The sequence below is a fragment of the Schistocerca cancellata genome, chromosome 2 (genome assembly GCF_023864275.1).
Source record: "Schistocerca cancellata isolate TAMUIC-IGC-003103 chromosome 2, iqSchCanc2.1, whole genome shotgun sequence".
NCBI lineage: Eukaryota > Metazoa > Arthropoda > Insecta > Orthoptera > Acrididae > Schistocerca > Schistocerca cancellata.
This window is the reverse complement of record NC_064627.1, coordinates 1,022,794,825-1,022,939,003: the sequence shown is the minus strand read 5'-3', so window position 1 is coordinate 1,022,939,003 and position 144,179 is coordinate 1,022,794,825. Positions and strand designations below refer to the sequence as shown.

At 40.5% G+C, this 144,179-nt stretch overlaps 2 protein-coding genes across 5 annotated transcripts; one reads left to right on the top strand and one right to left on the bottom strand.

Moving 5' to 3' along the window:
* The first annotated feature begins 30,911 nt into the window (after window positions 1-30,911).
* Window positions 30,912-61,363, top strand: LOC126160666 (TCF3 fusion partner homolog). The gene is made up of 5 exons (XM_049916921.1): window positions 30,912-31,173; window positions 31,261-31,331; window positions 45,636-45,780; window positions 60,670-60,924; window positions 61,337-61,363. The coding sequence occupies exons 1-5, from the start codon at window positions 31,051-31,053 to the stop codon at window positions 61,361-61,363; spliced, it is 621 nt and encodes a 206-aa protein (XP_049772878.1). The 5' UTR covers window positions 30,912-31,050.
* LOC126162994 (hydroxyacylglutathione hydrolase, mitochondrial) lies at window positions 45,524-141,252 on the bottom strand. Of its 4 annotated transcripts, none has more exons than XM_049919854.1 (7): window positions 141,081-141,252; window positions 119,685-119,800; window positions 103,296-103,417; window positions 93,452-93,779; window positions 85,786-85,930; window positions 66,946-67,097; window positions 45,524-45,718 (listed from the first exon to the last, which is right to left on the bottom strand). In XM_049919854.1, the coding sequence occupies exons 2-6, from the start codon at window positions 119,730-119,732 to the stop codon at window positions 66,970-66,972; spliced, it is 771 nt and encodes a 256-aa protein (XP_049775811.1). In that variant the 5' UTR covers window positions 119,733-119,800; window positions 141,081-141,252; the 3' UTR covers window positions 45,524-45,718; window positions 66,946-66,969. The 4 variants fall into 4 exon arrangements, with proteins under 4 accessions (XP_049775811.1, XP_049775808.1, XP_049775810.1 ...); XM_049919851.1 differs by lacking the exon at window positions 141,081-141,252 and adding an exon at window positions 140,833-141,074; XM_049919853.1 differs by lacking the exon at window positions 141,081-141,252 and adding an exon at window positions 140,640-140,785.
* Window positions 141,253-144,179: the final 2,927 nt, after the last annotated feature.

Sequence of the window (144,179 nt, the reverse complement as noted above, 5' to 3'; positions counted from 1 at the left end):
ACACTGTCAACACACAACCTCTGTGTAATCCATCTGACCAAAATCTTCTACTCATTATGAATTATAAACAAAGAATGCATACATGACCTCTAACAGACTTAGTTCGAATAACTCTCAGTAATTAAGTACGATTACGGAGTGTGAATGATCCTAATATTTCACAGTGTGTACACCACTTCAAGAATTATGGCAAACGGCCGGCCGAAGTGGCCGTGCGGTTAAAGGCGCTGCAGTCTGGAACCGCAAGACCGCTACGGTCGCAGGTTCGAATCCTGCCTCGGGCATGGATGTTTGTGATGTCCTTAGGTTAGTTAGGTTTAACTAGTTCTAAGTTCTAGGGGACTAATGACCTCAGCAGTTGAGTCCCATAGTGCTCAGAGCCATTTGAACCAATTATGGCAAACAGAAGCAAACATGTGGAGTATTTCTTGTGTCAAGTGTCACTTCCTATTTCAATTGCTCACGAAAAATGCAGTGTAATAACTGTGTTGGTATGTCATGTCGTTAGCTTCCTTCCTATTGGCATACATTTATGCAGCTTTCATAAAACCTCCAGCTCATGTGACTTCTATGATGTTTCTTGTACTAAAGTCGCTCGTCGAATTACTGCAGTTCATTTTCTTATGTTAAAATATAAAGCACTGAGCGTAAGCAAAACAAGCAACAGCGAGTAAATATACCAGTAGTGAACAGAATGTCAACAAGTGGATGCAGCACAATTTCTATAACGAGGCTTCGCCAAGCGAACAATCCGTAACCCATACCACATCGTAACCCACACTCCATGTCCGTACACTGTACATCAGCATTGCTATATACCAAATTAAAGTATAGTTATGACAACAAGCAGAAATGTGTAAATGTGCAATCCATACGCATAGCAGTAAACATATATCTTACGTACTAAACAGGTCATTAGCATCGTATCTTAATAAGTAAACATGAAGGCGCAAGCAGATAAATCACAAAGTATAACTTACATACCTAACCACATCAGCATAATTAATCAGGTGACAATTATAATTTAAATAAATAAGCACAGCAGGCACATAATAAAAAAAATATAACATCAGTGAAAAAGCAGTGCAGTCAAGCGATGCATAATATACACAAGTTACAACCCAGTTCATTAATAATCATTGTCAAAATCAGTTAACCTACGTAAGCACGTCGCTTCACAAGTAATTTCATAGAACATGAAATTTAGCACAAAGTATGAATCACGTAATCGCGAGCAGCAAATTACGTCTAAAGTACGTACCTAAGTGGAAATATGTTACCTGAAAAATAAACTCAATTAATAATTACCTTATTAGTTTATTACTTTCTTCTTCGAAATGACATTTTTCCTGAAATTTTCTCGATAGCAAGTCGTCTTAACGTCGGACACGCACAGAATTTACCTGAAGTTCTTAAATATTTTATAGAACCGTATCCTGAAAAATACTGAATATTAATAACAGAATTCATCAAGTCACTATAGCTTTATACTGAATTTCGTCGGAGAAATTAGACTGTGTATTTATTTACGGCTGTCAGTGCATTCGCACTGAGCGCTCGATCAGCTGTAGGCGCGTGATGTAGGAAGTGATTGTTTGCGGTCAACGACTGCCTTGTGCGGCGTGCAGACTTGACTGTTGCTTTGAGTATATGCCGCCGCCAAAACACAGCGCAGTATCCTTGTACTCTCCGTGTGTTTACATACAACTGTTAGTTTCTCAAAAGTATGTCATTCTACAAAAATTTTTCAAAAGTATATCATTCCACAAAAATTTTAACGTTAGATATATGATGTATTCCCTTAGAGCGTCGTGATTTAAGAGTTTCTACTTCGACAGTGTTATCATGAATAATTTTGCGAATTCTATATGGACCGTTATAAAGCAGAAAAAATTTCCGACACAAGCCTTTTCCTTTGTGAGACAAACGATGAGCCTTAATTAACACCTTCTGACCAACTGACAAGATTTTTAAACGACCAGGACGCTTAGCTGATTTCTCTCTTCTAGCAGCCGCAGATGCAATATTTTGTAGAGCCAGGTTGACAACTTCAGAATGCCGCAGTTTCCGAGTAGGCGGAAAAGGAACGATTTCAGAAATGCGATTTGTCGGTGCTTTGTTTTTTAATATCAGTATAGGTGGTAAAGAAGTTGAGTCGTTAGGAAGTTCATTCAGAATGTTTTGAAAAATATGAAGATACTGATCCCAAGTTCTGTGATTCTGATGACAATAAAGACGACACAATTTATTGATTTCCTTCATCCATCTCTCTGAAACGTTAGATTGAGGGTGAAAAAGTGAAATGAAAATTGGTTTAATTTTACGACGCCGTAGAGTACGAAGCCAAATTTTAGAACGAAACTGTGATCCATTATCTGATATAACCTTATCAACATGACTCACTTCTTTAAGAAAATGGTTATGAAAGCATTAGATACTGAACGAGCTGTTGCTTTGCGTAACGGTGTAAAACACACATATTTTGATGTCAACTCCACTGCTACGAAAATGTACGCAAAACCATTAGTAGATCGAACCACTGGACCGAACAAATCAACTGCAGCCATGTCCTTTAATTTTGCTGGAATGATAGGAAACAACGGTGCTCTGTGAGAAACTGTCGGCGGCTTAGCCTTTTGACATAATTTGCATTTGGCCAGAACAAATCGAATACGTTTTTCCATATTATTGAAGTAGCAATTTTCTCGTAATTTATTAAAGCATTTTCTGGGACCAAAGTGTGCATAACTGAAATGCGTATACCAAATCAGCTTATTAACCCACTCATCAGGAATACAAACTAACCAAACAGAGTTGTCGACCGATTTTCGTTTAAAAAGAACTTTCCAGATAGATCGCAAAAACGAGGTGTGACCAAATCGTCCAATCTAACAAAGCGTCTAAGAAAATTACAGACACCAAGAAAACTACGAACATCACGTTTTGTAGTAGGAACAGCATAATTACGAATAGCGTCTAATTTTTCTGGATCAGGAAGAATACCTTCTGTAGAAATAATGTGACCGAGAAATTTCACCTGAGAACGACCAAATTCAGATTTTTCTAAGTTCACCGTAATGCCAACTCCTGCAAAAATACGTAATAATGAATCCAAAATTTTGTTGTGCTCACTCCAAGAATGTTTAGCAACAAGAATGTCGTCAACACATGAAGTAATATTGTCACGAAGATGAACAGGTAAAATTTCGTTTAAGCTATGAATGAATGCTGCTGAAGATACAGCAAGTCCAAACGGTAATTTCCGAAATCACTTTTGGGTAAAATAGTCATATCCGGTTATTTTTTACACGCTCTCTAGATAGATTGATAGTTGAAGAGTTGTTTCGATAGATGCAAAGAATAGTAAAAGAGTAGGCAGCGGTGCAGAAAACTAAAAGGGAAATAGCACCACTACAGCTCGGGACCCTATGCTCGCTACGGCACATATTCACTTAGCGTAGTGAATCCGCTGAGGACATTAATAGCTGCACATAAATTTCAGTTTGTGACTTAGTGGCCAATTTGGTGGAAGTGCGTACATAAATTGATCTAACCAAGAACATGGATGTATGTCATTCTTAGAATTGCGGAAGATCTTAAATTTCCGAACAGTCAAAAAGTGTATATGGTCAAAGTTTTCGCCTCGTGGCGACAAAGACCTACCGCGTCTGTCCCAGTACCAATGTCGATTATTGTCAAGTTCGCGCGCCTGTTGCATCCCGTAAATGAAACAAATTATTTTCTTCAAAGCCCTCTGGTATCTGTGATTCTAAATTTCTTTTGCCGTCTTTTCCTACGATTTCGCCTTCAATTTGTTTGACTTGCTTTTTTAATGCCTCAAATTCCCTTTTCACGCGTTCATTAAATTTTCCCTGATTTTCAACATGTTTATTTATGCTCTGGTACTCTTCGGTTTCTGAAAATGGCAATGGAGCTGTGTCATCTGAATCTCTGTCCCCATTTAAACTAAGATTTGTCAATTTATCTGAAATCTCCTCCACTCTTTCCGATAAGTCACCAATTTGTTCTTTCTGTTTATTTACGTCTTCCGTAAGTGTCGCGACTCGCGTTTCAGTATTAACGCATTTAGTAGTTAACTGTTCATACTGTTGTGTTAGGTTATTTAATCTGTCATTTGGTACGGATTCCTCGATTCTCTCAAATATTTCTTCTTTATCTTTTGCACATTGTAAATTTGACTCTGAAAATTTCTGTACTATCACGCGATCTCTTTCTTCCTGTTCTCTATCCTGTTCCCTTTGTCTAATCTCTACTGCACTTAATCTATTATTGTGAGAATTCAAAATCGGTTGTACCTCTTCTCTGATTTCTTTCTTTAATTCATCTTTCATATTTTTGAAACATGTCCCTATTCGTGAGTCTAACCGTGTTTCCATTGTTCCCATCTGTGTTTTTAATTCAGATCGAAACTGCTCCATTGTTCCCCTATCTGTTTTTAATTCAGATCGTAACTGCTCCATTGTTCCCATTTGTGAGTCTAACCGAGATCCCAAATTTAATATTGCACTCATCAACTGCTGCATATCGTCTGTCGTTAATCTCGTATTCTGAGAATTTATCGATTGTGAAAAATTTTGAACTGTTTCCGGACTATTTTCCCGACTTATTAAATTGTTTTCAACACCATTATTCATCCTACTGTTGTCCTGTGTTGGCGAGTTCGCCATGTCAACAATTTCGTTATTCTCACTATTCATCATTTTTGCCTTTTTCATTGATCGCGTAATCATTTACAAAATATACAAAACTTGTCACTATATGAAAATTACATACAATGACTCTTTATCTCCAACAATACCATTTACATGAAATGTTTCCCTCAAACACGATTAACGAACAATTGAAATAATTGCACTAGATTGTCAAACGCGTATACAAGACAACAAAATTAAAGTATGAAATACCATTAGAAGAATGACAATTACCAAATCTCCACATGCAATCTAGACTACAATTACTAAACTACAAATTACTACAACAATACTACTGTCTACTATTTTTACAATCAGAAGATTCCAAGGGACGATCCGAAGCAGCGGTCGCCACGTGCATGGTGGCTTGATTAAATATTAATGAAAATAATTTTTTAGTTTTAGTAGCTGTGAGTCCGATTACGCAAGTCTCGTAAACGGCTGGCCCTGACTAGTATTAGTACGCAATCTGACTGCATAGAACAACAACAAAGAATGAAATGAAAATTTCAGTTAATACAATTAATTAATTAAGTCCCCAGCAACTATAAATTCTACGAAGCCAACAAAGCACAAGTGTAGCTGTTCTGTGTGTGGTAGTGTGACTCAACGCACATCTGGCACGGTTCTTCTTCAACAAGACAAGAAATTTTAAATACCATTTATACTGACGTGATAAAAGAAAATTAGAAATACTATAATTGTACAAGAAAACTAAAATTACACTCTAATACAAGAACACACGCCAGATGCTTTGTTGACTGAACCTGTAATGACACATTATTCAGGTCACTGAAAGAATAAAAGAATAAAAGAAAATACCTCCATATATATTGACGAAATGCACTCTGACCATTACAATATCTCCATTAGAACAACATCTGCTATCTCTCCCATCAAACCACTGCATAAAACATGGAACAACACTCTCCACTACCACATCTCACTCTGATTTCACGACCAGCAGTCTCCACCACAACTTCTCGGTAAGAACTGCTTGCCGCTACGTCTCAATATGCACTGCCAGAGGAGGCGGCGGAACAATGCTCTCTGGCACGATCTTTGGCGCTGTGGCTCAGTGTAGCCACCTTTCAACGTGCACTGCAAACCGATGCGGCAGCCGCAGCTTCACCGCTACCGCAGCCAAAACACGCATTTGCACCACCTTTTCGTCCTTTTGATGAGGCACTGGAAAGCTGGACGGAGTGGTCACGCCAATTTGGATTCCATCTCGCCGCCTACAGAATACAAGGTAATGAGCGGCAGCCTTGTCTTCTTTCCTCCATAGGCGTCCAGACGTACCGTGTGATAGTGAAATTATTTCCCCAACGCGACGTAGCAACTCTGGCCTACGAAGAAATTTTGTCTGTATTAGATGCATATTTCAAAGAATCAGTCAATGTAGTTGCCAAACGGTATACGTTCTTTCGTACAAAACGTACGGCCCGTCAGACTAATAGGGAGTGGGTTGCAACTTTGCAAGGCCTTACTAGGGATTGTGCTTTCGAGTGTGAATGTGGACTCCCTTATTCAGATGCTATGGTGTGTGATGCAATTGCACAGAACGTTTCTGATGTTCGTATAAGGGAACAGATTTTGAAACTAGTCAATCCCTCCCTTCAACAAGTGATAGACATATTGGATCGGCAAGACACACTTGACTTTGCTCAGGACTCATTTGAAACTTCGCCAGCTATGTGTCACATTAACCGGCCCGCCGGGCGCGCTGCACGGAACAGTAAACAGCCCTTGCGCCCGTCCGCGCAGCTGCCGCCAAACTCTCCGCTACGTGTGCCGCGCAAGCACACACATGCAGTGAAATCTTGCCCGCGGTGTGCTACTAGACATTCGCGTGAGAATTGCCTGTCACGCCAGGCTATTTGCTTTTTCTGTAATAAAAAAGGCCATGTTCAAAGTGTTTGCCAGAAAAATCTCAGATCAGACACTCACAACCATTCCAGGCCCTTTGCTTCGCGCCGGAATCGAACCAAGAATACTCGGGCTTGTGAACCTTCGCCCATGGAAATTCATGTAGTAAATACCACTCCGCCCAGTGCCACTCTCTCTAACAGTGACTGTGTTCGACCCACAAATAGTGTGCGTCGCCATCGCAGGAAATCCCATCAAGTCGCAAGTGATTCTGTACCAGTGTTTGTTCACACTGCACGAGACAGTCGCTCTTGTCGTCAGCAGGACAATAAACTTTTTGTAGACTTGGACATTCATGGCAACGTGATACCATTCCAGCTCGATACCGGAGCTGCAGTTTCATTGCTCAATAAAGACACGTACAAACAACTGGGCACACCTCCGTTGCGTGCCGCAAATGTTAAGTTAATTAGCTATTCCGGTCAGAATATCCCTGTGTTAGGACAGTGCAGCCTTCTTGCAACATACAAGGGATAAACAAAACTTGTGTCATTTTACGTTCTTCGTTCTTCTTCTGCTGTGAACTTGTTTGATTTAGATTTATTTCAGTTGTTTAACTTGTCTATAGTAAATCAGGTCCTATCAGTGAACCAGACTGTGCCTTCAGCCAGTGTTTCTCGTCTATGTGAAGAATTTGCAGACATTTTTGCACCGGGTCTTGGTTGCGCTAAGAACTATGAAGCACATTTGGAGCTGAAAGTAAACGCGCAACCGAAATTTTTCAGAGCGCGCAATGTTCCCCACGCATTGCGTGATGAGGTCGCAAGAACCTTACACGATTTGGAATCACAAGGTGTGATTGAACGTGTGCAGGCTTCTCTCTGGGCATCACCCTTAGTAATTTTGCCAAAACCATCCGGAAAATTGAGACTTTGTGTGGACTTCAAGACAACAGTGAATCCACAACTAGTGACTGCAACTTTTCCTTTACCCCACCCGGAAGATCTTTTTGACAAACTGTGCCCGGGTAAATATTTTTCGAAGTTGGACCTAGCAGATGCGTACTTGCAAATACCGGTGGACGAAGAATCCCAGCGCGTTTTGGTGGTTAACACGCATCTTGGTTTGTACCGATTCAAACGACTGCCATTCGGGTGTGCATCCGCCCCTGCATTGTTTCAGCAATATCTACAAACTGTTTGTGCGTCGGTCCCTACTGCAGCAAACTATCTGGACGATATTGTGATCTCCGGAAAGACGGAAGAAGAACATTTAGCCAATCTCAGAACATTATTTCAGGTCTTGCGACAAAATGGTCTTCGCTTGCGGAAGGAAAAATGTGTGTTTTGCTCGTGATTTGCCGTATCTGGGACATGTACTCAATGCGCAAGGCATACATCCCAGTCCCGAGCACCTCCGTGCCATACAAGACTTGCCTTCGCCGCAGAATTTGAAGCAGCTACAGAGTGTGCTGGGAAAAATCAATTACTATAACAGATATGTGCGCCACGCCTCTTCCATTTCAGCTCCGCTTCATCGCTTACGGCGTAAAGGTGTTCCGTTCGTCTGGACGACGGAATGCGAACGCGCCTTTCGCCAGTTGAAATCGGCGTTGCTTTCCAATACTTGCCTTACGCCATTCGATCCCCAGAAACCCCTTTTGTTGATGGTAGATGCATCGGATTTCGGGATCGGTGCTGTGCTTACGCACAAAGATGGTTCGCACGATCGCCCTATTGCCTTTGCGTCCAAATTGCTCTCGTCTGCGCAAAGGAATTATTCGCCCGCATCTAGTGGTCGTGCGGTAGCGTTCTCGCTTCCCACGCCCGGGTTCCTGGGTTCGATTCCCGGCGGGGTCAGGGGTTTTTTCTGCCTCGTGATGGCTGGGTGTTGTGTGCTGTCCTTAGGTTAGTTAGGTTTAAGTAGTTCTAAGTTCTAGGGGACTGATGACCATAGATGTTAAGTCCCATAGTGCTCAGAGCCATTTGAACCATTTTTGAAAGAAATTATTCACAGATAGAGAAAGAAGCTTTGGCTCTCGTATTTGGTGTTACAAAGTTTCATGATTTCTTGTATGGTCGTCACTTTACCACCACAGACCACAAACCTTTGACATCACTTTTTCATCCGAACAAGCCTGTACCTCCACGTACAGCGCAGAAATTCATTCGCTGGTCTATTTTCCTCTCGCAGTACCGCTACGATATCTGGTATTGGTCCACTGCTAAGCACGGAAACGCTGATGCGTTGTCCCGTTTGCCTGTTGCTGAGGATAGAGCATTCGCTTCCTCCGAACTTGCTTGCATGTTCATTGATTCGGAAACCGATGACGTGGTCGACTCGTTTCCGATTGATTTTCGTCGTGTAGCTACAGCCACAGCTGCAGACCCTGTCCTTGCTACCGTTTTGCGTTTTGTTGCTACGCAATGGCCCTTGACACAGTCACGGATTGAGGATCCGTTGGTTCGCCGCTTTTTTGCCCACAAGGAGAGACTTTTTGTTCGATGTGGTGTTTTGCTGTTGCGTTCTGATAATGATCAGTCCAGGGTCGTGGTCCCACGTTCGTTACAGTCCTCTGTCTTACGGCTTCTCCACCACGGACATTGGGGTATAGTGCGAACGAAACAACTTGCTCGTCAGCACTGTACTTGGTTCGGAATCGATGCTGCGATTACGAATATGTGCTCTTCTTGCATGGCGTGTGCTGAACAACAATCCGCACCACCGCGGAATTTCTTTGCATGGCCACAAGCCACTTCCCCTAGGCAACGCTTACACATCGATTTTGCTGGTCCATTCTGGAATGCTCGATGGTTGGTTGTTGTCGATTCCTTCAGTAATTTTCCTTTTGTTTGTCCGGATGTCTTCCACGACGTCTTCTGCCACCATCCAAGCGTTGTCCGCTATCTTTTGCATTGAAGGTCTTCCGCGGACTATTGTTTCCGACAATGGCCCACAATTCATGTCCGCAGAATTTCAGTCATTCTGCAAGGCCAATGGTATTCAACATCTGACATCCGCGCCGTTTTCGCCTCAGTCAAACGGTGCCGCTGAACGATTGGTCCGGACTTTCAAGTCACAGATATTGAAGTTGAAAGAGTCGCATTCTCGGGAGGACGCGTTGTTGCTCTTTTTGTCCTCGTATCGCTCTCAGCCCCGCGATGGTCGCTCGCCGGCTGAGTTGCTTTACGGTCGCCCTCATCGCACTTGATGTCTTTGCTACATCCGCCGCATCAGGTTCCTGTGCAGCGGCAGACACCTGCTTTTGCCCCAGGCGACGTTGTATACTATCGCAACTATCGAGGTTCACGGCGTTGGCTCGCAGAGCGCATTCTTCGCTGCCTCGGCCGCGCGATGTATTTGGTTTTGGGGGCCTCTGGTGAGGTGCGTCGGCATCTCAATCAGCTGCGCCTCTGTCGTCGCACGGGTTCTGCCGCTCCCCGTCTGCTTTCAGCGACGGTGTCGTCCGGTCAGCGCCCTGGGGACCCATCTACTGGCTCGCCTCAGCCCCAGGTGTTGCCGACGCTGCCTTCCATTTTGCCCCATGGCGACGCGCCGCCGCCGCCGCCTGTTCTTCCGCCGGCGACGCCCGATGTGGACGCGTCGCTCCAACCGCCGGGCGCCTCCCTGGGTCACGCGCCGCCGATCGCTCCCCGTGACCAGTTGTCCTCCGCCATGGAACTCTTGCCCGCTTCGGACCATCTGTCATCTTCGCCCGTCGGGTGCTCCGACGCGATGGAGGTCGACCCTACGGCCCCTCCTGTCTCTTTAAGGGCGCATACACCACATGTTGGCGTGCACCCTGGGCTAGGTTTTCAGGCGTTTCCTAGCTCCCCTCGGACCGAATGGCCGGGTGCGGGTGGCACAGCCTCGCCTGTTGTTAGGCTCCCCACCTCGTCGCATACGTCTACATGGGGTCCTCCCCACGGCGGGCGGAAGCCTTATAACACAACCGTTCGCCGATTTGCGGGGGAGGAATGTGGTGTCACCGCCAGACACCACACTTGCTAGGTGGTAGCCTTTAAATCGGCCGCGGTCCGTTAGTGTACGTCGGACCCGCGTGTCGCCACTGTCAGTGATTGCAGACCGAGCGCCGCCACACGGCAGGTCTAGAGAGACGTCCTAGCACTCGCCCCAGTTGTACAGCCGACTTAGTGAGCAATGGTTCACTGGCAAATACGCTCTCATTTGCCGAGACGATAGTTAGCATAGCCTTCAGCTACGTCATTTGCTACGACCTAGCAAGGCGCCATTACCAGTTTATATTGAGATTGTAAAACATGTACCGTCAAGAGCGATGTACACCAATTATGGATTAAAGTTAAGTATTACATCAACTACGTACTTTATTTGCTATTATAAATTCCCATAACTGTTCCAGACCTCACGCCAGTCTGCGTGAGCTTAAACGCGTGCATTTCGGCCTCCTCTAGCAACATGGTGTTGGCTCTTCTGCCAACACATCAGTTTATTTATAAAAATTTAGTTTGTGGGGGTTGGATTTCTCTTGCTCATCATTTTCTGCTATCAGGAAACATGTAGATCTTGTAAGAAGTAATTGCATGGGGAAAATATGTTCCATCACCTGACGTTCGGCACTGTAATCTGTGTGTCTTAACCTAATGTTCGGCCCTTTATTGGCACTTAACATATTGTTCTGTTAAGTGGTTTCCCATGTCACCCCATTTACTTACACTATTGTACCACCTTTGAGACCAAATTAAGTAATTAGTTATGTCCTTCCACCATTTTCTGGTACACTTTTCGACTTTCACACGCTTTTGAACGCCATTTCTGGCGTGTTCTTCTTTGTCACTCACCCCCTTAAACTGTTGTACTGCGTTTTACATAAAACTTATGTAAATTAACCTAGTGTTCTGCACTTAACTTGCTGTTCTTCTCCATGTCACCCACTCACACATACCCCCTCTTAAATATTATACTGCAAACAACACACAATTAATTCAATATACTTCACATGTATGGGGGTAGATTTTTTTTTTTTTAAATTCAGCGCATCCTATTGGTTGGTGAAATCGATGGATATAGTTTAAACAAAAGATCACTAGTAAAAAACACATCCTGCCTCTCGACGCCCGACACCCATACTGCCAACTCCACACACGCCCCAAGGCGTCGGAATGCACCGGCAGTCCCTGCGAAGTGATGACGCAGCCATCAGCTGCCAAACCACACGTAGGTGTCAGTTCAGGTCCCGCAAGAATGAGATGGCGGAATCTCTTTCATACATGATACCCGAGAAATACCTGTTGAAACACGTGTTCACCTAGGGAACGTTGCTGTGCGATGATGCATAGCTGCAATGCGGGTCCAGCACCAAGAGAGGTGTTGCGATGCTTCCCGGAATAGCACAGGGTGCATTCTTCCTAAAAATCCTAAAGGGACAGCCCACCCATCACTGAATTTACCCGTCAAACTGCTGCTGCTACCAGTGTGGGAGCACTGTCGGCCTTTTCCTTTCTGCAGATGAGACTTTCAGCAGCAAAAAACTATTTTGTACACACCGCCATATTGCACTGGCAGTTAAAATCCGCAAAGGTGTCAACAAATCATCAAATACTGGGTGATCAAAAGGTCAGTATAAATCTGAAAACTGAATAAATCACAGAATAATGTAGATAGAGAGGTACAAATTGACACACATGCTTGGAATGACATGGGGTTTTATTAGAACCAAAAAAAAATACAAACGTTCGAAAAATGTCCAACAGATGGCGCTTCACCGATCAGAATAGCAATAATTAGCATAACAAAGTAAGACAAAGCAAAGATGATGTTCTTTACAGGAAATGCTCAATATGTCCACCATCATTCCTCAACAATAACTGTAGTCGAGGAATAGTGTTGTGAACAGCACTGTAAAGCATGTCCGGAGTTATGGTGAGGCATTGGCGTCGGATGTTGTCTTTCAGCATCCCTAGAGATGTCGGTCAATCACGATACACTTGTGACTTCAGGTAACCCCATGGACTGAGGTCTGGGGACCTGAGAGGCCAAGCATGACGAAAGTGGTGGCTGAGCACACGATCATCACCAAACGACGCGAGCAAGAGATCTTTCATGCATCTACTAATATGGGGTGTCTTTTTTTTGTTCTAAAAAACCGCATGTCATTCCAAGAATGTGTGTCGATTGTTACCTCTCTATCTACATTATTCCATGGTTTATTAAGTTTTCAAATTTATACTGACTTTTTGATCATACAAGACTCACAAGAATATTGGGAACCAAGAATATATTTACCAGTGTAACTATAATTAAATATTACGATTGCTGCTGCAGTCTGACACCGATTGATGTACAGGTAATGTCTCCTCTTGATGGCTGTGATTCTGGAACGAATCTCAGTATCTATAGCGCACGTAATTTTCCACTTAAAGGTCTGTCTCATACCATCATGGTTATCGATGTGCTGAATCTATAAGTCTCTCGAGATAGGACACATACTCATTTTCTCTGGTCATGCCACAACATAATCCACAGTAACATTACACTGCAATATATACACATTTTACACAAACAGTGCAATTATCCTTTATACGTCATACATATTTTATCCCTGTACTTGCAATTAAATATTACGATCTTGGTCTCAATTGGACGACCTTCGACAATGAGCAAAGAATCGGAAATACAACCAGCTAACGGCTATAAACAGAAATATCTGTACCATTCTTAAGACTTGACATACTCCTGCCTTTATTATCACAGTATTCCACATCACAACCATACCTTCCTTAAGACTGGACATAGTCATTTCCTTTGCATACTTCAGAACAGAAACATATAATTTATAAGCCTGATGTTCATAGTGAACTTATTACACATCCCGTACTACTAAGTATAATATTTCCTCAATAACTTACTGCTGGCGATACGAAATAATACTGACAAAAAAATCAACAATGGGTGAACATGTCTCGTAAGTTTTCTTGCGAGTGGTACCACTGTGTCTTAGAAAGAGAGGCGTAATCGTCTTACAGACCGCCAAATGTTAAAAAACACAACCATATTACCATCACAAGTGGTATTGGTTCTACAGGTGAATACAAGTATCCTTGTTGAAAGCTATACTGTCTTTATAAATCTACGTATGACATTACATCTAAATGAATTGGTTTTTTTCCAGACAAATACCGTGATACTGAATATAGGCGGTGATCGCTGTAGTGTATAGTATCAGATCAACAGTGTGGTTACACGTCCCCAACGGTGCAACCTCTTAACAAAATTAACGAATTTAGAAAATGGTTCGGCTAAGGAGCATGGTATGAAAATGGTATTTTCAATTCTCTCACGCCGCCGCCACTAGATATTTCACCAGTATTTGTAACGCATTCTGTCTTGATGCCATGTCGGAGGTTCGGTGATATATCGACTGGATTATAGGTGATGGTTGATTGAGAAGAATCATAAAAAGTAAATGGTGTGCTGATTGAGGTCATAAGAAATGTACACTAGCTTTTCAGATCTCTAGTGCTACGCAATCTGCTAGAAATGCTGTCTGGGATTTGGAGTCAAGTCTCCCATTCAAGCACATACCGGCATTGGATCCTAATGAGACGTCCTCCAACGATTACAGCCATTGGTGAATCAAATTTCTGGTACTCTCATATCTCGAAACGAGTCACCTTTCTCGAACTTATCTGCTACAGTATAATTCCAACGTCGTTGTAGGCAATCCCTGTGCATCTTGCAACTGCTGCCATTTCTGCAGCTTTATGCATTTGATCATTCCAATTTTCGTCGGAACTGAGTAGAAGTCAGAGAAAGTTAAATCTACCACATTCTGCAACCCATGTAGAAACAGGCTAAGCTGAGTTACTGCAACAGGACTATGTTTTGACCGTTCAGTAGAAACCGGATCTGGGAGAAGGGCAAGGATTTTGATACTGCACTGTGGTGCATCCCGAATCTACATACAAGTACTACAGATCCCTCTGGGCCCATTCACATCAATCACCCCAACATGCTATCTTCGTTATTCAGTACCATCCACCAGAGAAAAATTACGAACCATAAAAGATACACTAACTTCATGTGATAGAGAACTCGGTAAGAATCTTACCTCATCTCTCTTCTCCCATATATCAAAAACAAATACCCTATGTGTGCCTGCATCGAGCACATGTGATGATCCTATTAAATATACAGGTATTAATCAACTGCACAGTCCAGTTTAAAGTTTCATCATCTGTATTGTAGGAGGATGATCGTATCCCGCAGACTATACCGTAAATTGCAAGAGACGCTCCCTGTGAGCCTGTCTTGTTGTTTGAAACATTGTTTTTTTTCTGCTGTATAACGCTTTGTACACTGCCATACATTATGTTTTTCCACCTCGACTTCAAGGTCTGTGTCAGGTTGAAACTGACATTAACACATTCTGATCCATTGCCTCACACAGAAAACTAGACAGCGCATGTTGTAAATCATGTTGTTACTGCTGCTACCATAACACACCACACACACTGGATGATTTTAAATAAACGACAGTTGCAGCAGGAAACTGGAAGAGTTTGGCGATGTTGTAGTGAGTTTCCAAACTGCATTCCGATGGTGATTGATGACCTCTACATCTGTCACAGTGACAGAATAGCTGATGGCTCTACATTCCATTTCGACTGATTCCTCGTATTGCAATCATGTACGCGATCACTGTTTCGGTGCTAGCCATCCCCAGAAGGTGTTGTTCCTTCACCAAAACTCTTCCTCCAACTCAAACATGTGATGTTAGTCAATCATTATGTGCCCAAGAGCGTGCCAATGGGCGCATGGGATGGAAGAGGCACCGTTGATGTACTGTAATAATAAGCATCACAATTGGTAGTGCAAAACATTTTAGCAGTTTTATAGTAATTTCAACACCAACATGTTATGCGACAGCATGTTTCCCAATTTCAGTATCATAGCTAAACCACCCCTTCTCTACTTTGCGAGTATCATTGCAAATGTAAATAGATGACTGTGCAGCATGTCCAGTTATTGTCAATTCTCGAACATATATATCATCAAAGTATATTAGACTGTGCTCTACATATTTCTGACACCTCGAGCTTAGTGCTTGATTTACGATCTATCTCTATGCGGATGGGAGTCACAGAGTATTTTCACCGTCTTAGGCTAAAATTAGATACTGAAAGACCCTCTCGCATGGTCTTTGACCAGTCCGCCTTGCAGAACCATTACCGATTTAATCTGCAACTGACCATAAGTAGACCACTATATTCCACGTCTTGTGAATGAATGGAGCCTGACGAGTCCTCACTCATCCAAGTGCACAAAATTTCTCCAGTCGCGCCCTTGTCGAGGAGGTTAGGACCCCTCATTGTTGTATAGTTTCAAGCTTGCTACTTTCTTTTGTAATCAGGACTTTAACAAAAATGGCGACGGTAATGTTAATCAGAACACTGGGAGAAGTTGTGATCTAAATGACAATAAAAATGGTTCAAATGGGTCTGAGCACTATGGGACTTAATATCTGCGGTCATCAGTCCCCTAGAACTTAGAACTACGAGTACTTAAACCTAACTAACCTAAGGACATCACACACATCCATGGCCGAGGCAGGATTCGAACCTGCGACCGTAGCGGTTGCACGGTTCCAGACTGAAGCGCCTAGAACCGCTCGGCCACAAATGACAATAGATTTATTCATTCTTAACATCACAAGACAAAAAATGACTAAAGAAACGTCACACAAACATTTTTATTTGACAAACGCTTTCACTAATACGGGGTCTATGGTGGAGAAAGTGATCAGCTAGGAATCGACACATGACACTAACCAGAACACTAATAGCTCTGTCTGACTTCATACACGTGAATCCGGGATATGGCTCAAAAAATACCCCACAATCAATCATCTATACTCTATTATTCCAAAAAAGAAAATTATGGTTCGAAAGAACAGGGTGCTGAGAAACACATATTGGAGCCCTACACCATAGCAGCAAATACTTTACCCTTCTCTGGTCAGGGTGGCACACCATGATTCGTTCAGTGACTGAAGTCATGGATGATAGCAATGTGTTATTAATAGCGTGCACCCGAAAAAATGCAAGAAGAGAGATGAGGTAAGATTCTTACCGAGTTCTCTATCACATGAAGTTTGTGTATCTTTTATGGTTTGTAATTTTTCTCTGGTGGATGGTACTGAATAACGAAGATAGCATGTTGGGGTGATTGATGTGAATGGACCCAGAGGGATCTGTAGTACTTGTATGTAGATTGGGGATGCACCACAGTGCAGTATCAAAATCCTTGCCCTTCTCCCAGATCCGGTTTCCACTGAACGGTCAAAACATAGTCCTGTTGCAGTAACTCAGCTTAGCCTGTTTCTACATGGGTTGCAGGAAGTGGTAGATATAGCTTTCTCCGACTTCTCCTCAGTTCCGACTTAAATTAGAATGATTACATGCGTAAAGCCACAGAAGTGGCAGTAGTTGTAGGATGCATGGGGACTACCTACAACGACGTTGGAATTATACTGTAGCAGATAAGTTCGAGAAATGTGACTCGTATCGAGATATGAGAGTGCCAGAAGTATGATTCACTAGTGGCTGTAACCATTAAAGGACTTCTCCATAGGATCCAATGCAGGTATGTGCTTGAATGGGGAAGAGACTTGATTCCAAATCCCACACAGTATTTCTAGCAGACAGTTTAGCACTAGAGATCTGAAAAGCTAGTATACATTTTTTGTGACCTCAATCGGCATGCCACCTACTATTTGTGATGCTTCTCAATCAACCATCGCCTGTAACCCAGTCAATATATCACCGAATCTCTGACATGGCATCGAGACAGAATGCGTTACAAATACTGGTGAAAAATCTAGCGGCAGCGGTGGAAGGGAGTTGCAAATACCGATTTCATACCACGCTCCTTAGCTGAACCACTTTCTAAATTCGTTAATTTTATCATGAGGTTGCACTGTCGGGGACGTGTAACCACACTGTTGGTCTGATACTATACACTCCAGCGATCACTGTCTATATTCAGTGTCATTATATTTGTCTGGAAAAAACCACTTCATTTAGAGGTAATGCCATACATAGAATTATAAAGCCAATATAGCTTTCAACATGGATACCTGTATTCACCTGTAGTACCAAGACCGCTTATGATGGTAATATGGTTGCTTTTTTTAACATTTGGCTGTCTGTAAGACGATTGCACCTCTCTTTCTAAGACACAGTGGTACCACTCGCAATAAAACTTATGAGACATGTCCACCCATTGTTGATTTTCGGTCAGTATTATTTCGTATCCCCAGCAATCAGTTATTGACCAAGTATTATACTTAGTAGGAGGGGATGTGTGATAGGTTCACCATGAGCATCAGGCTTATGAAGTATGTGTTTGTGTTCTGAAGTACGCAAAGGAAATGACTATGTCCAGTCTTATCCCTAGAAACACCAAGCACGTGCAAAAACTGCCCGTACATTTTAGTTTTTAAAAATGTCATGGCAAATATCCTTCTACGTTTTTGGGTCTTTTTCTATTTGTCTGTTACCTTATAATACACTATGCTGTACGTTTCTATGGTTAAATTTTTATAATTGCAAGTACAAAATAAGAATTTTACGCCCAAGGGCACATTTTGCCCGGGGTTGGTACCATAATTCTTATTATCTTCCCTGCAACCACCAAGCATGGGCAAAAATTCGCCCATACGTTTTTCTTTCTTTTATTCAGTTGGCAACCTCGAACATGATTTTTACAGTGGTTTGTTGAGCGTCTAGTTGCTGAGTTTCACTTTCATTGTTGATTTTAGATTTTCCATTATTACTATTAGCAGTTTGCCACAATAGAGCGACGCCTTTATTGTAAAGTAGATCTTGTAAGATGAGTTATAGAGGCTTGAACGACGCAGAGGTTCTTGTAGAACTATTACTTGACGACGAATTATCAGATTGAAGTGATTTTGAGTCATATCATACAGAAGTAGAAAAGCATACCAGTGAAGAAGCGGAGGACAATAAAGAAGAAACAAACCATTCAGGTAACGCTCCAAACAAATATGTTACAAGTTCTGGCAGGGTGTATCTTGCAGATGCTCCAAGACATAGTAAAAGGGATTTTGGTAACATAGTCCGTGAACGTCAAGGAATAACCAGTGCTGGGAAAGTAACAAGCATATGTGAATCATTTAAAAAAAATTACTTTTGAATTAGTACCGAAAATACTTGACCATGCAAATGAAGAAGCTGAAAGAGAAAATGTATCCCTGTTAGCTGTTCTAAAATATATGCATTGATGGGAATTTTAATTCTAATGGGAGTTTACTGGGACATCAATATTTCTTTTTCTGATGTATGGTCAAATTTATTGGGAAGAGCGATTTATAGAGGAGCTATGGGTAAGACAAGAGCATGTCAGCTATTGAAACTTATTCGCTTTGATGATAAAGGCACCAAGCCAGAAAGACGTGTTTGTGACAAATTTGCGCCGTTGCGTGAAGTATTTGAAGTATTGAATGAAATATTCCCACAGTACTTCAGATGTGGACCTGACAATACAATTGATGAAATGTTGTGTCTTTTCAGAGATCGTTGTCCTTTCAAAGTTTTCCTCAAAGACAAACCTGGAAAATATGGAATATTAGTCAGAATGCTTTGTAGTGCACCTGAACGATACATATTAAAAATGGAAGTATATGCTGGAAAAGACAGTAGACCTGCCAGTGAACGAGGTCCTCTTGAGATTGTGAAGAGACTGGTGGAGCCAATAAAGAATACAGGCTACAATGTCACAACTGACTGCTTCTACACTTCTGTGGAGTTCGCGGACATTCTCTATGAAGACTACAAACTTCCATTGGTTGGGACACTCAAATCAAACAGGAAACATGTACCGCAGGAACTTAAGACGACAGCAGGCAGAGAGCTGTAGTCCTCCAAATTAGCATTCACAGGCCCATCTTCTAAGAAGCCGCCAGTAACAATGGTCTCTTACATCACAAAGGAAAAACCAAAGAAAAATCTGTTGATGTTGTCTACACAACATCGTAATGCAGGAGTAGAAGTTGATGCACCAAAAAAGAAAACACACATAAACCTGTACTATAATTCTACTGAGGGAGGAGTGGATGCTGTAGCTCAAATTGTTAGGACATACTCTACAAAGAGGGGTACGAGCAGGTGGCCACTGCAATGTTCTACAGCCTACTTGATACAGCTGCAGTTAACTCATGCACACTGTTCAAGATGAATGCACCTAAATGGAATGAAGGGAAACCAAACGCCAGAAAACTGTATCTCCATGAATTAGGCCACGAACTTCTTATCTTGTTTACACAAACTTTCATTGACCAAGATTTGACCATTCTTGGCTGTTATATTCACCCTATGAGTGTTGAAAAATTAAGTTTTCAGTTATGTTGTCACTATTTCCTGTTAAACTAATATCTCAATGGAAACAGAATTACATAAAATAAATACATATTACTACAAATTACAAGATTAACAACTTATTGTAACACGGGCAAAATTTGCCCTTGGTTGGTGCTCCGTGTAACCTAAAATACCTTGGTGTTTCTAGGTTTAAGGAAGGTATGGTTTTGACATGGAATACTATGATAGTAAAGGCAGGAGTATGTCAAGTCATAAGAATATTACAGATATTTCTATTTCCAGAGCAACAGCCGTCAGCAGGGTGTATTTCTTATACTTTGCTCACTGTCGAAAATCGTCCAAGTGAGACCGCGATCGTAATATTTGATTGTAAGTAAAGGGATACAATATATATGAAGCCGGTTTTTTTCCTAGGTCGATTCCGTCTATGCATGCTTGGAGTGCAGCGCCGGTGACCTGTGGCGTGAATGATTTACGTTTCCGGCTAACGGCATTAGCTGTCTGAATGGAGAGGCCTATTGGGATGTAGGAATGTAGCTTACTTAACCGTTTCGTCCTTTAGACGGCCGAATAGCTAACTAATACTTAGTTTATGTTGGACAGCTTTCGTCATCGAGTGGAAATTTGAGAAGATTTAATATGGACATGTGTTTGCACTGGACCGTTATTCCTTCCGATGTAAATTGTTCTGTTGACTGCTTCTGCACAGTTGGCGCCTTTATTTAGTTGAGGGAACATCGACTGTGGTACGTGCATCTAACAGGTGAAATACAGGTGGAAGACATATTTGCTGGTTCTGTAGACGTGAGAAACATCTTAGTTGACTTTGGCCGGCCGTGGTGACCGAATGGTTCTAGGCGCTACAGTCTGGAACCGCGCGATCGCTACGGTTGCAGGTTCGAATCCTGCCTCGGGCATGGTTGTGTGTGATGTCCTTAGGTTAGGTAGGTTTAAGTAGTTCTAAGTTCTAGGGGACTGATGACATCGTAAGTTAAGTCCCATAGTGCTCAGAGCCATTTGAACCATTTTTTTAGTTGACTTTGTAAATCATAGGGATAATTTGGAATCTGTTATATCACCAACATCGGTAATCACGAGTGGAAATATCAGTTTCCTCTAATTTTTTTTTCGAGCTGTCCCATAAAGGCCTTTGCAGACGGGATAAGTTTCTAGTTACACAGTGGCTCACAATGATTTCTTAGTCAGGGAAAAATTGTGTGATCTGGGTGGTGGAAGCTGTGCAGGGAATGCGCTGACGCGAACCATGAATTGGCGGTCTGAATATCATAATTTTTTATACACATATGTTTGATAGACATAAATGTTATGCTGCTGTTTGAACGTAAAGGTGCAGTGGCATATGTTCTGACATACCTTTGTGGGAAATAATCGAATTAATATTCACATAAAAACAAAAGAATTACGTATGTCTAGTCGTAATGGAAGGATAGGTTGGACATGGTGAATTGTGATTTCAACGCACTGAGGAGTATATCTGAACCTAAGTGTTGATAGATTCATTTAGTAAACAGCTGCACAATATAGCAACGCAAGTGTTCAACTGGACCTGCTATAGTCTACAAACAGGACGGGCAATATGGCTGTAATAATACGTCCCCTCATCGGAAACCCCTAAGTGTACCCTCGCATTTTCCTTGTTGTTCTATCGATAGTGATGTTGATCACAGTACACTAACCCGCGTCGGTGATGATTTTCCACGCATTACATCCACGGGTATGATATTCTTTATCACATAGTGCCGGACGCCTGTCCTTCATAATACTTGTTTGAGAGAATCTTGGCAGGATGCAGCACCTTCCAGAAGCGCTGATTCGAAGACTTTTGTGAGATAATTTCCTAGGACTGAGGAGAATCGAAACATATAGGTGGTGTGAGTGTAGGTATACCGTAACTTTTCTTGCGCTGTACAGATATAAAAGATAACTGCACAGTTTGTGTAAAATGTGTGTATATTGCAGTGTAATGTTACTGTGGATTATGTTGTGGCATGACCAGACAAAATGAGTATGTGTCCTGTCTTGAGAGACGTATAGGTTCAGCACATCAATAACCATGACGGTATGAGAGAGATATTTACGTGGAAACTTACGTGCGCTATAGATACTGAGATTCATTCCAGAACCACAGCCATCAAGAGGAGACATTACCTGTACATCGATCGGTGTCAGACTGCAGCAGCCATCGTAATATTTAATTGTACTTACACTGGTAAATATGTTCCTGGTTCCCAATACTCTAGTGAGTCTTGTATGTATTTCATGATTTGTTGACACCTTTAGGGGTTTTAACTGCCAGTGCAATATTATGGTGTGTAAAAAATAGTTTTTTGCTGCTGAAAGTCTCATCTTTTTACTGGTAAATTCAGTGATGGATGGGCTGTCCCATTTGGATTGATAAGAATAAGGCACCCTGTGCTATTCTGGGAAGCATTGTAACATCTGTCTTGGTGCTGGACCCGCACTGCAGCTATGCATCATCACGCAGCTATGTTGCCTAGGTGAACACGTGTTTCAACAGGTATTTCTCAGGAGTCATGTATGAAAGAAATTCCGCCACCTCATCCTTGTGGGACCCCAACTGACACCTATACGTAGTTCGGCAGCTGACGGCCGTGTCGTCACTTCACTGGGACCGCCGGTGCATCCTGACGCCTGGGGGCATTGGTGGAGTCGACAGCGTCGGCGTCAGGTGTCGAGTGGTGAGCTGTGGTTTTTTATTAGTGATCTTTTGTTTAAATTATATTCCATAGATTTCACCAACCAATAGGGTGTGGCGAATTAAAAAAAAAAATACCCCATACATGTGAAGTATATCGAATTACTTCATTTGCATAATTTTTTGATATCAATGTAGTGTTTGTGGTACAATAGTTAAGGGAAGGGTACGTGTGAGTGGGTAACATGGAGCAGAACAGCAAGTTAAGTGCAGAACACTAGGTTAATTAGCATAATTTTTATGTAAAATGTAGTACAATAGTTTAAGGGGGTGGGTGACAAAGAAGAATGCACCAGAAATGGCGTTCAAAAGCATGTGAAATTCGAAAAAATCTACCAGAAAATGGTGGGAGGACATTATTAATTACTTAATTTGATATCAAAGGCGGTACAATAATGTAAGTAAATGTGGGGTGACATGGAAAACCGCTTAAAAGGACAATATGTTAAGTGCCGACAAAGGACTGAGCATTAGGTTAAGACACACAGAGTACAGTGCCGAACATTAGGTTATGCAACATGTTTGCCCCATGCAACTACTTCTTACAAGATCTACATGTTTCCAAATTTCCAAACAGCAGAGAATGATGAGCAAGAGAAATCCAACCCCCACAAATTCACTTTTTTTATAAATAAACAATATACCCCTGAATTTCCTGTTTTAAGATCCTTCCCCCCCACCAAATTGCCACCAATTTCCATATATTCCATCTACTGCCTTGAATCCCCTAAATTGTTTAAATAAACAATAGTCCACACATTGTCTAAATTGTTTCAACAATATTCCATACACTACAATCGAATTCCTTCCAAATGACCGATCAACTGAGTCTTTTTCCCGCCAATTTCTGGGTGGGAGGGGAGAGGGTTTACCAGAGGGGGAGAGGTTAATTAAGTGATCAGTAATTAAGCAGTCAATCAAACTGATAAGTGTGAGAGAGGCTATTACAATAACTCAGTCCTGAAAGTGTACCTGTGACAGCGAGGGGGCAGTTTCCTGAGAGGTGAGGTGGGGAGGGGGAGGTGACAGGGTGAACAATAGATTAAGTGCCTGTCAATCAAATGGAAGGATCCTTTAGCAGAACAATAGGTTAAGTACTTGTCAATCAAAGGAGAACAATAGATTTGCCCCTGTATGCATACCTGCCCCTGATGTAGGTAGCCCACACTAATAAAATGGGCCCTCTCTCTCTTTGGTCCACTACTTGTATTTCACCACTAAGAAGCATGCAGCCATGTACAGAAAAGAGAGGTCAAATTTTCCTTGTGACATTTAGATATTTAGTACAGTAGTTGATTTTTGTAGCATACAAGACCTCTTTATTTTTAAGATATGACAGTTGATTTTTATTTTTTACCTCAGTAAATATTGGAGGATGCACAAAATTCAAATATTTTTCCTAAGCCCTTTTCGATACACTAGATTCTAGTGTATGTCATATTTCCATACGCAGCATGCATAGGTGAACCTGCATCCATATACAGCATGCATAGGTGAACCTGCATCTAGGTTGTAAGTAGGTTTAAGGAGATATAACGCTTCATTCTCGTAGTGCAGGCCTACCTTATGGTATAAAACCACACAGCCTTGTTTGAGACCTGTGCTTGGCAGTGTTTCCACCACAAATGCCATTTCCGGCCACTGTGTTCTCACATGTTAGCACATTTCTAGAATTTTTGTTATGACAGGTTTCAACGTCGACATTAACATACACAGTATCACTGTAATTGTCTTCTCAAGAGCTCACAAACACGCTCAAAAAGGTATATGATTCCATTAAGAAATAATGTACTTGCTTCAATATCTCCATTGTTACCAGCGCTAAAAACATTAAGCAAACAAAAGAAGTAGAATGGATAAAAAATGCGGACTGGCTATGGCAAGAAAAGAGTTTCTGAAGAAGAGAAATTTCTTAACATCAAGTATAGATTTAAGCATCGAGAAGTCTTTTCTGAAAGTATTTGTATGGAGGGTAGCCATGTATGGCAGTGAAACATGGACAATAAATATGTGTAGATTAGACAGGAAGAAAATAGAAGCTTTCGAAATGTGGTGCTACAGAAGAATGCTAAAGATTAGATGGGTAGATCAAGTAACTAATGAGGAAGTACTGGTGAGAAGAGCAGTTTGTGGCACAACTTAAGGGGAGCACGCCCTGCCTATCTAACTCATGTTAGTTTAAGCAAGTATCTGACCCATTTCTGAAAAAACTATTTGATTCAGGACCTTAATATTTTTACTGTATGTTACATGTTGCTAATAGAGTCAACTCTACTAAAATCTACTTTATCCATTTTATAGTTTTTAAGAAATACTTTTTTAAATTTATTAACAAAAAACATTAATTTTTCTGCAGAAAATATTTTTTATGAACTTCCTAATGGGGGAATATTAATGAATGTAGTACCGGATGTGGCTTTTTATGTTATACAGAGTCTCTGAAAATTTCATTCATTTATCTATGATAGTTTCTGATATAATGGGGCATATGTAATGCAAATTTTAGTTTGTGGGAAATTGACTTTAAAGAACAAAATTTTTGAAATTTGTTACTTACAGTTAATTAAAACTGTCCTGCTGCATATGCATATGATGGCCCTTCTTTGGCCTCTAGCAGGTCTTCCAGCTTCTTTTTCAGATTCCTGTATGTTTGTCTTTCTTTCTTGGCCATATTAAATGCAGACCTGTCTGCACCGGCTATCCCCATTTTATCGCATTTTTGCTGCCCAGTGATCATATTTTCACCAGGATTAATTCCCAGCTTTTTCAGTACCCAACATTTTCCACTGTTACCACAATTGAATGTATTAACAGTATCATGAACTCCTAGTTTCATTGTATGCATGCCTACAAATACAGTTTTATGAAGGTGGTTCCAAATTATGCTGTTGAAACATTCATTTGGGTTCTGTGTCTGCACATGCAGACATTTCCTTAGAAGGTCAGGATGAGCCAAGTCTCTGAAAATGGGTTTCATTGGTGTAATAACAGCAGCAGGAAGAGAATGCTGGTGAGAATAAGATTCTCCAGCTGACTGAGGTGTATTGTATTTTCACCACAAATTTTCTCCTGATGGACACAATCCATGACATGGTTCACCATCAGTAGAGGACTTTTGGAAGAATATGGCCGAAACATCTCTCTTCATTGCCTCCAGATTTTCTTTATTCCTTCTAACTGCCTGCCTATAGTTTACCTGCAAGTTTTCTATTTCAGTTTTAGTTAATTGACCCTGCCCGGTCAACAATTTTCCATCTTCTAATTTTTTTTTCCTCTCATATCAACAGCCTTGTTTCCAAACGTTTTTGAACATGGCCTACACATTCTATTTTGCTAATAATGGCATCTCTATAAGGCTTAGAGTTCACCACGTTGTTGTATGTCTTACTGTGACCATCGCTCAAATATTTGGTGTACCATATGCCTCTTGTTTCTCTAGAGCAATGAAATATTTGTTGTACTCCATGAACTTCCATACCACCACTCGTTCCTCTAAAATTAGCCACGCGGTTGTGTTCTTTATGTTACTTGACTTTACAACATTTGCAATATTTAGGCATTATCTCCAAATCTAACACTTTAAGTGTCTAAACTCATGGCAGTCACTACTCCATTCAGATAAGTATGTCCTCTTTTCTGCCAACTTCTATCAAGTGTAACTGCAATATCCAAACATCCATCATTTTCTTCCACTGATTCCCTAGCAGCCGTTTCATGCTTTCCTCACTGACCTCACATACAGCTTTCTCTAATATTGCAGTCAGTTTCTCAAATTTATTGGTGGTTGATGTAAGTTCGTCACTGAACAAAATGTTCTCCCTGCAGCCATGCCCTTGCCAATGGATCGCAAGGCATAAAGTAATCTAGTATTGATATCATAAGGGCCACTTGCATCTGGTTTTGAAGAACTCATATAGGAAATCACAGCTGAGCATTTAGCGCAAATTAAATACAAAGCAATTGCTAGGCCTTTCCCCCCACTGGCACTCTCACAAACTTTCACACTCGGTGACTCACCGCACTGTCTACATTGTACAAATTTAGAAATTACATCTGATAATATTCTCAAATTTATAATAATGTTACTGCACCCCCTGTCACTTACAGTAACTCTCATGAAATGCTGAGAGCTTCTTTGATGATGCACTTGTTGAAGTATTACAATTAGAAACATCATTGCCAGGAGACATAACCTCTTGTACAGAAAGCTTTCTAAACTTGTTTCCTCTAAATTGTCGTTTCTTGAAAATGCCTTTACGTTTCGTCATCTTCAATAAACACAACAAAACACACGTAAACAAGCACTGCAAATGTAAGTATAACAACTACTCGCAATCATACTTGAATAAAACTAACCATGTGTTTGAAAGCTAGTTGTTTATAAACAGAGAAACAAAAGAATACCGACTGTTACATTCCAAGGATAGCCAACACACTCGGGAGTAAAAAAAAACCCTAACATGCAATGTAGGGTATATAAAAATCTAAAACATATGCAGATAAATGTGTGACAGAAAAGTGGGTCTGGCATATAAACAAACGTGGCAGGAAAATGCTCTTTAAATGCTCGAAAAAAAATGTTCAGCAAAATCCTTTTCAGACTACTTAAATAAAACCTTCATCTATCAAATATGATGAAAACCGAAAATCGATTTATTTTGACTTGAAATATTTAGTATTGGAGGGAAGTGGGGAGGGTAAAAATCGTAGAGGGACACCAATAGATGAACACACCAAGCAGGTCCAGAAGGATGTAGGTTGCAGTAGTTACTCAGAGATGAAGAAGCTTGCACAGGGTAGAGTAGCATGGAGAGCTGCAACAAACAGATAATCTGCAAAAATCAGCAGAGTCCTTTAACTGGGGAGGTATGAAGAACAGAGTCCCATGGGGTTCAGTCTTGGGTCCTTTATCGTTATTAATACATATTGATGGCTTGCCACTCTACGCTCATAAAGATCCAAAGATTGTTGTTTTGCTGACGATGCGAGTATAGCAAATACTTCAAACAAGCAAGAATTATCTGAGGATACTCTGAATAATGTCCTTCAGAAAACTATCACATCACACTCTGCAAATGGAATCTCACTAAATTTTGAGAAAACAGTATATATAGTTCTGTGCAGTAAATGACATAGCACCATTGGTAAATGTGGACTTTGAACAGAATTCTGTTCAGTAGGCAGAATATTCAAAATTTCTAAGTGTGTGCACTGATGTGAAATTCAACAGGAAGAATCACATTGATTATCTGCTGCAACATTTGAGTTCAGCTTCCTTCTTGCTTCTCCTCAGCGATCACAGGCCCTGTAGACCACATGCTGCATCAACTATCTGCTTCCACCGCCTTCTATCTCTCGCAGTCTCTCTTCATCCTGTGGAAATTCCTAATGCACGATGTCCTTCTCTATGTCATCTTTCCATCTTGTAAGAGGTCAGCCCAATGATCTTGTTGCCTGGAGAGTTCCTTCAAATGTTTTTTTTTGTGATTCTGTTGTTTTCCATTCTAGCTTCATGTCCAGCCCATTGCAGTCTCCTACTTTTTAATTTCAAGATGATAGTGGGTTGCTTCATTAGCTGCTAAATTTCACTGTTATTTCGAATTCTCCATATGCCATTCTCCAACACAGGTCCCCAGGTTTTTCTGATTACTTTACTTTCGAAAACATTCAGTTTTTCTCTTTCATTCTTTGTAAGTACTATGGGGCACATGATAGTGTTGTATATCTTCATCTTTGTGGTGATTGACAAAGCTTTACTTTTGAGTGGAATGCTTAGTGAGTGCAGACATCTTAACCCTAAGGCCATTCTTTTGTTTGTATCCATTGTTATGAAATTTTTACTGTTGGAACATGATCGAAGGTATTTAAACTGAAGAACTTTTCTGAATTTAGAAGGTTGGTCAATTTCAAAGTAAGGATTTGGGTTTATTACTCGACCTATTTCCATATATTCTGTTTTCTCTTGGTTAATCAAAAGCACCATTTTGGTGGCACTGTGCCTGAGAGATCTATACATGTCTTTCAGTTCAGCTACTTATGCTATTATGGTTACTGCAATTTTGATGGTAAACACATCAGTAAATTTCGCTACTATGCCTATTTTCATTCACTGCTTCCATCTGACATCATATTTTGGGGTAATTTATCATTAAGAGAAAAAGTATTCATTGCACAAAAGAGCGGGTCAGAATAATAGATGGAGCTCACTCAAGATCACCTCCAGACATTTATTTAAGGAACTCGAAATATCCACAGTACCTTCACAATACATACATTTGCTTACGAAATTTGTTATTAATAACCCATCCCAGTTCAAAAATAATAGCGAAGTACACAGCTACAACACTAGAAGAAAGGATGATCTTCACTATTCTGGGTTAAATATGCCTTTGGCACAGAAAGGGGGTACTTTGATGCTACAAAACTCTTCAGTCATTAACCAAATAACATTAAATGTCTGTGAGATATCCAATCAGCATTTTAAAAAACTAATTAAAAGATTTTCTGAATAACAACCCCTTCTACTCATTACATGAATTTTTAGATTTGAAGTAGTAATTGTATAATAATAATGATAATAATAGTAATTATATCTTGTAAAGAAACTTTATGTTAACTGACATATTCCACATCATTATAAAATGCCATGTTCATAGTCTATGGAACAAGTGTTAATGTTATGTAATGCACTTGTGGAAGAACAACTCCTCACTGAAGTCTTAACTTTGTTGTTTTCTATCCTATAGGCATTTCGTAAACTTCGGATTTTGGCTTTTATTACATTTTCATCAATATGTGGTACATTTTCTCTCATTTCATTTACATGCTTCTTATTGCTTCTTCCTTCATATTTCTGTCTTCATAAGTACTACGATGAATAGTCCACAAACATGTATGTTTTTCGTAGAATTTCAGAAATTGCACATTGTACTACAATGGTACTCTCTTTCAAATTCTGAAGGTGGCAGGAGTCGAATACAGGGAGCGAAAGGCTATTTACAATTTGTACAGAAACCAGATGGCAGTTATAAGAGTCGAGGGGCATGAAAGGGAAGCAGTGGTTGAGAAGGGAGTGAGACAGGGTTGTTGCCTATCCCCGATGTTATTCAATCTGTATTTTGAGCAAGCAGCAAAGGAAACAAAAGAAAAATCCATGGAGAAGAAATAAAAACTTTAAGGTTCGCCAATGACATTGTAATTCCGGCAGGAACAGCAAAGCACCTGGAAGAGTAGTTAAACGGAATGGACAGTGTCTTGAAAGGAGGATATAAGATGAACATCAACAAAAGCAAAACGAGGATAATGGAATGTAGTCCAATTAAGTCGGGTGTTGCTGAGGGAATTAGACTAGGAAATGAGACACTTGAAGTAGTAGATGAGTTTTGCTATTTGTGGAGCAAAAGAACTGATGATGGTCGAAGTAGAGAGGATATAAAATATAGACTGGTAATGGCAAGGAAAACGTTTCTTTAGTCATGTGTGGAAGTGAAACGTGGGCGATAAATAGTTTGGACAAGAAGAGAATAGAAGCTTTCGAAACGTGGTGCAAAAGAAGAACGCTAAAGATTAGAGGGGTGATCACATAACTAAAGGGGAGGTATTGAATAGACTTAAGTAGAAGAGAAATTTGTGGCACAACTTGACTAGAAGAAGGGATCGGTTGGTAGGACACGTTCTGAGGCATCAAGGGATCACCAATTTAGTATTGGAGGGCAGCGTGGAGGGTAAAAATCGTAGGGGGAGACTAAGAGATGAATACACTAAGCGGATTCAGATGGATGTAGGCGGCAGTAGTTACTGGGAGATGAAGAAGCTTGCACAGGATAGAAACCAGTGTCTGGTCTGAAGATCACAACAACTACAACTGCAACGGCCACTTTTTGTCACTGTAATTGTATTTCTGACCTCAGAAACAAAATAAAATTTTCTTAATGTCAACTCTCGAATGTACGAAAACACACTGTATGTCATTCGGCAAGAAGAGTCATCTCGCGAAGACGACGAAAAAGTAGTGGGGGAAGCCAACGTGCGCAAGTAAGTAGACCCGGTTCTGCTTTCATTTCTACGTACGCCAGTTGCAGCGACGTTCGATTTTAGGTGTTTACATGGGCATCTATACTTACGTATGCCAAAGTGTACTTATGACACATGTCCATGTAAACTCCGCACATGTGGACGGGCCTCTATCGATCTGTGGAACTAACTCACAGTGGAATATCTTTCATCCAAAGTTATACACTGTTTGTTTACTGTCTGTCACGTAGTTGTAACAAGTAATACAAAGTTGGTTTTGTGTGTTCCACAGTGGTATTTGTAAACAAGTGAGTTCTTTTGCTGAATTCTGCTGTGAAATATGATTGTGCCACCGTCAAACGCAGTTTCTGATGATTCAGAAGACGACGTTGAAAATGCTGAAGTAGATATCTACCGCAGGAAGTATCAACTTCTGTTGGAAAGGTGTGAAGTATTACAGCAAGTAAGCATTAATATTTCAATAATGTTTGGAGTGTAAGCACGTGATTAGTGAATTTAACTTTGAAAGGAGCATGTTGAATCGTTTCAGGATAATGAAAGATTGGTGCATAGAATTCAGCACGTTAAGAGGATGCTGCGGAGGTACAGGAGGGACAGGAAGTAAGTACATAATTTATATATTTCATATTAAGTCTACATGAAATCATCTTTTGCGATTCATTGTAGTTTTTTATTAGTGTGGCTTTTCTAATTAACAAAACTTGTTCAACTTACAATTATCAACATTTCATATTTCTGTATAAATGTCAGTGACTTAATGTATATGCTACGTTTAATATAGAAATCATTAACCAGGAGAACTTAAAAGTGTATGAGACGAAAACTAAGATAAAAAAGATCCGGAGATCTTCATAAATGTATTCTACTTATTTACAGAGAATAGTTGCAAAGAGCATTCTGATCTTCTGATAAAACACCATGCCCGATTGAAATTACATCTTTTTATATACGAGTGAAAGGCAAAATTTACAATGGAAGGTGCATACAATGTATTTTGAACGACCTGAAAATGCCACATTTTTAAAAAGCTTTTACATTTGCATGTAGGCCTATGTAATTATGAATACTACAAGTTGTTCTAATGTACCACAGAGCCACTCTGCAGACATGTATAGTATGAAGTACAATCAAAGATACCTCATTTATGTTTTTTCGTTTCTTGAATGTATTTAATATGGCTAAATTATATTCCTTAGATTATCCAGTAAAAGTGCCTTTACAAAGTTGGCAGCTGTTGTGTTGCTGTTTGTGACAAATTTTCACTCTGGTGTAAATCCGTTAGCATTATGCACATGCTGCGCAATCTGTCGTATGGTATTTCTGTGTAGCCTGTTATATGTATATTGTCTAGGTGTAAGCAAGATGAAACGTCCTATGTTTTGAGTACATACCTGTATGAATGGTAATTTATACAAGACCAGTAACAATCAGACACAGTCCATTGTAGTTCTGCTTATTGACTGAATTATTCAGTTGTTCTTTTCAAGTGAAACCAGCCTGTAGTCTTACTGTCAGTTGAACCTTGTACGGTATTTGTTTTTTCACCTGAAATTGTTCTTTAGTATTTTAGTTAACTGAACTATCCATTTATTCTTCTGAGAGAAACCAGTTTGTAATACTGCATTTCGCTGAAATAAAGCAGTGGTATACAACCAAGGTATGCATACACGCAGAAGGTAGCCCCCTTGTCTGGAGTACGTGAAATCACATCATGGGGTATGCCAAAGTTTTGTTTTAACTTATTACACATATTCATTTAACTATGTACTGAATAGACTAATTCGTCTTTTCACAGTTTACAACTGGTTAATATTTTGCTGTGGATTATGTTGTCCCAAATGAAATTAATACATAACTAATTAAGCTGATGTATCATTGGTAGTACAAAGTTGAGCAATTGCAGCTCCCTTGCTGGTATGTGAAGATGAAAGGAACATTTCCAGATTTTAGTGGCTGTTTGCATTCTGTTTTACGAAAAAGGTTTCAGAATGTCCACTAATGAAAAGTTTTTGAATCTAGCCATTGAGCATTTATTCCATCACTTATATGTGTTGAAGATGAATATAGTGAGCAGAATATTATGTTACTAGCTATGTATGTACAAATCGTACCCAAGCAGAGAAACCTATTTACATTTTACAGCCTTTGAAAAGCAGTGGGTATAGTATTTTACATTTATGAAGTATTATTCACATTTGCACATTGATACCTCAATTTCACAGTTAAGCCTATCTCTGGCCATAACTGTAAACAATCTATAACCTTTGTGTGTGGATCAAAATGCTGCAATGCTCATTGGCATGGGAATGGAAGAAATAATATAGCCTGATAAAAACATGATACTTGAGGTATATTCAGTGTGATACACAATGTCTGCAAGGAAGCTATTCATATTCTGAAACTACATTATTGAAGTAATTTAAAGAAAATTGATGAATGATGACAAACATTTCTTGTGAGAAAACTGCTTCTGTCAAGTGACAGTATATGCCTAAAAAGCAAGTGTTGAGTCACTGAACAATTTAAATAATGTGTCTTATATGCTTCCTGTTCATGGTGCCACAGCATTCACCAAAAAGAATAGTTGGTAGTTGCATAACAGCAGGAGTAGAGAGAGGCAGAGCTTCAGTAATGTTAAATTAAAAAAGTAATTGTTCATTTACTTAAACATAAATCTGTACTGTAGCATCAATTATTAACCTTTTAAAATCTACCAAAAATCCAGATCTAATGCCAGAAGTACAAAACATTTATATTTAAGTGAATAAATACATAAATTTTGAAAATGCTGCATTTTTAGAAATATGTCTTTTATTCAATACTCCTTGAAATGAGCCGCATTATTTGTCTCTAAAAGTGTAGGTAACCGCAGTCATGGTTCATATGCAACCAAAAAGGCTGAAAACTATTTTGGTGAAATTATTCAAACCTGGAGACTGAATGAGAACATTCATATAACCCAGAAATAACCATAAGAAATTCATATCAGTTAGCTGACACATATTGAGTGAAAACCGTCATATCTTGAGATTGAGTCAAAATATTCATATAGCTGATGTAGTGCAGAGACTAGTTTCATTCAACCTTTTTCAAAAAAAAAAGAAAAGGAGAGAGACCGAGAGACATTCGACTGGCCTATTGTTTGCCCACTGCTACAAGCAGATCCATTAGATTTATGTAGACAGTCATTGCATACTCCTTGTAACATCAGTTTAATTAGGTCACTCAAAACTGATAGCTGTTCTGGGTCAGATGTCGCCTCAGCCAAAACTCCAAAATCTTATATTGGCAGCTTTACCCCCTTGTTTTCCTTTGTAATCTTTTGAGAGTCAAGGTGTAGCATATGTTTATGAATGTGGAGACAAGCAAGTTATAGCCACATCTCCAGCATTCTTATGTGCTCAAAGTTTTTTGAGAATGTAGTTTACAACAGACTATTGGACCACTTCTCTGCTAATAACCTATTAACATCAGCTTCGTTTCACATCCATAAAGTCTTCTCTACAACAAATGTAATGTATGGTCGCACAGAGTTCTGGTAGAGCTTAACAAGAAAAGTTCCACAGTTAGCATTTTCTTGATTTTTATCAGATTTTTTATAATGTAGAAGTAAAATATAATACTGGGGGAAAATAATTAAAATTTCAGGGTGTCAAATGGGTTCCTCTTACATAGATTTGGTGATATAACAACCAGAAAACTGGAGGCCATCATCCCCTACAATTTTTGGGACGACCGAAGCGTCCTATCACACCCGTCGGCTTCGACCCATGACGTAAGGCTGTTGTGGTGCAGAATTTAGTTTGTGAGAGTAGCGTGTTTGTAGATGTCGTTTTGATGCGATCAGTGGTGCTCTCTGGTGGTGTGTTAGGTGATGTTTTTGGTTTAGTTTGTGAGTGTGGCGTCATGTGTGAATTTTGGTAAATTGCTTTTTTTATGTCTTTGGTAGGTATGGATATGACTGACAGGGTCAACAGTTTTCGGTTGTCAGCTATGATGGGGGACAGTGCGTTGTCTCTAATAAAATTTCTTCAACTATTCGGATTTTTGGGTGAAGTCGTGAAGTGTTCAGTATGTCGTGAAGAAATGAGGCTTACTTAAAGTTTCGGCATCTCGGATTAGGGACAGCTGTATGTGGAGATGTCATAAGGATAACAGGTCAAGGGAAGTGTTCGATCCCAATTTTCTGGATCGGGAGCTGCTGTTGAGTTATATAGGTCAAGGGAAGTATCTGATTCCAGATGATATTGTGTTTAGTGGTATTTGGGGAGTTTTGTGATGATGGTTTTTTTTTCGTTGTTTTGCGTGGTTTTTTATGGGGGTGGGTGTCTAAATTTGTTTATATTTAGTTTTTCCCCACCCAAAAACCCCCTATTTCCCGTGCTTGTCCCGTTAGTGTCATTAGGCTTTTTGTGGAACGTTTGTGTGTTTGTTTTTCAATGTATTTTCGTCCTCATAATGTGTACGTAACGACTTTATATGCGCCGTATTGGAATCGTGGTTTATGGTCGTTTCCACCATATTTGTGACGTCATGGGTCAAAGCAGATGGGCGGGATCGGACGCTTCGGTATTTCCCAATTTTCCCCTTTGCTCCTCCTATATACATACACTGCAAATTTCATGGCAGAAGGTACATAGTATTGTACCATTTGTTAAGAGCTTTTTCCCCATCCCAATCACATATGGAACACAGGAAGAATGAGGGCTTAATTGCCTGTGACAACGATAGCATGTCTAACCTTGTGTTTGCAGTCCCAGTGGGTGCAGTTTGTATGGAGCTGAAATATATTTCTAGAGTCTTTGCATAGTACTTCCTCTTAAAACTTAGTAAGTAGAATTTTGCTAAATAATTGATGTGTATCTTCAAGTTTCTGCAATTCAGGCTCTCCCATGAATCAGGCATATCTGATCCATTCATGCTGCAATTCTGTGTATGCTTTTAATACCCAAAATTAGTCCTATTTAGTGTTGGTTCCACACACGTAAACAATATTCATAGATGGCACCTTAAGGCTTTTGTTAGTGGTTTCCTTAGTAGACTGATTGATTTTTCCCAGTATCCTTTCAATGAAGTTAAGACCGTCACCTGCTTTACCTATGACTGTGTCAATGTGATTATATTGTTGCACTCATGTAATTGTCTGAGGTGACTGATTCCAATAGTGACTCATTGATGCTACAATCATAGTATAGCACTTTTCTGCAATTTGTGAAATGCACAAGTAACATTTCTGAATCTCAGTAGCAAGCTGCCAATCTTTGCTCCACTTTGTAACTTTGTCAAGGTTTGCCTCCACATTTTCACCCTTTCTTCATACCTGATTGCTTTGATCTATGGCTTTCAGGATGTCATGTGAGGAAAGTGTGATTTGGGTTTCGCATGACCTCTGTTTCCAGAATTCATGCTTGTTTATTATGGAGGAGGACGTTCTGTTTGAGATATATTATGTTTGAGCTTAGAAACTGTTCTAAGATTCTACACCATATGGACAGCAATCAGACCAAATGAGAATGAATCACTTCAGCTACCCTTCTTGTACACGGGTGTGACCTGTGTTTTATTCCACTTTCTGGTGCACAGTTTTTTTTTCCCCTGATTGGTCTGTGGTCTGCTGTGGTTAAACTGGAAGCTAACTCAGCCACTTATTCTATGTAGATCTGACAGGGGTGCCTGGGCACTTCACTGTCACGCCATTGACTGCCTCTACCAGAATTTCTTTTGGTTTTGTGAGAGGTGGTTTGATAAGATTGCGATATGATAGTCGTTGGAAGTGTCTCACATTGGTGCCCTTTTGATAGCCAAACATATTTCATACAGCATCTCTTTCCGTTAAGCGGTACTCACTGTTTGTTTACAAGTTTCCTTATAGTTAATGTACACCATGAAGAGTCCTTCCTTTCATGATCTACTCTACTAGCTACACATCTATCAAGTGCTTGGTCAACTTCTCTTTTAAGCTTGAGACACAATTCCTCTACATGCTCCTGCTCAGAGATAAATGCTTTGAGATGATTTTTTGTATATGATCTGGCCGCCTCTGTGTCTGGGTTGTTGAACATTTAAATCTTACTATTGGTTTTAGGTACCATTTGTATTTTAGTAATCATAGTTGCTACTGCTGTCTGAAGGTTATTGATTCTAGTTTCAAATGGCTGAAATGGTTCAAATGGCTCTGAGCACTTTGGGACTTAACATCTGAGGTCATCAGTCCCCTAGAACTTAGAACCACTTAAACCTAACTAACCTAAGGACATCACACACATCCATGCCCGAGGCATGATTCGAAACTGCGACCATAGGGGTCGCGTGGTTCCGGACTGAAGTGCCTAGAACTGCTCGGCCACACCGGCCAGCCCAGTTTCAAAGAGATCACATCTGTTTGTTGCCATTCTTGTGAACTATTTGTTCCAAGTAATTTTCAGAAAAAGGTGTCAGTACTATTTTGAGTATCGTGTTATGCTGACCACTTATAAAACTGTAACAGTCTCTTCCAGTAATGACAGTGTGATAGGGAACATTCGTGTTAGAGGGTTGTGGGATTCTCTAAACTTTTATGTTTGATCCATGGGGCGAGAATGGTGTCTAATAGAAACAAACAATTTTCTAATGCCCAAATGATCTCACTTGCATCTTCAGTTTTTATCTAGATGCATCTGAATTTCTTGTCTGCTGCCACAAATACCCCCCATCCTTTCCCATTGACTTGTTCTTTCAATGTATACTTAGATCTAGTCCAAAAATTTCACTGCTGTCGATGCCAGATTTCAGTTAGCTTTCAGTATTTAATATGTGAGTCCCACTGCTGTTTAGGATTGCTTCTAACTCTTTATCTTTGTTATGAATGCCTCAGAAATCGATCACTGGGATTTCAGTAGTGTCATCTGTGGTGTGCATTTCTTTGGGTCTTACACTAATACTTAATGTCTTCTGTCATTATCTAGACTGAATGGATAGTCAACTAAAAAAGGAAAAAAAACTTGAGAGCATACCACATGCAGGGCAGCCTCTGATGAATAGTGGCTACCTGATGCATTTAGTTTCCACCCTGTACAAAACCTAAATCCTGTGGTTTTTGTGATGTGTAGCATGAGATCCCGACTTTGCCACCATTGTGTTGTTTACCAACGAGTGCACCTTCCATCGGGATGGCCTTTACAACAATCGAAACATTCATTACTGGGCAAGGGGAAATCCTCACATCATGTACATCCACGGACACTAGGAACAATTTTTGCTCAACATTTGGGCAGGCATTGTAGGTGGCAATCAACGTCCTCGACTTACCAGGCAAATTACCTTCACTTTTTGCAAGAAACACTACCCAGCTTGCTGGAAGGTGTTCCCCTTGACATACGGCGTAGGCCTGTGGTTGTAGCATGATGGGGTGCCGCACATAACAGTTGAGCTCTGCATGGATATTTAAATGAACTCTTCGATGGCCAAGTAGTAGGCAGAGGTGCTCGTAGGACATGGCCCCCACGATCACCAGACCGTACACCACTGGACTTTTTCTTGTTGGGATTCTTCAAGGTTCTAGTCCACCCACCTGGATGCGAGCTACCCAGGAACGAAGAGGAATTAATGGGTTGCATTCAACATGCCGCCAGTCACATCAGGGCAATGCGAGGAATCTTTGAAAGTGTTAGACATTACCAAGCTTGTGCCACATCAGAGACCAGTTCAAGCACCTGCTTTAAGTAAACAACATCCTAGCTACAAAAAATGCCCTTTCCAGGGCCGACACAATTTGTAAGAGACTTTCTGTATACAAACTGGTAGCTGTTGATGGGTTTGTTCCCAGTACGTCGTATCATGAAACCACAATTGTGGTTAGTCAGTCAGTAAAATTGTACTGTAGTCAGCCTCAAATGCTGGTTCTGTAAATTTCCTCAATAGCGATTCATGAAAAGAACGCCTCCTTTCCTCTAGAGACTCCCATCCGAGTTCCTGAAGCATTTCCGTAACACTTGCGTGATGATCAAACCTACCAGTAACAAATCTAGAAGCTCGCCTCTGAATTGCTTCTATGTCCTCCCTCAATCCGACCTGATAGGGATCCCAAATGCTCGAGTAGTACTCAAGAATTGGTCGTATTAGTGTTTTATAAGAGGTCTCATTTAGAGATGAACCACATCTTTCCAAAATTCTACCAATGAACCGAAGACAACTAACCACCTTCCCCACAACTGGCACTACATGCTTGTCCGCTACACTACTATAGTTCAGTTCTTTTATCTTGGCGGCTCGTGCATGCCCGCCCAGACGTGGGAGATTGCTGCGTTGCCAGTTGCACACGACGCACGCGGCAATAGAAGCAGCGCCATAGTATAGCATAGTTCGCAAGCTTACGTTTAGGGGGGAGCGCGCAGTTCATGAAGTAAAGCCACTACGGCCGCATTAACCCTTTCGCTGCTACCAAGACATGCTCCCTGCATTCCGCGCTGTGCGCGATTTTGTCACTGCACTGCTCGCCTGTGCAGACACATCATGTTCTGACTGCTTTGACACTCTTATCAATCGATTCCACAAAAACTATTTGGCCCAAAAATTAGATTTTTACACATTTTCTTAACTGCTACCTTCCCCCCATAAATGACTTAATTTTGTTTCGATGTTCAACGCAGTTATTATGCAGCATTAAATATAGTAAACCATTGCATGAAATTTTGAGGAGTCTGCAGAGGTAAAAGTCCATAGAGTATACATTCCGTATGGTCGATTTTAGTTGCCACAATGTTGAGAATGAAATGTGGGCAAGATACCTAAATTTCATATAAAATTTACTGTTTAACAATAGCTCATTTAAGTACCACATTGGTGTCGTATGTAATATTGAGAAATATTCCGTCTTTCGCGACTGTAACAAAAGTTTGATTTACACTGAGCACGTTTGGCTTTATTTTAAAGCACTTCAATCAATCAAAAGGAAGTAGACAAAATACATTAAACAAAACTGTGGACTTACAAAAACATTAGGACTTGAATATACCGTCTATCAGTGAAGTGCTGTGAGCTATGTCAAATATAATGTTTGTGTGTGGCACACACAAACATCATTTATTTGCTAAAACACTGATCTGCCAACACAAACGTTGAATATTGTGTTACCGCAGCACAAAACTACGAAAGGTGACTTGGCAATGGAGGAGACAAAATACTGTCCACTGAAGATGCTTCAAAAGAGAGAAACTCGTCTGGTCTACATAAGCCCCTTATTACAGTTGCAGAAGAGGAATATATTTCAGTACCATTGGTAAAACTGCGACTGTGGAACAAAAACAAAAAAAGAGAACATGAGTACCATTGTGTATGTGCCATACCTTTCCTTGATTGAAGTGCTTTAAAATAAAGCCAAACGCGTCCGGTGTAAATGAGACTTTTATTACAGTCGCGAAAGACGGAATATTTCTCAACATTACATACGACAACTGTGCCGTACTTATTAAATGGGATATTGTTATACAGTAAATTTTATATGAAATTTAGGTATCTTGTCCACATTTCATTCTCAACATTGTGGCAACTAAAATCGACCATACGGAAAGTATACGCTATGGACTTCTACCTCTGCAAACTCTTCAAAATTTCGTGCAATGGTTTACTACATTTAATTCTGCATAATAACTGCGTTGAACATCGAAACAAAATTAAGTCATTTATGGGGGGAAGGTATCAGTCAAGAAGACGTGTAAAAATCAAATTTTTGGGCCAAATAGTTTTTGTGAAATCGAATGATAAGTGTGTCAAAGCAGTGGGAACACCATGTGTCTGCACAGGCGAGCAGTGCAGTGATGACAAAATCGCGCACAGCGCGGAATGCGGCGAGCACGTGTCTGCAGCAGCGAAAGGGTTAATGAAGAGACAAAGCACTAGAAATTTCAAAAAATTGCATTCAAACGAATATAATTCGTGAAGTAAGGCACTTCGATATTGTTTTTAAATAATGAAAACATTAAGCACCGCACAAGGTTTGAACTCATAACCTTTCGCGTAACAGCCCAACACCTTAACCGTTACGCTAACGCACCTCGTCTGAATACAGATTGCCATTAGGAGTATAACACGTCACGCAAAATACTGACGAACATTGTTGGTATGACTATGAATTACTCACGCTTTGTCGAATTACAATAGGAAATAAACAATTACCGCTGTTCTTTATTGCGAAAAAGCGGTTCGTGAGAGTGATACAAACACCTTTCCTTGCTATCGCCTGAATTAGGAGTCTTATTGCTTGTTTGGTTTAATTAGTTAATAGAATATGAAGCAATTGGTATAAAGAATGCTTTTTCCAAACTTTCTATAAAAGAATGTCTGCTATCAAGACATTGCTTTTATTCTTTTACTTTATTTGTGACTGAACGTTTCTAAAACTGAAGACACTCGTCCATGCTCTACACTTCAGTCGAGATGTGGCAACGTCGTTCTCTGTTCATTGGCTGACTGCATTTTGTGACGTCAGATGCGCAGAACGAACCTAAACTCGGCCGCCAACATAAATGACGCGCACTTTAATGGAGTATTCAAACATTACAGGATTCTTTTTCCTATTCATCTGCATTAATTTACATTTATCTATATTTAGAGTTAGCTGCCATCCTTTACACCAATCGCAAATCCTGTCCAAGTCATCTTGTATCCTCCTACAGCCACTCAACGACGACACCTTCCTGTACACCACAGCATCATCAGCAAACAGCCGCACATTGCTATCAACCCTATCCAAAAGATCATTTATGTAGATAGAAAACAACAGCGGACCTGCCACACTTCCCTGGGGCACTCCAGATGATACCCTCACCTCCGATGAACACTCACCATCGAGGACAACATACTGGGTTCTGTTACTTAAGAAGTCTTCGAGCTACTCACATTCTTGGGAACCAAACCCATATGCTCGTACCTTAGTTAGGAGTCTACAATGGGGCACCGAGTCAAACGCTTTCCGGAAGCCAAGGAATATGGCATCTGCCTGATACCCTTCATCCATGGTTCGCAAGATATCATGTGAAAAAAGGGCGAGTTGCATTTCGCAGGAGCAATGCTTTCTAAAGCGGTGTTGATACGTGGACAGCAACTTCTCTGTCTCAAGGAAATTCATTATATTCGAACTGAGAATATGTTCGAGAATCTCGCAACAAACCGATGTTTGTCTGTAATTTTGAGGATCCGCCCTTCTACCCTTCTTATATACAGGCTTCACCTGTGCTTTTTTCCAGTCGCTCAGGGCTTTATGTTGGGCAAGAGATTCATGGTAAATGCAAGCTAAGTAAGGAGCCAATGCAGTAGAGTACTCTCTGTAAAACCGAATTGGAATCCCATCAGGACCTGGCGATTTATTTATTTTCAACCCATTCAGCTGCTTCACAACCCCAGGGATGTCTATCACTATGTCCTCCATACGGGAATCTGTACGAGACTCAAACAGCGGTATGTTTGTACGATCCTCCTGCGTGAAGGATTTCTCAAATGCTAAATTTAAAATTTCAGCTTTCGTTTTGCTATCTTCCATTTCCAGGCCAGACTGATCAGTGAGTGAGTGGATGGAAGCCTTCGACCCACCTACCGATTTTACGTAAGACCAGAATTTCCTTGGGTTTTCAGCAAGGTCTTTTGCTAAGGTATGATGGTGGTAGTGATTGAATGCTTCGCGCATCACTCTTTTTACAGCAGCACAAATCTCTACCAACTTTTGTCTGTCCTCATTCTCCCGATCTTCCTTGTACTGTGAGTGCAACTGCCTTTGCTTCCTGAGCATTCTCCGAATTACGATGTTAAACCACGGTGGGTCTTTTCCGTCTGTAACCCACTTTTTCGGCACATACTTGTCCAATGCGTGATTTACAATGTGTTTAAAATTTGCCCATAATTCTTCCACATCCATCGTACTGGAAGTAAATGGAGTCGATTCATTTACTACGTGGGATGCTAACAATTGCTTATCTGCTCTTTCTAGTAAGAATACCCTCCTAGCCTTCGTGACCAACTTTTTAACTTTCGTAACCATAGTCGTTATGACATCATCTTGATCACTGATTCCTGTCTCAACACTGACACCATTGATGAGGTCTGTCTGTTCGTGGCTACCAGATCTAAAATATTTCCGTTATGTGTTGGCTGTTGATTTAGCTGCTCAAGACAGTTTTCGGATAATGTATTCAAAAGTAATTCACACGACGGCTTGTCTATACCATCTGTAATGAACCCATAGACATCCCAGTCTATACTAGGTATGTTGAAGTCACCTCCGACTAATATAGCATGATCTGGGTACTTTTGCGATACAGAATGTAGACTCCCTTTGAATGATTCTAGAACTGTCACGGTTGAACCTGGTGGCTGGTAATAACACCCCGCAGGTAACTTTATTTCCCATAGCCCTGTTAAACGTGCCCAGATAACTTCACAATCACACTCTACTTCGACCTCAGTAAACACAATATTTTTGTCAACTGCAATGAAGACACCACCTCCTACGGTGTCTAATCTGTCTTTCCGATACACGTTCCAACCCTCACTGAGTATTTCAGAACTTCCTATCTCATGGTTCAGCCAGATCTCAGTCCTGAGAATAATTTGCGCGCCACACGCTTCCTGGAGGGCAGTAAATTCAGGAACTTTATTTCAAACACTCTGAAAATTTACTGCTAATATCTTGATAGCTGAAGTGTCTTTATACTGAGCGCGTCCTGATTTCCCTGCCTGCATGCCAACTGGTGAGTGTTCATCAGGACACCTCGCACTACAGCCTAGCCTAAAAAAAACCCGTGTCCACACCACAAGTACTCTGCTACCTGAGTAGCAGCTTCCTTTGTGTAGTGCACCCCTGACCTATCTAGGGGCGTCCTACAATTCCCCACCCAATAGCGCAAGTCTAAAAATCTGCAGCCAAGACCGTCACAGAGTCGACGAAGCCTCTGGTTGAGACCCTCCACTCGGCTCCAAACCAAAGGACCACGATCCACTCTGGGAACGATGCTGCAAACAGAGAGCTCTGCTTGCACACCACGTGCGAGGCCAGCGGTCTTCACCAAATCCGCCAGCCGCCTGTACGAACTGAGGATCACCTCAGAACCCAAGCGACAGGCATCATTGGTGCCGACGTGAGCAACTACTTGCTGACGACTGCACCCCGTACGCTCGATAGCTGCAGGCAAGGCTGCCTCCAAATCTTGGATGAGGCCCCCTGGCAGGCAAACCGAGTGCACATTGGATTTCTTTCCAGCCCTGTACGCTATTTCCCTAAGGGTCTCCACACCTGGCTAACGTTGAAGCTCCCAATAACCAGCAAGCCTTTGCCCCCATGCGCCTGCTCGGGCCCTGCTGAAGGAGCGGCCACCTGCCCACTGACAGGATGAACGGACGAGGCCAGCCAGCCAGCCAACACATTGGCCCTCCGCCTCGAGCGACGTGAACGCATTGTAGTCCGCCACTCACCCTGAGGTGAGGGTGGCCCCAACGCGCCAGGTGCACTAGAAGGTGCCTTGACGACTGAGTCAGCAGACGCAGCAAGCGACACCTGGGGTGTCTCAAGCAACGCGCCAGACCCTCCGCCCGTCACTGCACCTTGAGGCAGCAGCCTGAAGGCGGCTGACCCTGGCCAACAGCATGCTCAGCTGCTCAAGAACCGCGGCCAGTTCCTCCTGCGCCCACACACAGCACGCCCACACCCTATCCATCCTACTGCTAATATCTAATGACTCCGCGAATTTATACTCTACGTGTATCAATAAGCAATATTACTCCTTTCAAATACAAGAATACGCAAGGATTTTATGTAATTAAATTTGCAAGCCCACAAACACTCGGAAAGAAATTAAGAATCAAATTACAAAACAAATATGAAAGTTAAATATGCAACTACTGCACTGCTGCTGCACTGATACTTCACCAGCGGCTGCTCAAGGCTCACTGAGCTGTGTCAAAAGTGCAGTGGCTGTCCAAAACAAACAACTGACTGACTAACCACAATTGAGGAAATTTAGAGAACCAGCATTTGAGGCTGACTGCAGTACAATTTTACTGCTGCCAACTTACATTTTGCGGAAAGACCACAAAGATAAGATAAGAGGGATTAGGGCTCGTGCAGAGGTATATAGGCAGTCATTTTTCCCCTCGTTCTGTTTGGGTGTGGAACAGGGAGAGAAGATGCTAGTTGTGGTACGAGGCACCATATGGTGGATTGCGGAGTAGGGATGTAGATGTAGAATGGATGTGTTGGGACCTCGGCGGATTTGCTCCCAGCCCCCCCCCCCCCCCCCCCCCCTTAATGGAAGGCTCGCATGCTACCACCGACCGTGCAGGCCACCTTGGGTAAATAGCGATCTCCAGCAGGCGAAGTACTCGTGGTCATGCATTGTCCAGAGCATCCAGCAACAGGGCAATCCTGCTACCAAGTTTCCGTAGTTTAAAAATTGTGCATTGTTGACCTACACAACATTATTAGTTTTGGTTCTTACTGGAATCAGCTATCCAGGGTTAAAATTTCGTGACAAAATTTTTCTCCACCATGTGTATATCAATTCTAAAGCAGAAATCTGCTGTTAGGAATCTTACAACAGAAAAGGTAAAATTCTTTATAACTACAGCAAGACTAAGATAAACTACTACAGTGAAATTTTTGTTTTGAGAACTTACGCAAGTCACAGTACAGAATGAAAAATTCTTCTGCGAGTTGTGTGCAAAAATTAACCACTGACTTAGTAATGTATAAATGACTTTTATTTGTACTTCTTCCTTTTTAAGCAATAACATAGTGTATGATAGATGAGTATAATAAAAACCTAAAATATTAGGCATTAAATTTATTTTCTGTAGCTACTTATTTATTTACAGGGTAAGGCCATTCACAGTTCTAAGATTTTAAAGGTTAATTTTCTGAATATAGAGTTCTTTCTTCAGATTTTTGATGGACTGCCTTGACCAGCATGGAGATAATTGGCGGAATGCATACCTTCAACTTTCATTAGATGAACCAAGCTCTTCTGCAACAGTTAAAACGGAGAAGCATCAGTCCAAAAATATAGAACGGACACCTTCAACAAAGGTATAGCACATATTTTCTTATTGACAATGAGCTTACAAACCTATTATCCATAACAATACACTTATGAAAGTATGATGAGCCATCATGATTGCGAACTTCGACACACATGTATTATTATAAGTTTTATTCTCTTTCTGTCATGACTGAGCAGAGGTCTGATTTGTATTGTAAATGTACTGTAATATTAGACTGAATTTGTGCTCACTCAAAATTATGTTTGCAGTGGTGTCTATATGATGTCCAGGGGAATTATGTACCTAACTTTTTTTATCATCATTTGTAAGATCCACACTTTGGAACTGAATGCGTAATAAGCAGACTAATACTTATGTGAACCATATTCCATAGACCTCTAAAGGAATCTCTCTAAAGTTGTCCAAGATACGATAGTGGAGTAATATAATAAGTGCCAAAAGTAATTTTATTGTAACAAAATGTAATTGTTTTCAAATTATTTTTAAGAATTCCTGTGAAGAGTTCAGAATAAATCTTTAATTTACGTTAGTGTAAGGTATAATTAAGGACATCAGACTTCCTCATGTACAGCAACACAAAATCAGTGGTAATTAAGAAGTGTAATGAAATTTGATATTTTCCCTATTCCCATGCAAAAATTTACTGATATTGGTAATTACTAATCATTCAATGTCGAAATTGGATCTTGACCTTTCTCTCGAGGCTTGGGTTTGTATACAACATTATAATGACCATTATTTTCCTCCATATGCAACTGCTGACCTAGGCGTAACATTAACCAGTAACAATTTTATTCCCTGATTTCACATTCCTTATCCTTTACCACAATAAATTGTACCAAAAACAATGATCTTCAATGTGGTACTTCAATTATAAACTGCACATTTTTGTAGTGCGCAAGTATAAATACAAAAACCATCAAATAAAATATGTACTTCAGCTTTGCCAATGTGTAACTCAGCCACAAGAACTACTACATTAAAGCCACACCATGTGTCCAGGTGTGACATGTGGCCTGTAATTGATTAAGTGCTGTGATGATCTCTCCTTTGGCAAAAGATAACAGATTAGTCCCCCCATTTGTGTCTGTTACAGGGGACTACCAAGAGGGAGGTAATCATCAGCATAACCAATGGAAGGGTAACATTCTGTGAGTCAGAGCATAAAATGTCAGAAACTTAAGTGTGGTGGGGAAGCTAGAAAATATACAAAGAGTCAAACTAGATATAGTGGGGATCAGTGAAGTGAAATGGAAAGAAGAGATGGATTTCTGGTCAGACGAAAATAGGGTCATATCAACAGCAGTAGGAATTGTTATGAATAGGAAGGTAGGGCAGAGAGAGTGAATTACTACAAATACTTCAGAGATATGGTTGCTCTCATCAAAATTGAAAGCAGATCAACACCAACAATACTAGTTCAGTCATACATGCAAAGGCCTAAGCATAAGATGAAGCGATAGAGACAGTATATGAGGATCTGAAATGGATAATTCAGTTTGTAAAAGGAAATGATAACCTAACAAACATGAGGGATTGGAAAGTGGTAGTAGGAGAAGGAACAGCAGAAAGAGAAACAGGAAATTATGGGCTTGGTAGTAGAAATAACAGAGGAAGACCAATGGAATTTTACAGTGAATTTCAGCTGGTAATAGTGAATACACTGTTCAAAAATCATGAAAGGAGGAGGTATGTTTGGAAAAGAGCTCGAGGTACGGGAAGATTCCAGTTGGATTACATCATGATCAGACAGTGATTCTGAAATAGGAAATAGATTTGTATGGCAGTTTAGTACTGATGAAGAGAAGGCAGAAGCTGGAGAGATTCATCCAGAAGAATAATTATGGAAAGAAGTGAAATACTGAAGTACTGAGGCTTGGCGAGATATGTTTGACGTTCTCTGGGAGTAAAGATACTAGGTAATGAATACTACATTAGGCAGTTCAGCTGAAGAGGAATGGACGTCCCTAAAAATGGCAATTACATGTTAAGACAGACAAGCATAAATACAAAGAAGGTAACCATGAAGAAATGATTCAATTAATGAAGGAAGGTGGATATACAAAAATGTGCAGTGAAACTAGAATACAGAAATATGTCACTAAGGAATGAAATAAATAGGAACTGCAGAAAAGCCTAGGCAAAATGGTTGTAGGAAAAATTTGAAGAAATCAAAACAGAAGTGGTTGTCAGAAGAAATGATTCAGCATAGAGCAGTCAAAAAACAACCTTCAGTGAAATTAGAAGCAAGGGCATCAGCATTAAGAGTGGAATAGGAATTCCACTGTTAATCACAGAGGAGAGAGTGGGTAGGTGGAAAGAGTTCATTGAAGGCCAGTATAAGGGGGAGGATTTGTCTGATGACATGATTGAGGAGGAAATAGTAGTCGATATGTAAGACAGTGGATCCAGTATTAGAGTCAGAGTTTACTAGAGCTTTGGAAGTCTTTCTGTCCAATAAGGCAGAAAGGATAGATAACATACTTTCAGAATTTCTAACATCATTGGGGGAAGTGGTTGTTATTTAGAATCTGAAGATGTAGACATATCATCGGACTTTCATAAAAATACCAGTCTCACAGTTTCCAAGATAGCAAGGGCAGACAAGTGTGAGAATTAACACATAGTTCGGCTTTACATCTCAAGCATCCTATCTGCTGGAAAGAATAATTAGCTTTAGGAAAGGTAAGGGCGCAAAAGAGGCAGTTCTCAGATTGTGATTGATATTGTAACAAGACTTAAGGAAAATCAAGACATGTTCATATGTTTTGTAAGCATTCACCAATGCAAAATAGTACAGGATCTTCGAAATTCTGAGAAAAACAGGAATAAACTATAGGGAAACATGGATTAATATACAGCATGAACAAGAACCAAGAATGAAATTCTCAGATTAAAAATGGTGTAAAACAGGGATGTGATCTTTCACTCCTGCTCGTCAGTATATACGTCGAGAAAGCAATGGCGGAAATAAAAGAAAGGTTCAGAGTGGGCTTAAAGTTCATAGTGAAAGGATATCAGTGATAAGAGCTGATGATGGTATTGCTATATTCAGTGAAAGTGAAGAAGAATTATAGGATGTGTTCACCAGAATGAACAGTCTAATGAGTACAGAATAGGGTCAGAGAGTAAACCAAAGAAAGACAAAGGTGATGAGGAGGAATATCAGAAAAATGAGTTGATCTCTAAACGTAACATGAACATTAGTTACTGTGAAGTAGATGAAGTTAAGGACTTCTGCTATCTTGAACGCAAAATAACAGGTAACTGATAAAGCAAGGGCGACATATAAAGTATATTAGCACAGGCAAAGAGGGCATTGCTGGGCAAGAGAATTTTGCAATTGTCAAACATCAGCCCTAATCTTATGAAGAAATTTCTGAGAATTTATGTTTAGAGCACAGCATTGTCTGGTAGTAAATAATGGACTGGGAAAACCCAAATAGAAGAGAATTGAAGCATTTGAGATTTGAAGCTACAGAAGGATGCTGAGAATTAGGTTGACTTAAGGTAAGGTGTGAGGAGTTTCTCTGCAGAATTTACACAAAACACTGGCAAGAAGGAGGGACAGATTGATATGACATGTGTTAAGAGACCAGGGAATAACTTCGATGGTACTAGACGAACCCGTAGAGGGTAGAAACTGTAGGGGAAGACAAAGATTGGAATGCAGCCAACAGATCATTGAGGACAGAGAGTGTAAGTGCTACACTGAGGTGAAGAGTTGGCACAATAAAGTAATTTTTAGCAGGCTGCATCAAACCAATCATAAAGACTGATGACTCCAAAAAAATCAACATGGTGTCTGCATGCTGGGTTTTCTTCTATCAGCCAATCAGACCTTGGGCTACACCACAGTTTAGGCTGCAAACCATGGGAAGCTGCTGAATTATTTTTAATGTAACAGTTTCCACGAATTTAAAGATTTGTCATGCACCAAGAGCTAACTTTGACAGGAAGTATACTAAATGTATAGTACCTTTAACAATTCATATTTGTCTATTCAGTACATTTTTGAAGGTAAATTACTTTGAAACCTAAAAGCTAGGCCTACAATATTAGTAATGTAAAATACATCTTTTATATTATTATGAATGTCACCTTTCCTAAGTTGATTATCTTTATTTACATTCTGGTATGAATAAATCAAGCATATCCAACGAGTTAGGAAATATATTCCTGCTCTATTGCCAGTACCAGTAATATTACGTCGCCACTGAAAATTAAAGTTTTGAAATAGAAAATGAGTCAGACTCACAGAAAATTTTGTTAGATACTGTGATGAAATATATATTATTTTGTTTGCTTACAGAATGTGTTGATGGATTTATTTGGTTTTTTGTGCCTTCTCTTTTTGTAAAGTTGACTTAATAATCTAAGGTGAACAGTATATGTTATGAAAGCTGCAGATTGTTTTCATGACTGAGGGGAAGCATTCAAATAAATGAATGTAGCAAAGTTCCCAAAACCACAAGTAAATTATTGGCTGATACAGCTTACTTAACAGTCTAGGACTGAACCAAGATGGGCCTTTTCTCCCCAATTAGAAATGATGTCCATCTATGGCAGCTGGATGGAAAAATCATGACTTTATGGCAGCATGTTTCTTTGTCTTCCATTCCATAAAATTTGACATGACTCAAACCACTGGGGTTGAAATTCCATACTTTTTTTTCTCTTTTATGAGGTAGAGAATAACTTTCTTTTTCCAACTGTTTGATATGGGTCCACATTTGAGCACACCTATAATGTTCTTCAGGGTTTACTAAAATTGCTTATCTGTTTGAAACTGGATGTAATCCCACTAGGCTGTAACAGATCTTGGTTTTGAATGGAAAAAAAGATAAACTACCATTGTCATTAAGAGAGGGGTGTCATTTGGGGTGTTGAGGACAGATGTTAGCAAAGTGTCATACAGCCAGGTTTACATTTACACTTATGTGGGAGTAGAGAAGTGTCCTTATAGCTTGTGACACACACTGAATGCATCCATTTTTGGACTGAGCCTTTTCCGCAGCTCGATAAGGGCTGTACAAGGAAGCAATAGAGAGAGAGAGAGAGAGAGAGAGAACAGGGGCACTATTTTGGCAGTATTGTGGGGAAGTTCATATCAGCTTTGACTGCAGGATGGTGTCAACAGTGCTGTTACACCGAGAAAATGACAATTTCTTGTGAACAGTGTGGCAGATGGGCAAACGCTATCTGTGTGCGAACAGTGAAGTCACAGTATTTTCTCTCATGCTCGCCAATGGGAAATCTGCATTTTAATAAAATTGAAGAGATATATTTCTAGAAACCAGTGAGAATTCAGTAATGAATTAAAATTCTGCACACCAGATTATGGGAGGGGGCAAATGGCCCCCTTACCCCCGGCTCTCCACCACCTCTCCCCTTTGTGTATACCTATGCTGCTACTGCAAAATTGATTTTACAGGACGGTAAAAATAACATTTAAAGAAAGATTGTAAGTCTAATTGCATAGGCTTCCACAGCCAGATTCAGTTAACATAAAAGTTTTCTGAGTATGGCACCGCATCGTATTGTATAAAACTACTGCTGGAGAAAACAAATGTTTCGGCCATGGTTGCAGCGGCCTCCTTCTGGGTCTACTGGTGCATTCTAGCTATGCTATCCCTTATATTTTGCTATTACTGTTCACTGCACAAGCCATTACATCATAATTTTAAAAAGATTGTTCATTTCATTGGTCACTTAAGGAAGAAGGAGAGGGAACTTTATTTTAATAGGTTACTGCGGTGGAGGGAAATCGTAACCTCTGTTATCTATTGGCTCTTGTATTGTGTGCCATGATTTGTGATAACCAGCGAATGAGAAGTTGGTTCCTGTTTACTAAGTGCTGGACGTCGGTCACGCAGCGGCAGTTACTCGCCAGTAGTGCTCACTTCTCGTGTTGATAGTGTGGTCTATTGGGCTCCGATTGCTGGCAGCCGAGATGGGAGCAAGCCTGAGTCCATCCTCTTTGTTCACATTCTTAGGGTGTTTAAGTATTTCGATGGCCTCTGATTTTGTGTTTTGTCATAATTGGCTGCTTGGCCAACACACAGGCTTCGCTAAATTTTATTTCTTTCAGGCAGTCTTGTTGATGTTCGGCCACTGCAGATTTGTTGTGTTGCCCTAGACGAATACAGTGCTCATGTTCCCAAACTAGTGTTGCTATCGGCCTGCCAGTCTCACCTATGTATGCCTCTCCACATTCGCCGGCCGCGGTGGCCGTGCGGTTCTAGGCGCTCCAGTCCGGAGCCGCGCTGTTGCTACGGTTGCAGGTTCGAATCCTGCCTCGGGCGTGGGTGTATGTGATGTCCTTAGGTTAGTTAGGTTTAAGTAGTTCTAAGTTCTAGGGGACTGATGACCACAGCAGTTGAGTCCCATAGTGCTCAGAGCCATTTTGAACTTCTCCACATTCGCATTCCACCTTGTACACACCTGCAGTGTGTAATGCATCCACCCTGTCCATAGTGGAGCCTAGCACGTCGTGGATCCTGCGACCAGGTTCTTCTGTGAAGCCTGTGTGTTGGCCAATTAGCCGATGATGATGAAATGCAAAATCAGAGAGGCCATTGAAATACTTAAACACCCTAAGAACATGAATAGAGAGGATGGACTCAGGCTTGCCCATCTTGGCTGCCAGCAATCAGAGCCCAACAGACTGCACTGTCAACACAAGGCAGGAGCACTACCAACGTGTAACTGAACACACCAGTAGACCCAGAAGGAGGCCACTGCAGCCGTGGCCAAGGCGTTGGTTTTCTCCGGCAGTAATTTTATAGAATATGATGTGGTACCATACTCAGAAAACTTTTATGTAAACATGTTGAGTGTTCTTTTTGACTCCAAGACACATTTTCGTGTTTGCGGCTCCAGAAAGTGACGTATTTTGTAGTTTTGTATTTGTCTGCATACTACGAATATATGCAGTTTAATTGAGGTGCCACAATGAAGATCCCTTCAAAACACCCTCATTGTTGCTATGATTTGTCGTGTAAAAGTATCAGGAAATGTACTGTCAGTGGAAAAACTGGTACCTCTATTCCAAGCTCAAGCTGTTTTAAGATGGGTCCATTATTGAAGGAAAGGCATTTTTAATGATGTATCTAGCAAGCTTTGGAGAAACAAAACTGCCAAATCTTAAAAGGAACAAGGCTCTGTTCACAGCCCGTAGGTTCTGTTTTCGACCATAGGATGATCTTTGTTAATGGTGACATAGCAGGGAGCCTGTTTACTACTGTATTTAGAATACCAGGTACCTTCAGAGTAGATGTGCTGAAGGGATGTAAATCCCTTTCAAATTTACTGAAAAAAATAACTTTCTAAGCCAACATAAAATATGGACTTTTCAAATTTTTTTTGTTTTGTGCTGTAGACAGTTTTGGCTTCCATGTTCCAAATGGATTTCAAGAGACTGTTTTCACATTATTGAAAAGTGTTGACAGAGAAGTAGCACAGAGTCTTGGAAGAGAACATCATATTGTGACACTTACTTCGAAAACCTTTCGACAGTATTTGGTTGGCGAGTTAAATAATTTCATAGTTGTAATATAAATGTTTCCTTTTTCCAGTAATAGAAACAAATGTAATGTAATTGACTGCCATGCTTTTATTGAAAATCAAACTCTGATAAACAATGAGTTAAGACAAAATAAAGAGCGTTGTCAAAAACACAAAAATTGGCAGTAACAAGAAACAATGTCCCTAAGTATGATTAATGGAAAAAATAATTTCTCTGGGTTTAAAAATCTTTTGTAAACTGCAGCAATAAAATGTTATCAAAAAGATGTTTAATGAAATGTTGAGGCAGGTGAGTACACTAAATACCTTTAAAAACAGTAATTTCAATAATAAAAGTAATATGATGAAATAGTTCATTTTATACCTTTGCCTTATTATTACCATGGTGTTGGGGTTTATTGTTAATATTATTGTATGGAATTACATGGTTAACGATTCAGATAAAATGAAAAGGCACTGAAAAATGGGTGTGAACATGGGTAAAAGAAAACTTTTGCCCTGTCAGTGTGCCATGTCCAGTATGTCAGTAAGCTTACGGTTAAAGCCTTAAGCTCTGCCAGAGGCAGATCTTGGGAAGGGGGGTGGGGGCCAAAATCCTGGATTTGACTCCAGTTTCTACCCAGAAGTTTATCTAGTAAAACACAGCATATACTTATTTATGTCATCTCAGTGCACAATTAGACTTCAGCAAGGTGTGGTCAGCTCAATGTAAACACCATGACATAGCAGAGTAGCAAATGTGCTTTTCTTTATAACAAAAACCTAGAATTTTAACAGCAGTTGAGAGTTTTTACACTTTTCCTGTTGATTTATAAAAATAACATCAATTACTCGAGTGAACTTCGTCAGTGCCAAGGTTGATACCTCGTGATTTGAACAAGAAAACAAGTGAAATTGCAAAGAATCTCATCAAGAACTGGATGTAATTACAAAAGGAAAGCCACGCAAAGGATATGTTCCTCAGAAAAATAAGTTGCAACTGAAGCAGTTTTGTGGTAAAAAATCAGTAGTTAAAAGAATTAATACTTTGATCAGAGGTACCTCTGTTATTCCTAATAACCAAAATAATGGGTGGGAGAGAACCTAGTCACATCACCAGAAGAGCTAATGAGTAAGAGTGCGAGAAAAATTACAGGAAATAAATTGGTTAATGATACGAATAAAATTGCAGTTCAAACATTATCCCTGTAAGACTGAAGCTTAGAGGATCACAGTTATGCTGAAAAAGTGGTTGGAAGTGGAGTCATTCTTACATTTTGCACTGAGTGATTAATAGCAGGTAGTAACATAGGAACCTCATATGTCTAGCATCTCAATCATTGTTTGTTCTATTAATTGTTTTCTTCATTGTGTAAGTTTGATTTGGGCCATTAGTAATAACTTTCATACAACTGTGAGTAAAATTAGAGTACTAAATTATGAATAAGACCACAGACAGATGAGTTAAAGGGAGAACTGTTAACTAGTGAAGGAAAATGAAATCCATATGAGGCAGAATATACTAGTCTGAAAGATTCATGATACAATGAACAGATCAAAAGCTTGTTAGAATCTGAGGTACTAATTAACCAAAATAGGTCTCCCAAAGCTAAATACCTATAAAAATCACAGAAGTCACATGAGGATTATATTTCATGAAAGCAGGTATGTTTTATTTGATAAAATTGAATTACTGCCTCTTCCCTGAGGGATCTTACACATTTTCCTTCTGTCATATATAAACAATCACATCTACAGTTATATCTGTTAAAATTCTCTGTCCAGAACTTGAATGGTGTCATGGGCCATGATATACTCTCTCCAATATTTTCAGCAAATGGATCAGACCATACTTCTTTAGTGATATTAATTGTATCACCCAGTCTTTTAAGAACCAATATATCAAACATTTAAATACAAACTCGAGAAATGTATCAGAAGTTGATTTATACGTTATTAGAGCAATATTTTGCAGAATGGCAGGAGAAATTCTAAGAAGCTTAACATGCAACATAACACACTTGTGGAGAGTAGACTAATATGACAGACATTGCTCCTCACATAAATTGTTACGAATGTATGTGTTAGATGGCTTTCAGAAGATTTCATATGATACGATGCCTCATGGATTCTGTTAGCATAAAATTTCATATCATTACTATTCTCTGTTTATCCCCCGCTCTCTCCACATCTTGCTTTAACCAAGGCTCAGTTTCATAAATGTCATACATGTAACATAATTATATATGAGGAAGAGTCAAATGAAAACTATAAACACATAAGAAAAGAGAGAATGTGGTAAACATGCTGCTAATGGTGTCCTGATTGTTTACTCCCTGAACGCTGTCATGGAGATGTCTGAAGTAGCACAAAGATAGCTACCCCTTTGGCAACCAACAGTACTCTGTTATTTGGTTTCTCATAGTGTAAGTGTGACATGTATTGTAGTTTGTAAAGATCCAACATGGTGTTGCATGTTTGTCACAACAGTCTATGAATGAAGTTAGAAGTTCCCAAATTGTTGGATGTCCATGGTCAACACTCTTTGTGAGGCACAATGCATTGTAACTTCTGAAAACACTGCAGTCATTGTGATATAAAATTGAAAGTGCCATGTGGCATTTAAGCAGCCATAGTCATGGTTGATCACACCACACTGTGCATGATCTCCAATTTCACAAAGAGCGTGCTAGATAAGTGTCACGGAAGTTGGCTCCTGAATTTTTGCAGCAAATGTTTTATGCATGTGTGCACCTTCTGCAATACTTTGCACAAGTATGTATTGGTTGTGTGCAAGAATCATTGCTTGTTTCATGGATGATTGCACAAACTCCAATTCCTTTTTGAGGCACTTTGTAGGCACTGAGGAACTTGCATTGAAAACGGAGGAAATTAGGCCAAAAGTGTTTCATCAGGAGACTGGACAGGTAGAAAACAACTGAAGTTATCCTTAGCACCTATTGGTAACCCAGCATTAGTATGAAATACATTGGTCACACGACTAGTGACAGTCACCAGAACATCTTAAACCAAGATTGTTATTCGAGGAGCATAAAAGACCTCATAGTTTAGCCAGCAAGATCATCTTTCACACAGCCCAAAAGAGCTCACAGCTTTGTTGGCGGACAAAAGACGCATTTACCTTTATGTTTCTCCAATAATCTTCCTATTTTCAAATAAACTTTACCAACATATTGGAAAATGACCATTCCCCTTTGTTCTTCACTTTATTCCAGTTCTTCATTTTGTCTAAGATGCAAAATGAAGCGATTGCTTAGGATGTTGGTCCACAGAGCAAGAGCCGTATCAAATTCAGACAGCATATCTGATGAGATATGTCATCTCTGTACTGTATTTTTAGAGGATGGATATTCTGAACAGTAAAATTCAGTGTGCCTTGTGCCCAGCACATTCTAGATGAAATGAGAAACTGGAAGAAAGTGAAGAACAAAGAGGAATGGTCATCTTGCTGTAGGTTGGCAGTGTTTCTTTGAAAATATAAAGATTATTAGAAAAACAAAGCTAAATGCGTCTTTTGTCCGCCAACAAAGCTGTGAGCTCTTTTGGGCTGTGTGAAAGATGACAGTGGTCAGTGGTTTAAGAAGGCCTTGTGTCTGTAAGATTACCTGCAGCTGCGGGCCATCATACATTGGACACACTTGTCACACTGTGGAGGACAGATGCGTTCAACATTGATGACACACACATCTGGATCAGCAGAGAAATCTGCAGCAGTCAAGCTTTGTCTCAGTACAGGACAAAATTCTCTCATTGTCCTCTTTGTACTGGGACAGCATTATTAAAGCAGCATTGGAAATTCACAGCTTACTAATGTGCTGAACAGGGACACAGAGCACAGACTTAGTACACCATGGGATCGAGTGCTGGCCATGTTAAGATCACAAAGAGGAACTATTGGTTGTACAAGGGATGACGCCGTGGTGGCGACATAGATTTTCAGATGATAGTGGCAAGGATGGGCACACGCCAATGTGGATAAGTATATTGGCAGGCGGATCCCAATAGAGGCTGCTGGAGTGCAGCAACACACAGTGTGACTGACAGATGCTGAGCATGTGTTGAAGTTGTTGGTTCATTGTCTGACAGGTGACATACACTATGTGATCAAAAGTATCCAGACACCCCCAAAAACACACATTTAGCATATTAAATGCATTGTGCTACCACCTACTGCCAGGTGCTCCATGTCACTGACCTCAGTAGTCATTAGACATTGTGAGAGAGCAGAATGGAGCACTCCACAGAACTCACGGACTTTGAACGCGGTCAGGTGATTGGGTGTCACTTGTGTCATACATCTGTACACGAGATGTCCACACTCCTAAACATCCCTAGGTCCACTGTTTCCAATGTGATAGTGAAGTGGAAACGTGAAGGGCCATGTACAGCACAAAAGCGTACAGGCCGACTTCGTCTGTTGACAGTTGCAGAGGAACGTAATGTGTAATAGCTACATCTATCCAGACTATCACACACGAATTCCAAACTACATCAGGATCCACTGCAAGTACTATGACTGTTAGGTGGGAGATGAGAAAATTTGGATTTCATGGTCGAGCAGCTGCTCATAAGCCACACATCACGCCGGTAAATGGGAAACAATGCCTCGCTTGGTGTAAGGAGCGTAAACATTGGAAAGACATTGAATCACAGTGCACAAAGTGGCGATCCGGCAGGATGTGGGTACGGCGAATGCATGGTGAACGTCGTCTGCCAGCATGTGTAGTGCCAACAGTAAAATTCGGAGGCGGTGGTTTTATGGTGTGGTCATGTTTTTCATGGAGGGGGGCTTGCATCCCTTGTTGTTTTGCATGACACTATCACAGCACAGGCCTACATTGATGTTTTAAGCACCTTCTTGCTTCCCACTGTTGAAGAGCAATTTGGGGATGGCGATTGCACCTTTCAACATGATCGAGCACCAGTTCATAATGCACGACCTGTGGCGGAGTGGTTACACGACAATAACGTTTCTGTAATGGACTGGCCTGCACGTAGTCCTGACCTGAATCCTATAGAACACCTTTGGGATGTTTTGGAACACCAACTTCGTGCCAGACCTCACTGACTGACATCGATACCTATTCTCCAAGAAATCTTCCAGCACCTGACTGAGCTTATGCCTGTAAGATTGGAAGCTGTCATCAAGGCTAAGGGTGGGCCAACACCATATTGAATTCCAGCATTATCGATGGAGGGCATCACAAACTTTTAAGTCATTTTCAGCCAGGTGTCTGAATACTTTTGATCACATGGTGTAGCTGTCACTCTCACTGCCAATCAGGGTATCTGCACTACTGGTCGCCAAATTTGATACATTCATGCCTGTGCACTTTCTTCTCAGACTGGCATAAATAGGAGGCTTCAGTCACAGTCTCAGCAATGTGTACGTCACACCTGAAGATGGTGATCAGTTGCACTGATTAAACATTGTGGAAATTTCACATTGTCTTACATCTTGCCCAAGAACCAGGAAAGCCTCAAGCAACAAATAATTAATTTTACTAATGATGAGAACAAAAGAGGTTTGATAGCGCTGACAGAGATGATGACAGCAAAAGTTGGCAAGTTAAAGGTAAGTAAGTCAATGGTGTGCAAATTATGTAAGAATGGACGCGATGCCAACTGTGTCAGGATTCAAGTATCGTGTCCTTTTGAGGCAAACTGAGGAGCCACTTGATTGAGAAGTAGTGGCTCCAATCTGGATTGAGACGTAGTGGCTCTGGTCCCATAAACTGACATATGGCCGGGAGAGCAGTGTGCTAACAACATACCCCCCATAACCACATCCAGTCATGCCTGACGGCTGAGGATGACACGGTAGCTGGTCGGTACTGTTGGGCCTTCATGGCCTGAGTTTACCATGTAGATAAATGTATTATCAGGTAGCGATTTCTGCAATATGTTGAGCAATATAAGGAAAACTGCCTGCACAAACTTCACAGCTTTTGTCACACAAACCAGGACTTTTCCATTTATGGGGCTTGATTTTAGTAAATGGCTGAATGAATGAATAATTATTTGCGGATGAGAGAACAGTTCTTCTACAATAAAGTGAACTAAAGCAGCCATCGATTTATTTGTTTTTCATGATCACCTCACTGTGAACAATTGTCAAACAACAATGCTAGGCAACATTTAATTGTTGTGAATGAAGAGTTTTGTTCTGTGGGCAGTTCTCTATGATTGTAACAGGAAATCTCTGGACTGTCATGCAGAAAGGGGCAGAAAAAACTTAAAAATACATAGAGACAAGGAAAGCTGAGCTTTTCATATTTTAAGGGAGCGCCATCCTCCTCTTTATTCCACTGATGCTATCATTCCATTTGATGCTAAATTCCATACAAATGATCTGGAGTCTTGCAACAGAGTATAATACATAGTTTTGATATGTCAAGCATCTCATTCTTAACCTGAGAAAATAACAGCTGATGTTTTTCCTGCTAATAAATGTTGTGTGTCACCTACTCTGGTGCGAGCCTTTCAATGTAATGATACTTCAGTGACTTGTGTATCATATTCAAGTTGCTTTTCAGTTGCCATCAAAGGCCCCTTACACATGTTTCAACGAACACGGGACTTTCAGGCTATTAGCCAAATACACTACCCCTGTGCCGTGTGTTTGTGGGGCAACTTTTGGCACCCCATGGGCCTGATTCACATACTTACTCATGGGCTGCCTCGTCACAGCAATGCTCCAAATGCATAAAGTCAAATTTATAGTGTCCACGACTTTAATTTTTATGGGGTAGCACATTGATATGGATAGCACCTGTTTTTGAGGAAGGTCTCATTTCATGTGAAACCCAGATTTTTTCTGTGGGCCAGATTGAATCCAGTCCTGGGCTACTGGTTGCCCACCTATGTTCTATACCACACAGTCATCTTGCATTTGCTGTTTTTGTGATACTAGATTTAGTGTGATGACACAGAAGACTTGGAGGGCTGTGCATCATGGAGAGAGAAAAAAAAGTGTGCAATTTCTATTGCTACTACAGGAGAGATATCATGATGGTGACGGACAGAGAAACTGAAAATATAAAGTCATTCAATATGGCTTCAAACAAAACAGTAGACGACAAATCTACAGTCATTGTTGAGGAATATCACTAAGAAAGGTAGTTTTACTGATACGCTCACATTCTGGTCTTGCAGTAAATGGGAACTCCATTGTGCAGCACTTAAATACATGTGACAGCACTCCAATTTTAAGAATACTGGAGTGCATGCTGTTGTTACCCCCCCCCCCCCTCTCCCCTCTGTGATTCTTGGGTGTAAACAATGGTGCTGCCACCATGGCCAGGTTACCAGTAAAAAATCTTTATTATTTGTCTTGATTGTAATGTCAGTATCACACTATACATAAGTAAATTTTCCATACTTATAGGGAACTGCAGCAAGCGAGAAGATAAGTCGCAAATCTGGGAATAGTTCAACAGGAAAACGTAAAGGAACTAAACATGCTGATCCAAATGCTCCAAAACGGCCAGCAAACCCTTTCTTACAGTTTTGTCAAGAACAGCGGCCAATTGTTATGGAACGCTTAGGACATGAACAAAAAGGAGAAGCAGAAACATCTCGTCAAGAACTTACAAGGCAGTTAGCTAGTCGGTGGAACACCCTTCCAGCTGAAGATAAAAAGGTATTTGGATGCTAAATAAGCATTAAAACATACATGATATTTTGCAACAGTTGTTTTGTTACAATTATGTATTAGTGTCCTTGTGTCTGTCATAGATACAACCTTAACATAAAACATGCTCTTTGAAGTTTAATTTTTTCAAAATAAATAAATAAATAAATAAAAGTTGTCATTGGTGGAGACAACATCATAAACTGTGTTTCATGTGCATTTTACTACAGAATACATGATTTTGTATAATGGTCAGGAACTGAAATACACAATTATTTCAAGCTTGCAGCTGCTTATGTCAATTTCTCTTTACTGCTGCTAGGAGTTTTTTTAATAAGCATTATTTCTTTATGGTAAGTACATAGGTAAGCTGTAATACCAGTAGTGTTATAATATCTTGGTACACGGCACTGTGTTACAGGTTTACTACGATATGTACGGAAGATGATGTGTGAAATGAAATGAACTAAACTAACAAATATACAGCCACACATGGAATCAAACACACTGTTTGTTGGTATCTGTTATTTTGGACAGAGGTTAGGAGTGCTTTGTCTTCTTGTGTATATTGAACACTGGAGTGAAATGTGACATTGGCTTGCAACCTCAGTTTGTCACTGTATTTATTTTCATGCCAATGTAGCTAGAGTCAGTGAAGCCAATTAAAGATATGTGTAAGAAGAGCTTTTTTGGGGAAGTTGAAATAATTTATCACTCCAGTAGATACCTTTTTACTTAAGCTGGTTCCTCTTGAATGGATGGTGGCAGCTACAGGTTAAAGGCACACCCACCCATTATGGTACACTTGACCAATGGTGGAACCTGTGTTTGTAAAGTAAATTTACAAAAAGAAGACATTTTACTACATATTTTTAGACGGCAGTAAAGGGCATGAGTTCTGTGTAGCATACTACGAGATGAAACATGGCTGCAAGATAGCAACCTGCTGCAGTAATTCGGTTGTTGGTAGGTCTGGTATATGTATTCCGTATGATACTCTGTCCCATTACAGAGCTGCTTCCTGCTCCAGTCATGGATGTGACATGGAAAGAATAATAAACTAAAAAAAGATAATCCTGGGAAATCACTGGGAACTACTGGCTAAAAAGAGGTAAATTTAAAATTTATGTACAGAACTTCCATCAACACTTATTTTTGAAGAACAAGAGCAACTTATTGATATTTTTTCAGATTACAATTGAAATCTAAGTTAATTTCCTCATTACTGCTAGGGTTTTGGGGCACATTGAAGCAGGAGTATCCACAAGTAGGTAACAAGACCCTACAGGTTTTGATACTTGTTGCAAGATCCAACTTACTTGATGTAGGTTTTTTTTTTAGCACTGGCAGTCATCATCACCAAATACAGATTACATGCGACTGTAGAGAAAGAGATGCAAGTTTCAATTTCCAATCTTCTCTCAAGATTTGAAGAACTGATGACAAAGTTGATTGAAATGTGTTTCCAATAATTAATAAAGAAATTATTATACTTTGAAACATAAGCTTATTTACCCAATACTTTGAATTAGTTGTCATGTGCAAAAGGAGTCACAAGTGTTTATGTTTCGCTGTCGACCCAAGACACTTAAAGACCACTGCACTGGATGAATAAGGCTGCAATAATAAACATTGATTTTTGAAATCCCACCATAGCATAGTGGTTAAGTTATTTGGCTGGTATGCTGAAGGCAATGGACTCCCATTATTGATACTGCTGAATCAGACAGTAGCAACAATATTAATGAATTATGAATGGATGAGAAATATAATGAGACTAATTTAAAGCGATTTTTGTGTACTTAGAAGTCAGTATCACATGTTAATAAATGTTCAGAATTGTAATCAATCTTTTTATTGCTACACTGCAAGTTTTATTACTGGTCCTCTTTAATTTTAAATTGGTTATGAGAACTGGTATGGAATTAGTAGCAATAAGCACCATCATTCAATATGAAACTAACAATTACAATTCCACAAGTCCTGAAAGCTTTTGTTATATGCTCTCTCAGTTTTTAAGTATGTAAATAAGCAATATGTAGCAGTATAACCTTGTAAGAATACATAATGAAACCTGTAGAACTGGGCCAACTGGTCTTAAGTATTGATCATGAAAAAAGCTGTTGTTCTTCAGTATGTATGAAAATGTAGTGGGTAATCAGTATAGAAATATTCTGCAGCAAAATGATTTAATGACACATTTTGTACACCACTGCAATGTGAGGCATGGAAATAAATTTGAGTCACAGGCTCAAACTATTTTAATATTATTTTTTATTCACAAGAATCTTATTCCATGCAATGATATATTGTGACTCACTAACAGGGATATAATACTCTTCTCGTATTCATTCTAATATCTTTCATAAGAGAATTGGTGACGCAATAAAGTTATTTCGTAAACATGCAAAGTGGCCCTTTGCTGTATCTGATTAATCTTTTATTTTGCTCACATAGGTCTGTCACTTTAATGAATTGCGAAACATATTCTTTGCAAAATTCTTCAGATGTACAGGGTTTGGGCAAAAATATGGAAACATGGCAAGAAATACGTGCTTGAACAAAAGTGCAGATAGTAGCTAAGCTTACAGGTTGCACTGCTGTTCAGAGTGTTTCAGAAGAAAGTTTATATCTGAAGAGCTTTCTTCACTTGTGCAACAAATCAGTGTGTGTGTGGGGGGGGGGGGGGGGGGGGGGGGGGCTACAGCACACATTTCCAATACGTCTATGCTGCGGGTTCATGAAATTCCTCAGGGGTGACTTAAATTGGCCTCCCTGCTGTTCAGATTTGAGCCCTATCGATTTTTTATTATGGGGATATGTCACAGTGGAAGAGTATGCCAATAATCTGACTTCTCTGAAGGAAACTAAAGAAAATAACAATAGTGAAGCGGCAGCCAACCCAATTTCTGAATGCCAAGTTGTCATGCAAAATTTTGTTCATTGTTTAAATGAATGAATAGGCACACTGGATTGCCTTTAAATGACATGTTTAAGAAATAAATTCCTTAACTGTGTATTTCAGTAATAAAGATTTTGTTGATGGACTTCAATCTCTATTTTACTCTGACAGATCAAAAAGAAAGTTTCTTTTGAGACACCCTGTATCTGATCACCAATGGCACCTGTGCCAAGCCTTCAATAAGATGCAAGTGTCATTTGTGGTCAGAACAGTGCTCTGTGTAGTTGTTAGTGAAATTATTTAAGGACAAAGTGACTTTGCACATGGGAAAATTGTTGGTGCTCGTATGATTAGTGCTTCATAACCAAAGTAGCTGAAGTGTTTGGTGTTTCAGGGAGACACCATACAAAGAATGAGGGAAAATATAATCTGCTAAATCAGTGCACAAGTGTATGTTAAGTGGTCATGATGGTGTCCCTGAGGAGCATTGTGGCAAAAAATAAGAGAATGACAGTTACAAAAGGTGCTGCAGAACTGGATGTCACACTTGCAAACCTTGTCAGCACCAAAATAATGTGAAGGAAGCTCCATAACTAGGGAACTGCAGGGTGAACTGGCATTCCAATCCACTCTTCAGTGATTCAAATACCTGCAACTGGAAAATATGGTGCCAAAGCGATAAAACTTGGACTGTGGAGCAATGGAAGAAAGTCATTTGGTCAGATGTGCCTTGTTTCACGCCGTTTCCCACCTCTGGCAGAGTTCATAGCCCAAGAGTGAAACATGGTGGGTTTAGGTGATGATTTGGGCAGCCATATTGTATTCTGTAGGGCTCATCGGTATTCTGCAAGGTTGCACTAATGACAAGGATCACGTGACCATTGTCACTGATCAGTTCTCTCCCACTGTACAAGGATTGTTCCCCAACAGTGCTACTGTGTTCCAAGATGACAAGGGCCCTATTCACACAACTTGCGTCATCTAGAACTGGTTTTATAAGCACGAGGACAAATTGTCGCATCTGTCTTGATAATCAGTCACCAGATCTCTCAATATTATTGAGCCTTTGTTGTCTACTTTGGATGTTCGTTATCCACCTCCATCATTGTTACCTGAACTTGCCACTATTTTGCAAGAAGAATGGAATAAGATTTCCTTGAAAAACATGTAGGATCTCAATTTATTCATTCCAAGATGACTTAGAAGCTGTTTTGAAAGGCAACAAGTTACTTTAATAGTATTAAACGTGGTAATTTTAGTCTAACCCTGCACATCTTGAGGTAAATAACGTACCTTATACTGAAAGTTTGGCAACACTTTTTAAAATTACTCAGTCCTAACTGTGGATAGGATTATGTCATCATATAGACTAGCAAACTTACATTTTTTATTGCACAATAAACTTACCAGCAGTATGTGATTATTAGCAATGGCTTTGCTGCAAACTTAGAGTTTGCCATTACAGTAAAAGCAAGGACAAATGTTCTTTTGGCAACACACATTATTTCTTAATTCAAAATGACTTCTTACAACAAATATAGTCGCAATGAATGATACTTCAGTGCCTATGTATTTACTTACTGTGCAATAAAATGCTGGAATGAATGATTACCATAATCCATTAGTCAGATTTTAGCATTTGGTCCCAGTATTTTTGGAAACAACAAGAATCAGCCAGCAGTTACTACAAGGAGCTCTAGAAGAAACATTTTATGCCGATGTCTTCATTGTAGTTTGTAATGGAAAAGCGGAGGGTAGCGAGGAACAGTTGTTTTACAACATGGTGCTCTGTGACTGACAATGATACAAAGGCCTGTTATGCTCTATAGCTGACAAATAAAAAACCATGATTTAGATTTAAAAGAGTATTTCAGAATGTGTGGCTGCTAAGTGGCTGTGATGGCAGCTGTCTCTCAACATGGACCCAACTCCACAGCTGCTGGGAGTACTCCCAAAGACGCAATCACAGTAGCAGGTGGTAGTGTGTAAAGCGATGGATAGCAACAGTGCTAAACTGGAATTTCATGACAATTTACAACAAGACGACGACGCCACATTGTGGCTCTCCAATAGTAGGATGAAAAAATCTTCAAACTACTTTTTGGGTCATGATGGAGCAGGTTGTTATAACATGTCACAAAGTTATGACTTTTGATATAAAATAATATCAGTTTATGCATGTAGAAACTGATGCTTAAAAAGCTTCTCAAGCAACAAGGTCAACAAATTTGGAAAGCACTCCATGACACTAGGGTCATAGTGATAATCATTTATTTCTTTAATAGAGGCTATGTATTCATGATGAAGCATATTACTTCTTCTGTAGCATCACTGATAGGGTAAACAAGGACTTCATCCCAGGTATATCCTCCCACCATCAACAGGTTCACAGTAATGCAAACTGGAACAGTACAATAGTTTAGCAGCTGTGATAACTAAAAATAATGATGCAGGTTCTGAAATATTTCATGCAATGAGCTATTTTCTTAGATTGTATTTAGCAGCAAACCACATTGTCACTAAAAACACAGAATAGGATGTGTGTGTCGATTTTTCTGTTGTGTGACTGACAATGCATTACATTGTCCGAGTGGCTCATTGACACTCGTTCAAATTTCTTCTGGCTATACGTATCGCAGCACTGCTCACTCATGCAATGCTGTGACCATCATGAGTCACATCCAAAATCAAACAGTGCTTGCGTTGGACAGCCAGTCTCATGGCAGCCACATGTGAAGATCACACCTTGCACCTAACGGGTTCCTTCTTATGAGAAACTATTGGAGGACACCCCCACTCCCCCCCCCCTCTCTCTCTCTCTCTCTCTCTCTCTGTCTCTCTCTCTCTCACACACACACACACACACACACACACACTCACACTCACACTCACACTCACACTCCTTCATTGAAATTGAAGTCATAACACACATAAATTAGTTTGGCTAAATGGATAGAACCAGTTTATTACCTGCTGATGTTTTATGACAACTTGACAGCACAGTATTTTAAAAATATCAGCATCACAGCAATTTTTTTTACAATATTTTTATATACAGCAAAATATGTAAACATAAAAACCATTGTATTAAAATGTAAAATTTACAATTAAACATTGCCTTTTAGTACCTTTTTATAAGCCTTCTGAAATTTTTATGCTCTGAAAGAGTCTTTCTCCTTTCTGATGGCTCCCATTGTAGCAATTGCTTCACTTAATCCGGCATGCTTCTGTACTGATGACTCATGTACACGCATAAATGGATTTATTCGCTTTTCTTCACCTACAGGGGGGAAGAAAGCACACACATACCTAATGTAAAATATGTTTTCACTTAGATACAGTTTTTATGTTAGTGTCAACACGAACTATTTCACTTTCACCAGCTTTGAATGGTCAATGTGAGAAATACAACAAAGTAAATTGCAATGTCAGAACAGTGTAATAGAGTAGTAGAAATATTTGTAGATTTTAATAAATTTATAACATTTGACCAGATTAGGAACTATAAAATTCATCACAGTGTTTCCTGATGTGGAAAATTGTGAACAATACAGGAAATTAAATTTGTATGGAAAGGTGACAAGCTGCCTAAAGTAGCAGAATCTTTAAACTTTAGGCAAAAGCACATTTTTGATGAATTTAACAATTGGTTTTCATCAGCATAGCAGAAAAAAAATGTTGATAATAAATGCATGTTTGGAACAACGAAATGTTATGGCCCCTGTGCCTAAATTAGCATGAGGAGTACAGAATACTAAATCATAATCTTAAATAAATTAGAAAATTATATTGTATCCAGCAGCTTTGTACAAGTAACAGATTTCTTGGAGGCTACTGCATATAATACTTACTAAAAATTATTCAACATGTAAGGTAAAAATGTATAGTTTCTGAATAAGGTGGGTATGTTTGAAAGTTAGGATAATAGTAAAGGAACAAAATATCCCAATAAGTTTGATATGTAGACTCCCAGATAATAAATTAACACAAGTATTCCTATTTTAACTACAAAGTCTCATACAAGAATTATCAAGCGAGAAGAAAATTACGATAATTGCAGATTTCAATGAAAGGAATAAGTTAGTCCAATGAAACAGCAGAATGTACTGATCAGAGTTTGGTATATAGTTACAGGTTAGATACAGAAGTGTGACTGAGCTAACTTAAGTTTATAAAGATAGATGAGTAATTTGACAGGATGATATTGATAAGAGATGGTTCTGTCTTGATTTGAAAACTTCAGATAATTCTGCATTTCTTGTTGAACTTTCAGAACTGAACTGACCAGACAATAAGAAAATGTGGAAAACATACCACTCCAGTAAAGAAAGCATGAACAGATATATTGTGGGCTTGGAGGAAGTAGTAAACCAGACACTGAATTGTTGTATTACAAGTTCTAAAATCTGACACACTTTCTTTGCACATCTTTAATGAAATCTCTCATCTAAAGTGAAATAAAAATTACAATCAAACGGAAGTGAATTACTTTTGGCAAATAAAAGTGTCAAGTGCTAAAAGAAGACAGCTACACTAGAACCAAATAGTAGTACAAATGAATACTTTACATCAAATTACATAAAACTGCAAGAGTTTTACTGCAGGAGTTTTTAAAACAAATTCATCCAATTTCACAAGGCAGTATCTTCCACATGGATGAAGATACATGAGGGGGTTAATTTCTCCCTTACCCACAGGACTAGAAAGTTTTTATTTTCAACCAATCACCCAGTTTTACAATATTGTGAGGTCGTACCAATTCCTTCGTCATTGCTTTAGTTAACACAGTGATAAGTTTTGTTGTCATACGTCCACGTAAGCAGCAATAATATAAAATAAACACCGAGCTAGGTGAGAAAAAATTCGTGATCTGTGTAAGAAAATTACTCAAATTCTGAGCTAGCAGCACAATCCCACAATGAGACAGTTATCTAAAATATAATTAGAAATCAAATAAGTGGTTAGCAGAGATCTGATGCAACTTTGATGTTTAATGCTTCAAGTGGGTCACTACTGTGGGGTAACACTTGTATGTGACAACAGAGTGATATAATGAAACTTCATTTTATTTTTGTTTAATTAAACAGTGATTGAGCTCATATAATTTAATTTCATTTTGTCATTGTTTAATTGAACTCAGATTAAACTGTGATTTTGCTCATATATGTTTAACTTCATTACACGTGTTAGTATGTCACGTGCCTGCTCCTGTTACAGGAAACGGCACGCCTGCCCAAGTGTTAACGTAGGGGTTGTCTTACATTCACAGACAAAGCTTCAGAAAAAGAGGTCATATGCAGATTTAATTTGGAAAATTTGAATGGGTGGGAGAGGAAACACAAGTGCCAGTTTGGCTGAGCATTAGGGCAAATGTGAGATGCAAGGAGGGGAGTGATGAACAAGCAGCACATTTTGTCTTTCTGCCACCATGGGAATGTATGTCGTATACACTCTTTGGCATTGAACCTGGACGATAGCCAGCTGCTGTAGAGTCTAAGTCAGTACCAATCAATACATTGGACAAGCAACATATCCATACTGATAGTACTCTAAACCCACCTATGTGCACAATCTGCCAACACTGTAGGCTGCAGCAGTTTCTGGAGAAAGTTGTGTCTTCAGTTAGAGCTGTTGTGCGGCATCTACACACATGGTCTAATGGGTAACTGTATGTGAATCTGAATGTGATGTCTAATGCTCGAGACCACTTGTTGCCTAAATTTTTAGAGCATCTTTTGTCTGAATACTGGAGTCACGAGTGTAATGATGGCAAAGCTACAACGTATTTAATTTTTGGACACACCAGTGGTAACAGTTCTGACCAATAAAATTTTTGAGACAGATTTCATGCAGAATATCTGCTTGTGAACACCGCATGCACCAGAACTCTGCGAGTGGCAGTGCTGTGCTCCCTTTGCTCCTGTCAAAAGCACCACCTACTGATCATTGCTCTGAGCAGTATAAAATACTTTATTGCCAATACCTTCTCTGTGTGATAGCAATGGAAATACTATCGACGACAGTGCTGCCAAAGCAGAGTTACCAAACACAGCCTTCCAAAATCCCTTCACCACAGAAGACGAAGTACATATTCCCGAATTTGAATGAAGAACAGCTGCCAACATGAGTAATGCATTAAGTCTTCCGATCCAGACTGTATACCAGTTATGTTCCTTTCAGAGAGTGCCGATACAACTGCTCCATACTTTACAATCATACACAACCTTTCGCTCAACGGAAGATCTGCACCCAAATACTGGAAAGTTGCACAGGTCACCACCAATGTTCAAGAAAGGTAGTAGGAGTAATCCACTTAACTTACCAGGCCCATATTATTAACAGTGATATGAGGCAGGATTTTGGAACATATTGTGTTCAAAAATTATGAATGGTTTACTGACACACTGTCAACAGAGATGTAGAAAACATCGTTCTTGTAAAACACAACTAGGTCTTTACTCACACGAAGTGTTGAGTGCTATTGACAAGGGATGTCAAACTGATTTATTTCTAGATTTCCAGAAGGCTTTTGACACTGCACTACACAAGCATCCTGTAATGAAATTGCATACTTATGGAATATCGTCTCAGTTATGTGACTGGTTTCATGACTTTAAGTCAGAGAGGTCACAGTTCATAGTAACTGACAGAAAGTCATCGAATACAACCGAAGTGATTTCTGGCATTCCCCAAGATAGTTTTATAGGCCCTTATATAAACAATTTAGGAGACAATCTGAGCAGCTGTTTTAGGTTGTTTGCAGATGTCACTGTTGTTTCTCGAGTAATAAAGATTTCAGAAGATCAAAACAAATTGCAAAATTATTTAGAAAAGATATCTGTATGGTGCGAAAGTTGACAATTGACCCTAAATAATGGGAAGTGTGATGTCATCCACATGAGTGCTAAAAGGAATCCATTAAACTTCGGTTACACAATAAATCAGTCAAATCTCAAGGCCATACATTTAGGTAAATGCCTAGGAATTAAAATTATGAACAACTTAAAATGATAGGAACACACAGAAAATGTTGTGGGGAAAGCTAACCAAAGACTGTGTTTTATTGGTAGGACACTTAGAAACTGTAACAAATCTACTAATGAGACTGTCTACATGACACTTGTCCGTCCTCTTTTAGAATACTGCTGTGCGGTGTGGGAAGCCTACCAGATAGAATTGAGAGTACATCAAGAAAGTCCAAAGAAAGGCAGCACGTTTTGTATTATTGCGAAATTGTGAGAGAGTGTAGCGGACATGATACAGGATCTGGGATGGACTCCATTAAAACAAGTGCATTTATCGTTGTGGTGGAGTCTCACAAAATTTTAATTGTCAACTTTCTCCTCCGAACGCGAAAAGATTTTGTTGACAGCAACCTACATAGGGAGAAGCAATTGCCATAATAAAATAACAGAAATCAGAGCTCGCACAAAAAGATATAAATATTCATTTTTTTCCGCACACCGTATGAGCCTGGAATAATAGAGAATTATTGTAAAGGTGGTTCCATGAACCCTCTGCCAGGCACTTAAAAGTGATTTGCAGAGTATCCATGTAGATGCAGATGTAGTTGAGCATTGCTCCACAAAGAATTTCTACAATCTGAATTTCATTCTTGATACCAACAAGCTTCTATCTCATTCCTTTTTGTTTTAGAAGCGATTCTTCATGCAATTTTTTCATCACGAATTTGTGTGTTCATCAAGCCACTGTTAGTAACTGGTGTAGTGTGTGCTTTACTGTAATTGGTTGATTCCTTATGGTAAATGTATGCAATATACGGTGCTAATACATTGTGGTGTGCTCTGTTCTATAGCAAACTAGGCATGCTGCACATTTTGAGGTCCGTGTATTAATTCAGGGCTAAGGTAATGCTGACTGAAAGTTATATTTAAGGTATTCAGACAGATTTAAACTAACAAAATCACCCGGTTTTTAAGCTACCCAAAGTAGAAGGAAGTTAGTGCCAGTGTCAGAAAATTTCTGTAGAGGTCTAGTTACTATTTCAGAGTTTTAATACAGAGGAACTACATTAATCATAATCAGTATGCATATTTCACTACTATTCCCCTGTCATATGGATACTATGTGACAAACAAAACTCAAACTCATATATTTGACAGTTGATTCGAAGCTCTTCAGAGACATTTTTATATTGATACAGCTTGGTTTTCATAAAGCAGGCAACTATAACCATTAGTACAGCTCACCGAGTGAAGATTGTGAGAAGACTTAATGTGTGAAGGTTTTCTTTGGATGTAATTAAGCAATTTCTTCTAGCAATTTTCAGCTCCATTAAATAAAGCAGAAAACAAGGACCTTGAGAGCACTGGTATGCACCACAATTAGAACGGACAACTTTCACTGCACATACATCACAAGATGTATGTGGACCCACTGAGCTAACAAGATGCTGCTGGGAGCAGGTCTCTCTCATAGAATATTGGTCACAGTGCCTAATAGCACAATGTTGCAGATAATGAAAGATGTTACTTATGTGAAGTATGGCATTCTTAGAATCTCTTGGTTTCCCACATTGTGTGAGACCTATGCAGCATATGTCATTGAAGTGGATGAGGAATGCCAAGTGAATTTAGTGGAATAATTCAGGTCCACACACCAAAATAAATGCACTCTGACAAGCTTGCCAAATATTTGTAGTGATGTTGCCAATTCTTAGCTGTGCCAGGGGCAGATATGCAGTGAAATGCTTGTCATGCTCACCTTATATGGTCTCTCAGAGGGGAGGCACAAGTGCATTTGGTTTTTATGCAGTGTTATCCACTGATTCTTTCTAACATTGCCTTTCAGGCTACCTGTATTTAAGGCATTCACTTAGATTTAATCTAGAATTCCTCATTTCCGAAGCCTTCCAGCATGTTAACACCAGTATTATAGAATTTCTGCGCAGGGATAGCGAAGCTACTGATCTTAGTTTTCACTCATGCAGCATACAGCTTGTGAAACATTGAGGTATATAACTTTCCATCAGAACTAAAATTTCCCCAAAATGCAAATGAATAAAACACTTATACTGACAGTTTGCAACAAAGCTTACTTCACTGGACCAAAAGTAATTGGAAATCAATCTTTCCCCATAAGCCACGGAAGAGTAAGGTATCAAACACTTTGTCTCTCTAACTTCATGTGTCTAAATGCAATCTAATGCCGCATACAAACAGATTTTCACACTACCATGAGAATGCAGAAATACGTTGGTGTGGATGGAAGCACGAAGAAACATAGATAAACAACAGTTTGATGCCATGCAGTAATTTCAATATTCAGAAGAGAAGAAACCGAAAATTATGTTCAGTAACACAGAAACTAAACTCTAGAATGAAATTTTAACTCTGCAGCTGAGTGTGCACTGATATGAAACTTCCTGGCAGATTAAAACTGTGTACCAGACTGAGACTTGGACTTGGGACCTTTGCCTTTCACGGCTGAAAAGCCATGTCTCTGCAATATCTTTTCTTCCAGGAGTGCTAGTTCTGTAAGTTTCTCAGGAGAGCTTCTGTGAAGTTTGGAAGGTAGGAGACAAGATACTGGCGGAAGTAAAGCTGTGAGGACGGGTCATGAGTCGTGCTTGGATAGCTCAGATGGTAGAGCATTTGCCCACAAAAGGCAAAAGTCTCGAGTTTGAGTCTCGGTCCAGCACACGGTTTTAATCTGCCAGGAAATTTCAGAAACTAAACCGTAGATTTTGGACAGAGAGCAATTCTGTGTCTTCATTTGTTTTTCACCTTGAAATCTAGATTTATGATGCATACTAACTAGCCTGTTCATTGCTTTTGTAATGTTCCTGTATTGTTTGGAGGCTAACTTATGTAAAGAATCCAAATTAACATCTTTGATGGTTCCTTCAAATCTTTCCAGTGCCTTTTGTTTTCTGTTGTTGCTTGGAATTTGTAAAGCAGACCAGTATGCCTACTCCCACATGTTAGTGGAATGGGGTTGCCAGAGGCTTCTATTCGAAATCTTGTAAAAGCAAGAAATGCTAATTTATCCATTTGTATAAATCATTCAAACAACTGCAGAACAAACCCATCAAAAATAGTCTGCCACTTACAGTTTTAATACTGTAACTAGCAGCTGAGTCAATGGTAAATTATAGTCATGGTCAAACATTTACAGCTATCTGCAGCTGTGGCAGTGTCCATACTAAATATTCGACCACTGAGAAGTATACTGAGATGCGAATTTATCTTTTGTCACAGCATTGAACGAAAAGAAATTGTTGCAGAGTTCTGCCTGCATCACTAGCCTCCTGTTGAACCTCTTTTCTTATTGGGCGTTTCATATTGTCCTGAAAACAATACACCAAAGTAAATGTGCATATTCTATGGGGAGAAGCTTCCTACATTCTATTCTTCCAGAAACGCTCATCTTGTGCGTCAGTATCACATAGTGATTGGATAGCTCTTGTGAGTGAACAATTCATAATAATAATAGTAATATTAATAAACTAACAATAAATTAAATTTATAATATTGCAGAAGAAGGCTGACAATCAAAAATAAGTAATAACAGGCTGGCGCAAGGCAATTTTTTTTTTTAAGCATTTTGTTACTAAATTCCATTTCGGCTATTAGCAGAGTAAAAAAGAAAAAAACTGATATGATTCATATTTGTAGTCCAGCAAGATCAACTGGCAACTACCCTTGCCTCTGATCACGAGGGCACGGTGCCATGGAATGAACATGACACTAAATTGTTTAGCACTCTGTCATTGCTCTGGTGGTAGTTAATGCAGACATTTCACAACATGACATACAAAGCTAATTGAAATGTAAGCACGGAATGACCACCTGGGGTAAAAAAAATTACACTTACAACATTGATGTCACATAAATGTGATGACTATTCAGAGTACTGTATTCAGTAAAGGAAGAGAATATTACAGGAATTTAGCAGGATCACTCAGCGCCAGTCCCAAAAGTGAGTGAAAGATTGCAAGGCACCCAATATCGTCAGCCATACTACTGCCAAGCCTCAAGCACACTAGCAAAATGAAGAACTTCGTGGACAACTCACAATGTCCTCACTGCTGTCCACAAGCTGCTCCGGTCCTCAGTGGCGCTAATCTAAGGGAAGATTTCAGGCTGACAGCAAAATTCAAATACTATCAATGTTGGAAAGCTTTCTTAAAAAAAAAAGAGGAATCCTAGATTAAATCTAAGTGAATGCCTTAAATTCAGATAGTCTGAAAGGCAATGTTGGAGAGAATCAGGAGATAACACTGCATAAAAACCAAATGAGCTTGTGCCTCCCCTCACAGTCCATATAAGTGAACATGATAGGCATTTGACTACATATCTGCCCCTAGAACAGCTAAGAATTGGCAACATTGTTGCAAATATTTGGCAGACTTGTCATAGTGCATTTACTTTCGTGTGTGTACTTTACTTCACTAAATTCACATTCCTCTTCCACTTTGATGACATATGCTGCATACTTCTCACATAATATGGGAAACCAAGAGAGAAAATTTAATTTTTGAACTCCAGGATTACCATACTTCACATGAGTAACAACTTTTCTTATCTGCAATGTTGCATTATGAGGCACTGTGTCCAATATTGCAATGAAAGATACCTGCTCCCAGCAGCGTCTTGTTAGTTCAGTGCTTTTGCAGATGTCTTGCGATGTAAGTGCGCTGAGAGTTGTCAGTTCCAATTGTGGTGTATACAAGTGCTCTCAAGGTCCTTCTTTTCCATTTTATTTGAAGGAGCTCCAAATTGCTAGAAGAAATTGTTTAACTACACCTGAAGAAAGGCGGTACACACTAAGTCTTCTCAAAAGCTCGACTTGGTAAGCTGTATTGATGATTATAGCTGTCTGCTTTATGAAAACCAAGCTGTATCAATATACAAATGTCTTTGAAGACTTTTGAATCAACTGTCAACTAAATGAATTTCAGTTTTGTTTGTCACGTAGGATTCATATAACAAGGGAATAGTTATGAAGTGTGCATACTCATTATGATTAACATAGTTACTCTGTGTTAGAACTCTGAAATAGTAATTAGGCATTCCTACAGAAATTTGCTGACTCTGGCATTAGCTCTATTAGGTAGCTTAACAAAATAGGAAATTTTGTTGGTTTGAATGTAACTGAATACTTTAAATATAACTTTCAATCAGTATTAAGTCTGCCATGAAGTCATACATGACCCTCAAAATGTGCAGCCTGTCTGGGTTGCTATAGAGCAGAGCATGCTGCAATGTATTCATAATGTCTATTGTATAGTCACTGTAAGGAATAAACCAATGACATAAAATACACTACACCAGTTACTAACAGTGGCTTTACAAAAACTACAAATTTGCAATGAAAAAATTGCAGTAAGAATCACTTCTAAAAACGAAAAGGAATGAGATAGAAGCATTAATAATAACATTAAAGAATTTAGTGAGGTATTCTGATTGGATTGCGAGCTATATAATTAATTTTAAGTCATACTCATGTCTTGCATATTTGTGTAGTACAATACCAATAATATTAAAACAGGTCATCTGTCTCTGTTGGTATCAAGAATGAAATGCCAACTGTAGATTTTCTGTGGAGCAATGCTCAACAACAGTAGAACATTTTATACTGCCCAGAGCAATGAGCAGTAGCTGATGCTTTTGACAAAGGTCGAGGGAGGGCAGTGCTGCTGGTTTGCAGATAAATGGTCCCACAGAGCTCTGGCTCATGTTATTGCACATTACAGTTACTGTTTGGTGTGTCAGAAAGTGAATTATGTTGCAGCTGTGGAATTGCTACACAGACGTTGCATTCAGATGACACACAGTTTACTGCTAAACCACAAGCATAGAAGGCACACAACAGCTCTAATAGAAGTTGAGACTGCCTCCAGAAACTACATCAGGCTACAGTGTTGTCAGACCATGCAGCATCCAGACAGATCTATCCTGTTTAAACTGCAATTCACCTGATCCACTTTTAGATGGAACTGAAGTGACTTTAAAATTGAACGAATACAAAGTAACAGAATATGTTTCTGCAATTGAAAAATTAAACATGTCACTACACATGGAACATTAGTGTCAACAATGGTACTAATTTGGCTGTTGATCTACAGCACTATTGATTTTTGAAATTGGTAACCTTTTTTTTAGCGGGAATGGGGGGACGGTGCAAAAGTAACTGATGTCGTAAGTGCTCATATTAGAACACTAATATGAAAAAGAAGTTAAAGCGACTACACATTCAGTCCAATTGGTGGGAGGAAAGATAGCTACGAACCAGGACTTCCTCTTGGAGGAAGGTCGACAAAATATGTTTTAGAGGCAGTAGAGGTCCTGAACCAAAGATTAAATGTCTTTCACCATGCTGCTATGATGGATAAAAAGAAAAGCACTGTTGACAGACCACACGTCGTTTCCTAAAACGATAGAACGTAGCTGGTTAAAAAAAGGGCATTTGGTCAGGAAATGATGAACTGTCAAAGGTCAACAACAATAAGCTCAACAAATGGTGACAATAAGCTTAACAAATGGTGATGGCTAAAAAGACAGTGACCAATATGCAACCTAGCTAAAATGATCTGCTTGTGGCAAGAGGGCTGAGAGGAGGTAGGCCAAGCCGCAGGGAGGGGTTTAATTACATGGAGCTTGTTCCCATGACCAGTGATGATGCCAAAGTGACACCACCTGCCAACAGATGGCAACACTGATATCATCTGAAGAAATAGAAGAGATAGCGGGCTAAGACAGGAGGACTGCAGCCTCGGCAGCAGTGTCAGCATCCTCATTTCCTGTCAGACTGACATGACCAGGAACCCACATGAACATCACAGTGGCTCCCTCAATAGCGAACAAGTGGAAGCTTACTTGGAACTGTTGCACTAAGGGATAGACTGCATACAGCACATAGAGTCTCAGAGCCATCAGTGTACACAAAGGTGCCACCGTTACATTGCATGTGAAGGTCAGGAAACGTACAGCGATAGATCGAATCGGGAGTAGTTTCCTTAGGAAGCAAACGAACTCCAAGATGGGGCGCCGCAAGAAGCCGAGGCGGTGAGGGTTCAAACCCATCAGGAACATGGCAGGTATTGTGAAGTGAAGGTGCCGGAGCAGAAGCCAAAAGTGAACTCCAGGAGGTAACAGATAAGAAGAGCGTGTTCAATACTGGCGGTCACACGAGTCATAAAAAAAGGAGGCATGGGATAGGTAGCCAGGTGTGGCAGGCAATGGCACGCATATCCACTGAGGATAACATGAAGTCGGTATGAAAGCGACAGTTTGGCAGCTTCTGCGTAGAGACTCTCAACCAGGCTAATGTAAAAGGCGCCAGAGGCCATACGGATTCCATGATAGTGGATAGTATTAAGATGCTGTAAAATAGATGGACATGCAGATGAACAAACAAAACACCCTTAGTCTAGTTTTGAGTGGACAATGTATCGGTACAAATGGAGGAGGGTGGTCAGGACATTGGGTACAGCAAGCGGGCATGTAAGACGTGGGAGGACCAAGGAAGTTTTCTATCAAGCATAAGCCCCAGGAATTTAATAGTTTCAGGAATGGAACAGCAATAGGCCCGAGAGGAAATGATGATGGAAGAAACCCACTATGTCGGCATAAATTCATACAAACCGTTTTGTCAGTAGAAAAGCAAAAGCCACTGTCAATGTACCACGAGTAAAGATGATCAAGACACCACTGAAGATGTTGCTCTAGGAGACAAATCTATGGAGATCTGCAATAGATCACAAAGTCATTGACAAAAAGGGAGCCGGAGATGCCTGGCAGGAGACAGGCCATAATATGGCTACAGCGAAAAGGATTGCACTCAGGATAGAGTCTTGAGGCAGCCCATTCTCCTGGATAAAGGTGCCTAACAAGGACCAACCGACGTGTACCTTAAAAACTCTGACTTTTAAAAACTCCTGCAGAAAATGAGGCAGGCAACCTCAGAAGCCTAACATGTATAGAGTATGGAGGGTATCAGTCCTCCAGCAGGTATTGTAGGCTTTCTCCAAATCAAAAATCCATGGTCACAGTCTGCTATTTCCACAGTAAACTATTCGTGACATAGGTTGACAAAGTGACGAGTTGGTCAACTGCAGAGCGGTGCACTTGAAATCCACATTGCACAATGGTTAGTTGATCACATAACTCGAGCCACCATACCAGCCGTCCCAAAAATCATACTTTCCATCACCGTGCAACAGAGCTGGTGAGAGAAATGAGGTGGTAGCTAGAAGGAAGGTGTTAATCATTACTGTACTTAGGTATGGGTATGGCAGTGGCTTCACGCCAGCCCCTGGGTAATGTGCAATCTGCCCAAATGCAATTGTATGTATGAAGGAGAAAGTGCTTGCCACAACATCTGAATATGTACATCTTCTGGCCCTGGGGTGGAAGATCGGGATAAAGTGAGAGCATGATCTAGCTATCTAGCTCCCTCATAGTAAAGGCGACATTGTAACATTCACAATTGTGGGAGGAGAAGAGTATCACCCAAGCCTCCCTCACTCGTTTCTGAGAAAGAAAGGCGGACTGATAGTAAGTGGAGCTTGAAATCTCCACAAAATACTATCCTAAGGTGTTGGAGATAGCAATAGGGTGCTAAATGACATTATCTCCTACTGTCAGGCTGGAAACCACACAGTGGAAGAGGGAGTGAGACTGTCAAAAGAATGAGTAAATGAAATCCAGCTAGCTTTTTTGGTATTATGAAGAATACGATGACACTGTCAACGCAAATGTTTATAACAAATATAGCTCACCATTATAGGATGATCATTAAAATCGCAGAGAGCAGCACACCTCTGGGTGCAAACTGCATTGTGGCATGTGGCAGGGGACCAGAACACAGCAAGGTACAGATGAACTGCAAAATATGGAATGTTCTGCGGCACTAAAAATAAAGTACTCTATCTGGTCATCACAACTGAGGAAATGATGTTTGCAGAAGGTCACCAGGGAAGAGTAAACCCTCCAGTTGGCTTTAAAAATCCACCAAGTTGGTTTATACATAGGTGGAGTAGGAGTCAGCAAACTGATAGTGCATGGGAAATGGTCGCTTGAGTATATATCTGAGATGACGGACCACTTGAGACAACGGGCAATGTGGGCAGTGGAGAATGAGCGGTCCAGATGGGAATAGATGTGCATGGGGTTTGAAACGAATGTGGGTACTCCAGTGTCAAGATAGACAAGGCTGAGTTGATTGAGAACGTCAATCAAGAGGGCTCCTCTCTGACAGGTTCTAGAGGAGCCCCAAAGAGGATGGTGCACTTTAAAGTCACCAATCAGGAGAAAAGGGGTGAGGGATTGAGCAATAAGCTGGAGGAAGTTTGCCCTAGTGACACCAACGGACAGAGGGATAGAGACATTGCAATGAGAAAAAGTGATGTGAGGAAGGATAACATGGACTGCAAAAGCTTGCAGTCAAGTGTTCAGTGAGACGGTTTTGCTATGAATGTCATTCTTGATGAATAGCATGACCCCCCCCCCCCCCCCATGAGATGGAATGCCATCCTCTGAGGTAAGGTCAATTCAGACTGGAAGGAAATGCCACATGTCTAAGTGATCACGAGGATGCAATTTTGTTTCTTGGAAGCAGAAAAAAGCGGACATTGGAATTCCAAGAGCAGCTGTGATTCCTGCTTGTTGGATCTAATGCCACAAACATTTCACTGGAGAATATTCATAACAGGAAATGCGGACTAGGGAACAAATGAAGGGTAATCATCTAGACAGCTGCAGAGTGCCAGGCTTCGAAGATTCACTACTACAGGGCCCAGAGACTGGACGATCCTGTTCCGTAAGATCTACAGAGACAGTGGCAATCTCCTTGGGTTGGCTTGCAGATTACAGGGCAGAAAAATTGTAGGTGGTGCGCACCAGCCAAATGGAGGTTGGACGGGTGAGGGTATTAAGTGGCGATACCACTGAAGAGGATATCCGAGTCGGGAAAGGAGAAGACCATTTGCCTGTGTGTGATTTCCTTGATGCTTTGTGGTTGTCAGATAAAGACTCAGATGTCTTTTGGCTGGAGGGGGACAAAAAGCATAAAGTCTCCATGGGAGTATTCCTTTTGTCTTTTCTGGCCTGCTGGTTGTGAAGCAGTTCATTTTGCCGCTGGGGACAAAGATTTAGTGGCTTGCTGCACAGCTGTAGAAGGAGACAGGGATCCTATTGTGCTATTGGGTAATTTTACAACTGTAGTGCTGAGCTGGATGTCACAAGCCTGCATCGTAATGTGCTTTGTGGAGCGAGGTATGGTGAGAATGGTACTGTAAGTACCAGATGGTAAAATGTAGGGCTTTCAACTAGCCGACAAGTTGTGAATGACAAGGTAAGGTACTGAAGGATGGCCCACTCATCAGGTACATGGGAGATTCGCGGGATGAGGCAGCATGGTCACCATCACAACTGACACTGCAGGTAGGAGAAGGCAGACAATCTCCTCGAGAGCATCTCCACCACAAGTAACACATTTGGCTGTGTTTTGAAAGGACATGCGAGTGTGGTTGTAACACTGATACTGGTGGCAACACCTTGGGTATGGGATATATGTTTAGACCATGATGATTTCATAGCCCGCTTTGATCATCGATGGAAACGCTACTTAATCAAACGTGAGAAAAAGAGTGCATTTAGCCACTAAGGTAGCAGCAACCTTTTTCATTACCCAGTGGACTGCAGTGACACCCTGATCACACAGTTACGTTTGTAATTTCTCCCTCTGCCAGACCATCAAGCAGTCAAATGTACATAACACCACACGAAGAATTCAGCATCCGATGGGCCTAAACATGAAGAGGATAGCTGTGGAGGAGCGAAGCAGTTGTTATGCTTGAAAACCACAATTGGTCTCCAGAAGCAAAGACCCATAATGTAAACAAGAGCAGGATTTTACAGGGCCTATAACTGGATCAACACCTTTCTGAATAATAAACAGATTAACCATAGCAAAGGACTGTCCTCCTTTGGTATATGATACCAGGAGGAACCAAAGTGCAGCTGGGAGAGTCTTTGAATCTTTAGCCTCATTGTTTACGTGTAGTGGACATAGACTAAGATGGTGACTGACTCACTGCACAAAAATATCCCTAGGATTTCCAGCATCTCTGATGGTGTGCTGTGACTAATAAAAGTGACTATTTAAAGTATAAAGTATCCACCTGTCTCCTCCCTCCCCTCTCTCTCAGAGGGGGCTCAGCCTCCTTAGGTGATAGTTGACATCTCAGGTCACACCTTCTGAACTCACCAACTGGCATTTTGGAAAGGTAACAGCTCAGGTAATCACCCATTCCTAGGCCTGGCTGGTATCAGGGGGTACATGCGAAACCTACTTGTCGACCCGGGGCTGGGAATTATGCATTACCCAGTCACCTATTATGCATGGGCCAGTCTTTAGGAGTGCACAGGGAGGAAGAAGAAACAAAGAGAAACTTCAAATGCCGAGTGGAGGAAAGGTAGGAGAAGGAGAGTGAAGAAATAAAGAAAGAAGAAGAAACAGATGAGGGACTGTTCTGATGCCAGACTATTGAAACTTCAGAACACATTGCCAGAAATATACCAGACATAGGAGGAGGAGAGACATGCAGCATGGAAAGGGAAGAGGTGCTGCAAAGGCTGGGGTCTGGTGGTAGACAAGCACAAACTCACAAAAGTGTGGTGAGCCCCCTGAGAGGTGGTTGTAAACAGTGTTAACACTTTTGAGATGGCACCTGAGACTCACTCAGGCACTGGCTATGAGCAGTGCCCCAGTGAGGCTCTCGCTCCGTCTCAAAAGTGCTAATCCCAAGCGGTACCATTTCCAACCGATTCATCTGTAGGGGGCCGGAAAGGACAATGTATTGTTGTCACCTAGTTTGCTTATACTGTCAGCACTGTAAGAACTGTAAATTGTAGCAATCGATAACAAATGGAAATCACAACTATGACTGTGAGAAAAGTGGATCTATGAGTTCATGATTTGTAAGTGGTTCACACACACAATATGATGCTAATAATATGTTAATGGTTAATTAAGAAACAGAGACCATAAAAAACTGTAAAACTGGAAGGAAATTTGATGTCACCGAAGTAAATGTTCATAGGTGGTGTCAGATGAAGAGGAAATTAATGAGCACTCGTCCTACAAGCCAAACTTTCAGGGGACCAAACCAGGGAACGTTTCATGAATTGAAGCAGCTGGATCTCAGTACAGGCACAAGAAACACAATTAGGGGTTCCCAATTATTCAAGAAATTATTTGAATGAAAGCACTGAGTTCAAAAGGAATTTTCTAGCAGCATCATATCATCAGGCTAAGAAAATGGCATGACCATTTGCAAGGCCATATGGACAACGCCAATAAGAAATCTGTTTATTTTGATATGCTGTTAAATGTTACTGTTAATGTGAAGGGTGTTATAAGTGTTCCTACAAGAATATCTGGCCATGTAAAGGCCAGAGTAACAGTAATGCTAAGGCTGCTAGCAGATTGGAAGAAAGATCGTACCATATGCGGCTCTCAGCTGGAAAACCATACTGAAAGAAAAACTGCCTGCAGCGCCTATCTCCAAATGCCAAAAAAAGGTATTGATGCCACATGACCAAAGTTACGATGAATGAAGTCTGTTTGGAATGGAATACCATGCTATTTCCTGAACACAAAGAAAATGTTGGTGTTGGATTATTTCGGGCAACACAGCCAGGAAGTTAAGGGTCTGATATCAAAGAACAACACAGACCTGGTAATAATTCCTGGTTGCAGAACTTCACAACTTCCAAGTAAGTGATGAAATAAACAGACCTTTTAAGGCATGCCTGTGACAGATTTACACAAAGTGGTTTCTTCAAGGAGAACATGACATCAATCCACATTTGGGTCAGTGGGCCCTTACTGTCTGGGGCAAAAGATCAACTGAATTTATGGTGAAAGGATCCACAAAGTTTTGCATATTTAATCCTAAGGATGGTTCACAATATGACACGATAGAGGAGGGGGGCCAGGAAGGAAGAAATGATAGCAGGCTTACAGATGATGATGATAAGAAATGGTGGTGGTGATTAAAAACAGTAGTAACACAGACTGCTCACTTATATACTACACAAAAAAGTAAGTGAAGTGTTTATTTCTCCTCATGTTACCAAAATGTAGATAATCAATAAGTCGCATAAGATTAGAATAGTTGTAATATTAACTCTTTCAGGTGAATGCTTTAAAAAGTATTTTTATCAGACAGAGTACATTCAAAGCAACAATTTCTCAAGGACTCTCTCTCTCTCTCTCTCTCTCTCTCTCTCTCTCTCTCTCTCTCTCTCTCTCGTTGATAAATATGGTATACTGTAATTACCAAGAAATATATAAATACGTGTTTAACCAAATACAAAAGCCGCTGTAGACTGATGCAAAGAAAAGTTTATGGTAGCAATGAATGCTTCTGAAATCTATCACTTCATGCATTCAATAAAATGTTTGTATTTGATAATTCAGTCATATCACTAATCACATTTTATTATTATTGACAACAGCCGTGAAAGTCTTCGCACATACAATATGACTGTCATTCAATTATCACATGAGGTAGGTTCATAACTGTTCCACATTTTGTGTTTATCCTGTCTATGAGGCCACTGCACAAACCTCACACCACCCCCAACTACCAGCTGCACAGGAGCGCTCTCCTCAACACCCAATATCATTCCCGACTGGAGCTACTGAATCATAACCATGTCCTTCTCCAGGACTTCAACTGTCTATCACTGTGCATGGAAATGAGGGCCATCTTACCCACAATACTTCCCACTCCTCCTAAAGTGGTATTTCCTAATTCAACCTACACAGCATCCTGGTTCATCCCTATGCCACTTCCAACCTTTTGCCACAGACATCTGTCCCTGTGGTAAATCAAATTGCAAGACAACAAGGTCATGTTATCCTTGGGAGTTATCCTTTCAACACATCCTTTGTTCTCATAATCCTCCTGCCCCATCTTCCACAAACCAACTGCACCCACACCTTCTACCTATCAGACCCTCCTTCCCCTGTCCTGTCGCACCCTCCCAATCCACTCCTCCATGTTATCATGGGCTGCACAAACTCAATGGTTACAGTGCTCTATGTCACATTCCTACCCTGTGCACTTGCTGCCTCTCCCTCCCACATTCATTCATGTCTTTTTTTTTTTTTTTTTACTGTAGCTTAGCTTGTGAAAGGATTCATTAGAAAGCTACTGTAGTTTCTATTATTAACTGTGAGCTGGGGAAGACAACACTTTCACTGTTCACTGAATTGTCTCATTTATACCTAAATTACAAATATTAACTCATTCCAAGCCAATTTTCTGATCACTGCATTCCCCTCAACTCCTAACTTACCTGTCAGGGCAAGGCAGCATCCACCTTTGAAACCTGGTCTGGCACACAGTTTTAACTTGTCACACGCAATCATTGCAACCAATACTATGACTAAAATAAAAGAATTAATTCTCAACTAAATCCTTGTTTTCTATGTTTGTAACATGCTACCAATTTTGTGGTAATCATTCGGGGTTCCAACACCTTAGACACTTTATAGGCCAGACACAAGACAAAGCTACACCGAATCAACCCGTACCAACAGTCTTTACGTTAGTTACAAATTAGCAAAAATGTTGTCCTCTTCTTTGTATCTTTTCTACACAAAAAAGAAAAAAAAGGTATGCAGGAAAGAAATATCAGTTGGCACGTAAGCACAGAAAATCTCTGTATGTTATTTGTGAAAGTCTTTAGATTTATGAAGAACAAATAAATCGTGTGTGTATTCATTAATCATCATATTCCTGCGAAGTCTGAAATTTTTCTCTCTAAGGAAACAGAAAGAAAATTACAGAAATCACACATTCTCTTTTTCATCTGTAAACGAAAGTAGCATGTGGAGATTAACTCCATGATAGCTTTACTTTAAAAAAACCACATCACCAATACACTGTTCCCATTTGCATGAAACGAAGTAAGTAGATGAATAGTTACCAATAGTTGATGGCACAGTTGGTTCCTGCTTTGAACGTTTTCCCTGTGCCCATTCCATTTTTCTTTTGATGTCTTGGTTGGCAGGTTCAACATGTCCAGCAAATTTTAGGTTGGCAACTGTATATTCATGGCCACAAAAGACCCTCTGGAACATAAAAGTTGTAAATTGGAGTAGTGAAATCCTTTCATTTTTATGCAGATAAGCACATGATGACAAATGTAATTCTGGGCAATTTACCACACTTACAATCATGAGCCACTAGTGGGTTTAAAACCTCTCAGTTTAGAAATCAAGTACATAATACATTTAATATCCCATATATTTATTTTGTCATGTGTGAATTTAAGAAATTATTCCTGGGATAGAATAACTGAACATTAATAAAGGCCAGAGATTACATTTAGCTATTGAAGGACTTTACTGTCAGCAAAGTCGAACCTACGCTGCCAGGCAGTACTATCCACACCATTAAAACGTAAGGCTCTTTGTTTCTCTCTGTCTCACAGACAAGGAGGGTTCCCTAATTCTGCAGTGTGAGTGACCAGTTACACCTTTTTAACCTTCCCCAACCTACTACTCTTTCCTCCTTGATGAAGGAGCTAGTAGTTCTTGAAGGTAGACCCATGTTTTTTCCACTTCTAAATATTTCTGTTGGCAGTAATGAAATTTCATCTCCTGAGCAAAAATACTGCCAGCCATTCTGCCTCATTATCATTTCATGAGTTTCTACAGTAAATTTTTCTTTTGATCAAACATAACTAACAGTTTCAGCTATTAAAGAAAAATCAGTCAACAATACAGAAGACACCTTTCTTTTTTGTAAGAAAAAGGTCACACTGCACTTTACATGTGCTTTTTCTTCATTGTGTTGTGCATTTACTCTCAATTTTGTTTACCCAATCAGTCCGGTATCATCAGAATTTGTTTATTTACTACAGTTATGATTAAAAATCATCTTGCCACTAATGTACAACAAGAGAGCTCAAAGAATCTTCCTTTACTAGTCAAGAACTGACATGCTAGCTCACTTATTACAATGAGCAGTTGTTACTTTTTACTTGGGTGCCATTAATTTCACTCATATTACTTTTAACATAACCATGTGGATGAAAGAGGTACAATATGACCCCACAGATTCTTTTATGACATTTTGTGTGTTTCAGATTATGTGGTTTTTCTGCCGTTTGCTCTTCCATGGAGGCTTGACAAGTCCCTTCTGCAAGAACAGCAGAAAAATGTGGGCATGTTGGAACAGTTGTTGGCTGTGCTGGCCCACGCTCAGCCACCAGTTGTTCACCTGTTGCCATTCCCACTCTTTGATGATTCCACAGAATACTTGCATGCTTATGAGAAGCAGATTCACCAACATTTCGAGACATTCCAGTTGGTTGACAAGCAAGTTTGTGAGGCTTTTTTCTTATCATGGATACCACCTTATATGGTACTTGCTGTACCAGTTAGCTGCTCTCTAGGAACCAACTTCACTTTCTTTTGAAAATTTGTGTACTTTGCTGACCACCTATCACTGCAAGTGTATGCATGTGATGGCTGCTTATGTTGAATTCTACCAAATGTTGCTAACAGCCGCAGCAATCTTATCTCGCTTGGGTGGCCAAGCTTCGCAGCCAAAGTTGTAAATGTTGATTCATCACAGCTAATTCTCAAGAGTTTATGCAGATGCCATGGTCACAGATGCAATCACTCATTTGGCACCAGGTTAAAAGGTACAATCAATGTGGCCTTCAGCTTGAGGACCCTATGTTGGAAGAGGGCGTGAATAACACACATTTGTTTGAGCTCTCCCACACCGAGGGCCACCAATTACAGGCTTGGAATGATGCTGCCATTGTTGACAGTGTGCAGCCCCAGCACACAAGAGCCTAGCATGGGGGAGGAAAGGGGAGGTAGCCACGATACAAGCAAGTCAACCAGGCTGACACAGACAAACTAAGCATCGGCAGCAGGGACGGTGATCACCACCTCCTTCATGCCCCTCGTTTTGCACAACCCAAGTGGGCAGCTGGCACCAAGCGGTGGGCTTCTTGTCCTCAGTGTGTCCATCTCTGACAACCTCCTCCCCCCCCCCCCCCCTCCCAAGAGGCAATGGCCTCTGTTAGTATCAATGGCTAATGTTTGGAGTCGCCAGTGTGTCTGCTATTTTTTAGTGTCTTTTAGACCAGGTTACAACGGATGTTCTTTATTACAGGAACTTCCTTGATGATACTAACATGACAGCTACTACCTCCGAGGTTCACCCATGTAACCTCCATTCTTTCTTTACTGTACTACAGGCCACAGGCCTCAAATGTAATCTCGCTAAGAATCACTTTTTCCAGCCTTCCACTGTTTATTTGGGGTCATGAAATTTCCCAGCAGGGCTTGTGCCCCATGGAGCAAAATGTTACCATTACAGCTTTGCCCCATCTGTCTGATCTACAGGAACTTCGAGCATTCCTAAGAAAGATGGCGTACTGTCATAAGTTTATTGCCACAGTGGCTATTATTGCTCGCCCCCTTGCATTTGTTGCTTCGAAAACATGCTCTGTTTCTTTGGTTTGCAGCTTGTGAGCATGCTTTTGTACAGCTTAAGGATAGTCTATGCTTTGTGCCTTGCCTTGCAACACTTCAGCACTGCAAGCATATGGTCCTGGCTATAGACATTTCCAAATATGGAGTCCTGACCCATCATCATTCAGATGGCTCTGAACAGCAACAGCTTATGCCTTTGCCCAGAAAACCCTCATGTCAGCTCAGCAACACTATTCTCAGGTGGAAAAAGAAGCACTTGCTATTGTCTAGGCCTTAAAAAAAATTCCATGTGTTCTTATAAGGTGCAACATTTCAGTCAATTATCAATCATAAGCCCTCAGTTTCACTGTTTAGCCCACAAGCATCCTTACTCGACAAAGCCACTTATCATATTCAGCACTGGGCTCTGCTCTTGCCCCAATACAATTATGAGGTCCATTTTCATCCCACTTTGCAACATGTGACCATGGATGTTATGTACCGTCTCCCCATGGGACCTAACCCCTCATTCGACCAGGAAAAACTGCGTTGTTTCAACTAGAGACAGAGATGAGGCACACAATGGATGGCTTCTCAATCACCAATTCCCTTGTTGCCTCTGCTGTGGCTGCAGATCTAGCATTCCAGCACGTCATACATATGATACAACAAGGGGAGCCCAACCATCTGCCGGGCTGGGCATCGGACCCACTTTGGAATTTTTATGCACTGCGCCTTCGGCTCTCCCTTTTGAACGCCATTATTCTCCTGTCGATGGAAGGGCTCTCTGCCTACATCATGGTTCCAGCACCACTGCAGCGGGAGGTTCTATGCTCATTACATCAGCATGAGCTCTAGCACAAAACTATTTGTGCGCCTGGCGTGTGTTTTGGCTGAGCATCGATTGAGAGGTGAGTAGGTGAACACCTTGTCATGGCCTGCCCCAAGTGTTCGGAACAGCAAGTGGCACCATGCACTGTTTTTTCATGGCGGCTGACCCCTACACAGCCTTGGGAAAGAGTCCGTATTGATTTCACTGCCCCCATCTTTTAGATACTTTCAGGTTATTGGAACTGATGGTTGTTCCCCCCCCCCCCCCCTCATTCACTGTCCTTCTGCACTAGTAGACACGACTGTCAATGCCCTATCAAAAATATTCTACATAGAAAGCTTGCCTTGCAACCTTGTTTTGGATAATGCTCCTCAGTTTGTGGCACAGTCTTTCAAGGACTTTTGTACACATAATGCCATTTGCCTCGTCATGGTGCCTCCCTTACATCTGCGGCCGAATGATGAGGCAGAACGCTTTGTTCTAACATTAAGACGCAGATGTGCAAGTACACCTAAGACTTACTGGTTGAGGAGGTTCTCACATTTCTTTATGCTCTTACAGAACACTAATTGGGACTAAAAGTCCAACCGATCATCTGCACAGCCATCATCTGCAGATCCTGCTCAACCTCTTGCTGCTGGGTAGGCATCCCTAGATCCACACATTTCATTAACATTCACACTTGGCACACTAATCTGGCCCAGTGCATTTGGATAGTGCCCTCACTGGATCCTGACCATTGTCCACAGCTGGCAGCTGCTACATCTTTCTGGTTCGCACCAAAGATTGGCTCAAAGCAAGCCACAAGAACCAGTTATATGCCAGCCACCGCCTCAGGCCATGAGGCTGACACATTGTTCTTTGTCAGCCCTCACCATTCTAAAGGTTGTGCCTCCCTATCCCATCGGTTGGGGCTTCCTCAGTGTGTTTGCTTCCTGTGTCAGGTGCTGGTGCCTCCTGTACACTTAACAGGTGCTGCCTTCATTGGGGACAGAAGACAAGTCACTGTCACCAGAGCCTCTCCTCTCCTCTCCAGTCCCCTGTCATCACTGCCTGTGCCAGTGCCCCTTGTCATGGACTCCAACATTTGGATGGCTCCCACCCCATCACCAATCCCGTCCATCTGTCGCCCTGGAATCTGCAGGTGGATGCCGTCATCACACTCACTTTTGTCTGTAAACATTGGTCCAAGAGGATTGGGAACTTCTCGTGCCTTCGGCTACCTCCCCCAGTGATGCCACAGATTTCTCTTCAGTCATAGCATTGTGTACAGTGACGTCTGGTCCTTCCCCCGCAAGGAATGAAGAGTAATAATCCACTGGCTATTACACCTAACACCAACAGCAGATGTAAGTTGGGCACTACAGCTGCACATCAGCAGCTAACCGGGGAAGCTGCCAGAGTAGCCTGATCACCAAGTGCCATCACCCGATCCGGTGTATGCCCACAGCACCACACGAGCAACACCTGATGGGGACTGCGTCTTTATAAGGGCATGCACAGGGCTCCATGCTATCAGTTGTTTCTGTATTCCAGATGTGTAGTAACTTCACTGCATGCTTGTTATGTCACTCTGTGACCCAATAAATTGTATATCTTATATGGCCACATGTTTCCTTGTGTTCCTAGTTAGAACAGTGTAACTGATTACTCTTGTAACATAACATCTTACATATTATCATTACTGCCCATTTCAGAGAATATTTTCGAAAAGAAATAAAGATATGAATAGTAACAGCATGAAAAAAAATTCTACAAAAACAGCTTTCTGTCACAAATTTCTGTTGAGAAAAATTAAACAGTTCTCTTTTTCTTGTTACTGAATATCATTAATGTTTTGTAACGAATCTATAATAAAGAACACAGTGTTTAAATTCAATGCAGACTATACCAGAAGATCTGATTACTATGACTCGATGTAATTTGCACATCATTTGTAAACAGAGGTAGTTTAAGGTCCAAACATCACAAGCAACTTCTTGAGGCACCAAGCTAAGAACGGCACCAAAGGGGCACTCAACTCCAAAATTTTCTTTGGAATTTCTAAAACCAGTGGGAGAAGTGGCAACCAAATGACCACTGAAGTTGGTTTGTAGAGTCTAACAGACTTCCAGAAAAATATTCATACAATCCCAAAGATAGTGAGACCAGATAAGTGAACAAAATATCACACAATCACCTTAACAGCTGATATATCCAAATTTATGAAACAAATAACACAGGTTTGCAGAAGAAGAAAAAAGAAAATTTAAAATCTGTAATATGATGACTTCAGATAATGTAAAAGCACCAAAGACGCAGTTCTGAGATTGCGACCAATAATTGAAGCAGAACTTAACAAATATCAAGACTCTTTCACCTTCATTGGATAAAATGTTTGACAATGTAAAATTGTACAGCACATTCAAAATTCTGAAGAGAATAGGTGTAAGTTACAGGGAAAGATGGTAATATATACTATGTACAAGAACCAAAAGAAAAATCAGACAGGGATGTAGTCTCCCCCCCCCCCCCTCCTCCCTTTTTCTATATAGCTCACACATCAAAAGAGCAATGATGAAAATAAATTAAATGTTCAGGGGTGTGATTAAAATTCAGGCTGAAATGGTAATAATGATAAGATTTGCTGGTAACATTGCTACGCTCAGGGAAAGTGAAAAAGAAATGCAGGACCCATTAAAACGAATCAAAAAGCTTAATGAGCACATGCTATGGATAGATATTAAATCGAAGAAAAATTAAAATAATGAAGTGTAGCAGAAATGAGATTAGTAATTAACTTAATAACAGAATCGAGGACAGCAAAACAAATGAAGTGAAGGACTTCTGATACCCTGAAAGCAAAAGAACAGAAAATGGATGAAGCCTGGTGGACATAAAAAGCACACTAGCACACTCAAAGAGGGCATCCCTGTATTACCACAGAAGGATGTCACAAATAGGTTGACTGACAAGACAAAGAGATTTTCCACAGAACTGGCAACAAGAGAAAAAGATTGAAAACATTAATAAGAAAACCAGACACAATAATAGGGTATGTAAGACATCAATGAAAGTTAATGGTAATCAAGGCAGCAGCAGATGGTAAACACTATGGGAAAAGACAGAGACTGGACTATATCCAACAAATAATTAAGGATGATGGGTGAGAGTTCTAATCTGAGATGAAGAGGTTGGCACTGGAATGAAATTTGTGATCTGTTGCATTAAACCACTGACTGAAAAGAATGCCAATTACTGTCTGGGGAGGAGAGGGGGCAAATACGTTACTTGTGTAGAAAAACATTTTCAAACCAGAACCAGCCCTGGATATAAAACACAGAATGGAAATCAGGATTAATGCTGTAACGACAAAATGGTCATTGTAAACTGAGCATACGCTCAGGTTGGACATTTGTATGGAGAAAAATTGACTGTAAGATTTAAAGTAACATCCCAGCATTCATTTGAATGTATGTAGAGAGAGATCACAGAAAACTAAAATTGTGATAGCAAACTCTGCTCCTATCAAATGCAAGTTTTGGGTCTTACACTGTTGTAACTCTATAGAGCAGGCATGCGTAATCAAATGTTGCACCCCTCCACAGCTGGCCTAATGAGGTCCTCTCACATTGACACGGATAGCGCACTAAGAGCTGCACTGTGTGAAAAACAGCCTTATATAAGCCGGCATGCTGGGCTGTCAAGCAGACTAATGTTTACATGATGACTGTATATTTAACTGTTAAACTGTGCTTTAATGTATTTTAAGGTTAAATGTGACAGTACGGATTCCTACTACATTCAGTTGGTGTACCTCTTCATGTGGATGCAGAACAAAACTTGGTTGGTGGAAATTCTGATATTGTGTTTGTACAAAATAAGCACTGTTCCAGCTCACTTTGTGTATCATTTTAAGCCAGTACCAACTACTCATCCTTCATATGATACACTTTTTACATGCATTATTTGGCCCTGCAGATTAAATTTGAATGATAGATCTGTACTATAATAGTATCAAAATCAATATGACACAAAATGCCGAAGGTATATTTTGGGCTTCTCTGGAGCTGAAAATACAATTTTGAACAAAAGAGAATTATCGGTATGGCTAGAAGCCCAAACATATACAGTCTCTCTATCACACCATTAAACTGTGAAACATCACACTAAATATTTCAGCAACTGACAGTACAGTCATAAAACATTTAAGTACATATATTCACATGTTTGATCGCAAATTGATGATGTCTGTACTGACGAAAATCTTATTTTAATGTATCAGAAAAATTACAACAGTTTTTCAGGAGATAATATGGTAAGGAAAATGCATACAAAGCACATACTGTGTCATCAGGCAATGTTCCTAGTACTTCCACAAGAGCATGGTACATCTGTTGTGGTGTGCCTTCAAAAAAGCGTCCACAACCAGCTATGAAAAGAGTATCACCGGTAAATACAGCAGGTGCTGGCTCTCCCTGTGCACCAACTACATAGCATATATGTCCAGAAGTATGGCACGGAGTAGCCAGACAGCGAATATGGAGATTACCCACATTCAACTCATCACCATGCTTGACCTTCCAGGTGAGTGCACCCACGCGCTCATCACCTCCTAAAACTTGCAGTCCTGCCACTTTCTTTGCAATGGTTTCATTCCCTCCAGCATGATCCCTGTAATCAGTAAACACGTAAAAAATTACAGCTGTGACTGAAGAACTGGAAAATCAACTTTTTTTAAAACTCTTAGGCATACAGAAAATCATTTATTTCACTTGAACTAAGTAATAGTTTGTTAAGGTATGAAAGTGCAAAAATTATTAAATAATTAAAAATTGTATAATGTCCATCATTTAAGTAACTACCAAAACCTGTAGTTCTCGTACTTGGCAGACACCGAAACATACTGACCATGATTTTTAACGAAAGAAGATATTGAAACTGTACTTCAGTGCAGCTTCAGCTTCAATGAATTAAAAATGCACATGTCACTTAATCAATATTAGTATTTGGGCAGCTTCTAATAAATGTTTATATTTTATTACTATTATCAAATGCACCAACAGACAAAATTTATGAGGACACAACACCGAAGAATATTCAGTGAAAAATACAATTACATTTAAAATTAAGCAACATTTGATTAAATTGTCCACATGGCTTAAAATTGTAAGGGTTGCTTTGGCTATGTATGTTCAATTTGATGGTTCTTATCCATTGTTTTGGGACACCACACAATGATTAAGCTTTTTGTGCACAAAAAACATGACAGTATGTCAAACTTTAACAGCAGTAGCAGTGAATGTGTTTGAAGGATCCTAGATGTGCAGAAACTTAAAGTGTCTAAAATTTACAGCAAAAATCTATCCATCAAATGCCCACAGAACAGAACTGTTGCATCAGGCAACTTCTATTACCAATTTCAAAAACATGTTTTTCCTCAATGTTTCTTTCAGCAGTATCCATGTCAACATGGTTTTGCTTCACAATATTAGAAGTTGTTCAGGTGAAGGCCATTTGGATCAAACTCTTAAAACCATCATTATTGCTCAAATAACTATTTTTTGTGTGGATGATCAAACTCCCAATATATTACAGGCAAATTACTCTGATGTCCTGTATTTGGTGCTTCACCTCCCCACCCCCCACCCTCTTCCTGGGTGAAGCATTGACACACATTTAGCTCATACCTGTTCAAGCCTTTTTATAATGCATCCTGCACTTTTGTATGCAGAGAGGATAAATATTTGCCTCCTCCTCTCTCAGACTCCACCGGTTACAAAGTCACTACATGTTTATATATCTTTTAGAGGGAGAGCAGAGCCCTTGCTACCTTCAAATTGCATTGCACATCACGATATCCATTCCCTATAGCTTAATGCGCAGTAGCTACCTTGTGAGATCAGAAAGGGAGCCATATCCCAATCAAATTCACGCTGCAGGTGAAAGACTGTTGGTCTTGTACACTAACCAGTCTGAATGTGGTTTTTAGGTAGTTTTTCACACTCGTTTAGACAAATGCAGGACTCATTCCCAATTTCCATCTCATAAAATACAATGTACAGATATTTAAAATACAATAACACATAGAATTAAGTTTACACTATTCACAGGCAGAGGGTACACAAGACTTCTCTCCCTTAAAGTAATTGAATAATGAAAACATCAGACCCTGCATCACAGGACGGATGCTAGGAATCGGAGTTGGATTGTAAATTTTACCAGCACAATTCAAGACGAAAATATAACTTTGATATGTGCTTTTCTTGTTTAACGTTCAGAGTGGGATCCTTTACTCTGTTGCAAAGTCTCCCATAAGTCCTCATTTAAAATGAAGCAGAAGTTGAGAACACAAAAATGCATAAGAAAATAAAAAGGCACTTCAACCTTTAATAGAAATTGAAACCCTTATTCTATGATTTCACGTGGTCCAGACTTAATAAAATGCGGAAGTGAGAAAAACGTAGAGTCGAGAAAAATGTTAAGAAAAATGCTAAAACCAGCAAAATACAAGCAGAAACATATAACTGGCATATATAATTAAAAATCGTAATCCTCTCCAATAAATCATATAAAATCTATGTAAGTGAAGGAAATTAAATATACAATACAATGTTTAGACTATAATTTGTAGTAATGAATGTCATCAGTTCTTAAGAAAATCACATGTGTACTAGCAAGTAAACCCTGTCCAAAAATTAAAATTGGTGTCTGGGTATAAGTTAATTGAGCATATTTTCTGATACGCTTCGACTACAAATTATACTTTGAAACAAGTGTTTTTGAGAGATCTTTCCTTAGTGATCACCCAGAAACAAGTAAAAATGGATGCAACATGGTGAATTAAACCAAAAACTGTGAAGTACAATGAAAGACGAACGGCATCCGAAAGCGCGCGCGCGCGCGTGTGTGTGTGTGTGTGTGTGTGTGTGTGTGTGTGTGTGTGTGTGTGTGTGTGTGTGTGTGTGTGTGTGTGTGTGTGTGCGGGGGGGGGGGGGGGGGTTACTTCTGCAGCCAATAGCAGTGCAATGTACTCTGGTGAGGTGAGCAATGAGCACAGAGCTTATGGTCTTTTCCTTGTTCATTGTGCTGAGTGGTAGAAGCGGAGCATTCTACAATATTCCCTACGTGCACTGCTTTTACTTCGAACTCGTCGCTTGCTGTAGAGCAAACACAGCAAGTTTTGTGAAAACACGTATATACACACAAGTTTTCTTTCACATGTGGTACATATTTGTACCAGTGAATGTGAAATACAGTTAAGCCTAATGTGATTCCAATGTTTCTTTGTCTCAGCAACCTGTTAGATTTATAACAATCTGTCTGCCATCACAAAGCATTAAAAGACATTGAGGACCACAACAAAGATGAACAAGCCATCATGCTACTATTCACTAAACACGTCCTGTTCACTATGACGCTGCACATAGCAAATGGAGTAGCCTACATTGGCTGCAGTCAGTAGGGGCACTGTACATTCTGGATTCTGTCTACGGGCTGCAAGCAGAACTACTGTAAGTAAAATTAATGCACAGTAGTGAAAAGTGTATGACGTATAACTATATATAAATGAAACCTAAGTGGAAGCTGTGGTCACTCCATTTGCAATACACCTATAGCATCCGACATGACAACTGTTACGTGCTAGTACGGAGAAGTGAAGTGTCATACAGTGTATGCACCTGCAGTGTCATGTGGTGTAGCAGCTGAATTGCTGCTGTCAAGGTTATGTATGTGCCTGGACACCACCAGCGGCACAGTTTATTTTTATTTTTATTTTTATTTTTCCTCTAATCAGATGGAAATGTTAAATGAGAACATACTAGTATTATATTCACAATGAATCCCAGACTGTGCTAACACTACGATGAAGAAAAGAAGAATCGCATGTTGTGGGTTGCGAACCTACATCCTTTCAATATGTCAACCACATCATTATCCTTTATGCTAAGAATTAATTGTATGACCGTTGTCTCAAGACTTGTTTACCACAACATTTCTCCAAGCCTCGTGTTGTTGCTGTGTTATTAATTGACATTTAATGATAAGGACACATATGGGATCATTTTCATTGCACCCTTGCTTTGAAATATCGTATTGTGACACACACACTCCTACATAAATGAATAATTGAGATGCAAATACTCCACACAGGGTCATTTGCATGTGCTCACAAAAGTCTACAGTCTAAAGCCCATTGGTAATGCCACGACTGCAAAAAGTAGTAGTATACTATGTCTACATCTGTGTCTATACTCTGCAAACCACCATGAGGTCAACGGCAGAGGATATGTCCCATTGTACCATTTATTAGATTTTCTTCCTGTTCCATTCGTGTAGGGAGAATGGGATGAGCGACTGTCTGAATGCCTCTGTGCACCCATGCTTGTGCATTCTCCACGCACAATGTTTATTCCCAAGTTTTTTATGTTCCATGTTTTTGGTTCTGTATTGACAATCTAGTTCACAAATAATTAGATTCCTGTTTTCATTGAATAAAGAGTTTCCTGTCAAGCTTAACCCTTTGGCACTGGATTAATCAGAATTATTAAGCTGATCAGTTTTAATTACACTGATCCCAAGTAAGTTTGCTGTTTATCACTCTATACACTAGAAGCCACTGCATTAGCGTGACATTGGCATGCTATACAGCTATTGACTGCAGGTGAAAAACAAAGATCCAAGATGAGATAATCTGGCAGTATTCACCATATTTCACACTTTTCACTACATAAGCTATAATTTTTTTTTCTACTTTCAAGGTGAACTTAAATCAAAGAATCCTCAAAACTGTGTGGTTTAAGGTATAATTTGTGGCAGTAGTGTATTGGGAAATGGTTCAATTACCTCATTTTTACATGTGTTAGTGTGGTGTGGTGTGGTGGCAGCACTGACTGCTGGGTGACATAACAAGTCGCCAGCCAGTAAGAACTCGTTAGCTGGAAATGGTCAACGTTTCGTTGGTTCTGAACGAGGATGTTTTTCGAGAATCAGTGTTTGAATTTAAAACGTTGACAATCTACAATGTTAGTGAATACAGTACATCAGAAATACATGCAGAAAGACGAGATCGAGTTGTAAGTGGCACAAGAAAAGGTGGCTGGGCCCCTTCATCACATGTAAGCTCGGACCGGAACACTTCACATTGACTGTCCTTTTTCCATTGCTGCCTCAACCTAGCAGTAGTTTTATCATAATTGCGCAGTGGAGCTAAATGTTACAAATTGTGTTGGCAAAGCTAATCATGGATTAAATCAGCATTTCTTTTCTCTTGTCTCCCCTCTCCACAACGGTGTAAAATATTCCCCTAACTCCGTCATCACCCTTGGTGTAAACCATCTGTCTTTTGTGCCACTCACAACTTGTTCATCCACATCAAATGTCAAAAGGAAGAAAACAAGCAAGTCAAGCAAGACGTTGAGCAAGAATGCAGAGTCTTACTACAAAGGAAAGTAAAATTATATAGTGGCCAATCCACTCGCCCTGTGGCGACAACCAAGCTATCGGATTCTGGGGAGCTTGGGCTCGTACGACAGAGAAAGTCGGAGTTCTCTAGTAAACGTCCACGAAAGTCCCATACATTTATTGGCACTTTTAACATTCAGACACTAATTCAGACAGGCAAACTTCATAATCTTACAACAGAACTCAACAAACAGAAAATTCAAATCCTTGCTCTCCAAGAGACCAGATTCACTGATTCAGAAACAATAGACTACAACAATTACCGTATCTTTAAAAGTAAAACAGACAAGAAAATTGGCAAAGGAGCTGCAATATTTGGCATGGCTTTTATTGTAAATAAGGACACCCTTGACTCTGTTATAGACATAAATCAAATCAGTAACAGACTAATGACCATGCGAATCAAGCACACCAACAAAATATATACATTTATTAATGTTCATGCACCTACCAACATTGCCAACAAAAAAGAACCGGAGAAGACAGAAAAATTTTGGGAAAAACTCGAAACTGAAATGTCCAAAATTCCAGAGGAGGATGTAAAAATTCTTCTAGGGGATTTCAACGCGCAAATTGGCAAAGAGAGGAAATATAAAAAAACAGTCGGTAATTACCCTGCACACAAATTCACAAACAAGAACGGCATGAGACTCATCGAGTTATGTCAGCAAAACAACCTAAAAATCGTGACAACATCACTTCAAAAAGACCCCAATAAACAAAAAACATGGAGATCACCAAACCTCCAGCTTGGTGAATTTCAAATAGACCATGTTGCGATCTCCTATGACTTCCAGAAAGAAATACACGACGTTCAAGTCCGCAGAGGGGCAAATATAGATTCTGACCACTACCTTACCAGAGTTAAAATTAAATTCACTCCAAAAAGGAAACGCCAAAGGAAATCACCACTAATTCCCAAATTTGACTTGAAAAATATCAAGGAATCAGAAATTACAGAAGCATGGGATAAACAACCAACAAACAACTGGAAAGATTTCCGAACGAAAATTATACAGAAAGCAAGAGATTTGATTCCGTTAAAGAAAATATCCAAGCATCCATGGTGGAATTCGAATTGTGATAACGCATTAGAAGAGAGACAACAAGCCTTTTTAAATTACAATTGTGACAAATCAGAAACCACACAACAAACATTTTTCAAAGTGAGAAAACAAACAGCTAAAATACTTAGACAAACTAAAAGAAAATACCTTAATGAACAACTAAACACAATTGAAGAAAACTTTAAGAACCACAACACTCAAGATTTTTATAAAATATTCGCAAATCAAATCAAAGGATACACTCCACAAAATCTCTGCTTCCGGAAACAGAATGGAAAATTGGCACTAACTAACAAAGAAAATTGCCAAGAACTAGCTAAATATTTCTCACAACTCCTAAATTGCCCACAACCAAGTACAAGATTCCCCAGAGTACAACCAGAACACACGAATGAGACTTCACCACCACCATCTCAAGAAGAAATTTATAGTCACATTAGAAAACTCAAAAACAATAAATCATCGGGAGAAGATGGAATTGTAGCTGAACTACTGAAAAACCTTGGTCCAAATTCGTTAAAAGAGATCACTAGCATCATCCAAGAAATTTGGCAGACAGAAAATATCCCAGAGGAGTGGAAGTGTGCACTAATTCACCCATTGCACAAAAAGGGAGAGAGATCAGACGTAAACAACTACAGAGGCATTTCACTTTTACCAGTTACCTACAAAATTCTATCTGCATGTCTCCTAAAGAGGGCACAAGAACAACTAGAACATACAATTTCAGACTACCAAGCAGGCTTTCGTCCTAATAGATCATGCCCGGAACAGATATTCAACCTTAAAACTATTTTAAAGATTAAAGCAATCAGGTCAAAACCAATAATCTGCACATTCGTTGATTTCAAAAAGGCATACGATTCCATAGACAGACAGTCTCTATGTCACATTCTCGAAGAACGAGGCCTAGACACTAAAACCCGAAAACTAATTGAACAAACACTAACAGAAACCAAATCAAAAATTAAATTCAGAGGGGAAATTTCGGAACCATTCTCAATTAAAACAGGAGTAAGACAAGGAGATGGGATCTCACCACTATTATTCAATATAGTTTTGGACAAAGTTATGAAAGAGTGGGAAGTAACACTAAGGAAACAAAGCTTGTGGAAGCCAATTGAACTAGGAAGAGGTAAAGGAAAATTGAACATCCCTTATTTAGCGTTTGCAGATGACTTGGCAATTATAACTGACAGTGAAGAAACAGCAGTAAAACAAATTGAGACACTTAAAGAATGTGCTGAGAAGGTTGGCCTGCAAATCTCCTTTGAGAAGACAGAATTCATCTGCTCAAAATTAGATATTTCGAAACTAAAAACAAAGTATGGTGAAATAACTAGAGTCAAGCACTTTAAGTATCTCGGTGAAGTTATTGAACCAACAGGACTTGAGAAAATAGCACAAAAAAACCGATTACAGAAAATCAAGAAAGCATTCGGACTTATTCAAAATATATATAACAAGAAATGTCTATCAAAAGGCACTAAAATCAGACACTACAACACAGTCATCAAACCAACAGTCACATATGCAAGTGAAACACTCTCCCTGAATAGAAAATTAGATTTACACGAAATTAAGAAAGTAGAGAGAAAAATTATTAGAAAAATCCTAGGACCACGATACACACAAGATGGATACAGGCTGCAGACTACCGAGACAACCGAAAAAATATCAAACATCGAGGCAGATATCAGGAAGAGGCGGATGAAGTTTTATGGACATATAGACAGATTACCTGGAAACAGGTTAACTAAACGTCTATTGGACTATATGACATCACTTAAGGCAACAATACCCTGGGTAACTGAAGTTAAGAAGGATTTGAAAAAGGCAAAAATTGACATAACAAACACATCAGACCGGGATACATTCAGAAGAAAAATCGACAAGTGGAAGTTTACTCCAGAGACGGAATCTAAACCTTTCCGACCAAAGTGGACCGAAGAAAGGAAGAAGGCCTTTGGGGAGGCAATGAAGAAATACTGGGAAAATAAGAAGAACATTAAGAAATGTTAATCACCTGCTTATCGTTCTCCCATGGGGACATTCGCTAATAATAATAATAATAATAATAATAATATTTAGCATTCTTTTATGGGTTTTTCACAGGGGCTATGAATTTATGGTGTATGATCATGAGAAATGTAGAATCAGAGAACGTATAATCAAAGTTCCACTGTACTCCTTTGCAAAAATCAGCTCAATATCTAGATTTAAAAACTAAAGATGCCTACTGGTAGCTACATGAAAAATAACAACAATCACAATTAACAGGCTTCCATTATTACAGCAAATAAATGTTGTTCATGATAAATATCTATATGCTCACATAGGTATTAAGCTAAAATAAGCGAAACAGCGAAGGGGAACGACTAAAATTATTCAGTATCTAAGTAGAAAAGCAACTGATGACCCTAATTTAAAGAAGTCACATCAGCACTGGAGAAGAGGAAATGCAATAATGAAATGCTTGCAACAGATAATGTTTTAAAATCTGAGAAATTAGAACCAAGACAGTGCGCCATGTTAGAAATAAGAACAGAACGGAACAGAAACAGAAGCATGAATAGTCAAAAATAGGCATACTGAAAACATAAAAAGAAGTAATCAGTGCTGCAGATGACACAGTGAGGGACTGCAAATCCGACACACACACACACACACACACACACACACACACACACACACACAGAGAGAGAGAGAGAGAGAGAGAGATCGGGGGGGGGGGGGGGGGGAGCATGGATAACTTTGCTCAGATTGAAGGTAGACATTAATTCAAGTGGATAATTTGGTGGTGATCATGACCGCATAAATGGCTGTGCAGAAGTTGCAGCAGAGTTCATATATGCCATGACTGTTTTTACAGATGGTCCTGCCTCTGATAACGTTAAGATATGCTTGTGACAGGAATGGAACAGGATATGCTCAGTAGGTGCATGGAATATATCTTGCAAATGAGCTTTTCATGACTTGTGTGACTAAGGGGCAGGGCTATCAGTGGCATAAAATGTCCCAGTATATTTTGTACTTAAGATAGCTAGAAGTTTTCCGTTTTTCAGGGAGTGGTCAATATGATGGGGAAAGTCTGTAACAATTACGATGGAGGACTGATAGCGAGAAATGAAAGCAGGTGTAACACCAGATTCATGTTTGTGTAGCAAACGTGCATCCTAATGTAGGTTTACCAAGTACGAAGAGAAGGGAGTGTTTCATCATAAACGGATGGCAACAGTTAACAGACAAGTACTGGTGTTTGTTAGTGTGTTAATCAGGACTGATGTGTAGAAATGAATACAACAGATACGGAAGAAAACAATGAGAAAAGTGCCATAAGTTTCATTACAAGTATTAAGTGAATCTCATCTTTCAAATTTAAGTCAAGTGTTCTATTTAGACTCATTGTAGGTCCACACATTGCTACAGTATGTGCACGTTCTTGCTGCCAAGTGTGAGGCTTTGCCAAACACTAATTTTTCAGCCACAAAATTTCTATACAATAAGAATTAGGTATGTCACAAGAAGTCTGGGTAACAGATATGCTACCCTCCCCCTTCCCACCGCTGCTAGCCTTGATCCATTACATTTGAGTGTTGTCATTTTTCACACACAACAAGGTTCCTGTAATGTAATGAAGAAATATCATTTTCTTTACCAGTGATGATGAGTTGTAAGAACAGTTGTTAAATTCACTCCTTCCTGCTGTACAGCCTGTAGTACTTTGTCAGGATCCACAGGATCAACAACAGCTGCTTGTTTTGTTGCTTCATCCACAATCTGAAATAAAAAGAAAAGAAAAAATTAAAAATGATAAAATGAATTCACAGAAAATCCAAAAACTTCAATATAAGTAACAATGAACTTCTACACAGAACACAGACCTAACTTAACATTTATTAATTGCTCATTCATCCATCTCTATTGAATTTTTCCTTGTATAAACCTCTTTACTTCTAGACTAATTAACAGTAGTATTGTTGCAACACACATGGAATAACAAAAGCACACTATTTCAAGAGCACAGACCTAAAGGATGGTATGAATGGATATATTAGTTTCAATGAAAATGTAAAACAGACTAGATTGAACTGTCATTTGAAATCTTTTACATATAACCTTCTGCAATGTTCTTGCAATTTATTGGTATTTAGAATCATTCTTCTACAAATATTCACGCTACAATCCATAAAATAGAATGTTTGCGATTTTTGTGGTCTTGCGTCTGAAAATTGGTTTGATGCAGCTCTACATGCTAGTCTATCCAATGCAAGCCTCTTCATTCAGGCATGGTACTGCAACCTATATACATTTGAACTTGCTTACTGTATTCAAGCCTTGGTCCCCCTCTTCCATTGTTAACCTATACAGTTCCCTTCACTACCAAATGGACAATTCCTTCATGCTTCAGGATATGTCCCATAAACCAATTCCTTCTTTTAGTCAAGTTGTCCTACAAATGTCATTTTTTACAATGCTATTCTGTTGTAACGTAACTAAACAGCGCATGCCTCCATGGCCAGTCTAAAGAGGCTGATCACATCGACGCAACCTTATGTAAGACAGCATACTGGTCCTTGGTCACTGTAATGTTTACTTGACAAATACAGGGTGGGGCAAATAAAAGTGACCCCGATGAGTGGACACGATTGGACATGAATTTACACATTAACGGAGAAGAAAAAGACCTACAGTTACTTCCAACAGGATGGAGCAACTGCCCATACAACTGCCGAACCTTGGCGCACATTTACAAAATCTTTGTTAGCAGAGGTCATATGGTCGTAGTCGCAGCTGGCCACCCAGATCACCTGATCTGTCAGTGTGCAATTACTTTGTGTGGGGAGCCCTCAAGTCCAAGATGTATCGCAACAACCATCAGTCTTCAAGAACTGCAGCAGAACATTTCAGATGAGACTGCAGCAATTCCGTTAGTCCACCTTCACCCAAACAAGGCCAAGATCTGAATAGTGATCACTTTCAACATCTGCTATCATCAGGTTAGTATTGTATTTCCTTTCCTGTGCTGTGTTTCTTTGTACCCTGGCACTCTGTTCTCCGGGCCACTTTTATTTGCCCCACACTGTACATATTTCACTGTTAGACTATGCCCTGATGTACTCCTTGGTTATGTGTATTCGTGCTAATTACTGTGTCGTTCAGTGTCTTAGTATATTCCTTCATGTGGAGGCATAATAAAAGTTGGTTGGTGGGAATTCTGATATTGTGTTTGTGCATCGTTACAATATTTTTGACAACAAGTGCGGTATTCCACTCCACCTGTTTCATTTGCAGTTCACTGTGGCCAATTTGTCAATGGAAGAAATTCTTCAATACTTTGATGGACGGCAGTGAACTCTCACAAACCAGCAGCAGGCTCTCACCATCACGCAAAACCATTTGGCAGCATCGTTGACGCACCAAATTTCACTGCCACTGATGCAGCCCCCCTCCCCCCCCACCCCCCTGTTTCCACTGTATGATGATCCTGCAGAAGACTAGGACACACATGAAAAATATCTTTGGCAAAATTTCCAAGCTTTTGATGTTGCCGACTCCAACATGTGTCAGACTTAGATTCTCTTCATGTTTATCACCTTTTGTGTCAGCTAGTTCCTCTTCAGGAAGCTGCCAATCTCTCTCTCGATGAAATGTGTCAGCTGCTTTCTACTTAGCATTGTAAATATACTCATGTTATTGCTGCTCATGTTGAAATCTAGTGCAACAGTCATACAGAGCTTGGGCAGTGGAGCATCATGGGCTTAGCTGTTTGCCAATTTGTTACTTAAGCTCACCGAAACTCATATTTTGATTCCATGGTTCATGATGTTACAATACACTTCGCCCCTGATAGAGAAGTTTGTGAACGCACTTTACAATATGCAAATCCCAGTTTTGAACATTGCCCAGTCTTTTGAAGTATCTAGGAAAACCGGAAATTAGATAGAAGTTTGTGGAAAGTAGCCACCATTGCTTCTCCTTCTCAGCTGCCTCAGTTAGATTGCAAGGGGAAGATGATGTTGCAGCCATGCAACCACAGTCTCTTCGGTGCAGTGGGCAGTGTCCTGCTAAACAGCCACAGCAGTCCACTTCACAACAGTGGCCTTGTGCCTCTCCTCCATCATGCCCTTATTGCTTTGTTCAACATGAGTGGGCCATGTGCACAAAGCATTGGACGACGTGCAATTATTGTAAAATAAAGGGGGACATATTCTGCCTGTGGACAAATTTCAACCTCCTTTGTTAGATATGAACACTGAAGTGGACAGCATTTTCCAAGTGATGGTAGCCTCAAACGAACTTTGTACTGAAGTACATCTTATGGACAAAATGTTAAAAATGAAAGCAGATGTGGGTGCCAAGGTACACATCCTAGAAAGGTACACCACTCCGGCGAGTGCACTCTGATTAGTCAGTAGCGTATTACATCACTTGGCAGCCAGCACTGGTGCAGTCGTGCTCTCACTAATGGGGAATCTTGCATTTTAAAACAATTTTTCATGTCTCTCTTCATTCCATTTTTAGCATTTCATTGATGATATTCAAGATGATTTGAAAGAAGTAGTTTTTGAAATATTCAAAAGGAAACGTTAAGCAGTAAAAGCACTAATGACAACACATGTTAAAATCCAAACTTAGCTGTAGATGATTGTTATCAAAACTTACGGCTTAAGGACGTGCTACGCTGAATACTTTACAGCCTTATGAGCTGCTATAGTTCACACACATTTACACAATAATATGCTAGAGATTACGAAACTTAGCTGATGATGCTGACTGCGGAAAATTTAGTTTGAATTTGTTGAAGACCGTGCAGTCCAGTGAAGATTTATTTTCACTAAAGCTAGCTTCAAACCACACCATTTGGCTCTTTTATTAAAAAATCTCATTTGGATGAAAGTTCTCATTCTTCCATACAAATCAATGACTTTCTTAATGACTGCGGGAAATCCTTATTGTACTAGTACTGGTAATGATTCCATCACATGTTTGCAATGCAAAATATTTGCTCCATGAAAAGATGCAAAAATTATTTTGAAATCTGATATTGTAGCAAACCACTCATGAGACGGAGAAGTAAGCCCACCTTTCATGTTTGGCTGGTAGATTTACAGTGACATGGCATTTTGCTGTTTTAATTCCTAATGAACTGTTCACGCTTTTGCACTTGAATGCAATGTATCCCACCAAGTATTTTAAGACTTGGTGAGTAATGTCTTCACTGGAGCTCATTAAGATCACAATCTCAATGGAAATAACCTTCATCTGATGTATTGTAATGTGACAAGTCAGCTACTTTCTTCAACAACTCACTAGAAATAAAATTCTTGAATTCGCCCACTGTTTCTTCTGCAAAAGTTTCCTCTTTTTCCTCTGCAACTCAAGCACCAAGGGATGAAGGTATATTTGTTGCATTACCAGTCAAAATTAGTAAGTGAATTTCATTTTGAACCTTGACGAGCATCGAGTTGTTATAAAGTGAGCCAAGACCATGAATTCTAGAAAATAAATTTTCGAGACAATCTTGATTCAGTTTGACAGTCAGGATGTAGGTTGCCACAGCATTTTTCACGTCTACAAAAAGTATAAAAAGCACATTTATTGACGTAGCAAATCCTTTTTGAAATGAGGAGACTGTTTCCTTCGCCTCATCACATATTTGAGAAAATTTCCAAAAACCTGTTCACATTCTCTTAACTTCTGAGGCTGAACCCATAATCACTTCTATTAGGTGCTTTCTGATCTTGGGTGTATCTTGAATTCAACACATCAAAAATGTAGTTTATGATTTCAATGAAGTTTCCTTCACAGTCTTTGAGGAAGATGTATCTCACAGCTGGGGTTCTGCGACATAAAAATAGCTACACAGCCATTCTACTGTTTTGACATGGACGTCCACTCACATTCATGTGAGCTTCCGATAAGTGACAGGTGATCAGGTTTATTTCTGTGTCAATTTCGTATTTTGTAGGATGGAACTCCATCTGGCTTCATCAAATTTCTTGTAGGTAGATGGAAAAACTCATTCTGCATGTCCCATTTGCAATCCTGAAAATGAACATGTTCAGAACATATCCTTGCATTTTTAATATTGGTCCTGTTCTCTAGTTTGCAATGACACAACCATTCATGTTGGAGTTCTAAGTCTTTTCAAAACCAATAGTAAAGATTGCCCTTGGTTCTACGCCCAGAGTTGCTGTATTTAGCAACAGCACAGTACAATGTGTTTTTGCTAATTTCACTCAGAAAATACTGTGGATAACTAGCATGATTACAACAGATACCACTTTGTACCAGAATATGCCACAGGTCATGCACTATACTCAAGGAAGCAAGAACACAGCACTAGCAACAACGTGCGAGTCCTGAGAACACAGCGTAGTAGCTACCCAGTGACGTCACACCTCGCCAGGCCGGGCAACCAGTAAACACAGAGGAACCCAAAGTACATCCCCCTGATGGATTTGAGAGTGACTTCGTTAAATTCTCAAACCTATGTGGACCTTTGATCACCAGCATTGTCTCCTCTCTCTTGTTAGTTGGTGAGTTACAATAAACATCAAATACCCGTACTGGAACAGTCTTCTACTCTCACTGTGTATACAGGTGTTGTTTGGCCTTTGACTTTTCTAGTAGAGGAAGATGTCAACACTGAAAATTTTTTTGGGTTAGATGCCTTCTAAATTTTAGATCCTCTATTTCTGACAAAGTGCATCTTTTATCTGATCAAGTTCCTTGCCAACAACTGGATGCTCTCTGCTTGGAATTTTCATCACTGTTTTTGGAAGGTTTAGTGTGTGCTACCAATTTTAAGGCTCACATCACAATGAAATTATTGGAACACCCTCATTTTATTCGTGCCTGCCCAATCCCAATAGCTTTATGGGAGCAAGTCAAATCAGAGCCCGATCACCTCATGTCCTTGGGTGTTGCCAATCCTGTCTCCTATAGTGAAAGGTATACTCCGTTAGTAACTGTTGCAAAACCTAATGGCAACCCTCACCTTTATGATGATTTTAAAAAGACTGTAAATTCACTGTCTATTTTTGATACCTACACCTTACCCTGTCAGGATAAACTCCTACCACAGCTTTCCAGGGACCAGTATTTTTTCCCAAAATAGAGTTCTCAGAAGCCTACTTGCAACTACATCTGGATGATGATTCTAAATGGATTCTCAAAGTGAATGCCCACTTTGGGCTATACTAATACCAGCACCTGCCGTTCATGTGGCTAGTGCCCCTGCTATTTTCCAACAGCTTTTAGGGCAACTCATGATCTCCGTGCTGGGTTGCCTGGATGATATTGTGGTCTCCAGTTCCTCAATAGACAAACATTTGCAGAATATTTGTGGCTTGTTCATGGTGCTGCAGGCTACCAGGTTAAAGTGTAACTTGGACAAATCATAATCTTTTTCAGCCATCTATTTTCTATCTCAGTCTTGAAGTCTCACAGGCTGGCATAAAGCCTTTGCACCAGCATGTCAATGCCATTGCGGCTTTGCCGCGTCCTACCGATGTCAAAGAGTTGCAGGGTTTTCTCAGAAAGATTTTATGTTACCATAAATTTCGTCCTGATGCAGCCACTATGGCTAGGCCCCTTAATGCTCTCTTACATAAAGACGTTCTTTTCAACTGGTGGCATGCCCATGAGTGTGCTTTCACCATGTTGAAGCACTAAGCATCTTGCTTGGTTATCTTCCAAGCAGGCCAGATCCTCGTTTTGGCCACAGACTCCTCTCAATATGGCCTTTTGGCTGTTCTTGTGCACAAATACGTGGATGGTTCCAAACACCTTACTGTGTAGTCTTTCAAAACCCTGAATCAGGTGCAAAAGTGCGACTCAGATAGAAAAAGAAACTTTTGCTATTGTGTACACACTAAAAAATTTAATATTTTCATATACAGTTCTAAATTTAATTTGATTACTGATAAAAACCTCTGGTTTCTCTTTTCTATCCTTCAGCACCTCAACCAGAAAAAGTGACCCATCCCCACCTGCAAATGCTGAGCTCTTTTTTGTCTCACTATAACTACAAGATTCATTTCCACACCATGGTGCAACAGGTTAATGTGGATGCTCTTTCTCGGCTGCCAACTGGTCCCAATACAGCATTTGATCAGGATGAACTGTTGAGTTTCCATTCAGATGTCGAAGCCCAAAACATTGTGGATGGTTTCCAAATTCTAGGATTTGGTGGCTGTCAGGTCATTCAGTTTGTCCACCATGGCTGAGTAGATAAACAACGGACTGGGCATCAGATTCCTTGCATAATTATTATGCTCTCTGCCACCACCTCTACATTCTGGTTGGTGTATTTCTGGTGCCTATTGAGGAGTTGACCCCACGGTTGTGATCCTTTCCGCATTGCAGTGGGATGTTATGCACCTTCTCCACCTGAACCCCTGGGCTATTACTTGTACAGAATTGCTGGCCGAGGTATTGACAAGTAGATCTCTCGTGTTGTATCAACCTGCTTGGAATCTTCTCTCTCTCTCTCTCTCTCTCTCTCTCTCTCTCTCTCTCTCTCTCTCTCTCTCTCTCTCTCTCTTTCCTTTCTTTTTTTTTCTTTCTATTGTGCCCAACTAGTGGTCATTAGTGCCCAGACTAAATTATGAATGCACTGTGAGGCACCATGTTAAAACAGCAACTGAAAAGGACAACACTATAAAAGGCACAGTAACAGGCAAGGGATTAAAAAAAAACAGCATAATCAAATGTCCTTAGAGAGGTTTGTCAAGTGGATAAAATGAAGAACGCGAGAAGCTGCTCCTGGGTCATCTGCTAAAATGTCATCCAGAGTCCATGGCAGGCCAAAATCAATGCGCAGTGTATTAAAATTTGGACAGGACGTTAAAATGTGGCGTACCGTCAGCAATTGCCCACATGGGCAGAATGGCGCTGGCGCAACCGTCAGCAGATGGCAGTGGCTGAACCGGAAGTGCCCAATCCATAACCGAGCCAAAACGACCTCCTCCCGCTGAGAAGGGCGTGAAGAGGTCATCCAAGCTGTGGGGAGAGGTTTCACGGCCCGAAGCTTGTTTTCAGTAAGTGCAGACCAATTGGCATGCCACAGCGATAAAATGCGCTGACAAATGACCCTGCTAATATCAGATGAAGGCACACAACAAGAAGCTGTCCGAGGCTGGAGGACCGCAACCTTGGCCACGGCATCTGCAGCTTTGTTTCCAGGGATATCGACATGGCGAGGAACCCACATAAATGTAACCAGAGAACAGTCATCCGCCAGCTGCGGACGAAAGAGTGAATCGGATACGGATCACTGAGGCTCTGGATGGCACTCAGGGAATCAGAGCAGATGACATGAGCAGAATGTCGGTGGCGGCGGATGTAAAGAACAGCCTGATAAGAGGGCAAACAGCTCAGCTGTGAGGACTGAACAATGGCCATGGAGCCGGTATTTGAAACTGTGTGCCTCGACAATAAAAGAACACCCAACACAGTCATTGGTCTTAGAGCCATCTATGTAAATGAAGATCGTATTAATGAACTTCAAACGAAGTTCAACAAACCGCGAGCAGTATACCGAAGCTGGGGTAATCTCCTTTGGGAGCGAGCTGAGGTCAAGGTGAACGCGAACCTGAGCCTGGAGCCAAGGTGGCGTTTGGCTCTCGCCCACTCGAAAGGTTGCAGGGAGTGGAAAATCAAGTTGCTGAAGGAGGTGACGAAAGCGAGCTCCAGGGGGTAGCAGGGCAGATACATACAACCCGTATTGACGGTCGAGAGAGTCATCAAAAAAGGAACGATAAGACAGGTGGTCGGGCATTGATAATAGCTGACAGGCATACCGACATAGCAGTATATCGCACCAGTAGGTTAGTGTCAATTCACCGGCTTCAGCATGAAGACTCTCGACGGGACTAGTACAGAACGCTCCGATCGCAAGACATAACCTCAGATATTGTATAGAGATGAGGCGGCGTAAGATGGACGGCCGTGCAGAGGAGTATACAAAGCTCCCATAATCCAGCTTTGAGCGGACAATCGACCAATATAGGCGAAGTAGAATGGTTCGATCTGCTCCCCACGACGTACTGCTGAGAACACAGAGGACATTTAGGGAACGGGTACAACAGGCAGCCAAATATGACACATGTGGAGACCAGCTAAGTTTCCTGTCAAATGTAAGACCTAAAAATTTTGTTGTCTCCACGAATGGGAGAGCAATGGGACCAAGATGTAAGGACGGTGGGAGAAACTCTTTGTAGCGCCAGAAGTTAATACAGACCGTCTTCTCGGCAGAAATACGCAAACCATTGGCGACACTCCAGGAGTAAAGACGGTCAAGACAATGCTGAAGACAGCGCTCCAGGAAACATGTACGCTAAGCGCTGCAGTAGATGGTAAAATCGTCCATGAAAAGGGAGCCTGTACATTAGCTGGGAGGCAATCCATTATTGGATTGATCGCTATGGCGAAGAGAGCGGGTGACCACGAAGGCCCCAATGTATGCATGGTGTGGAGAATGCCCGCCCTCCAACATGTGTCGTAAGCCTTCTCCAAATCAAAGAACACAGCCACTGTCTGGCGCTTCCGCAAGAAGTTATTCATAATGTAGGTAGACAAGGTAACCAGACTGTCAACAGCAGAGTGGCGCCTACGAAATCCACATTGTACATTGGGAAGTAGGCGTCGAGATTCAAGCAGCCAAACCAAACGAGAGTTAACCATTCGTTACATAACCTTACAGACACAGCTGGTAAGGGAAATTGGTCGATACCTGGAAGGCAAGTGCTTGTCCTTCCCTGGCTTAGGAATCGGGACAACAATAGATTCACGCCAGCATGTGGGAACATGACCCTCAATCCAGATGTGATTATAAGTACAAAGAAGAAAACCTTTACCAGCAGGAGAAAGGTTCTTCAGCATCTGAATATGAATAGAATCAGGCCCCGGAGTGGAGGACCGTGACCGGGCAAGTGCACTTTCGAGTTCCCGCATGGTGAATGAGGCATTATAACTTTCATGATTCGAGGAGCGGAAGTTAGGTGGCCTTGCCTCCTCTGCCTGTTTTCGAGGGAGGATGGCAGGGTGGTTATGAGCGGAGCTCGAAATCTCTGCGAAAAATCGACTGAAGGCATTGGAGACATCCTCAGGGGCCACAAGAACGTCATTCGCGACCATCAAGCCAGAAACTGGTGAGTGGACCTTACTGCCAGATAGCCGGCGCAGGCTACCCCAGACAACAGAAGAAGGAGTAAAACTGTTGAAGGAGCTTGTGAAAGCAGCCCAGCTGGCTTTCTTGCTTTCTTTAATAGCACGACGACACTGCACATGTAATCATTTATATTTAATACAATTCGCCATCATAGGGTGGTGTTTAAAGGTGTGTAAAGCACGTCGACGAGCACGTATATATAGCATCTCTACATGCTGTGGTCCACCAGGGGACCGGTACATGACGTGGAGAAGAGGTAGTATGAGGGATGGAATATTCAGCAGCAGTGAGAATGACTTCCGTGAGGTGTGTGACCTGACTATCACAGCTTGCGATGTTTTGATTCTGAAATGTCACCCTGAGAAGAGCCCCCAGTCTGCTTTGGAGATGTTCCAACAAGTTGAGCATGGAGATGGGGTATGATGCAGGAGATGGATAACACAAGGGAAGTGGTCGCTCGAATACGTATCAGAAAGAGAGTACCACTCAAACCGACGTGCAAGTTGGGTAGTACATATAGAGAGGTCTAAATGGGAATAGGTATGAGTTGTGTCCGAAAGAAAAGTAGGAGCACCAGTATTGAAGCAGACAAGATTGAGGTGGTTGAAAAGGTCTGCTAACAGGGAGCCTCTCGGGCAGGATGCTGGAGAGCCCCAAAGGGGATGGGCAGTCAACAAAAATGGTGCAGGTAGCTGAGCAATAATTTGCATCATGTCTGCCCTAGTAACGGCAGATGACGATGGTACAAATGGAAAATGTGAAAGTGAGGAGAGTAATGCAGACGGCAACTGCCTGCAGATCGGTGTGCAATGTGATGGGATCGTAGTAGATATCATCCCAGACCAGCAACATAACCCCTCCATGAGCCGGAATACCTGCCACAGGGGGTAGGTCAAAACGCACAGAGGTATAGTGTGCCAAATCAATACGATCTCATGGGCATAGCTTCACTTCCTGGAGAGCTACTACGAGCGGACAGTGCAAGCGTAGCAGCAACTTTAAGTCCTCTCAGTTGGAGTGAATGCCGCGAATATTCCAATGAAGAAGTGCCATCGTGAGATGAAAAAGAAAAAGGAGAAGCAAGAAGGGGTCACCTCAAAGGTCGCTGAGGGCCTGGCTTCGAGCGAGCACTGCTGCCGCTATCAATAGGAGGAGAGTCATCATCCATTTTTTCAATAGGTTCGTCGGCCACCATGTTAAGATGGTCAGGAGGGGGAGCTTCCTCCGCCTGTGAACCGCCAGAGGCTCAGCTACCAGTGATGCGACCAGGCGAAACGGATGATGGCCTGGGGCAGCAACCGCTGGGTGACACAGGAGAAGAAACGCACCGTGGCGGAGAAGGAGAACTTTTCTTCCTATGAGTCTCCTTGCAAGGTCATTTAGTCGGAGTACTGGTCGATGGCTGGGAGTTCAGAGTACGTAAGAAGTCTTCACGGGACGGTTCTTTCTTGAAGGCCCATGCATCTGACTTCTGGGTCTTAGTCTTGCAGGAGCTGATGAAGGTGCTTGTGTCTTAGGGGTGATGGGAGGAAGAGGAGACGTTGACCGGGTGATCTCAGTACTGGCCGAACGGCGGTCAGATCGCATGTCTGCGTCGATACCTCCCTGGTAGGCCGAGTAGAGGCGAGGACGGTACTGTATTTCCCCGCTGGGAGCAGCGTGGGCTTCCTACTAGCAAAAAGCTTGTGAGCAGCCAAGGTGGACACTTTCTATTTGACCCTGTATACAGCGTTCAGCCCTGTAGATGGGACAGTCGCGAGAGGACGCTGCATGGTCACCCTGACAGTTCACACAACCAAGAGACAGAGACGGACAGTCACCCTCATGGGCGTCCCTGCCACAAGTGATGCATTTAGCCGCATTAGAACAAGACTGGCGGGTGTGTTTGAAATTCTGACACTGGTAGCAGCGCGTAGGTTATAACGATATGTTTACGTAATGTGTATACATAAACATACAGTTATAAATGTCCCCGTTCGTAGTCGCTAATTGTAACAATATGTTTACTTTTGTGCTGTAACATATAGCTATAATCAGCGGTGGAAATATATTTGCGAACGCCGACCATGTGTGGCTGTTTCTTGTTGGATCGTTTGATCAGACGGAAGTTGCATTGCAGAGGAGAGTAAATGCCTATTCAAAATATAATTGTTTTTGGATAGCTCAACATGAATTTCCTAAGGGACCGTAGTTTATCATGCATTTACCAGTAGAATATGGCGTGGAGAAAATATTTCGCAGCATACAACTTCCGTCCGATTTCGACGAAAGAATTCGAGACTGTGAACTCTCTATTTGGCAGAAACATAAAGAAAATTAAATAACTTCATGAAGGAGTCAGACATAGATTCTATATTAAATAAATAGTTCATACACGAGTTCCATTTAACTCTGAATTTATGGCAATTAATAGATGAACTTACACTGCAATGAAGGATTTAACATGTATGCCGTTTTGACTGGCACTCCTCTTCTCGTAATGAAAATAATTCCTTTGACATTTTCACATATACGTCGCACAATAAATTTACTGCTATGCAGTATTGCACTTTTAGTATTGCACTTTTACTTTACACTAAAATAATATTATTTTTAACGATAATAATACGGCGGCAAGACATGCGTGTCCAACACAGAGACAAGAGAAGAATGAGTAACTGTTCATCGAGAATATATCTTGTACATAAAAAAAAAAAATTTGTAAAAGTGTTCTTCTTCTGTCCATTTTTCGCACTGTTTTCAAAGTCAATAACTCACTACATCTCTGATGGCGCTTCGACAATAAACAAGTTACGTCACAGGTCATTCACCTTTTACATTCTCGCAACATTATTTGCTAACTGTAGCTGTTGCCGAGCGACTGCTCGATTAGTGAATGATTTAAAAAGATAAGGCAATCACATAATATTACAAGGTGTCGGGACATAAGGGCGAACAGAAATAACCTCATAGCCTGCTTTGATGTGCGACGGCAGCTGAACACTATCAAAGGTCAAGAAAACTGTCCAGGTCGGTACAAGGTCATTGTCGACCTTTTTCATGACCCTATGGACAGCCGTCACGTCCTGCTCAATGAGGAAAGACTGAATCTCCTCGTCAATCAATCCGTCAAGTGATCTAGTAGATAACACACCACGCGACGAATTCAAAGTGCGGTGAGCCTCCACTCGGACAGGGAACATGTACAGGAGTGTGGCCCAAAGGAGTTTTTGTGCCTGAAAGGTGCTCTCAGTTTCCAACAACAAGGTACTAGGTTTGACAGGTCCGGCTATGGCATCTACGCCCTTCTGAATAACGAAAGGGTTGACAGATGAAAAATCCTTTCCATCCTCAGATCTAGAAACTTTGGGGCAGGCGGTAGTACTTTCGTCACTGGTGGCTGGTCAAGTTTCCATTTTTGGGCAGAAGTCGAGAGAGAAGAAGAAGAAGAAGAAGAGAAATCTATTGCAGATGAATCCCCCATGATTGCCAGCATCTCCAATGGCGCGCTCCTTCCTTGTGGGGACCCTCTCAGAGGGCGCTCCCGCCTTAGGTGAATGTTTGCACCTCAGGTCACACCTCCCGAGAACAGATGGAGGGGCCAACCGGGATGGTTGGAAGGTGTCAGCTCAGGCAATCACCCCTCCCCGGGCCTGGCCTTTACCAGGGGGTACACACGGGCCCTACTTGTCTACCCAGGGCGGGGAATTACGCTTTAGCCCGTCACGGCTATGCGTGCGAACACGTGGGTCGGCCTTCAAGCACGCACAGGGAAGAAAGAAGAATAGGGAAAAAAAAGGGAGAGAAAGGACAGACCGTCCCAAACACCGAGACTGAGACCATAGGGTGGACAAGAAGGCAAGGAGAAGAAGGCAAGGAGAAGAAGGCAAGGTAGAAAGTAAGGAAGACAGTGAGAGATGGAGGAGGGCAAAGAAAGGAAACAAGCAAAGGAAGGAAGAAACCAGAATAAGCGAAAAACCAAAATGTAAGTAGTTGAACTGTCCGTCTCTGGACGCAGGCGCAAACTACCACCTTGAGGGGGAGGGACTCCTTTTAGTTGCCTCTTACGACAGGCAGGAATACCTGGGGCCTATTCTTACCCCAGACCCTCAGGGGGAAACCTGCTCGGAGTACATTATTCAACAAGTGGCAGCACAGGCCCCTCTTTCCCCATTGCCAGTGCACCAGTGCACCTGGGAGCATATTCGTGCTGAGTTTGTGTCTCCCTTCATTAGTCCTTTTGCTTGCAGTAGTTAACACTTTGTCAGTGTTTCCTTATGTAGTTCGTTGCCCATCGACATCCACGGCAGCTACTGATGGTCTTTGCAAAGATTTGTTCCTTGCAATGACACACGTGATGGACAACGGTGCACGACCTGTGACTCAGGATTTTGAAGATTTTTGTACAAAGAGTGGCACCAACCTTGTTAAGATCCTTCCATTTCATCCTCAGTCCAATGGTGAGATGGAGTGGTTGGTCCGTACTTTCAAAACTCAGATGAAAGAATTTAATAAAATACCTTCTCCCGAGGAAGCCCTCAGCAGGTCCTTGGGCTCATATAGCTTCCCTCCCATTGGTGACTGTAGCCCAACGTAGATGATTCATGGTCATCAGCCCCATACACTGCTTCATCTGCTCTGGCCGACTTTCAGCCACACACAAGCATTCGCCTCACAGTGGTTCTGTCCAGGCTCTGCCATCTGGGCCCGCAGGTTTGGCCAGTGGATACAAGTGGCCATCTATCACTACTGAGGCTGCTGCCTCTGCGTCATGTGCACCTCCAATGACATCGTGGCATGACACTATGACCGACCACATGCCAGAGACTCCACCACTGGTGCAGCTACCTCAACTGTGTGCCGGACTGAGACTCGAACTCAGGGCCTTTGCCTTTCATGGGCAAGTGCTCTACCATCTGAGCTACCCAAGCATGATTCGTTCCCCGTCCTCACAGCTTCACTTCTGCCAGTACCTTGTCTTCTACCTTCCAAACTTTACAGAAACTCTCCTTCAAACCTTGCAGAACTAGCACTCCTGAAAGAAAGGATACTGCAGGCATGGCTTAGCCACAGCCTGGGGGATGTTTCCAGAATGAGATTTTCATTCTGCAGCAGAGTATGCGCTGATATGAAACTTTCTGGCAGATTAAAACTGTGTGCCAGACTGAGACTCGAACTCGGGACCTTTGCCTTTCGCGGGCAAGTGCTCTACTATCTGAGCTAACCAAGCACGATTCACACCCCGTCCTCACAGCTTCACTTCACTGCAAAGTGAAAATCTCATTCTGGAAACATCCCCCAGGCTGTGGCTAAGCCATGTCTCCGCAATATCCTTTCTTTCAGGAGTGCTAGTTCTGCAAGGTTCGCAGGAGAGATTCTGTAAAGTTTGGAAGGCAGGAGACGAGGTACTGGCAGAAGTGAAGCTGAGTCGTGCTTTGGTAGCTCAGATGGTAGAGCACTTGCCCGCAAAAGGCAAAGGTCCCGAGTTCGAGTCTCGGTCCAGCACACAGTTTTAATCTGCCATGAAGTTTCATATCAGCACATACTCTGCTGCAGAGTGAAAATCTCATTCTGGACGAATTTGTCTTTCTTTAACCTATCTTCTATGATAATTCATAGGGTCAAGTAGTGCCCCACCTGTTCCTACACTGCTCCAGAACCCAAACTGACCTTTTCTGAGGTCAGCCACTCATTTTTCCGTAAATAATCCATGTCAGGCAATTTGCAACCATGACTTAAACTGATAGTGTAGTGATATTTACAACCGTCAGTACCTGCTTTGTTTGAAACTGGAATTATTATATTTTCTCGGTGTCTGAGGGTGTTTTGCCAGTCTCTTCCATCTCATACATCAGATGGAACAGTTTTATCATGGCTGGCTCTCCCTTCAATCTCAATAATTCAGAGGGAGCATCTCCTACTTCATGAGTCTTGTTTTCACCTATGTCTTCCAGTGCTCTGCCAAATTATTTTCAGTGTCGTACCTCTCATCTCATTTTCATCTGTTTCCCATTCTCTTTCCATAATATTATCTTGAGAAATGTTTGCCTTATATGGATGTGCTATATATTACTTCCATCTTTCAACCTTCCCTTCTTTGGCTGGTACTGGTTCACTACCTAATACCATTATGTTCATAGAGATGTTTCTGTTTTCCTCAAAACGGTTCTCTACTTTTCCTAAAGGTGGCACCCATCTTCCCCAATGTTGTGTGTGCTCCCACAGCTTTACACTCCCCCTTTAGTCAATCCTGCTTTGCCAGTTTGTACTTTGTCATGGCTCCGGGATACATTAATCCAGTCAACTTTGAGATTTACCACCACATTTATATTTTCTTTTCTTTACATATTTTGCTATCCATCAGCAGCTCTCTTGAGCACTTATACCTCTGCTGCCAGTACCACTTGTCATCAAATGAGGTCGAAGAGAGATGCGAAAACAATGAAAGAAACTGAATGACACAGTCAGATTTGTTTTCATATTGGCAAGAAGCCCTACTCCATGGTGAGCAGTGTAATTTATGAGAGAATTGCAATAATGCAAATAAAATGGTTTACTAGATCCAGATTTTTAGTAATTACAAAGGTTTACTATGGCTACCTTTAGAAAATGAAGCTACCGCAAGTCAGGAGATAAAAAGTATTTTTGGTATTAAAAGGAAAGGCAATGTGATAATTAAAAAGGCACAAATATTATAAATTCCTGTCACTCCCATATTTAAAAAAAAATGTATTCCTTTTGGCTGCATCATTTGCTGCTATTTTTTGTATTCTCTTTCTGTTAATTAAATTCCATCTTGTGTGTTTCTACTGGGAGTAGTTTTCTCTAACATAAACAAGGAGATTTTCACAATGAAATATTTTCAAATATATAGCTTGTTTGACTTACCAAGTACATGTAATTGTCCTGCAGTGCAGACAGAACCTGGACCTTCATGTTTGGAAGTAATTCTGATTGAGTTATACTATGAGTGCCTCGGAAGCCTACAGATTTCCAAGCTGAAACTGTTCACATAATTTTTTATAGACAAGAAATTCACTTTTCGTAAAACTATAATATAAACAAAAGAAAACTTGTCTTATAACTTGTCAACAGGTTTTCTAACAATAACTTCAATTTCACAAACATACATTAAGAAAGGTCTTTTTCCCTATCCCTTTTGTAATGCTTTATTATTCAGTATCAACTAGTGCCTAATTATTTGCTAAGTATCATCACTGACTCCTCCCTACATTTCACTAGCTTCAGTACACTATACTGTTTTCTATCACTTAAATCATCTGGTAACTGAATGAATATTACTACATCAACAGACTGGATTCACCTCCACTTCCCATTCACTTACGTCATGCAGTTGACATTTCATGCTGAAGATCTGTCTTACCCAGTTAGCTTTCGTCTTATTAACCCCAGGTAGTATTCAATTCAATTCAATTTCAGTATTATTTGAAATCTTCTCTGATCACTTTACTTTTACCATTATTCTCTGGCATCACATCACCCACTTCCTGGATGTTTAGTCTACATTTTCGCTGGTCATTAGAACCCCCTTCCTCCCTCACTCTGTATCTCCTCTGCCCTCCTCCCTCCCTCCTCTCCAGGGAGGAGGGAGGGAGGGAGGGAGGGAGGGAGAGAGAGTGAGTGGGGGGAGTGAGGGACGGAGGGTGGGGGGGAGAGAGTGAGTGGGGGGAGGGAGGGAGGGAGGGAGGGGGAGAAAGAGTGAGTGGGGGAGGGAGGGAGGGAGGGGGAGAAAGAGTGAGTGGGGGAGGGAGGGTGGGGGGAAAGAGTGAGTGGGGGAGGGAGGGAGGGAGGGAGGGAGAGTGAGTGCGGGAGGGAGGGAGGGAGGGAGGGAGGGAGGGAGAGAGAGTGAGTGCGGGAGGGAGGGAGAAAGAGTGAGTGCGGGAGGGAGGGAGAAAGAGTGAGTGTGGGAAGGAGGGAGAAAGAGTGAGTGCGGGAAGGAGGGAGGGAGAGAGAGTGAGTAGGGAGGGAGGGGGAGAGAGTATGAGTGGGGGAGGGAGGGAGAGGGAGAGAATGAGTGGGGGAGGGAGGGAGAGAATGAGTGGGGGAGGGAGGGGAGGGGGAGAGGGAGAGGGAGAGGGAGAGGGAGAGGGAGAGGGAGAGGGAGAGGGAGAGGGAGAGTGGGGGAGGGAGGGAGTGGGGGGGAGGGAGGGAGGGAGGGAGTGGGGGAGGGAGAGGGCAAGGCAGATGTTCTGACAAGATGGTTCAACTGAGAAAATAATCCAATCAATATGCAGAAATGATTTGGCAGGGTGGACAGCAATCTGCAGTTGTTTGCTGCTGGTGCTGTAGTGTACAGTAAGGTGTTAAAGTTTAGTGATTGCAGGAAGATACATCACGAGTTAAGTTGGTGTGATGAATCGCAGCTAGCCCTGTTGTTGTTGTTGTTGTTGTTGTTGTTATTGTGCAGTCCAGAGACTGGTTTGATGGAGCTCTCCATGCTACTCTATCCTGTGCAAGCTTCTTCATCTCCCAGTACCTACTGCTAACTACATCCATCTGAATCTGTTTAGTGTATTCATCTCTTGGTCTTGCTCTATTATTTTTAACCTCCACACTTCCCTCCAATACTAAATTGGTGATCCCTTGATGCCACAGAATGTGTCCTACCATCCGATCCCTTCTAGTCTAGTTGTGCCACAAATTCCTCTTCTCTCCAATTCTATTCAGCATCTCCTCATTAGTTACAAGATCTACCCATCTAATCTTCGGCACTCTTCTGTAGCATCACATTTTAAAAGCTTCTATTCTCTTCTTGTCTAAACTATTTATTGTCCATACATGGCTACACTCCATACAAATACTTTCAGAAAAGACTTCCTAACACTTCAATCTATACTCAATGTCAACATATTTCTATTCTTCAGAAACGCTTTCCTTGCCATTACCGTCTACATTTTATATCCTCTCTAGTTCGACAATCATCATCAGTTATTTTGTTCCCCAAATAGCAAACCTCATCTACTACTTTAAGTGTCTCATTTTCTAATCTAATTCCCTCTGCATCACCTGATTTAATTCTATTACATTCCATTATTTTCGTTTTGCTTTCGTTGATGTCCATCTTGTATCTTCCTTTCAAGACACTGTCCATTCCGTTCAACCGCTCTTCCAGGTCCATTGCTGTCTCTGACAGAATTACAATGTCTTCAGCAAACCTCAAAGTTTTAATTTCTTCACCACACATTTTAATTCCTACTCCAAATTTTTCTTTTTTTTTTTTCTCTTTTATTGCTCGTTCAATATACAGATTGTATAACATTGGGGATAGGCTACACCCCTGTCTCACTCACCAACCACTGCATCCCTCTCATGCCATGCCCCTCAACTCCACCGTCTGGTTTCTGTACAAATTGTAAATATCCTTTCAGTCCCTGTATTTGACCACTGTCACCTTCAGAATTTGAAAGAAAATCTTCCAGTCAACACTGTCAAAAGCTTTCTCTAAGTCTACAGATGTTATGAATGCTGATTTGCCTTTCCTTAATCTATCCTCTAAGATAAATCGTAGGGTCAGTATTGCCTCATGTGTTCCAACATTTCTACGGAATCCAAACTGATCTTCTCTGAGGTCGGCTTCTACCAGTTTTTCCATTCGTCTGTAAGGAATTCATGTTAGCATTTTGCAGCCGTGACTTATTAAGCTAATAGTTCGGTAATTTCCACACCTATCAACACCTCCTTTCCTTGGGTTTGGAATTATTATATTCTTCTTGAAGTCTGAGGGTATTACGCCTGTCTCATACATCTTGCTCACCAGATGGTACAGTTTTGTAAGGGCGGGCTCTCCCAAGGTTATCAGTAGTTCTAGTGGAATGTTGTCTACTCCCGGGGCCTTGTTTCGACTTAGGTCCTTCAGTGCTCTGTCAAATTCTTCACGCAGTATCGTATCTCTCATTTCATCTTCATCTACGTCCTCTTCCATTTCCGTAATATCGCCCTAAAGTACATCGCCCTTGTATAGACCCTCTTTATCCTCCTTCCACCTTTCTGCTTTCCCTTCTTTGCTTAGAACTGGTTTTCCATCAGAGCTCTTGATACTAATACAAGAGGTTCTCTTTCCATGAAAGGTCTGTTTAATTTTTATGTAGGCAGTATCTATCTTACCCCCTAGTGATATATGCCTCTACATCCTTATATTTGTCCTCTAGCATCCCTGCTTATCCATTTTGCACTTCCTGTTGATCTCATTTTTGAGACGTTTGTATTCCTTTTTGCCGGCTTCATTAACTGCATTTTTACATTTTCTCCTTTCATGAATTAAATATCTCTTCTGTTACCCAAGGATATCTACTATCCCTCATTTTTTTACCAACTTGATCCTCTGCTGCCTTTAATACTTCATCTCTCAAAGCTAGCAATTCTTCTTCTACTGTCTTTCTTTCCCCTGTTCTTATCAATCGTTCCCTAATGCTCTCCCTGAAACACTGTGCAACCTTTGGTTCTTTCAGTTTATACAGGTCCCATCTCCTTAAATTCCCACCTTTTTTCAGTTTCTTCAGTTTTAATCTACAGTTTGTAACCAATAGAGCATGGTCAGAGTCCACATCTAACCCTGGAAATGTCTTACAATTTAAAACCAGGTTCCTAAATCTCTTGCTTACCATCATATAATGTATCTGAAGAATTCCAAGCATCTCCAGGCCTGTCTCACGTATACAACGTTTTTTCATGATTCTTGAACCAAGTGTTCACTATGATTAAGTTACGCTCTGTGCAAAATTCTACCAGGCGGATTTCTCTTTCATTCCTTACCTCCATTCCATATTCACCTACTACGTTTCCTTCTCTTCCTTTTCCAACCATTGAATTCCAGTCACCTATGACTATTAAATTTTCGTCTCCCTTCATTATCTGAATAATTTCTTTTATCTCCTCATACATTTCTTCTATCTCTTCGTCATCTGTGGAGTTCGTCAGCATATAAACTTGTACTACTGTGGTAGGCTTGGGCTTCATGTCTATCTTGGCTACAATAATGCGTTCACTAAGCTGTTCATAGTAGCTTAACTGCGCTCTCATTGTTTTATTCATTATTGAACCTACTCCTGCATTACCCCTATTTGATTTTGCATTTATAACCCTGTATTCACATTGAGGAAATATTAGACACAGCACAAGCAGGGTTCAGAAAAGGTAAATCAACAATTGACCAAATATACACACTAAGACAAATATTAGATGAGAACTGAGAACACAATCAGGATATCTTTTGCCTGTTTATAGATTTCAACAAAGCATATGAAAGTATAGTAAGAGACGAAATGTGGAGGATAATGGCAGAGTATGGGATACATGAAAAGCTGATAAAGCTAACTAAAATATGTGTGATGGAATCACTTTTGAAAATAAAGTACTGAGAAAATTATATGGACCAGTGAAAGAAAACTAACAGTGGAGAATAAAGAAAAACAGAGAACTCAATTGTACACACTGCCTGACATCGTAGCAAGTGTGAAAATTAAGAGACTAAGATGGTACGGACATGTGAGAAGGAGGAGGAGAGGGGGAAAACACGGTAATAAAGGCTGTAATGGATGGAGAAGCTGAAGGAAAGACACCATTAGGACGGCCAAGAATGAGATGGAAGGATAATACCATGGGAGACATGCAGATACTGTGTCTGGGAGATGAAGATGGAGATGACAGAAAAGTGTGGAAGGCTCGAGAGGGTGTGGCGAAGGACCAGCTACGGTTTGTGTGGCCAGTAAGTAAGTATGTATTCACCTGACCAGAAGTCTTGTTCCTCCTGCCACCGAACTTCACTAATTCCCACTATAATTAACTTTAACCTATCCATCTCCCTTTTTAAATTTTCTAACCTACCTGCCTGATTAAGGGATCTGACATTCCACACTCCTATCCTTAGTAGTCACCACCCAGCGATCCAAATGGGGGACTATTTTACCTCCAGGATATTTTACCCAGGAGGATACCTCACCATTCAACCATACAATAAAGCTACATGTCCTTGGGAAAAATTAAGACTGTAGTTTCCCCTTGCTTTCAGCTGTTCGCAGTACCAACACAGCAAGACCATTTTGGTTAATGTTACAAGGTCAGATCAGTCAATCATCCACACTATTGCCCCTGAACTACTGAAAAGGCTGCTGCCCCTTTCCAGGAACCACACGTTTGTCTGGCCTCTCAACAGATACCCCTTTGTCGTGGTTACACCTATGGTACGGTTATCTGTATCGCTGAGGCACACAAGCCTCCCCACCAACGGTAAGCTACATGGTTCATGGGGGGAGGCAGCTAGAGAGAGTGATGAGTGGAACTATCAAACCTGTAATGTTCAGAAACAGTATTACTAGTGTCCTGATACATGCAGGTCATTTAAATATCTGGGCATAACATTGCAAAGCAATATGAGGTGGAAAGAACATTTGAAAACTGTGGTAGGGAAGGCGATTGGTCGACTTCAGTTTATTGAGACAATTTTATGAAAGAGTAGTTTACCAGTACAGGAGACCATATATAGGACACTGGTGCAACCTATTCTTGAGTACTGCTCGAGTGTTTGTGATTTGTACCAGGTCAGACTGAAGGAAGATATCGAAGCAATTCAAAAGTGGGCTACTAGATTTGTTACCGGTAGGTTCGAACAACACGTGTTACGGAGATGCTTCGGGAACTCAAATGGGAATCCCTGGACGGAAGGCAACGTTCTTTTCAAGCAACATTACTGAGAAAATTTAGAGAACCAGCATATGAAGCTGACAGTAGAACGATTCTACTGCTGCCAACATACATTGCACAAAAGGACCATGGAGATAAGATACAAGAAATCAGGGCTTATGCAGAGGCGTACTGCAGTCTTTTTCCCTTGCTCTGTTTGCGAGTAGAACAGGAAATAAAATAAAAAGTAGTTGTACAGAGTACCCTCCACCCCGCACAATGTGGTGGCTTGTGGGGTACCTACATAGATTTCAGAGAATGTGGTGGTCAGATTGATTACACTCCAAATGAACTGCTACTGGGACACAATATCTGAATGCCTTTGCATGAGGTGAATACCCTGTCCAAGTGAAGGATATGGTGAGTTGAGTGTTCAGGGTAGCTGAGGATGTGTATTGCACAGTTCAGCAGTAATTGGTGGCAACTGAGCAGTTGAGGAGGAATCAAAGCATCTGCCAGGAGGCTCAGCTTGAGGGATGATAGTTGCAACTCAGAACCAAGAATGGTGCATTAGGTACACTAGCTGTAATGCTAATTTGGCCACTGATCCATAAAGATGACTACCATAACCCAGTCAAGACAGAATGAGGGCTTTGTAAACATAAAAGAGGGTGGATCAGTTCGCATCCCACGAAGTACGACACACAGTGGAGTGCATAGTGTTTCAAATGGAACTTCTTTTTAAGCTGTCAAATATGTGGTAGCCAAGCCAACAGCATAGCAAATAATGGTCCTAAAATGCAACATGTCTCATCCAGTGTGAGCCATTCATATGAAAGTATAGGATGTGGTTGAACAGTTCTATGTCAGCAGATGTGCATAGCATGTCTTGCCTGTCAGAAACTGGATGCCATAAGTGAGGAACCAGGACCATGCTTTCCTTGCAGCAACCCAAAGCAGACACTCAGCAACACTAATGGCTGAAGAAAAGTAGTAAATACATGTCAACATATATGAATGGTGACAATAGGCCCCACAGCCTCTGCTAGTTTGATCATTACAGTGAGAAAAAGGTTCACACTCACTATGGATGACTGTAAGATTCCATTTTTCCACATACTGTAGGATGGGCTGACTCAAATATGAAATAACTGAAGCTAAAGAAACTCATGGATAAAAATCTGGAAAGGACATCTGAAAGCTCTCTCATACAAGGTGGTAAGGATGTGAAAATGCTATCACGTGTCATATACCTTTCTAAGTCAAAAAGACAGCAATGAGGTGTTGGAAAGTGGCAGAAGTCATCCTTACAGAGAGCTCCAGATGAATTAAGTGGTCAGCTGTGGACCAGACTCACGAAACACTTACAAGGAGTTGGACAAAATACACTATGTGATCAAAAGTATCCGGACACCCCCAAAAACATGTTTTTCATATTAGGTGCATTGTGCTGCCACCTACTGCCAGGTACTCCATAACAGTGACCACAGTAGTCATTAGAAATAAGAGAGCAGAATGGGGGGCTCCGTTTAACTCACAGACTTCGAACATGGTCAGGTAATTGGGTGTCACTTGTGTCATAGGTCTGTACGTGAGATTTCCACACTCTTCAACATCCTCAAGTCCACTGTTTCCGATGTGGTAGTGAAGTGGAAACATGAAGGGACATGTACAGCACACAAGCGTACTGGCCGATCTCCTCTACTGACTGACAGAGACCGGCTGCTCACAAGCCACACATCAAACCGGTAAATGCTAAACGACGCCTTGCTTGGTGTAAGGAGTATAAACATTGGACGATTAAACTGTGGAAAAACAATGTGTGGAGCAATGAATCACAGTACACAATGTGGCGATCCGATGGCAGGGTGCAAGTATGGTGAATGCCCAGTGAATGTCATCTGCCAGCGTGTTTAGTGCCAACAGTATGTGTAGTGCCAACAGTAAAATTTGGAGGCAGTGGTGTTATGGTTTGGTCGTGTTTTTCATGTAGGGGGCTTGCACCCCTTGTTGTTTTGCATGGCACTGTCACAGCACAGGCCTACATTGATGCTTTAGCACCTTCTGCTTCTCACTGTTGAAGTGCAATTCGGGGATGGCGATTGCATCTTTCAACATGATCTAGCACCTTTACAAAATGCACGGCCTTTGGTGCAGTGGTTACACGATAACAACATCCCTGTAATGGACTGGCCTGCATAGAGTCCTGACCTGAATCTTATGTAACACCTTTTGGCTGTTTTGGAACGCCGGCTTCGTGCCAGGCCTCACCGACCAACATCGATACCTGCCTCAGTGCAGCACTTCGTGAATAATGGGATGCCATTCCCCAAGAAATCTTCCAGCAACTGATTGAACGTATGCCTGCGACAATGCAAAATGTCATCAAGGCTAAGGGTGGGCCAACACCATATTGAGTTCCAGCATTACCAATGGAGGGTGCCACAAACTTTTAAGTCATTTTCAGCCAGGTGTCCAGATACTTTTCATCACATAGTGTATGCCTCATCTCAAGAGATTAATTAGTGTAGTTACTGGTTCGCCATTCATTTGATCAACTTACACAGAACAAACTTGAGCCCGGTAAGTCTAAAGCCATTCATCTCATACCAGTTTTTACCTGTGTTGTTCAGGACAGACAATTGTGGTTTTCCTCCACTTGGTTTGGAACTTATGCTGACACCAGATATGGTTAAAGATCGCAGAAACATCATATCAGTAAGTCACAGATAGGTGGTGTACTATTTGACTGTGACTTCTAACAGGTCCCATCGTTGTTTTATGGCCAGGAGTCAGAGTGCTGAGGAGTTCCCATCCACTGTAAAAAGCTTTATGTAGTCCCAGCAACTGCCTAGTAAATTACTAGATCTTATCCACAACCCTTATTTTGCACAGACAGAATGTGCAGGGATGATTTCTGGATGCAGATGCTCGAACAAAATTTGCTACAAAGAGTTCTGCAATAACTGTAGTGTTGCCATTAAAAGTACCATCTGAAAAGATACCAAGAATACTTGTTAGATGGCTGTAGGTACAACACACCTTAGCCATCACATGTTACGAAGAGATAAGGTTCCCCATGTAGTGACTTGTCTCCCCCAAATTCCTTCTGGTGTTTACACAAATGTGTCACAACAAGAGAGCCTTTGAAAGGTAGTAAGGTTTTCCACTTAAGGGTGACATTCATGTTGTTTAAGCACCTCATACATTGTTTGCCTTTGCATTTCCAGTGTCCACTATGAGACTTGTTTCCAAGTAGTTTCTCCCAAGAAAAGGGGATGTCATTAATTTTGCTGTTGTTAATCTTCTGGTAGTTATATCCTGTAGTACGTCAATATTTCCTTGTGGAAAATAGGGCAGCACTGAACACATGCCAATCAGCTTTCTTATGGGCCCATCACTGTGCATGCTCAGTCAGGTACAGGTCCACAAGTACCAATGTGACACAGCTGATTTATTTCAGGGTCAACTCTCATTTTTGATATAGTTACAGAGATTATGTAGAACAAAAGCATATGTTTCTGAGAACCAAGTTTCCTGAAAGGCAACATATACTGATGGGTAAAATGACAGCATCTGTCAGAGTTCTGATTGGTGGTGAAAATAACCATTGCAGTCGATGACTGCTGCAGATGTATCCAGGAGTGGTGGGAAAGAGGTGAGAAGATCGCTCACCTTTCAGCTTCTACATGTACCACCTGTTGAGTGGGAACTATACTGACATGAATTGTTTTGCTTTAGGGCGCAAAAAACAACTAAGGTCATGTGTGTGCATGTCAAAACTATAGAACACTAACACAGGGAGGAGTTAAATGACTATATGTCAGCCCCAATAGACAGAATAGGATACAGCTAAAAATAGGCAGGTGGAAAAAGGGCTAAAAGATACACCATACAGAAATGGCAGTCCAAAACTAAAAATGAAATGGCCTCCATCATATTGCTTCAGCGGATAAAAAGTAAAATGCGGTCAACAGCTCGCGCATCATTTGCTAAAACGGCTGATAAATCAGGCGGCAAACCCATACTGGAACATACATGGTTTAAAAAAGGGCATTCCATCAGGAAGTGGTGGACAGTTAAAATTCGGGCGCAATATGTACAAAGTGGTGGGGTGACGCCACTTAGCAAATGACAATGGCTAAAAAGGAAGTGCCCAATACGCAGCCGAGTTAAAATAATCTCCTCCCAGCGGGAGGGCCGAGTGGAGGTCATCCAAGGCGCTAGGAGAGGATTGATAAGCCAAAGCTTATTCCCGTAAAGGGAGGACCACTGGCGATGCTAAAGGGACACCACCTCCTGACAGAGAGCAACGCAGAGATCATCAGAGGGAATATAGGTACTCGCGGGCTGCGGTAAAAGGACTGCAGCCTTGGCAGCAGCATCAGCATTCTCGTTTCCTGGCACACTGACATGACCAGGAACCCACAGAAACATGACACTTTCTGCACCAAGAGTGAGCAAGTGGCAGCTTTCCTGGACCTGCTGCACTAAGGGATGGGCAGTGTACAGTGCACATAGACTTTGAAGGGCACTAAGTGAGTCTGAGCAAAGGACACAATTGGAAAGGAAAGGCCGTGTCGCCGGATGTACACTGTTGCCTGATACAAGGCGAAGAGCTCGGCTGTAAATACTGAAGAGCCAGAAGCCGATATCAAAAGACACAGGTGCCAATGACGAAGGCACACCTGACCCCACGGTCAGTCTGTGAATACAAAGGTAGTATCGCGAAGTTCCATGCGAAGGTAATGAAACTGAAGGCGATAGACCGAGGCCTCTTCACGAAGCCAAGGTGGTGAAGGTTCACAGCCACCGGGAAAGGTGCAGGTAGTGTGAAATAAAGCCGCCATAGCAAGTGGCGAAAGCAGACTCCAGGATGTAACAGAGAAGAGGGACGAGCCCCATACTGACAATCAAAGGAATCATCAAAGGAGGAGGTATAGGAGGGGGTGGCCAAGCGTGACAGACAAATGGCATGCATACCTGCTGAGGAGAAAGTCACAGCAGTAGGACAGTGGTAGTTCAGCAGCTTCAGCATACAGACTCTCAACCTTCTGCTGGGGGTTACCTGTTGAGTAGGATTCTTTCCTGGCTGGAGGAGAGGAACTGAGGTGTCGGGTGCAGGTCCAGCAAAAACTGCATCTGCATTGTGAACCGGTGTGAGCAGTTCTCATTCCCCATCACTCACTTTGCACATGACATGGAAGCACATGATTGACAACTGTCTTACTCACCATAACATGGACAAAATCTTGCTGAGTGTAGTCAACAAGAAAGTGGCCATGTCATGCAGTTAAGGAAGGAAGGAAGGAAGGAAGACAGGGTTTAATGTACATTCGACATTGAAATCACTGGAGATTCCTTTCAAAGGAACCATCCAGGCATTTACCTGAAGCGATTTATGGAAAGCACAGAAAACTTAAGTCTGGATGGCCAGGCCAGATGTGGGTTTGAACCATTGTCCTCTCAAATGCAAGTCTGGTGTGCCAACCATAGTACCACATCACTCGGTTGCTGTATGCCTGAGATTCACCTAGTATTACCACAGTGACTGAGTATGATTATGTATAAGGAAGATTAAAGTGATAATTCAATAAGGAATGTTACTGAAGATCAATGATTTCATTATGGAACTATAAATTTGTGGGCAGCTGATGAAATAATGCTTGCATTGTCATGACATTTATTTTGGACAGAACCAATGAAAGGATTTATAATGAGGAATGTGACAACTGACTACTGTCAACTCAGTTTATAATTAACAATAAACTTCAATCCAGCTACATTGTAGGCTCTCTTAACTACTTCAAGCAAATTATCCAACAGGAGTCATTACAGCTGACAACTGAACTGCACTGGCCACAAAGAAGAAGGAAGCACAAGGTGTGGTGATAAGGGTAGCACACTAGACATGCACATACTGCAGATTCGCAGTCTACGTGCAAGTGAACGTGAGCGCACGACATCCGTATTCAGCTGTATCATTAGGAGAGGAATAAGAGATCATTTTTGGCAATTTCCACCAAGCTGTAGGAAGTTTATTCACTGTCTCTCTTGCACACCACAGCTGCATGCAGACCACTCTACCTGCAGGGCTCTACCCAAGAATGAAGGTGATCTTGCCTCATTATAAACCAAATTATTCAGATGGCCACCAGTGTCCAACATTGGCAGAGATGTGGATATGTTAATCCTTTCTATAGATGAGGGCCAATTCATCATGCTTGCAAAGTTTGCTGTCATTCAAACTTTATCTAGGCATTCACATTTTTTTTTAATTTTTTATCTGCTACAAACATGAACAACAGTCAAGGGTTTTGTACTCCTATATCTTTCCTCCTGTCCTCCTTTAAAATGAGGCTGTTCTAATACCAACAGGAATGTTACTCTCCGCAGTTGATACATATTGGCAGTGGGTTGTACGGAATGCTCTCATGCAGCAGCTGTTCACAGTCTTCACAGAAGCCATACGAACAACACACAAATATTTAAACCTTTACTTTGATCTTTTCAGGCAATACACTGTCTTTGAAAGCCAAAATAAAAAGTGCTAGGAATACTACTGAGCTTCTGAAAGACGAGCAATGCCGATGACTGAGTAGCCGATGACTGAGTAGAAGTCGCCATTTTTCTTAGGACAGGGGCACTACGCAAATTGCTTACTGATATTAATTCCCTGACTTTTTGCTCAGTTTTCTGCTAAAAAAGGGCTCAACATCAGGTCGGGTACAAATCAAGTATTGAGGGCATTTCTCACCCCCCATAGTGCAATGGGTGTCTTATGTGATAACCACTGCACACAGTCCCCATGCCACATAGTTAAAAGGAACATACTCCTTGGCATGCATGCTTGCAATGTTTTCAGCTCTGGTGCCAATAATGTATTCCCTGCATTGTAAGGGCGGCTATGACTGTGTAAGGAAACATAATATCCCCTCTCCCTCCCTGTGGACTGGCTACTACACTAGGTTTTGGGCACCTAATTGAATCCAATAACGTAAAAAGTGCTTAGGACAGGATTGCACAGCACGTGGAACATGTGTCTTGTTAGGTGACCTTCCATGCACTACTCTAAAAGTTTGAAAGAGTGGAGGTCAAACCTGGAAATGAGGACCAAACATGAGTGAGGGAAGTAAGTCTGGGAAAACAGATGGAAGTCAGAGTAAAAAGGTAGTCAGAAAGTAGGACGGCAACACAGGAAACACAAGAGAACTACAATGACTTGGGAATTGTATGCTTGTCAAGCACGTACACCCAAAACAAATGTGAGCTACTGGGAAGGTAATTGACAAGATCATGAAACAGTCATCTGATAACTAAGTCAATTTGAAACTTAATGTGTCCAGACTCTTCCACGTGTCCAATTTAAAACTTCTTCCATGTTAAACTCAATAGTAACTTTTTGATAATGCAGAAGTAAGTCAATAAACGTCCTCCCTTTAATTTCCCCCCAAAGCATACGCATTGTAAATTAATTGTTCCCACCAACGCATTTTCAAAGGAAGATGATCTCATTTGGAATAAAAGTCTGCATGATCTAATGAAAAAAATGGCTATCTGACACTGTGCAGAAAGGGAAAAAAATTGCAGCATATGTTGCCTCACAAAATAAAATTTATTAAAACATTATCTGGTATCGTACTTGCTGCAAAGAGAGAGGTGAAACAGAGTTTGGGGAGTGGAAGGTATGGGGTAGCGGTAGTGGTAGTGATGGCAGCAGCATTGTTGGGGATGGGGATAAAAGCAGCGATAAGATATAGATGTACAGGGATGGGTTGACAGACATAGTAAAACCTTGGACTGAATCATCTAATGCAAACATTTTTGAAGACAATTTGGACTGGATTTTCCTGGTATCCAGATTCTTTCAATTGGTTATCTTTCAAAAACATATTCACATTTTCGTCTTTTAGACACGTAGTAAACCTAAATTACAGAATCTTCCACAACATCTGAATTTACTTTGACATATAACATTTATCTGTTACCATCTGTTTTCATCAAGCTGTCTTTATGCAGACGAGACTGTCACATGCCCACTTCAAATCCACAAACAGCAGTACTTGGCTATTATTAACGGACTTTTTTCCATCACAAGAAATCTTCTCTCCCTACAGTCTTATCTTTCCTGCTGACAGTTTAATTATATAAATACACCACTGGTAGATGGTCCTGATGGTCTAGCTGTAAAGCAGGTGACAGGAAACTGGGATTAGATCCTGGCTGGACAACAGAAATTTTCAGTATGCCTTTAATCTAACCTTTACCTCTCAATGATGTGAGGAGTCACTAGGAATGACACATGGTTTGAATTCTATGTTAAACGGGAGATCTCCTTTCCACAGTTGGATGAATGAAGTCGATTAGGGACATGCAATCACCAAGGCGGCATCCAATTGAAAGACTTGCACCCTGCCACCGAGCCACATGTCATTATTATTATTATTAGTCTCATTACTGCCTTTATGTCTATTACCCAACCATAATGATTCACAAGTCTGTTATCTTTATCAAGGTCTATAACTAACTATATCAAAAGGAGAATTTGGAAATCTATAAGATTATAAGGAGACATAATTGGCTGGCCAGTACTTACCTTCAGAAAGAGAAATCTCAGTATTGCATGACAGAGTGATTTGGAAGTACATTGCAGAGCACTCAGACCACACTCAGACGGACTGAACTATTGTACTTTTAAATTTGTCCATCAACAATATCCATGACAACATGAAGTTCACAATGGAGATAGAGACAGATGGTACCTCGACGTCCTCATCAGCCGTAAAGAAAATGAGTGTCTCAGCCACAGTGATACCAGGAACCCATCCAAACGGACTGATATCTGCTTGTTAACAGCTATAACCATCCATCAACAAACATTCTGTTCTGAGGACCTTGATGAAACAAGTGGAAGTTGGAAACCTGCCAAAGGAACTGAGCCATTTACAGAAAGTATTCAAGGAAAATGGCTACAACAGCCGCCAAATTTCGCAAGGTATCTTTCCGAAAATACATAAGCAGTCCTCCCGAGGAGGACTCTAAGAAACTTGTGTTTTTGCCATTCTGTGGATCAGTAACAGGAAAATTTAGCCAGTTACTAAATAGGCATAAAATCATTTCAGTTTTTAGGGCTCCAGCAAAAATCTGGCTACTTGTGAGACCTGTGAAAGACGGTACAGGTCTCAGAATACCATGTACATCTGGACAGTTTTATGTCAAACAGACTGTGTGCACTATCGAACAGCGCAGTGTAGAACACTAGAATGCTCTAATTGTTGGTACCCTGAGAAATCAGCAGTAACAGGGAATGCTCTAGAAAACGGGCATCACATTGCATTCAATGAGTCACCTGTTACTGGGCTGATGAAATAAAAGAAGCAATTGAGATAAAAATTTGAGACAACACCCTCAGTAAAGATGGCAGCCTGTGGTTAAGCACAGGCTGAGACACAGGCATTCAAATCTTAGTTCTCATGTGTCCTTGAGCCTCTGAATATATAGACAATTATCTATGTACTCTGTAGACCTCTGGATTGTGTTGCAGGTGTAAATCTCCGACCAGAACTACCCGCTGCCAGCTATTCCAATTTCCGATTGCAGACCATTCTGTTTACAAAACTTTAAGTTTGTTAGAAACTCAATCACTGGAGACAAGGGAGGAGACTCAATCACTGCTTTTATTTGTCAGTGCAAAATAATGTATAATTATTTTTTATGAAAAGATTTTAAATTTAATATATAGAAGAGTAACTGGTAAGCTCCTGAAAATCTACTGTGAATTAAGACACTTACAAGCAAATTTGAGTTTCAATCCATCCTTGATGATTTTGCTGCTCGTGGATGATTACTGTAGAATCATTGTACCACTGGGCAAACACTAATGATGCGGAGCTAACTGCCCAAAATACTTTAAACAATGCTCATTCTGCCTCTAGGCTTTACTTGTTACTGGAAGCTCTTAGTCTCGGAATAAAGACTGGGTAAGGACTTTGTTCCAACCCCTTCATTCTCTAACAGAACACATTTCATGAGAGATTTAACAGATGTAGGTGTTTAAAAAACCATTCCCTACACATATATACCTGACCTACCAGTAGCTGAAAATTTTGATTTTATATAAGCTGCACAGTATAACTGTATGATGTGAAGTATCTTCATAGATCTTGTTCTCTTGTACCTTAGGTGCAAAGAAGTGCTACCTTTTCACCATTTTGAAGTACATTAATTTTGTAAACTGTATCAAGGCTACCAATGAATTGTTGGGTAATATACTGTAGACATGTAGGTCTGGTTGAGAGCTGCGCTGTGAAGGTCAATTAAAATAAAAAGTTGGAACATTTATTGGCGAGGACCTTTGATTATATCTTCTTACAGTAGGCATTACACAATTCACTATAAAATCACTTACTTGACACAGAAAACAGTATTGAGAGAAGATGAACCACAACATTACGGAAAACCAGTTGTATTTGTGGAGTTGCTTGTAGATATTAATCCTTGTAGAAGTAAACCTTATAAGACAATGATAAAAATAAATTGCATATATAAGTCTGCAATCATGTTTACACATTTTATCCCAATTTCCTCCATGGCTTCATTTGATTCTAGTTACATTGCATGTTTTGCCATACAGCCATCACCACATACAAAAAGAAGCAGTAGTCAAAGTATGGTCTCGAATCAAACACTAGTTTGTGACATGGATGGTACGGTATCTGCTGAAGATATGCAGTGAACAGAGTTCTCAACAGCTGTATTAAAATAATACTTCTGTAATTGAAACTAAATAAACAGAGTGTTTCACTCCAGAAGGCAAAAGCTAACAAAAGACTTCTCAAAAAGAAAATATCAATTGCTACATAATGGCACATTGTTCAGTTTCACAATATGGTTCAAAGATCTGTAGTTCAATCTCTGTCAGTCCCATGCTTTTTTTTCTGTCTGTTGTTGCTTCTTTCACCTTTGGAAATAAGTTGTGTAAGTGAAAAATATATGGATGCACCATAGTTCACAGTCCACCTAAAGCTGCAGGTCCCTCTGTAGCTGGCAGAGAAACTTACACTCACTAGCCTGCGAACGACAAGATAAAACCATCTCCAAAACAACCATGACTAGTGAAGCACTGTGGTGGTTAACCCAAACTCTGGGTTGAAGACAGCTTTATGTTTTTTAATAACTTGTGACGAGGCAAACTGGGATCTCTTCACTTCCTTTCGTTTTGCCATCCGCCTCCTTAAATTCATTTTATTTTTATTTTTGCCTCATTACCATTAACATGCGTGAGTATAATCTGCATTTCCATAAGAGTGAGTGAGTTTTGGACCTCAGTTTTAAGGAATATAGCACCACGTCTAATTTTGTGCTTAGTTTTGTCTATGTAATTAATTTCCTAATTAATTTCAACCATTCCTAGTTAATACATTTGTTATAGGGTGAAATTAGTAATTGTTTCAAGACTTAGATTCTATTGTCAACTTATAAGCAAATATAATTTCTTAAATAATTATAAACATTTGGAAGAAGAACTACTAGGATTCTTAAAGTATTTATTTGGCTCTATTAAAAAACATATTAGCAAAGCCAGCCCTTACTTAATTTTAAAGTAATTACCAGTTTTGTCAAAAGTATTGTTTGTGTAACTATATCTGTTGATTTCATTATGTAAATAAATAATTCCGCCTAACCTTTGTGACAGAAGGAAATATTAAAAAGGAGGATTTTTGTGGTGTATTCAATTAATTGAATGAGTTATGTTTTAACTGTAATTTCTGTAACTTAAACATCGGACAATGTATAGTTTCAGAGCCTATTGAAGTGAGGGTATATGAAGGACCGATTTTTGGTACCAAGACAGTCAGCCCACGGCTGATTTTCAGACGGGTATTGTGCTGGCCATATAATTGTGTAATATCGGGGTTTGTTAGCAGTGAAAGTAAAGAACTGTGAAACGCCATTGTGCAACTGTCAATTACATCATTTACCGTAGTCAGTGTTGAACTCCCCCCCCCCTTTTTCTGCCAGTATATCAATACAGTACATTGACACTGAGGACTGTCATTGAAGGAATAAAGCAGGCAAACATCACAAACTGACCGCAGAAAAAAAAGCCACTGACAGACTACTCTTGTAGTATTAAAATACCAAATGTATTGGAAAATGGATATGAATACATCCAGTGACATAAGTTTCCAACACAATCAAGGATTAGGAACAATTTAATGGTTCTCTGCAATCCAAACGACCTCAACTAAATTGTAATGATCACAAGTTTGTTTTTAGAAAACTGATGCTTGTTCATAATGATACTGACTTCAGAAACTTATGACTCTCTCTTTTTGCCTTCCTCGGTTGTGACAGCATGATTTTATATAACTAGCTCTGCGGATGACAAGTTTGAACAATTATGCGATGAGATAAAAGATGATGGAAATTTAATTGTTGTGGAGAACAGGAATTCAACTGTAGAAAAAGGGAGAGAAGGAAGAATATTAGAAGAGTATGAAGGGGGGAAAGGAATGACAGATGAAAACACCTAATACACATTTGCATGGAGCATAATTTAGTAATTGCTAAAATTTGCTTTAGGAAGGTGGTTGTATATACGAGAGAAATCAGGAGGCACCAAAAGGCAACAGCTAGGCCTAGATTATATAATAGTAAGGCAGAAACATTGTAACCCGATTTTAAAGCATAAAACATTTAAGGTTACAAGTGTCAGCTGATAATTTACTGGTTATGAGCTACCTATTACCAAATGAAGAGCTATTGAATCAAAGAGAGAAAAATTTATGGCACAAGGACGAGGGGGGGAGGGAGGGAGGGAGGGAGGGAATCTACATGATCTGTTGATGATTTGAACTAGGCTACTGTGCTCCTGAATGTAGGTCCAACATCACCTCGCTTTGTAGTCCTGTAACAGGCGTGATACCACTCTGACAAAGCAGAACTTGAGGAAAACATAACATTTAAAACATAGATCTAATGTTAAAGCTCGTGGAGTACTTATTGGTAACATCTTCAACTGGTAATGATATGCCACAGACTACATTATGTGTTTCATGTTCATATCAAAACAACTGCAGGTTTTGTGATGAATAATAAACTTAATTTACTTCGCATATACTCAATTTTTATTATGTGACATTATTATTTTGTTGTCACAATATGGTTAGATTAGGCAGTCCTGATCACAAAATGTGCATTTGGGAATACATATGCACTGAACAGCCTTCAGTTACCTGTAATCAACTGTTTAAGCCTGTGAACACCTCCTCCACCCAACTTCTGGTAAAAATATGTATTGGAGCACCCTTGCATTTTTCAGTATGGCACGCATGTAAACAGTAGGCTTCACTAACGGTCAATTTTCTGTTTTACGTGTTAGCTTCATCAACTCACAATCAAATTGTCAACTTCCAACCTAATCTAGACCTTTGGCTACACTACAGATGAATCTGTCACCACAACCAAGATTTCAGGGGAGGTTCAATATGTAACTTTAGCCCAACTTCTGACAATCCGATCTCGTATCCTTCCTGAAGGAGGAATGTGTGGTTGTGACAGCTAGGAGCATTATTTATACTTTAGGTGCTTCATGAAAGACTATTGAGAGTTGCACCTCATTGAAAGTAAGTACTGGTCACATCTCTATGGGTATCCACCACACATTTACTCATTCATGAAGCTTATTATCAACTGTTCAGAATCTGAAAACAATGACAGCAATCCTAAACAGAACCCCAAGAATAAAAATTACACCTACTGCCAAGTTCTTAAGTCTCCGCACAGAAAGAGGCTAATACGCAGTGATAAAAATATCCCACTACTTTTCTAGAGAGAGAGAGAGAGAGAGAGAGAGTTTATTACTTCTAGCAGCTGCTCATAAACCCTTTTTTACTCTTTCCAATCCATCTTCCTGGGGCAAAAATATGAACATCTTTGATACTGGAAGTACATACAATTCACACTACCTGATATGACACATTCATGGGAAAATATGAAGGGTCTAAGATATTTTTTTACATTATTCTTAGGTATTAAAACTGCTACTACTCCTCAACTGCAAAAACAATTTTTCAGTTCCATAGAGTCTTACTGTTCTTTAAGATTTAATTAAACTAAGAATTCAGCCAACAAACCATGTAACTTGTTTAGTTAATGCATTATGAATGAAAACAGCTGGCCAATTTATCGTAAGCAGCTCATATGATATTTAATATGTTGGCAACCAATTTTAATATATATTTGGTATGGATAGAAACAAATTACAGCCATTGTAACGTTGTTAAAATGAGTAAAAACAATTTTGAGAATTTAGTCTCCCCGTGTAGTAATTCACTGCTCAACAATACATGATCATCATGTGTTTAAAGGAACTAAGCTATTGGATCATCAGTCTCGCTCGACAATACAACTACTGAAGAAATAGACTACATGTTTTGACCGTCAGACACAAGAAAATGATTCCCCACAGTTTTCTGTAGCGCAATCTTGTATCAACAGCCTACCTAACTATTTCTTTTGAACCAGATGAAAAAGCAACTTGAGATTGATCTCAGCACAGCGTGTAACTTCATTCAACGAAGTTATTTACTGTCAACTGTATTCCATACATTAAAACTGTTTACATTCAGTTGTAAATAATTCCTTGTATTTCACTGTTGTTCATCATCTAATTGTGGCGCACATTTAATAGGCTGAATTAATCTGCTTGTAACAGACCATTAAAAAAATTTTCCATCGTCTATAAATTTAATATTGTTGATATGTAAATTCATACGAAGATAATTTTGCCCTTAACATTTTTTGATGAAACTAAAACGTATTTTAGCATTGAAAGTCAATATTCAAAAGCGAGTAACTGTACGAATTACGAATGTGTACTTTAAACATTACCATCTCGATAGAACGATGTAGGCCCCTAATTCACTTTATATCTAGTAGCACCTCCAACTACATAGCATGAAAGATCTGTACGAAGACTGATTTTTTTTTTTTGTCAGAACAGAACAATGTCACTACTAAACAGACTTAGACCACTGCACGGAACGGAAATTATATACAAATTATAATTTATATAAAAGCACATTACGTGAAAGTCCTAACGCAGGCAGTCCAATTTTAATAACGTTCTTCAACGCAAACATATCCAGTTTCGGAACTAAGCCGTTGAGCAATGAAAATTATCTAGCTTCGTAAGCTTACACAAGTAATCCTTTGCGAGATAATCCTTGATAGCAGAAAATCAGTAATCAGAAAGCACTCCTTCAATCAAATAACTACTAGTCGCAATCAATCAATAATATCGTCGTATCCTCAAGCCAGTCAGTACGACAGTAGTCGGCACCAAGTCGTACCAACTATGTATAGTACCTTAGCTTTAAGGAATTTGACTCACCTTTAAAATAAGCTGCCGTGAGATTTGTAACAACTCCTGTTGGCAAGAACCGTACAATGTTATTGAACATTGCTCCACGAACGCAAAAAGGTGGGAGACACTTTTGCAAACATGAACTGCGAGCAACTATTCGAAAAATGACCACAGCACATAAATTTCATAAACCATTAGCTCCGTGATAACAGGTGTAAACATTCAAGATTGCAACAACGCTCCTACGAAAGACGCAAGCATGCTAAACTACTTACAGGGTCACTTTCTTCTTCGCTGTTTTCATAACCTTGAATGTCTAATGTGAAATTTCATTCTGACGCATGAAAGTTCGCGCTCGTCTACGCAAAGCACACGCATCATTCGGTAACATTTTGTTCGATATCTGAACAGTTTAGTCGTTAGAACAAAATATGTTTGTTGAACGAAAATGAATTTCACTCTGTTCAGATTGTGCAGATATAGCTGACGTTAAGCTACTTTCACACAGGCAAAAAAATCGGGAGTAGTAGGAATGGAAATAAATTCATTAGACAAAGCAAGTTAACGGTTCACGATGAAAAGGTACAACGTGAATGATTCATGTCTCAACATGGGAAGCAGTACATCAAAATCGATTTGGCAGATTATATACAACAGTATACGGAAATGTAAAACTAAAACCCATAACTTCAGAAGAGAGAGTAATGTGACAGAAGATGCTCAACAGATTGCCTATATATTTAATAAATATTATGTTGGCATAGTAACAATCCCAATTTAAAGTATGTACAACTGAAACACTAAAAACGAAAAAATGCCAACTAGTGAAAAGACACTGTATCTGTACCCAGGAACAGAAACTGAAGTGAGAAATGTTATTAAAAAATTAAAAAACAAAACAGCTGGTGGTACTGACAGAATTCCAGGCAAGGTGATCAATGTCAGTTCCACCAGTCTATATACTGAGCTATCTAACATTATTTAATACTTCTTTCAGAACAGGGATATTTCTGTCAAAACTAAAGTTATCCCTAATAAAGCCATTCTTCAAAAAGGATAGTGCAGCTGAAATAAATAATTGCAGACAAGTGTAATTATTGACTGGTTCCTCTAAGGTAACTGAGGAGTAATGTACGAAAGGCCATCTGACTTCATGAATAAAATAAAATATTGACTAATACTCAAAATGGTTTTAGAAAAGAACAGACCAACAGAAACAGCAGTTTCAGTTCATGAAAATAGCCCAGAATGTCTTGTATATGAATGAATCAAGCTGTGAGATATTCTTAGATGAAGTATTTGATCTAATCGGCCATGACTTACTGCTTATGGAACTAGGTTGTTATGGGGTCCAGGGACTGGTCTTCAAATTGTTCAAGTCTTATTCTTCTGATAGACAATGGAGAATCATGAAGGCAAATTACAACAAAACTAGTTATGGAGTGCCCCAGGTTTCCTTGTTAGGCCCTTGTTGTTCCTGGTATACATAAATGATTTACCAAACAATCCGCACATACAGTGATGTTTGCCAACAATGCAAGCATTTTTATAAAAGGATGCACTGATTATGATCTACAATAGAATGTCTTTAAGATAGTAAATGAGGTAGGAAAAGAATTTTAAGGATAAGGCTTTGGTCATAAATACAAAAATATGTATGGATGAATTTTTGCAATATTAGACAATAGTTAGTAGCATAAAAACTGAGTTAGGGAACTACGCTATTGCACACATTTCATACACCAGATTTCTAGACATGTAGGTGGATGAGCACCTGAGATGGGAGAAGCATATAGAAATTTTGAATGAAAAACTAAGTAAATGCTGTTATGTGCTAAGAATGCTTCAGGACTGTTGCAGCATTGAATCTTTGTTGTGTGACTGTTATGCTTATATCAACAGCTTGCTTAGATATGGTGTAATCTGGGGAACACAGGTATGGTAGAACAAACTTTCAAACAAGAGCTATTGGAGTAATGTAAGGAGTTCCCTGGAGAGGATAATATAAGGAATTCCCTGAAGAGAGCGATGAAGGGAAATATTAAAAAATTTTAAAATAATCACACTACCCAGCTTATACATTTTTGTATATGTGTGCTATCTGAAAACTCATCCAGAATTTTCGACATTGAACAATCAGCTCCATAACTACAAACAAGAAACAGAAATGATTTTCACAGACACACTCACAAAAAGGCCCATCCCCAAAAATGTACACATTATGAGCACAAAATACTTTTTGGTACATTGCCCACTGTAATAAAGGAAATTATAGAATTTCATAAATTCAAAGTAGAGCTAAAACAATTCTTAATAATATATACCTTTTATAATGGTGAAGAGTATCCAAATATGAAAAAGTACAATTATTTACGTTTACTGATGCAAGAAGATTGTATTGCCAGGTAAGCTAGTAGCCTACTTACTTACAACTTAAAAATAAGAAATTTTACTCTAGCTAGTCCTGGCTATGAACTGACTGCATCCATACAATGTATATGGTTAATGGGTGAATAAAGAGACTGAACTGAATTTGCTGAAACAAACCTTAACTGAACACACTCAATATTTTCTTAAATTTACTTCCATCACACATGAACAAACGTGTTCCACTATTAGTTTGGTAGAACTCACGTAATAGATTTCCGTACATTGTGTTGTCAGGATGGGAAATGGAAAAGAATTTGTGGATCAGCTATACAGAAACCAAGCAGCCTAAACTAATCTAAGCCTTAGCTCCTCAAAATATTTTATAAACAACTACAGAAGAGACAAACATGAATGAACAAAAGTGCTAATGTAAATTTTTCTCTTTCTCAAGAAATCCAATGACAAGAAATATAAGTACAGACAGTGTGAATCATTAGCTGAGTGAGATCTCAGATGGTACAGTAAATCCACTTCAACATACATTCACAGCCTAAAGCCAGATTCTTTTATATTTAGAGTTTATAATCAGCTTTCTACACTGTTTAATTTTCTTGTGGTGAACTCAGATATGTGTTCAGCTAACACTGTTTATTGTAGTAAACTGGAAACCCCATTCATGCTAGTGGAACAATTAAGATAAATCTGATGAAACATAGAAAACCAGAATGAAGCATTTTGTGGAATGTTTTGGTAGAATGTGGACTTCTCCTTCAATAGATGGGCTTCCGTGAAAAGGAAAGTTGCTACTCATCATATAGTGGAGATGCTGGCCGAAAGCTATTATTTGTGACAGTCTTTTTTTTTTCAGAATATTGTCACATTCCATCCTGGATTTTCCATTGTTTGATTTGGGCATCCAGAGTGAATCTTATTTTAGTTTTTTCAAGAACTTTGTGTATTAATAAAACTACAAAGAAGTAACTTGAAAAATGTTGTTTCTAGGG

What these genes read in the sequence shown, in the direction of transcription:
- LOC126160666 (XM_049916921.1), top strand. Translation starts at nt 31,051, where the DNA reads ATGATTGTGCCACCGTCAAACGCAGTTTCTGATGATTCAGAAGACGAC. An exon ending in AGGTACAGGAGGGACAGGAA is followed by an intron (nt 31,332 to 45,635) that starts GTAAGTACATAA and finishes TTCTTTCTTCAG; the next exon opens with ATTTTTGATGGACTGCCTTG. An exon ending in TTCCAGCTGAAGATAAAAAG is followed by an intron (nt 60,925 to 61,336) that starts GTATTTGGATGC and finishes ACTGTGTTACAG; the next exon opens with GTTTACTACGATATGTACGG.
- LOC126162994 (XM_049919851.1), bottom strand. Translation starts at nt 140,902, where the DNA reads ATGTTCAATAACATTGTACGGTTCTTGCCAACAGGAGTTGTTACAAAT. An exon ending in CACGGCAGCTTATTTTAAAG is followed by an intron (nt 119,801 to 140,832) that starts GTGAGTCAAATT and finishes TTATGTGAACAG; the next exon opens with TTTCAGCTTGGAAATCTGTA. An exon ending in AGGACAATTACATGTACTTG is followed by an intron (nt 103,418 to 119,684) that starts GTAAGTCAAACA and finishes TTTTTATTTCAG; the next exon opens with ATTGTGGATGAAGCAACAAA.